This window comes from Toxotes jaculatrix, chromosome 18, assembly GCF_017976425.1.
Source record: "Toxotes jaculatrix isolate fToxJac2 chromosome 18, fToxJac2.pri, whole genome shotgun sequence".
Taxonomy (NCBI): domain Eukaryota; kingdom Metazoa; phylum Chordata; class Actinopteri; family Toxotidae; genus Toxotes; species Toxotes jaculatrix.
This window is the reverse complement of record NC_054411.1, coordinates 2,651,685-2,767,468: the sequence shown is the minus strand read 5'-3', so window position 1 is coordinate 2,767,468 and position 115,784 is coordinate 2,651,685. Positions and strand designations below refer to the sequence as shown.

At 44.5% G+C, this 115,784-nt stretch overlaps 10 protein-coding genes and 2 non-coding genes across 14 annotated transcripts; 7 read left to right on the top strand and 5 right to left on the bottom strand.

Moving 5' to 3' along the window:
• The first annotated feature begins 351 nt into the window (after positions 1-351).
• Positions 352-4,309, top strand: hsd17b14 (hydroxysteroid (17-beta) dehydrogenase 14). Its single transcript, XM_041061879.1, has 9 exons — positions 352-594; positions 689-727; positions 912-1,009; positions 1,419-1,485; positions 1,602-1,693; positions 1,902-2,006; positions 2,094-2,161; positions 2,710-2,806; positions 3,885-4,309. Exons 1-9 carry the CDS (start codon positions 513-515, stop codon positions 4,029-4,031), a joined length of 795 nt encoding a protein of 264 aa, XP_040917813.1. The 5' UTR covers positions 352-512; the 3' UTR covers positions 4,032-4,309.
• A 271-nt stretch (positions 4,310-4,580) lies between these two features.
• Positions 4,581-14,477, top strand: bcat2 (branched chain amino-acid transaminase 2, mitochondrial). The gene is made up of 11 exons (XM_041061874.1): positions 4,581-4,818; positions 6,865-6,936; positions 7,351-7,551; positions 8,325-8,435; positions 9,288-9,407; positions 9,660-9,823; positions 11,167-11,309; positions 11,399-11,484; positions 11,712-11,852; positions 12,472-12,546; positions 12,975-14,477. Exons 1-11 carry the CDS (start codon positions 4,801-4,803, stop codon positions 13,014-13,016), a joined length of 1,173 nt encoding a protein of 390 aa, XP_040917808.1. The 5' UTR covers positions 4,581-4,800; the 3' UTR covers positions 13,017-14,477.
• A 226-nt stretch (positions 14,478-14,703) lies between these two features.
• ifi35 (interferon-induced protein 35) lies at positions 14,704-18,870 on the bottom strand. Its single transcript, XM_041061875.1, has 10 exons — positions 18,806-18,870; positions 18,446-18,472; positions 18,005-18,085; positions 16,854-17,012; positions 16,546-16,662; positions 16,320-16,464; positions 15,913-16,022; positions 15,642-15,825; positions 15,423-15,529; positions 14,704-15,298 (listed from the first exon to the last, which is right to left on the bottom strand). Exons 2-10 carry the CDS (start codon positions 18,458-18,460, stop codon positions 15,095-15,097), a joined length of 1,122 nt encoding a protein of 373 aa, XP_040917809.1. The 5' UTR covers positions 18,461-18,472; positions 18,806-18,870; the 3' UTR covers positions 14,704-15,094.
• A 1,131-nt stretch (positions 18,871-20,001) lies between these two features.
• Positions 20,002-21,924, bottom strand: rpl27 (ribosomal protein L27). The gene is made up of 5 exons (XM_041061880.1): positions 21,860-21,924; positions 21,269-21,351; positions 20,764-20,933; positions 20,374-20,484; positions 20,002-20,086 (listed from the first exon to the last, which is right to left on the bottom strand). The coding sequence occupies exons 2-5, from the start codon at positions 21,347-21,349 to the stop codon at positions 20,038-20,040; spliced, it is 411 nt and encodes a 136-aa protein (XP_040917814.1). The 5' UTR covers positions 21,350-21,351; positions 21,860-21,924; the 3' UTR covers positions 20,002-20,037.
• Positions 21,925-23,082: 1,158 nt separating this feature from the next.
• Positions 23,083-28,985, bottom strand: rundc1 (RUN domain containing 1). The gene is made up of 5 exons (XM_041061873.1): positions 28,453-28,985; positions 26,822-26,980; positions 25,857-26,055; positions 25,658-25,753; positions 23,083-25,555 (listed from the first exon to the last, which is right to left on the bottom strand). The coding sequence occupies exons 1-5, from the start codon at positions 28,837-28,839 to the stop codon at positions 24,693-24,695; spliced, it is 1,704 nt and encodes a 567-aa protein (XP_040917807.1). The 5' UTR covers positions 28,840-28,985; the 3' UTR covers positions 23,083-24,692.
• A 1,186-nt stretch (positions 28,986-30,171) lies between these two features.
• grna (granulin a) lies at positions 30,172-40,633 on the bottom strand. 2 transcript variants are annotated; one of them, XM_041061871.1, is made up of 18 exons: positions 40,490-40,633; positions 39,669-39,809; positions 38,740-38,877; positions 38,487-38,615; positions 38,127-38,208; positions 37,691-37,797; positions 37,315-37,468; positions 37,104-37,193; positions 36,424-36,521; positions 36,080-36,316; positions 35,717-35,953; positions 35,373-35,609; positions 35,010-35,246; positions 33,706-33,942; positions 33,242-33,610; positions 32,041-32,277; positions 31,619-31,876; positions 30,172-31,151 (listed from the first exon to the last, which is right to left on the bottom strand). In XM_041061871.1, the coding sequence occupies exons 2-18, from the start codon at positions 39,807-39,809 to the stop codon at positions 30,999-31,001; spliced, it is 3,141 nt and encodes a 1,046-aa protein (XP_040917805.1). In that variant the 5' UTR covers positions 40,490-40,633; the 3' UTR covers positions 30,172-30,998. The 2 variants fall into 2 exon arrangements, with proteins under 2 accessions (XP_040917805.1, XP_040917806.1); XM_041061872.1 differs by lacking the exon at positions 36,080-36,316.
• Positions 40,634-41,115: 482 nt separating this feature from the next.
• On the top strand, positions 41,116-47,809 carry slc25a39 (solute carrier family 25 member 39). 2 transcript variants are annotated; one of them, XM_041061877.1, is made up of 12 exons: positions 41,117-41,479; positions 43,328-43,433; positions 43,616-43,675; positions 43,902-43,952; positions 44,845-44,954; positions 45,069-45,136; positions 45,268-45,392; positions 45,527-45,700; positions 46,120-46,229; positions 46,440-46,521; positions 46,645-46,725; positions 46,805-47,809. In XM_041061877.1, the coding sequence occupies exons 2-12, from the start codon at positions 43,337-43,339 to the stop codon at positions 46,921-46,923; spliced, it is 1,077 nt and encodes a 358-aa protein (XP_040917811.1). In that variant the 5' UTR covers positions 41,117-41,479; positions 43,328-43,336; the 3' UTR covers positions 46,924-47,809. The 2 variants fall into 2 exon arrangements, with proteins under 2 accessions (XP_040917812.1, XP_040917811.1); XM_041061878.1 differs by lacking the exon at positions 43,902-43,952 and having other exon boundaries at positions 41,116-41,479.
• Positions 47,810-48,179: 370 nt separating this feature from the next.
• rpl3 (ribosomal protein L3) lies at positions 48,180-54,233 on the top strand. Its single transcript, XM_041062268.1, has 9 exons — positions 48,180-48,226; positions 48,759-48,951; positions 49,292-49,460; positions 49,845-49,980; positions 50,204-50,390; positions 53,012-53,274; positions 53,359-53,454; positions 53,664-53,783; positions 54,046-54,233. Exons 1-9 carry the CDS (start codon positions 48,224-48,226, stop codon positions 54,088-54,090), a joined length of 1,212 nt encoding a protein of 403 aa, XP_040918202.1. The 5' UTR covers positions 48,180-48,223; the 3' UTR covers positions 54,091-54,233.
• Positions 50,032-50,124, top strand: LOC121199158. The gene has a single exon (XR_005896414.1). It is a non-coding gene; the product is annotated as a small nucleolar RNA U83B (small nucleolar RNA).
• On the top strand, positions 50,399-53,053 carry LOC121198268 (piggyBac transposable element-derived protein 4-like). Its single transcript, XM_041062267.1, has 2 exons — positions 50,399-52,126; positions 52,324-53,053. The coding sequence occupies exons 1-2, from the start codon at positions 50,744-50,746 to the stop codon at positions 52,738-52,740; spliced, it is 1,800 nt and encodes a 599-aa protein (XP_040918201.1). The 5' UTR covers positions 50,399-50,743; the 3' UTR covers positions 52,741-53,053.
• On the top strand, positions 53,837-53,968 carry LOC121199156. Its single transcript, XR_005896412.1, has one exon. It is a non-coding gene; the product is annotated as a small nucleolar RNA SNORA54 (small nucleolar RNA).
• Positions 54,234-64,079: 9,846 nt separating the features above from the next.
• On the bottom strand, positions 64,080-113,472 carry cacng2a (calcium channel, voltage-dependent, gamma subunit 2a). The gene is made up of 4 exons (XM_041062851.1): positions 113,247-113,472; positions 81,726-81,809; positions 65,426-65,566; positions 64,080-64,615 (listed from the first exon to the last, which is right to left on the bottom strand). Exons 1-4 carry the CDS (start codon positions 113,470-113,472, stop codon positions 64,080-64,082), a joined length of 987 nt encoding a protein of 328 aa, XP_040918785.1.
• Positions 113,473-115,784: the final 2,312 nt, after the last annotated feature.

Sequence of the window (115,784 nt, the reverse complement as noted above, 5' to 3'; positions counted from 1 at the left end):
TTTACTGACAGAACAGGAATTCAACACCATATGAATAATATTTGGAAGCAGTGTTTGATTTCACAAATCAAGTGAAACAAAGAGGTGGTTGTGAAAAGTTTCCCCTTGTCCAGTGTAATGTGAAAGCCTTTTAGTTTAATTATATTTCCCCTCTGAACTTCTCAGATAGCTTCGTTTAAATAACTGTTTGAGAGTTTGATGTTCTTCACTGGTAAAGAAAAGCAAAGTTCAAACTTCACTGCGAAGTACTTTGATTTCCAGTGTTCCTGGCAGCACCTGAAGGCAGCAGAGCAAACCCCATGATTTTAGTGGAACTTTGAACTTCACACAAACTTCGGTGATAAACGGCCATGATTTTGACTAAAGTTTGACAAAGAGGAAAAGACGCGGACCTTGCTGTGAGACATCAAAACAGATCTGGTCAACAAAAATAAAATAATCACCGCAGGTCTCGCTGTTTGACAGCGGCGCAGCGTTTTACGATCACACTTCTGCACATCACCGCAGGCGACATGTCCCTGCGCTACGGCAACAAGGTGGTGGTTGTCACTGGAGGATCGAAAGGGATCGGCAGAGGGATCGTCAGGGTGTTTGGTATGGCTGTTGTGGTCCTCTGTGCTGTGGATGCGTTTGTGTTTGTGATCAGCGGGAAGTGGCGCAGTCAATATTCTGCATCTTTTCTTTTCAGTGGAAAACGGTGCCAGAGTTGTGTTTTGTGCAAGAGGAGGTGAGTAACGTTTTTATTCTGCTTTTATTTTACATTAAATTCTGTGTAAATGTTCCAGCGTGTCGCAACGTGTCTTTATCATCTGTACTGAAATCGATCACAGGTGCGTTTGATTGATTTGACTTTTAATTAATCAGTGCATCACGTGAAACTTGACAATAAACTTCGACGATAATCTGTTTAGGTGCAGCAGGTGAGGCTCTAGAGGCGGAGCTAAACAAAGCAGGACCAGGCTCCTGCACATTTGTCACATGTGACATCTCCAAAGAGGATGACATCAAGGTAAAGGTCACCTTAAGTTTTACTGGTGCAGTTACACTGTTCACAGATTTACAGTTCTCTTATGAAATGAACAGGATCTGGTCCTGATCACTGCCCTTGTAACTCAGACTATATCCTGTTCATCACCTGACTTTACCTGAACGTCAAAAATGAGTCACGGTTTCAAGAACAGCATTCACTCTCTGAGATAAGGCCGAAAATTCAAATTCAAAGTTTCATTATATAATTGGCAAGTGAGTTAATTTCTATGTAAAGATTTAATTGATTCACCTAAATGTCATTTTCTTTCCTTCTGTCTCACCTGTTTTATTCAGACTGAGGATAGCATCACTGATCATCAGCCAGCATTAGACTTTGTATTTCACTAATAATAATAATAATAATAATAATTGTGTGCCTGTCTCTGCAGAGGCTGATTGCAGTCACAGTGGAGCGTTACGGACACATCGACTGCCTGGTCAACAACGCAGGATGGCGTGAGTCTTACACTTGTGTTTGTTTTGTTTTTTTAACCTCAAACAGAGAAGATGAGGACAACACGAAGCCTTTCTGTTGTTTTCTTTTTTGATTTTAAATCTCTGTCTTCATTCAGATCCTCCTCATAAACCCACCGACGACACCACAGCAGAGGAGTTTAGAGATCTGCTGAATCTGAACCTCATCAGCTATTTCCTGGCTTCTAAAGTAATGTTTCCTGCTTGTGTGCGCACATGTAAAAGTTATGTAAAATACAAATGATTATGATTTTACCCCATGAGGGCTGATTTCTGTGGAGGCACAGGGAGGCTGTAAGAAATTGACTTTTATAAGCAACCCTGATTTTTTGCATTCAAAAGGTTTCAAAGATTCAAAAGGATCTTTGAATTCATTGGAGGTCTCACTCTCTCTGCAGTATGCGCTGCCGTACCTGCGGCAGCGTCAGGGTAACATCATCAATGTCTCCAGTCTGGTGGGAACCATTGGGCAGAAAGACGCTGCGCCATATGTCGCCACCAAGGTGAGTTAATCACCCAGACAACAGCTGTTCACAGGACATCACTCCCCTCACACTGAGAGTCCTGTGATGTGATCTCTTCTCCACAAGGGGGCGATCATTTCCATGACAAAGGCCATGGCTGTGGACGAGAGTCGCTACAACGTGAGAGTCAACTGGTGAGACGAACTGGTTTCTGGGTCCAGTACAGGTTCTTCAGCCTCCTCTCTGCTTAGAATCTCATCACATGTATATTTAAATTCACCCCGGGACAGTCCAGGATCTTATGTCTAATTCAAGAGACTGTCATAGTCCTGTTGTCTTTTTTTTTTTTTTTTTTACTAATTATAAGTGTTTGAAGACGTATTTAGAGCCTTTTGTGAAGTCAGAGTACCAAGAAATGTATGAAACAACAATATATAACTACTTATGCATCAATGCAGCAACTTACTGTTGCAGTTGCTCAAGGTGAAGCTGGTTTTTACTATTTTATATACGGTTTAGTCGAGTGGCCCCTCCAAAGGGGAAATGTCTCTTTGTGGAACAGAGATAAATGTAGTGGAGCAAAAAGTAAAATATTCCCAACACCTTTGAGATTCCCTGTCCTTTTCTGGACAAACTCTTCTCTTATAAAATGATAAAACTGATGTAAAGTTTATATCACATGTGTGTATGTAACTACAGATCTAACCGTACCCTTTGTAACACTGTCTGCCACGTGTCGCAGCATCTCTCCGGGTAATGTGCTGACGCCTCTGTGGGAAGAATTAGCGGGACAGACTTCAGATGCTGCGGCAGCCATTAAAATGGGAGAAGATGCTCAGGTAAGTTCTCACAGAGGGACGCAGGTCTCATACTCAGGGACAGACAGATGAGGATAATATGGGACATGGACATAGTGAGATGTCCTTGTGATGTTAGCTATTTTTTTTAATTCTTAAAGTTATAGAAATTTAGATGATTTAGTACAAGATCACAGATTTTACCCTCAGGTCAAAAATGGAAAGGCTTTTGTTTTGTCTCCGGCATCAGCTGTGAGTCAGGACTGAACATGACTTTGGTGCAGCGCAGGACACGTGTAACACTGATGCTTTGTGCTGCTGCTCGGTGCTTTTCAGCCACACCCACAGAAACTATTTGATCCTGCTAAACTGGAGCCAGTAAAAACCCTGTGCATTTCTGTTCCTGTAACATTGTTGTGTTAATGATCCAAGCTGCCAGGCACTGCGGTGTGTCTATTGGGTTGTAAATGTTAACTCCCTGGTTTCTGCAGTCAGGAGCCTTCTTTTCATCCCAGTCAGAAAAAGGCCTTTGAGGCAAAAGGACTGAGACTGAAGAGTCTCATTTAAGCTGTTATCCAACGTCACCCCATTTAAAACCATTGCTATACATTTACATATGTCCTGGCTCTTGATGTGTTGCTGTTCTTTTCCAGTTTTTAGTTGATTTATTACAGTGTAACTGCAGAAGGAGGAGGAGGACAGCGATTTATTATTTACACACTTCCTTTCATCTGGTCTTTCCTGTTAGTCAAGCAATGATAATACAAAATGAGAAAACAAATATTATGTCTACGTGACACTGCAGTGTTTGGGGATTTTTTCTGGTTGTGTGTTTAGAAAGTTTTTTTTTTTTTTGCATGGAGTCTTGTGTAAAAAGCCAGTTCCCGCAGGCCTCTGCAACCAGGGCTGAAATGCTTCTTTTACTTGGTAAATGTTTTAATAGCCAAGCTGCCTTTAGACAGTGTAACACACAGCACAGCAGCATCTGTGGGACCAGCTGCTGGAGTGTAAACACACACATAAATACGAGGCAGTTACTCCGTGAAACCACAAACTTGAACCATCTGAAACTGGAAAAAAAAAAAAGAAGAGTAACGCCACGCCTCCTTTCTCCTAACAGCTGATGGGTCGTATGGGGACGGAGGCTGAGTGTGGTCTGGCTGCCTTGTATCTCGCTGCTGATGCTACTTTCTGCACCGGGATAGACCTGCTGCTCAGCGGAGGAGCTGAACTCAACTACGGCTTCAAGAGTCAGATCCCGGGCTGACCCCCTGCCCCGCCCGCCCCCACCTCTCTCTCGGTCTCTGGAGTCTCTTTATTTTTATGGCTGTGGAGCAGCTGATTTTGCAGATTAATTTGTTTAATGCAGATTACACGTGTTAAACTGTGCTGGTAACATTATTAAGATGAATTCTAAATCGTTTTAACGAGGAGGGGGGGTAATTCAGTAAAAATAAGTCATTTCATTCATTTAGTTCTACAAATTGCCTGGTTGAGGTTAGTCAGCATAAAATTTGGCGTCCTGACCAACTGTGTAACACGACCTGGTCCACTCCCCACTGATCGGCCAATCAGCATCATCCCCTTTGACCTCTAATAACCTCCCCCTCTGGGCATGCTGCTGTCCACCAATGGCATGTCACGCTTTGTGTGACGCCTCCACTGACTTTCTGAATGAGGCTTCACCGGTTAATAAAACCGGTCACTGTAACGGGATTTTAGCAAAGTCATTTAAATCATTTTCACACTCATGCTGTTGTGTGTTTACACAGAACGGTTCAGGTGATGTTTATTTATTAATCCAGGAAATAAAGAAAGAAAGAAATACAGAGCAGTGGCTGTTTAAAGCATAAAGTAGCTGCTGTAGGTCAAGTGTGTCTGTTAAAGGACTAATAACGCGAAGGGCGTTTATGTTTCTGGCCTCACCTCAGCTGAGCAGCGACTCGTATATCAAAGCGGAACTCAAGCTGACTTTGACCTGAGCGTTTGTTTCCGCACGAACAGATAATCTGGTTTATCATTGTTACGTAGCGGAGATGGCAGCCCTCCGGACGGTGAGTTCATTGACCGATGTTTGTATTGCTGTTTGCTGTCTGTTTACACAGGTTGTCTGAGTAAATGATTCACTTCAGTGCGAGATAAGAAACCCGAAAACGCGAGCTTAAAAACCGGCTGCTTTACGCGGACTCATGCGTCTGTCCCGCCCGCACCGAGGGTGGTAGAACAGTAACATGGAAAGGACGTTGAACCAAACCTCGTTCAGATATTGTGGGAACGAGGATTGTTTTGCTTACCAGCAAAAACAGACATCTTGTAAAACACGACTCGGGGTCTAGTGTAAATCTTCAAGATCTTAATACCAAATTCGTCAAACTTCCAGTCCAACAACTTATGTCTGATTTTATGTAATGATAGTTTGATTCATTTTCGCACAGCTTGCCACATTTCACGGTTTTGGTGGATGCAGTAGAAAAACCATTCAAATCGTCAGTTATTAATTCGTGCTTTTGGTAGATTTGTAGTATGCCGAATTAAAAAATATATCCTACTAATGCTGAAATGGTCATGAGTTTATTTTTGGGTCGTTGTTAAAACTAAGCAATGAGCGTTTTTTCTGTTAAATAGCCATATTTGTAAACGGAGTCTGGCGTAAGGCTATAAGGCAGCATCCATCACTTAATGGGGTCTTAAGATGCATATCGGCAGAATGTCTGTGCAAGCTCTCAAAGTCCAGTTGGCCTCAGTCAAACATTATGATATCGGCAGAATGTGCTAGGTGTCCGATAGTACCGTGTTGTTGTGCCTGTGTATTTCGTATTTGTAATGAATCAAGTAAACTAACTGCCTTACGTTGCTGCTAGCTCAGACATTAGGCACGGATGCTAGCTGGTGTTAATGTTAGCATTTGCTAATTTAATTTAAATTTAATCCCAGATTTTTGGGCCCAAATGAGTAAAAACTGTGCAAAGTTTCATGCATCAGATTGACTCATGCATGTCCCAAACGTTACAGCAAAAACAAATTTCTGTGCACACACTCATGGTCGCAACAAAGGCAAAACTTAAATCATCCACTCAACAAAACGCACACAGGGACTCCTGCTGCAGAGCCTCCGTGCAGCGTTTTGTAGGAATTACCGAGGCATCAGTTATACTGTTCTCTTTAGCACTTCCTGAAATGCAGCTGCGTTTATTGTAATGAAAATATGACTGGAACGAGAAAAAAAAAAATCTTGGCTCACACTCAGTAACAGCACCATATTTGGGAATGTAAAGGAACAAACTGTAAGAGACACCAGTGCAGATGAAAAGATGAATTATGGGAATGCCAAAAGCCACAGCCTGTTTTGTAAGTATTAAAATGAGTCAGTAATACAAGTTTAACAGTCATGGAGATAATATCACACCTTGTTTAACCCCACATTACCTCTCATTCATGACAGGACCTGCTAACACCATAAAGTCAGGCTGAGCGCTGCAAACCAGTAAAAGTAGTGTGATCATGCTTCACAGTATATTTGTAAATCTTATTGAGCACTTTTTCAACAGAAAGCCGTTACTGTTGGTGGTTTATCAGGTGTTTTCCACTCTGCCTTTTCCTGGCTCGCACTCATTCTGTGGCCTTTTGTCATGCCCACACAGGATCCTCGCACACATTCCCGCCTTACGTTCCTCATTTTGCAGAGTAGCCCGCATATGTGCCCGATTCTATTTACAGTAGAGCACTTAACGGCGGCTGTTTCCTACTGGCATGTGTTACCAGCTACACACTGCGACCTGTAGACAATATGATTGGTGCTGGGTCGCACACACCCACAAACGCAATGTCAGACATGTTGTACTTTGTACAGTGTTGTTTTAATGTGTTATAATGTTCAGTTTGTGTTGGACCAGTTTCAGAGAGGTGCTGGTCCAACTGTGTTTGTTTTGCAAAAACTAAATCCACCAGAACGATCCCACAGAGAGTTTACTGCAGGACTCTTGTATGAGTTTGCATTAGTTTTAGCAGAGGTCGGCCTAATACACTGTCAGCTGAGCGTCTCTGGACTTTGACAGTGACTGTGCTGTTTTGTAAAGAACTTTGTTGTGTTTCATTTGCAGGCACTCCATGCACGACTTGTTCAGGCCTTCCCCTTCTCTGTTGGCTCACTGCGGTTTGCCAGCTCCTTTAAGGTAATGAGGGAAAATATTAACGTTTTCCTTTTCACCAGCTAAGGCCTGAGTCATCTCCAGCAAGCGTGATTTGCAGCCTGGGCCTGACTGCACACGCCTGGGCAGGGGTGTGTCTCTTAAACCTTTACTTGGACAAGTTGCCTCGAATGTAAACTTCTCTTTCTCCTCTGTCTTTCCCTCACTGTCTGTGTGATGTAATTATTTAATTCAGTTTAATTGAATTTGATTAATTGTGCCTAATTGGCCGGATACGTCAGCACTTCGACTGGCTCTGTATAATGCTCCACTAATACGTTTGAAGCATGCTCTGTCAATAATGACGATTTTAAAATCAGTCGCTGTATCCGTCGCCCGCTCTGCTCTTGTCCCGTCCACTTCTTTCTTCTCCGCCTCGCTCGTCCGTCTCCATCTCAGGCAGCAGATCTCAACATCGAGCGCAACACAACATGCAAGCCGAAGCCCGACCCCTCCTCCCTGGTGTTCGGCAAACAGTTCTCGGACCACATGTTGACCATCAACTGGTCGGAGAAGAGCGGCTGGGAGGCCCCTCAGATCAAACCTTTCCAGAACCTGTCGCTGCACCCTGCCAGCTCCGCCCTGCACTACTCCATAGAGGTGAGAGGGGAGAGCTCTGCCAGCGTGCAGCACACAAATCACATCTGTACCTGGTTTTTTATTTATTCAGTTTTAAAGCGTTTAGTGCCTTAAACTGAAAAATAAACACCTTTTCTATTTGGTGTCACTTTTAAAAGCTTTTAGATTTAGTGTTTCATTGATTGCATTATTGATTTATTTAGTTCTTTCTTTCTTTCTTTCTTTGAAAAGGTCTATATAAATAAAGAATCATTTTCATTGATGGTAGACTATTAAGAAATGACAGGAAACAAGGAAATGGAACATAACATGGAACAAAAGAGAAAGAACCGGGAACGTTGTGTGGTCCATGGCTGGAAGTATTGGCCCCCGGGGTGCCCCAGACCTGATGTATTCACTGTCTGCTGTGAATGTTGTTAACCAGTGACAGTCACAATACACACCTACAGTTTTGTAGAGATGTTGACAGCTGATATTTCATGCAGATATTTGAACTGTTATCAGTGTGTTGCCCCAAACAGTTTCATGTTTTGAGTGTTTTTCTTCATAATTTAAGGAGGCAATAAAAATCCCACTAAGTTTACAAGTGAACAAATTAATTCACAAAACATGATCACATGAATAAATAAAATATGTAAAGACTCCTCCTTTACACATTTCCCACTCTTGTTGCTGTTGTTAAGGATAAACCTCTGTAACATTGTGTTGGATGACAATAGTTTCACTCAGTGAAGCGTCATCACTGGCTGTGTGTGTCCTGTCCAGAGATAAAGTGCTGTGTGTTTTCTCTCCAGCTGTTTGAAGGCATGAAGGCTTTTCGTGGAGTCGACAACCACGTCCGTCTGTTCAGGCCCATGCTGAACATGGAGAGGATGCACCGGAGCGCCGACAGGTGCTGCCTTCCTGTGAGTTTGTTCCTCAGCTCTCCCTTAGAGACCACAACACACTACATCAGTGAGGGTACCTGCAAAGGGTGAAATCACTGACATTAAAATTAATATAAGTTTTATACTAAAATGTCTGTACTGACACCAACAAAACCCACTGTGGCACAGACCTGCCTGGTCAAGCACATGCCTGTGGAATTTACCACAGTGTTAATTACGCGCTGCTGTCTGAAACTTCTCCGAGTTGTACTGAACCTCCTGGTTCACGTTTCATCCTCTGTACCTGTGCCAACACGTGGTTCTGCCACAGCGCCCCTGCTGGTCTGACCGCGTCTCAGATTCTCCTGATTCTTTGAGCAGGTTCCACGTTGTGAAGCTGTTGGATGTTGCGTAACTGCTCGGCAGCCTTCCTGTTCTTTTCTTTTTCCCTCGCTGCACAAAACACCAGCCTGACACAAGAAATGTTGAAGGCAGGACACAGTGGAAACTACAGTTAAATCACATGATGACCCAAAGCCACGTGGTCTGATTCTCTGCTGTGTGGACAATACTCAGTGTTTCACACCTGTTGGTGAATAAAGATTTGATGCAAATGCAGTGCAGCTTTTCAGAGACAACAACCTACCACCATGAAGGTTTATGTAAACTAAAACCACAACAACCAGCCGTTGAATCAGCTGACGGAGAATGAACCAGCAGCTCTTTGAACAATCAATTTCTGAACTGTGAATTTGAAAATGTGAGAGTTTGTTGATTTTTACTTGTTTTTCATTGTAGGAAATTTAATATTTGGAGGTTTTGGGAACGTTTATTTGGACAAAAACAAAAAAAATGAAAAGAGCCGCTGGTTAACGTCCTTGTTCTCCGTAGTTGTTCGATAAAGCTGAACTGCTGGAGTGCATCAGGAAGCTGGTGGAGGTCGACCAGGATTGGGTCCCCTTCTCCCAGGACGCCAGCCTCTACATCAGACCCACCTTCATAGGAACTGAGGTGAGCTTCAGCATCAGTGAACAAAAACACAGTGAAGAGCAGAGAAACTTTTTGTCTTTACTGGTCTTCTGTCGTTCTTTAACGTTGAAAACTTAAATTCATTCTACGTGTTATTAAAGGTCTTAAATTGAATTTGTTGTTCTTATAAATTAAACTGTTAAATGTGGTGAAATCACATGTTCTGATTACTGTCGTAGTGACTCACTTCCAGCTTCTAATTATCTGTCTTCTCACCACCCCCCAATCCTCCAGCCGTCACTTGGCGTGTCTCGGGCAGGAAAAGCTATGATCTTCGTCATCATCGGCCCTGTGGGGCCCTACTTCACCACAGGGTCCTTTAGCCCTGTTTCTCTGCTGGCGGACCCTGCGTATGTCAGAGCTTGGCAGGGAGGCGTCGGGGCCTATAAGATGGGAGGGTGAGTATTTTAACTTCCATCTGTTTGTGGAACATTTTGAGGGGTCATTTGTTTGTAGCACCAAAATGTAAGAAAAGCTTGTGGCCTGTGAATTTCCTGGGAACGAGGGAACTTTTTGAAGACAGACTTTTGATCTGGTCACAGCAGGAAAAACTGGTTTATTAACGTTGTCAGGCGTCTGTAAGAGATGATACATGATAAAATCAGCCTGTTTTAAACCACAGAGGCTGAAATGCTCAAGATCACTGTCAACTGAGGTTGGACGAGTGCAGGAAATAAACCCAACACTAACTAAAGTGACAGTACAGCTGATTCACAGCAGCAGGTTATTAAAGTGTGGATCCCTCCAGTTTTTTGCTCTGCAGATTCTGTCGCTCCTCCTGTAATCTCCACTCGTTCCTCACAGCCTGTCGTCACAGGCCTGCTCCCACATGATCCCAGTGTGATTACATAACCCACTCGACTCACTAAGCCAACGAAATCTGCTCCCCTGCCGTCAGACGGCGAGGATGCACTTCAACTATCAAGCCTGATTCAGCAGCAGCAGTCACGGGTGTGCAGGGCCTGTTGACCTGCTGTTTATTTAATCAGATTTTGTGTCTGAAAGGTTCAGAGGTTCAAAGTTTTTACCATGAATGACTGAGTGTGACAGATTTGTTGTCAGTATTTATCCAGTTCTCAACATTGAACCTTGACCAAAACCTCATTGGATCTCTGATCTCTGATCTGGACCGTGAGTTTCTCTGTGAATCCACGTGAGTGCAGCTCGAACGTTGCGACACAAGGAAAAAAAACGGACAAATTTCCTCAGCCACGTAGTGACTCAGTCCCTGAGTCTCAGCCCCTGAGTCTCAGCTGTGAGTTGCATTGTTCATTGTTCTTGCAGTCACAGGGAAATTTTTTTTCAGACTTCGTGGTAGAGCTGCATATTTCTCAGTCCTTTCACTTCCTGGCAGGAGTTGAACACGTCTCTGCAAAGACAACACTGTGTATTTTATTTGTTCGAGGAAGCAAAGTGTTTTTATTTCTACCTGATGAGAAAACAATCAGTCCTCTGTTGCTCACACTGATAACCTTTATCAGCAGGATCCTTCCTTCTCGGCACAATCACCTGTCTCAGGTGTGGCTTTGAAACACACCTACGCCTCCGTTCACTTACAACCCAGTGTGTTTCTAAATTCTCCTGAGAGAAAAAAAACAAACATGGCTGATAAAAATTAAAGCAAAGACCAAACTTACCCCTGGAACCTGACGTCTGTATTGTGCATTTGACCCGTTTGCCTCCTCTTCATACAGTGTTTGTGTCTGTCTGTGTTTTAACTGTCTCTCGTCCGTCTCTCCAGTAACTACGGTCCTACGATAATGGTGCAGAACGAGGCGGTGAAGCGAGGCTGTCAGCAGGTCCTGTGGTTGTATGGAGAGCAGGAGGAGATCACCGAGGTCGGCACCATGAACCTCTTCATCTACTGGACCAATGAGAAAGGAGGTCAGGCTGTTTTCTTACTGTCCATATTTTTATGATGGCTGATTCTCACCTCCTCCTCATCGAATGAACACGCGTGTTTGTGTCTGCAGAGAGAGAGTTGGTGACCCCCCCTCTGGACGGCATCATTCTCCCAGGAGTCACCAGACAGTCTCTGCTGGACCTCGCCAGAAGCTGGGTAAGACAGTGAGCTGCCCCATCACGCCATCTTTGTTTTTTTCTTGTGCATTTATAATTTTATATCTTCATTCTTCAAAAATGATTGAAATAAATCTCAGGTGGAACTGCTCACCGCTCATTGTCTCAAATATTTCTGTATTTTATCTGGTCACAAACCAAAAATGTTCATAAATGCTGCCTGAATCTTTGATCCCTCCTCGATGTCGGTTGGTCTCTGCTTTCCAGGGCGACTTTAAGGTGACAGAGCGCACGATGGGCATGAAGGAGCTGCTCCGGGCTCTGGATGATGGAAGGATCCTGGAGGTGTTTGGAGCGGGGACGGCCTGCGTGGTCTGTCCTGTCGGCAGCCTCCTCTACAAAGGAAAGGTAGGAGGTCGCCTGCTGTGCGTGTTTCTCACTAACTGCTTTGGGTAACTGTGCTTCTTTGATTTCGTGTCCTCGCTGTAAAGTTGGTGCAGTTGTCTCTCAGAAATCTTGTTGTTCGTTTGAAATGTTGAAATGTTTGTTTTTTTATGATCAGCTCATTCTACTGTTTTACTCGTTGAGCGTTTATATGTCAGAAACCATGTTACGTGGGTAATCACAGTGTTTACTGTGCATACACTGTACTAACCTGGTTACTGTCAGTAATCAGAAACGTTCAGCCTCATTTAGGAAGCATGTCTTTCTCTTTTGTACTGTTTGAACTTTGTCCAGCTTGTCTTCAGTCTTTGTCATTCACCTGCGTCTTTGTAAAAAATGGATTTAACACCTGGTCGCTCGTATACGTGCACGGTAGAGAAATCCACCTGGGAATATCAGGCTTCCCGAACCTCCTTCACTGATCATGGAGACCACATTCCTCTTTTACATGAGGTTTAGGAAACCAGTTTACTGCAGAAAGCCGACTGTAATCCAGTAAACACACATGTAAACGCGCTGATTGCAAATCATTCTGGCTAAAGGAGTGAAATGTAAATGTGTGTATTTGTCTTTTTTCCGTCAGGTGCACCAGATCCCGACGATGCAGAATGGTCCAGATCTGGCAAAGAGGTTCTACAAAGAGCTTACTGATATTCAGGTAAGTTCACTAATGCGCTCCGTGCTCAGCTGTCAGTGTGTCTCAGTCTTTTCAGTAAACGTGAAGCATGTGACAGGATAAAGAGCAGATGTTTTGGTTGTGATTGAAATAATTATTTTCATTTGTGGATTGATCTGCCCTTGTTTTTGTTACAATTGTTTTAGTGATTGTTTATGAAATGTCAGAAACACAAACATGTTCAACCTACAGCCCAAAACCCGGAGATATTCAGTTTTCAGCAGTGAAAATAGTTCCTGATTATCAGTCATTTTACTGACAGACAAAATTAGAATTTTTCATTTAAACCTTCTCATAGTGCAGCTTTAAACTTTCACATGCACAAAGCCACAAATAACATTTTCTACTTTTTCATTTCTCCCTGTTTTCCTCTCTTTCCTTGTCGCTGTTGTTTCCTTTGCTTCGTTCAGTACGGACGCCAACCAAGCGACTGGACAACACTCGTCGTTTAAAGGGCCACTTTGCACATGCCAGTTGTATCAACAGCTAGTCCCATAATTCCAGTTTGGACGACCAGCGCCCCCCCTTCCTCCCACCCCCACCCCCACCCCCACCTTTCCCTCCCTCTAAGCTCACTAACGCACTCCTCACTCACCTGCCTGAGCAGACGGACGCTTCCCTCCGTCCGTCTGCTCAGGCAGCTTTTTACAGATGTTCCTTTCTCCGCGGACTCTCAGAGGGAATAGCGTTTGGTGGTTTGAATGTAGCGGCTCGCTTTGGAAAGCAATATCAACGACAATATGCAAAACAATACGTTTTGACGCAACACGGCCCTCGACCTCGAGGTGCGTAACCAGAAAGCAGACTGGTCATTTTGCTTGTCATCACCATCAACATTGAATTCTTGTCTTTGGCACAAACTGACATGTTTCAGCCGTAGGGGGTGAGATATCTGCAGCTCTGTATTCGGTGTGTAGGACTTAACGTTAGGCAGCATTTCATACGTACTGTTTCAACAAATGTATTAAAATGTGCTCCACAGCAGAAGATGCTGACGATAACCTGTACTACTTGCAACGACCTGTGGTGTTTTCTCTGAAACTTTTAACTGTTACATGTGAGCAGCTGACATTGGAAACGTGAACGCCTGTATACTCGTGGTAGGACGTGTGTTGTTACTGTCGTGTACATGATGATGTGAGGGAGTATTGCTGTAGTTTTCTTGGGGCCACGTCACTTTCGACACCAGAGTTTGCACTGACCTCGGTCGACGTCGGGTATTGTATCTGAGTGTGACTCAGCTTTTTTAGGGAAGATGAACAAGCGGTTTGTTTTTTTTGTTTTTTTTTAAACGTTTGTTGGTTTTGTTTGTTTTTGAGTACGACTGCACAAAAGCTAAAGATTGAGATTAAATAAGAAGGCGAGGTCGGAGCGAACTATAGCACACGCAGACGGTAGGACGACAGGCCTACACGCTGTAGAAGAGAACTGTTAGATGCTGGCAGTTACTCCTGCACTAGTTACTGTGTAATCATTATGAAAACAGTGTATAGTAACAAATAGATTGTGTTGTTATTTTAGAGGATTTTTAATTATTTTTTTTTCCCCCATGTCTTGTTGTGAAATTCGGGCGACTGTCTTCCAAAGGACGTGGCTGTGTCACCGGTGTTTTTGCTGTTCGTTTTGCAGCTTCGTGTCCTTCCCTTCTCGCTGGTTTTCCTCTCTTTGAATGTAGTTTTATTTTTACACACAAACTGTACACCTGTCCCTCTCTTCTGTCTAAGTGCCTGACCTCGGTCTGTTAGCTCGTTGCCGTCAGCTGCTGTTTTTGGTTTTTCCAGTGTGTGTGCACTAGGGGACTTAGCTGGATTCTTTAAGTAATGTCAGTTTTCTGTTTGTGTCTTTTTTTTCTTTTAAATGTGCTGTTACTTTTACTCGGCTGTTGTTTTTACAATAAACCGTATCTGAGTTGAGTGAGTCTTTAGTCTCAAACTTACACCACAGGGACACTGTGGGGCAGAATATCTGATCAGATTTTGGTGTAAATTTTCATATTGTTGGGATAAAACAAACTTTTTTAAAGGGCACGTAGGCGTCTGTGTGAAATAACGGTTAATATTTCTTGTTTAAAAGTCACAGATCTCAGTTAAAATACAGTAACTGCAGGGAGGTGCAAAACAAGCACACAAAAGTACACACTTGAGAATTACACTTTAATTCACTGAGCCAAAGGGAACATATCATGTTACAGCAGGCTGTTTACATTCTTATGCCATAAAACTGGATGCAGATTTATCAGTCACAAAGCTACAGGTAAAGATTACTCATTGATTTATGCGTAATTGTAAATATCTAAGAATGCTATTAATACATATTTTTAAATAACTATGAATACATATATCTATGAATACAAGAAGAAGATCATAACTTTGCTGTGTAATACGTCGACTTCCATCCCAAGAGGTACAAAAACTTAACGAAAGACTGAGACACATTGTTTGGGCAGCTGTGTGTCCTGTCTGCACATCTGGATAATGGCATCACCCTGAACCTGACATGTTTTCTGGAGCAGCAGAGATAAACCAGCAGCTTACTTCTCTTTGTTTGGGGAGACGCTCTCGAACACCGCTGATGTGTGCTGGCCCAGCGGGTTGTAGAGGAACGCTTCGATTTCTCCTCCACCGTTGCAGCTTTTCTGGAAGTGGATTTCCAGCAGGTCCTGCAGGGTCTCCTGGTTCATGACGGGAGGGATTCCTGCCAGAAGCACCGTCCGAGGACACACTGACATCTTGGTCTGGAAGGGAAATCACCACAGACAAGACAGGAGGCTGAAACTTTATTTTGTAGAGTGAAAAAGTGAAATGTTACAGTCTGAGGGTGGAAAGCTCCTTTTCTCGAGCCTCTGAGTAAATGCTCACCTTTAAGTTTGTAATTGTTCCATTCAGAAAAGGAGTCACTCTCACTCTGTGCATCTTCTGCTGTAGTTTCACGTCATGAAACTCTGCATCTGTCAAACCTTTGGCAACTGACAGTGGAAAAGAGTTTTGTTAGCTGGGATTCAGAAATGCACTCTCAGCTCATTTCCACTGAATAACACTAAACTGTAACTAAATTCCATCATAATCTCAGTTTCTCACTGTTTTTCTCCACAAACTTGAGGACCACCGTCCCAGAGTCAGGCAGCATCTCGCAGATTTCCACCTCCCCGCCTCCGTGTTTGCCCTTTGAGAAATGGATCTCCAGCTTGTTCAGCATGGTATCCGTGTCCATTTTGGGGAGGTTGGAGATTAATATGCACTGAGGACAAACCTCAGAGTCGATCTGCGGGACAGAGGCAGGCACAGGTCAGTTATAGGAAGACGATACTGCAGCTGCAACTGGAACTGCACACCAGGCCCTTTGCTGTACCTCCACCAGCCTGGGCTGCATCAGTTGGACTGGCCTGGCCTCCACGGTGATGCTGACCTCCTCTCCCAGATCCACCCGATGATTCTTCATGCCCAGGATCTTCTTGGCCACTAACGACGGGGGAGACACAGAGTTATTCAGGGTTTTTGGATGGTTCGCTTAACGAATCAAATATAATGAAAACGTAACATACAGGAGAATGTTTCAGCTGAAGCTCTTTTTTTTTTTAATTTTTACTTCAGCACCCTCTAGTGTCTTAATTTGACCATGCAGGCAAAGCTACTTTCATACAACCTGTATCTGACTGAGTCACTCAGTGTTTTTCATCGAATCCAAAAACTCAAACTTGCCTTTAAATTACAATTCTGCCCCAAACCCTTCAAATCTGTGACTGAACACAAACTCACCGACTTCCTCCTCAAACGTGACCAGTGCCATCCCCCCCTCCATCGGATAAACTATACGTGAGTGCATTTCAAATGCTTGTGAGTTGGCTGCCTTTACCGTCTCCCCAGTGAAGACGACCTTCTTCTCTGGCACAGCAGTGAACACCTGAAATCGACAGGTACAGGTTAACGGGACGTGTCGTGGATCAGGCTGCAGAGGGCCGTGTGTGCCGTGAGATTAACGTACATCAGTCTGCTGTTTCAGGTGGTTGTTTTGGGCCTCTTCCTGCACCAGGGTGGCCATCACCTTCTCGATCTCCTGCATGAGTTCGATCTCTTCCTGTTTTAGCAAATTCAGATGTGCCTAGAAGACAGAAATTCAGACAGCGATAAAACAAAGCAGCTGAGAAAAAGCAACCTGTTTAAAACAAGATTATATTTTTTATGTCTTAGTATTTTATAGTTTGTCTTTATCTTTTCCTCCCCTTTACAATATTCTATTTTTTCTTTCTGTCTGTCTTACTTAAACCATTTGATGGTTTGAAAGAGCCATACCATTTCATTGTTTATCTGCTCTGTGTAGGAGTGCTGGTCATTTTTCAGATCCTCTCTCACTTTGTTGGAGCGCTCCCTGAACTTCTTGGTCAGGTCCTGCACGTCGTTTCTGGTGTTGGTCAAATCGTTCTGCTCCTCAACCAGCTGGTCATATTTTTTCTATGGATACAGAGGAAATTTTTATTTTCATTATCGATTCATCTACCGTTTTTCTCAATTAACTGATGATAGTTTTGCCTGTAAAATGTCAGAAAAGAGTGAAAAAAGGTGGAGGTGAAATCAAATGTCTTGTTTTGTTGTTTGATGTTAATATAAAAAAACGATGTGGACTTTATTAGACACACCTGTACAGTCCAATGTGATCCAGCTCAACTTTTCTGCCATAAAGTCTGATGCCAGTGCTGCCCTACAGTGGCAAAATGCAGTAACTACATTCAAAGTGCAGCATCTGCTCTCTGGCTTTGTTTTCCTGCAGTTATTGATTTTCTTCTACTTGTAAGTGAAAAATATGCAGTTTGATATAAACTGACATTTTCAGAGTCGTGTCCAGTCTTTTGACTGGCGAAGGTCATGTGATTTTGTGTAGTAAAGCTTCCTCTAAATCACATTCTTAAATGTAACTGACTGTAATTTCAATGTATTATATTGATTTCACTATAAATATGAATAGTACTCTGACAGACAGAAACTTAGCCAAACACAGAAACACTTGATTCCTAAGCTACTGACCGTCAATTAAAAAAAAAATCAAACTAAAGTTAATTTTCAAACTGTGAGATGTAAATTCAATTATATGTTTTAGCACTGAGGCCATAGTTAAAGGTGCTGTTGTGCTGTACTGCATTATATCAGAGGTGCTGCTTATAATCTGCCGCCCGTCACATGTATAAATAGGGGGGACGAAAAAAAAAAAACACCTCTCAATATATTGTCATCCAGTACAACGCCACCTTTAACTGTGACCTTAGTAATAAAATTATTATTGAATTAACACATTTCCAACAATGTCGCCAGAAACTGAGCAAGTCCGTCTTTGTAAATGTTGAATTTGTGGCAGAAAAGTTCTACTGAATTGCAGTAGATTGTATGGGTGTACCTAATAAAGTGGTGTTTCAAGCCACATTATGCCCCTGTCAGATAAATCAGTGCACCTTGTAGTTGGCGATTAAAGCCTGGATTTCCTGCACGGTGTCCTCAGACGGCTGCGGGATTTCCGTCACCAGAGAGAAATCCTAAAACACAAGGACACAACATCGTCTCTCAAACAGAGAAACCGTGAAGAAAAACACCTTCACACCACCTTAAGTCCATCCAGCTGCCCTGGGCCTGGATGGACTGAAGCTGTGATTTAAATATACTTTTTTTTTTAATGAGGATAATTTGGCAGTTGAAATGCAAGTGAAAGTAGAAATGCACTTATGCAACAAAAAACAAAAATCCAGGAGGATTGTTGGATTGCAGTTCAACCCACTGAGAAAATCTCTGTAACAGGAAAATTACAGATAGAGTTCATAGGTTTTTATGTAAAATGTTTATGTTCACAAAAGAAAAACAACAACGTTACAACATGGGGAAGTAAAATGACGTCTCACCTCATCTGAAGACATAGTGAAAGTAACCTGAAAAAGTCAACAAAACATTATGACTTTCTCACCCTGTCAATCAAAATCACTGTTTCAAATTGAATTATTACCATAGGACCGTATGTCAAAAAAGAAAAAAATCACTGTTAAACTAAACGTATAAGGATGTAGTGTAGGCCCTGCTTTCACATAAACAAAAACCGACGTATCTGAATATCTTTAAACGCGTCAGAAGAACTTTAAATAAATCAAATTAGCCCAAACTAATGGCAGCTATAAACGCCCGTGTCAGAGCGACAGTTACGTCTGTGGTAAAATTTGCAAATGTAATTTTATTTTTAATTTTAAAGCAGCAGGATGTGAACTTACATTCAGTCGACGATCAGTGCCCTGAGCTGATGTATTCTTTCAGTTTCTTTTTCTCAGGAAGTCTCTGAACGTCTCACAGTTCATCAGATGGGCGCATGCGCCGCATTCAGGCACTGTCGGAAATATAGCCTCTTTACATCACAAGTCCTACAGCGTTGTCTCGTGTTCTTGAACAGATCCGAACGCTATTGCTTTACCTTTGTCGTGATTATGACAGAATTAGCCTCGGTCATACTATCTCAGCGTAAAGGGGTTAACGTTAAGTTGGCATGTTTGCTGAGGAGCTCAACTTATGTCGCTAGCGAACGTTACCGTGGAAACAACGTAAATAAATAACGTTACGTCCACCGTTCGCTAAACCGGAACAACTCAACCGTACCAGGCTCATTAACAGTCCCAAGCTTAACGTATTATCATATGAGCCATGTAACGTTATCTTTAAAAGTACTGCAAGCTTTTTTTTGTGTGTTATTTTTGACTGACAAATATTTTGGATTAAGGTGACATGTTTGCATCCCTCAGTTATTTTATTTTTATTCACCTGCGACTATTTTATTCACCAATAGTTGCACTTAAATATTTCTTCATTGTGGAATTCAGAAAAACTAATTTGAGTAGCTCCTGTAATTTGTTTTCAATAGTATATTTATTCTATATATTTCAACTTTATGTCCTTAACTGTGTCAGGTGGAGCACTTAAGTTTAAACCTGTTCTCCACAGTTATGCATTTATAAATAATATACATATATTAATACACATTTACTAATAGGTTTAAGGTCCATTAACTGACCTGTGTAATTGTGTGTCCAATGTAGTGAGAAATGATGGATGTTGGTGTGCAAATGTTTACGTGGAATCTGCTTGTTCCACTGCAATGTAGTACAAATTTCTTGTCATTACATTTAGTGAAAGTCTGAAATCACAGTGTTTCTGATTAACAGTGTGATTTCAGACTTTTCAGTGATTCAATAACTAATTTTATGATCTCCTACCTCACCATTGTTTAAGTTCAGAAATTACATTGTGAGTTTTGTTACCTTTTGAAAGAATTTTGTAAAACCCACTTCAAGTGGAGGTATGGACTTATCAAAATGTAGAAACCAGACCCACAGCCCTGCTCTGTTCACAGCACACCACATCCTCAACTTAATAAAAATCCTCCAGAACACGTAAAAAAAGGAATCAACACTCAAAATCCATTTTAAACATTTATTTGTGAAACCAAGTGAATTTAGAATCTGAGCTTCTGGAAGAACCACTTGTTCTTGCCCGTCTTGTACCTGGAACAAAAAAAGACAAACAACAATTTAGCAAACTTCTCAGAAAAGATTTAAGTCCACAGTCCACACGTCATGTTTGAGTTACAGAAATTTTCTTCAAGAGAAAGTGATATGAACTATGTCATATCACCACATGTCTGGTGAAGAAAATGTTTCTGGTTGATGGTTTGAAGTGATGAATGTGATAATGTTCTGCATTTAGACGTCTGAACAGCCTCTGAAGTGCACGTGCAACACAGATACTAAATAATGTTAAATGAAGATGATTATTATGACGGGAGACTCGCCTCTCCTCAAACTTGATCTTGGCCTCCCGCCTGGCTTTGCGCTTGAGAGCAGGATCCCTGAAGACGTCCTTGTTGACAACGGTTTTGTCCAGAGAAATATCCACAGAGTATCTAGAGGAAAACGAGCGCAGTGATGAAAAAACGTTTAAATACGCCAGCTATCCACCTATCTACATTTACTGTAGAAACTCAAAGTGCCTTGCACAAGAGCACAGCTTAGTTGACAATGTCTTTACCAGTCTGCAGCAGGCAGTTTGATGTTGAACATAATAAAAATACACGACCGTAGGTAAGTTTGAGCGTTCTGACGTTTATTTCTACGTCATTATAGATGTTATCGCCATGTTATATTTTATCACAAGGGAATACATACTGACTTCAGACACTCACCTGGTGGGCATGAGGTGGTTGTAGTTGAACACCTTGACGAAGGCCTTGATCTTGGACCTCTTAGCAATCTTCTTCTTGCCCATGGTTGTGGTCACCTTACGGGGATAGCGGTCGATGCCTGCCACCAGAGCGTGACTGTAAGGACGGTCTGTGGTGCCGTCATCAATGTTCTGCAAAGAGGCGTTAACACAGGGCTGTGAGAAACTGCAAACATCCACCAAACACAGAGGAAAAACAGCTGTGCTGCTTTGATTCGTTTCCCGTGATTTTAAATCTCTGTGCTGGCCCGAAATTGGGGTCACTTTTTATTCAAGACCTAGACATGACTGTATTTGATGTCTACTTCCTGAATAAGAGGCAACAAACAACCCATAACTGAACGCTCTCTATAGCCTTAACGTTGCTGCAACGTGTAGCAGCTTAAGGTGCACGAATACTGGGGGAAATGTTGCATGTTGAGAGGCTGATACCCTCCCTCCATCCTCCACCCTGAGCTCCGTCTTACCTTGACTATGACAGCTTTGCGCCCGGCGTAGCGTCCAGCTAGGACCATCACCACCTTCCCAGGCTTCATGAACTTGCCCATTACTGCCACAAAGAAAGCACGGTTAAACACTGTGGAGTTCAACACTTCACTTGCATCATTACTGATGTGAAACGTTAAACACGTAAAATGTGGGATTTTTCTTATGGAGTCTGGCTTGATGTTACTGCCGGCTAAGTTAGCATTAGCCTCAAGTCTTGAGTTATTTTCCAGCTGAAGGAGTTTCGTCCAAACTCACCCACAAACAAACTGTTTACTGTTTACTCAGAAAGATACCAGAAGGGGCACAATGTGCCGTCCGGATATATCACACAACCCCCTTTAACAGGCGGTTCTAGTGGAACCTGAAGCTGCCATGTTGAAATGAAGCTCCAGAGCCGAAGCGCTGTAATAATTGTTCCTTTTCTATCACAGCCGATTTTAAATACACTAAAATATCAACCGCATCCCAGTTAGAGGGGTGATTGGCACAAGTGTGTAGCGATAAAAACTATAATTGTGCCCAGATTTGGGGCGATGGTTGAAGATTATTTGAAGGGAAATTTCACTCACTGATGCTGTTCTACGGCCGCCGCTAACAGGAAAGGAAGTCCTCACGGCTTTTCTGAACCTTGACCCCACAGACTGTGTACGTCACTTCCTGAAACATTTTTGTTGTTGTTTTTGTTTTTTATGAATATTTCCTTTCTTATTATTGCTGTCGTCTGCGTCATAATAATAATGGTAATTGTTCTGCACGCTGATTTGCCCTTTAATTTCGTTAATTAAAAAGAAGAAAGTTTATAATTTATGTAATAATATAACCCCTTAAAAATATTATCTACAACTGAAAACAAACAATATTTCGTTATTTTGTATTAATTCATGATTGACCTTTATTTTGAAGGCTCGTAAGAGATACGCTGTGCATTATGGGGTAGAGAAGGCCTGAACAGGTGAGTCTCAGGTGAGCGTGGGAGAAGTTTCCCTGTTGTCTTACACTTTTCGTAGATGTCTTCGAAAGCAAAGCCCGTACGTTTCGGTTGTTTAATAATTAAAGCACACGTTTAAGGGTCTTAGATTTATTTTCTATATACAGTAAAAGTTCGTATATTCATATCCATAGTAGCTAACTTGCTGTGTCTGCATTCATGCTAATCTAAGAGACGTTTAATGCTAATGTGCGGGCATATTAGAATACCAATAATGTTACATCCCATTGTATTTAAATGTCAGATTAGCACCTGTTGTTATCTTAATGGCTAATGTTAGCACTAATTGCTACCTGTGTTGTGAAATGCAGGGAGTGCTTAAGTGAAAGACAGTGCTCTGCAGTGCACCCGGACACCTCTCAGCCGCCTCCTCCATCGCCCACGCCTGATCCAGATACCGAGTCTCAAGACAGCGGTCCACCTGAGATGACGTCACGCTGCACCGAGGTCTGTGGTGAAGGTCGCGTCCTCCGTCGATCCTGTTCTAAGGTAAGCTCAGTTAAGCTCTTCCCTCATGGTGAACGAGAATGCTCTCTGTGTGTGCTCCCTGAGCAAGAACCCTGTTTGCACCACCTGTCAGTGGGAAACACGAATGTTGGTACCTGCCTATTTTCGGGGTATATCACCAGGACAGATAGGGTTAGGGCTGGGGTGTGTGTTACTGTTACTTTTAGCAGTTTGATCAATACCTTTTGTTTTGTTGATCTGTTTCTTTATATTATTGACTGTATCATTCATTACTTGACTGCTCAAGAGTTTATTTCATATTTTGAAAAACTGACATGACAAAGACTCATAAACAGCACAGCGGTTTATTTATTATTTAATGTGTTTACAGCTGTAGTTATTCATCGAACATGATAAAAACCAAATCAGACCACAGTTCATATTTCCCAATATCTTTTGTCATTAAAGTGATTAAATAAAATAATATTAATAGCATTTAACATAATTTAAATGATCCAGCATATCTACTGTTCCCAGACCGAGCAGCTACCTCTAGTGTTCTGATATGTTCGACCTCCGTCAGTGTTAAGCTAAAACATGCTATCAAATAAATAAATAAATGTCTCTTAAATCACAACATTTGAACAGAACACAACCAAAATGGGATAAGAGTAAGCAAAATACAATATTATATGTACTAAATATAACCTAGAACAGAACGCAAATTTTTCATGAACATCAAATAAACAAGATAAAATGCCTCTAAAATAAAAATACGACTGCTCTCAGAGGTTTGACACATACATGTACACGAGGGCCCAGGAACACTGAAGTTTCATTCCCATAAACAGAAGGAAAACATACAGCACATATACTAAACTAACCTCAGTTTAATAGCATCTATGGTTTGTACATTCAGTATTTAAGGATAGGATTCGTGCAACTCAGCTGTCTCAGGAAGATAAAAGCTAATTTCCCCCGAAACACAAACTGGAAATAAAACTACATTTTTAATATCCTACAATCACGTTAAACACGGGATGTAAATCATTACATCAAGAAATAAATTCTTGTTGTACGATATCACTGTCAGTTAATTTTAATTTTAACTCCACCTGGAACAGGAGAAAAGCAGCAGTTCATACAGGGTCTAAATGCTGTTCACACACCTGAAAGGCAACATGCAACAACTGATAAGAGCTTCAGAGGTTTAAAATGGGGTTTAGGGAATTGTAGCTAAGTTGATAACTGCATATTTGTAGGTATTGTTACATAATGTTTTCAGTTCACATCCTGATGGAAACTGCTGATGTTTAGCTTTACGATCAACCAGTCTGCTACATGTGATTCACCACCTAAATAATTTGGTCCATGACAGAAGAATGGAGCAGTCCAAGCACCAAGACAAGGACCAATACTTCACAAGCTCTCGGTTACTGTGTGGAAGTCCCAGTATCGATTAGTGTTTCTGCTCACTGATTTTCTTCCTGGATTGTCTAACTTGCGACCACATTACAGTACTGATTACTGTACATGTCCACGCTCTCTCTTTGATGCATAGGCTGGGACACTATCATGTACACAGGGGAATGATGCTGTATGATGAGCACAGGTCGCAAAGGTCAGGAAGGCTTTACTAAAGATGAGGTAATCTCAATGTCCACTCTAAGGCAGGTTTACAGTACAAGTAGCATTGTCTTCTTGACATTTTGGCATCTTAAACATAGTGGGTTATGCGGATTATGGTTGCTTATGGCTGAAGACCATACAACATAATCATCCATACATGTGGTGTAGATTCTACTTCAGATGGGTGGCTGCTTAAACAACCTTTAAAAGGTCACCTACTTGAAGCACACAGTCATGCTTTTGGTCCTGAATGTGGGTAAGAGCAGTGTTGTTTAGCTGATAAAACACTTGATGTCTGACTCTGACGCTTCTCTTCTTCTCACGGATTTGTCGCCTCCTCAGAAAGCGTCCTTAATGTTCTTCAGCTGCCGAACAGCCAGGTCCACTGGGAGGTTGAACTTGAGGTGGCTGATGCGGCCAAGGATGCGCAGGGCTCCTTCGAAGCCGGTCTGGGCCATGTAGCTCCAGGACTGGTAGTGTGGGTGTATCAGAGTCCCTGACTTACACAGCAGGTTGAGCCACGACACCAGCCGCTGCTCGTTCAGAGCCATGCACACCAGCGCTTTGAACTCTGTGTCTGGTCCTCGCTTGTAGCGTCCGTGCTCCTTCAGCACAGTGTGGATGGCCCACAGCAGAGACTGTTTAGGGGTGATGGTTATGGGGCCGCCCCCTACTGGCAGGCTGAAGGACTGTGAAAGCTGGCGGGCCGGTGACTCCACAAAGGCCTTCCCGTTTTTGGAGTGGTAGTATTTGACAAAGAGTTCCCACGGGTGCATGGTCTGTGGGGCTGCTCTGTAAGGCAGCAGGCAGGAGATGGGTGCCAGCACTATGCTCATGGTCTGAGAGGGCGAGAAGAGGCCATGAGCCAACAAGTCTTTCAGAGCGATAGCCAGCTCTTTTCTCACAGACGTCGTCAGCTCGTCTCGGGGCCCCAGGGCCGCATTGCTGGTGTAGTTGACGACATGTTCGAGGGAGGGCTGTCTGCGTGAGCCCTGCACTCGCACCTTCTCCACTGCTGCCTCCAGGCGCTGCAGCAGAGGTCCGTAGTCCTGTACTGTAGACTCCTGAGGCCACATGCTCTGGGGGACGTGTCCGGCCGCACAGCCAAACTGGCTCGCAGCGAAGATCTGCAGCACGGCGAGGGCCTTCTGGATCAGCTGCAGGCCGGTCTCCCGCATCTTCTGGGCCTGTTCGGGGTCCACTGCAGTGAGACATCAGAATATATTTATTTTGGTCAGAATCACTGCCTGCTAGTCCTTGAAACTCGCCTTTTATAAAGGGCTTTTGATATGAACTCACTGACCTTTCTTCTTCATCCCTGGAGTTCTGGCATTGGTGCCTGCTGCTTGTGGCTGCTGGTTCTGTCCTACGTCTGACAAGAGAGGATTCCCCACCTCATCTTCAGGGAAAAAAGGCAAAGTTTATGCATTAATTGAAAAAAATGGCAGCTTAGATATGCAAACAAATGAGTTCATACTCATAGCATATACAGGCTTGTGTACCCTGGATGAAGTTGATGAACATCTCCAGGTCCCTGATCTGGGTTTTGAGCTGCTCCACCAGCTGCTCTTTGACCCTGGCTGGGTTCACTATCTGAGCAATGGCAGCGTCGACTCTCTGCCTAAGCTCCTCTGGCGACAAGTTCCCGATGTCCTCGTTCAGGTTCACATCCAGCTTTTTGATAAGCTCGTCAATGATGACCTGACAAAAGGTCAGACCGATTAAAGGTAAAAGGTTAAACCTCTGGTAGGACATTTCACTGTCTACCACACCTTTGAAGCCAATATGTCAAAACTTGTTAGCAAACATTTGCTTATTTACACATCCATCAGTTACAGAGCATCATGAATATTCATCTGAAGTCGTCTTTCTGTCACCTGATGAATCTAAGTGCAGTATTTACTCTCTTTCAGCTCTGTTTTTGGTTTCTACTGACTCATGAGGGAAACATCTGGCTCTTAAGCTGCTAAATTCTCCACTATGTTCAGCAGCTGGTCTCAAACTGTGTCTGTCCGACATTCTTTATTATAAAAATACTGATTATAGATGCTTTGATGTGCCTCTGCGAAGCTGCATCTTCTGATGCTTGAGAGTCAGCTGCATTCTGAAACCAAATTACTCCACTTCTTTAAAGAAGGGAGTAATGATACCAAAAGAGAGAGAAACACAACAATACACTAACTCTGTAAAGCCTGAAGCATTTGGAGGACAGATGTTAGACTTGTTACACCTGATCTGAACCAGGTAAACACTTCATTATGTGCTCAGCATAACAGACTTTACAAAAGCTTGTAGGTTACATTTGTTTGTGTGTCTCAGTCGGGATGTTGTGATCCTTATTTTCTCTCATAAAGTAAGCAGTTACTAATTATTGATTAAAAGTTGATCAGAAAACATATAACAGATATGACCCATCAGCATGTCTTCCGATGGCGATGATCGTATTTTTGCATTTCCACGTTCCCACCTTCTGTCTCTCCATGACGACAGACTGTGGCAGCGAGTCGTAGCTGCCCTCCTGATAGGCGAAGCGCTCCAGATCATCCAGCTGCGTCTTCAGCTGGAAAATTAGATCCTTCTGTTTTTCCCTCTGAGCCTCCAGGCGCTCCCTCTTCTCCCGCTCACTCTGACAGGAGAAACACAATGATTTTAATTTTTACTGACAGGTAAAGAGCTAAGGGACCACAGAGACACAGTGAACAGCACACACTAGATGTCGACCTATGTGGTATTTTTGCGATGGATACCAGAATATTTACATTTGTGAGAGAGGCGACTCTTGCAAGAACATTTAATTAGACATTTTTCAATTTAACAGATTCTGCAAGATGTATTTTAGTGTGACACACAATGAAGCACATTGAGCTGCACCTTCTATCGCTTACACAACATTTACACAAAGATACACAAACCAAACTCTCAAAGACACGTCGGGTGACATACTCACCAGATCCCCCTGAAAGTAAAGCATGCGACAAGGGAGAAATAAATAAAAAGACCTTTAGCTGGAATATATGAGGAGAAATTAAGTCACATCACATGCTAACAGCGACCGAGCCTTTACTTCAGTTATGACTAAATGTAAAGAGGCCGGGAGTAAACAGTGGAAGGAACAAAGCAGGTTGCTTCAACATTGCTGTGTAAACAGAAGCCTTTATTAAACAGATAGTAATCTGCCAGAGGCATTTTCATTGAGCCCGTGGCCCTGTGAGTCACACACTTGTGGCAGAAAGAGACATTTTCCACCAGAGATAAGAGATCCCTGGGAACAAAACCGAGGTGGGCGCAGCAGCCTCAAGTGTGACGCAACGTGTACGCTTTAATCAGCTTTATTCAGCAACCCCACAGCCGCTGAGGTGAATCGTTCCAGTTAATGTGACCACGTTTAACATAATATCTCTGATTATACTGATTGATCTGAGAAGTATTTCCTCAAATCTTTGTTTATTTGTAGTATGTATACAAGTTATAATATTGTTAAATATATCCATCCCAATTTTCCAAATCCTTGTGTGACATTTGTGAATTGTCCATCTTACAGTCTGAAACCCAAAAATATCACTAAAGACAAAGAACAGCAGCAAATCCTCACAATTAATCGGCTGGAACAGAAGTGTATCAGAAGTGTTTGTTGTTCTGTCAGTTGACTAATCAATTAGTCAACACATAAACACAGACTCGCTTTCCAGCTGCTTAGCAGAGTCAGTCAGGCAGCTATAAATGACCAGCGATGGAAACACTACACTGCAGTCCTAAATATATGCTAAGACGTGTAATAAGCGCAGATAAATAATCAAATGGGCTTATTGAGCACAAGCCCAGGGGCCCCAGAGGGGTCAGGGGGACCTGGACCACAGTCTCATTATGAAGTGGCAGTTAATATTTCTCATTTAAAAGTAACAGAGCTCAGTTTAAACACAAAATAGAAGGAGAGATGGCCGTGGAAATATTTTAATAATCTATAGTAATAAAGGTCGTTAAAATAGATGTAACTAAATCCATAATGTAAAGTAAATATCGACAGCTGTCATCTCTTCCTGGGGTGTGCTCAGACTGTGCGGGATCACCGTGGTATGTTATGTTTTGTGGTAACCTCACCGAGTTCTCCAGCTGTTTGGCATCCTGAGCTCTGCAGCCCACGACATGCGGGCAGCCCCTGAAGGCGAACTCCTCCAGCTCGGCCAGCATCCTCTCCTTCTCCTCGCTCTGGGCGTGAACTATCTGCTTCAGTCGGAACTGAACCTGAGCGAAGTGGGAGGTGAGGGCGAGCAGAGAGGAGTTCAGCAAGTCCTGCTCCTCTTCCAGCCTCTTCAGCTTCGTGGTCATTTCCTCGTCGGTGGCCGAGGAAGAGCCTCTCTGCCTCGGCTGGCCAGCGCTCCCGCTCTCATCCTCGGGACTGGCCACTGCGCCTACCGGTGCCCATCGCTCCCCTGCGCCGGCGAAGGCAGCCTCGCTGTCCGAGGCTGACAGCTCCTCTGTGGACATTTTGGACGTCGGAGTTCAGTCCAGCCGTTTAACTACGCCGCCAGTTTAAATGAGAGAAGTTTTACTTTCGTTTGTTGCGCAGACAACAAGAAGGATCACCACCGGAGAAACAGGTGCAACGCCATCTTGGGAAGGATGATTCATACGTCAGAGCGGAGACAGGAAAACACCGGAAGTGTGGCACATTCGTATTCAAAATAAAAGCATTCCCAATGCATAAAATTGAAAATTACAATTGAAAATCTAGCGAGACTGGCTTACCAATGATGGAAAGGGGCCCAAAAGCCATGTTTAAGCCACATCATTTGGGAATATATATAAATTTGATAAACTTCAAATTTGTTGAAAATTTGCACCGCTTCAGTGTATATTTTAAAACAACAGCTAATAATTAGCCTGATGAAATCATGACACATATCTCACTTACAGGACAGTACATCAGCTGCTTTTAACAGTAGTAAGTATTAATACTGGAATTGATATTGGTGAACCTGGCTCTGATATTACTTGATAACATCATGAAACCAAGTAATTGGCCCTCGCTTGGGCTTTTATTTTGAATGGTATTATCGGAAGTTTTGATTTTTTACTTCTGAGAAGCTTTACACTGTTCACAGAGGGGAGGCCCGAAAAACCCAAATAATGAAGTCTAGAAAAAAAACCCCAAAACGATACAATGTCATCCTAAAATAAGAGAGATTAAACCTCGGTAGTTAGGTTAATGGAAAAACCGGTAACTAACAACATTGTGTCACCGTTTACATAAAGTTTTAGTGTACCTCTCTTGGCAACAATTTTGATTGTTGCCAAGAGAGAACTGATTGTTTTAATTGTTTATGTTTTATAATGCCAAGCACTCACTGGTGTCAGCTTTTCAAATGTGAGTTTTTCCTGGTTTTCCCAGTTTCCATGACACGGGTTGTATTGCATCTCTTTGTGGTCATTATATGTCTCTTTTTGGTTGTTTTGCGTCTCTTTGCAGGTTGTTTTGTCTTTCCTGTCTTTGACTTTCTAGGAAGAAATACTGACAGTCACTTTGTACAGAGGCTCTGGCCCAGCAGTCCCCTGACTTCTCAGGCCTCTGGGTCCATTCAGTTTTCCATCCATGTTTACTCATTTTTTTGTTACTAAACAGCTAAAATGATGCTGCAAATGATGATTTGATGTGACAAAAGACTAGAAACATTTATAATCATATAAAAGAACAAGGAACTATAATAATAATGTGATTTATAAAGGTTTGTGGGGAGAAATAGATGGATTGTAAACTGGTGGTTAATGACAGGCACCTTCCTTTAATACTTCTGCAAATGATTTGACAAGTTGCAATGCTTTAACATCATATCTTGTTTATTGGTTTCATGGAACATGTAGAGACCTCTCTGACTTCCCAAGAGGCTTTAAGCTGCACCAAGCATGTTTGCCTCATGGCATGTGCTAAATCCAAAATTAACACAAGATGCAAACAATTAAAACACTTATGATCATTCCTGGAAGATGAAACATGAATTAGTCATTACAGATGCCACAAAATGAGACGAACACTCAAATAAACCAAGTGCTGCACATTTATAAATGTGTGAAAATCTTAGACTGAACAGAAAACAACACTTCAGCAGCTTTAACTGTCCTGTCGTCACGAGGTGGAATCACACAGCAGTTCATATTTATCACATACAAGATTAGAAAAGGAAATACATTAAACTATGCCTCAGACTGTGAATTAATGATAGAGGAGTGTACTTTGCAACAAAAGGCAGCTTAAGCAGAACATACAGTTAAAGAATAGGTGACTGACAGTGAAGAAAATCATGTGTCTGTGGAGAGTTTGATTTTTTTTTTATGTATGGAGTAGAGTTTCAAGTAGCAAACTGTGAGCTTGGAATAACGAGGATCTATCTTGTTTTCAAAATCAATCACCCGCATGCTCATAACCTGTGAACATTACATGTCAGACATGAAACAGACACTTGTAGATAGAAAGTTGCGACTCCAAGATCACAGAAGTTAAAAACCTGAAGTGCAATTCAATATTCCCTTCACCATTTACCACTGTCCCCTATGAACAAAGCATTTCAAAATGATTATTAATTCCCTTTACATTATCTTCTGTTAGTGCATTGCATGCAAAGTTAAATGACAGTACAGGGGTGTTGTTTTCACACAATTAGAGCTCTCTTCTTGTTGGCGAGGAACACGTGCCAGTTGTGCCAGTTGTGCCATTGAAGCCCGGTGTTCTGGGTGCAGGAGCCACCTTCAGTGCAGGTGTAGCCGCTGGGACAGCAGTGCTTCATGTCGCTGCAGCACACCGCCTGTGGAGAGGACAGAGGGAGGAAGGTACGTAACAAAGGTTAGTAAAAGTTAGTTTAAAGTCGCAACATTATATTATAACATGTAAAGAACTGCCTTTTAACAAAATTTATTTCAAGCATCAAAAGTATTATTATTATTATTATGGATCATTATTATGATGTATTTAAATGTAAGCAGCATTTTACTGTTTAGTTGGTTAAGTTGGAGCTGATTTTAAATATGTAGTGTGTCTAAGAGCACAAGATGACATATATGTCATGTTTTGTCTGACCAAAAGTCCAAAACCCCCCAAATATTTAATTTGACATAATGTAAGACCAAAAAAAGCAGCAACTTCTCACACTGAGAAGCTGGAAACGTCAAGTGTTTGACATTTCTGCTTTAAAAATGACTTAAATAGCTTCCTTTGTTATTTTCTGGACTGTGCTCCGGTGGTATGAGCTGAAGTTGTTACTGTGATTCATACATTAGGAGATGGACAGCAGCCCCATGTAGTGGCGGACATCCTGCAGCAGGTCTCTTCATCCGTGCAGCTGACGTGTTCATCACACTGGATGGCTCTGTGCTTCAGAGGACCAGGCTGGGGCTGATACTCAGGCAGGTACACCGGAGTCAGTGGGACAGTCTCCAGCTGCAGCATGATGAGCTTCTGACAGGACTTCGAGGCGATGTTACAGGTGTAGCCCTGCGGGCAGCAATGCTCCTTATCTGGGCAGCACACAGCCTGCAGACACAGCACACAGACGGTGAGTAAATGACATCCCTTATTTTACATGAACAAACTATGGCAATGCTAATGGATCCTGATAATGCATTTTATATTTTCATGTCAAAGTAGCTGCCCTTCTTCCGCTAATCTCTCCACACACACACACAGACAGTGCTCACATTCTTCATCGGGCAGCAGCCCCACTCGCCCGTGAAGAGCCGGCAGCAGGTGGTGTGCTCGGGGCATTGATTCAAACGGTCACATGGCACGGATGTGGGGTCAGCCTGAACACTGGTGGTGGCTGGAAGCTTGGTGTACCACGGTATCACCACTTCTCCTTTGACGCAGGAGGTCTTGCGCTCATCGCACTTGTAGTGGGTGGGGCAGCAGTGGTTCCCATCAGCGCAGCACACTGCCTAGAGAGAAGTGAGAGAAGAAGTGCAACTTTCACATCACTGATCCTGTTTTCCAGTTCTTCTTTTATCTGCGGTGAAAAGAATGAACTTAGACATGAAAAACACGAGTGCTGCACTTTAGAGCGGCAACCAGAGTGAGGGTTGCTGGTGCAACAATGGCTTTAAAAGTTCTGGGCAAATGCCAGAACTAGAAATCTAACCAGGAAATACTTGCTGAACGGAAACAGTCTTAAGCTTTTAGCAGCTGTCTGGTCCAGTGTTGATTCTGCTGTCAGCTCTTGGTGTTGGGCCCCTTACAAATAAAGCTGAGACAGAAACTCCAAGTAGCACAAAACAAACTGGTCTAAGATGTCCTCAGGTTTGAGTCTCGTTGGCAGGTGTCAGTTCTTGCAACTTAACTGGCACAGATTCACCTGTGCATGGTTTACAGGATAATGCATAGAAATGCTCCCAGATACATTTTTAATTATTTTGGTCACAATAAAAGGGCCAGCATAGCAAAGTACAAACATTATAGATTCCAGACTAGGATGGGTCAGAAATCTTTGCTGAATTCACGGGCCCTGGAGGAAGTTTCCCTGATGGACTGTGAAAACCCCAGGGACAAATCAGATGTGTAGTATTTTAAAATACAGAGTATATATAATACCGAGTGCTGTTAATAAACCGAAACCAAAGCCTGAAAACCAGATGATGCCACCACAGAAGAGGAAGCACATCATCATGTAAAACGAGGACAGTAGTGAAACCATTTCCATTAATTTATTTCTAGTACTATGTCCCACTGCTGAAAGTGTGAGTAGGTTTGTGATGTGGGTGGGGAGTTTTTTCAGCTTCTCTCTACCTCATATCATTCAGACATTAATCACATTGAGATTTTTAGCTGTAAAATATGCAGCTGGAAGGTGACAGCTTTGTCCCCGAACTCTGAAGATCAGTGATGTTATGAAAGTGCAAGGCTCACCTCTGGCAGTGGGCAACAGCCCCACTTATGAGCCGAGGCCATGAAGCAGCAGGTGGTGTACTGAGGGCAGCTGGTGTGGGCGTCACACTGAATCTTGCCCTCCACTTCTTTATTCTCCTCCCTCTTGTCTTCCTCCTCATCGGTCTCCTGTGCTTTCGTCCCCTCGTCCTCCTCAGGCTCCTTCCTCTCGTCCTCTGTTTGCGTCGAGCTTGTTACCTGACTCTGGGTTGTAGCGGAAGCCACCGTGGAAAATGCGGGTATCTTCTGTTTCATGGGTGTTGAGCCTGTAGTGTTGTGACAGCTTTTGGTGGCCACGTCACAGGTGGTGTCCTTAGGGCAGCAGGTTTCATGGTCCTCACAGCAGACCGCCTTTTAGACAAAATGGCGACAGATCGACAAGTGATTTGGGGAAGTGCAATGTGAAAATTGACGTTTTAAAAAAGAGGCTTTTCATGTGTATTTACCTCTGGTAGAGGACAGCAAGCCCAGAGGCCCTTTTTGTTTTTACAGCATGTGGTACCATCTGGACAACTTGCGGTGGAGTCACATGGAACATTCCCCACTTGTACGTCCTGCCTGGGGATCGCAGGCACCTTGTCGAGCCACGGCATGGAGCCTGAGTCATCCTCACAGGTCTGAGCAGCCAGGTTGCACGTCTTACCTTTTGGACAGCAGTGTATAAAATCTTCACAACAAACAGCCTGTGAATGGGGAATGACACAGTTGGACAAATGGAAAACCGTTAATGCGACGGTAACACCCTTCACGTCAAAGTACTCAGACCCCTTCACTGTGGTCACACTTTATGTTGCAGTTTTGCTCGCTATAATCGTTTAAATGAGTTTTTTCCCTCATCGATCTAAACTCCCCATAATGACAAAGGGAAAACCGAATTTTACAAATATTTGCAAATTTATAAAAATGAAAAACTGAAATATCACATTGACATAAATATCCATAATCCATAAATATCCACTGCCTTTACTAACTTTACTATTTCAGGTGCCTCCTATTTCTCTCGATCATCTCTGAGAAGCTTCTACACCTCAAGTGGACTCCACCTGTGGTACATCCAATTGACTGGACAAGGGGACCAAGGAGCTAAGTTTCCCAAGAGCACAGTGGCCTCTATAATTCTTACATGGAAGAAGTCTGGAACAACCAGGATTCTTCCTAGGGCTGGCTGCCCGGCCAAACTGGGAGAAGGGCCTCGGTAAGCAAGGTGACGAAGAACTTGATGGGCTCTCTGACTGAGCCCCAGAGATCCTGTGTGGATATGGGAGGAGCTGCCAGAAGGACAACCGTCACTGCAGCTCTCCAGAGAAAGACACATGAAAGCTGCTTGGAGTTTGTTCAGTAGCACATAAAGGACCCTCAGACTGTGAGAAACTAAATTCTCTGGTCTGATGAAACCAAGATTAAATTGTTTGGTTTCAACTCTAAGCGTCATGCCTGCAGGAAACCAGGAACCACTCATCACCCGCCCAACACCATTCCAGCGGTGAAGCATGGTGGTGACAGCATCACTCTGTGGGAGTGTTCTTTAGTGGCAGGGACAGGGAGATGGGTCAGGGTTGAGGGGAAGTTGAACGGGGCAAAGTATAGAGATATCCTTAATGGAAACCTGGTCCAGAGTACTGAGGACCTCACACTGGGCCAAAGGTTCAGCTTACAACAGGACAATGACTCTAAGGACTCTCAGAATCAAGACATCACAGGAGTGTCTTGGGGAAAAAATGAAAATGAAAAATGAAAGACAAAACCGTACCTCTGGTAGAGGACAGCAAGCCCAGCCTCCCTCTTTGGTTTTACAGCATGTGGTACCATCTGGACAACTGGAGGTGGAGTCACATGGAACATCCCCCACTTGTACACCTTGTCTGGGGATCACCGGCACCTTCTCGAGCCACGGCATGGAGCCTGACTCACCCTCGCAGGTCTGAGCAGCCAGGTTGCATGTCTTACCTTTTGGACAGCAGTGTATAAAATCTTCACAGCAAACAGCCTGGAAATAAGGAATGAAACAATTGGACAAACGCAAAACCATTAACACAACGGTAACACCTTTCACATCAAAGTTTTGAACATGTAAATAGGGACTTTCTTGGAAAAACAGCTGACAAAATTGTACCTCTGGTAGAGGACAGCAAGCCCAGCCTCCCTCTTTGGTTTTACAGCATGTGGTACCATCTGGACAACTGGAGGTAGAGTCACATGGAACATCCCCCACTTGTACACCTTGTCTGGGGATCACCGGCACCTTCTCGAGCCACGGCATGGAGCCTGACTCACCCTCGCAGGTCTGAGCAGCCAGGTTGCACGTCTTACCTTTTGGACAGCAGTGTATAAAATCTTCACAACAAACAGCCTGTGAATGATACGATCAAACAGACAAAAAATCATTCATGCATCTGTAACACCTCTCACATCAAGGTTTTATTAACGTTTTTATTTAAATAGGGACTATTCTTGTACCTCTGGTAGAGGACAGCAAGCCCAGCCTCCCTCTTTGGTTTTACAGCATGTGGTGCCATCTGGACAACTGGAGGTGGAGTCACATGGAACATCCCCCACTTGTACACCTTGTCTGGGGATCACAGGTACCTTCTCGAGCCACGGCATGGAGCCTGAGTCACCCTCACAGGTCTGAGCAGCCAGGTTGCATGTCTTACCTTTTGGACAGCAGTGTATAAAATCTTCACAACAAACAGCCTGGAAATAAGGAATGAAACAATTGGACAAATGCAAAACCATTAACACAACGGTAACACCTTTCCCATCAAAGTTTTAAACATGTAAATAGGAACTTTCTTGGAAAAACAGCTGACAAAATTGTACCTCTGGTAGAGGACAGCAAGCCCAGCCTCCCTCTTTGGTTTTACAGCATGTGGTACCATCTGGACAACTGGAGGTGGAGTCACATGGAACATCCCCCACTTGTACGTCCTGCCTGGGGATCACCGGCACCTTCTCGAGCCACGGCATGGAGCCTGACTCACCCTCGCAGGTCTGAGCAGCCAGGTTGCACGTCTTACCTTTTGGACAGCAGTGTATAAAATCTTCACAACAAACAGCCTGTGAATGATACGATCAAACAGACAAAAAATCATTCATGCATCTGTAACACCTCTCACATCAAGGTTTTATTTATATTTTTAATTAAATAGGGACTATTCTTGTACCTCTGGTAGTGGACAGCAAGCCCAGCCTCCCTCTTTGGTTTTACAGCATGTGGTACCATCTTGACAGGCTACTGTTTCATTGCAGGGGACATCATTACCTGGAAAAAATACCATTAGTTATGTTGGGAAAAAAAAAGTCTAAACCGGTTTCACTTATCTGAACACAAACATTAAAAACTTTACTCAGTGATGTGAAGGTGAGAGGAAGTGCAATAATGTACCAGTAAAGGCACTGTTAACAAGAAAGCTTCACAGGGCACCTTTAATTTTACATTAAACTTCTTATTGAATGCAGGAAGAACACTGCTGTACTTAATATCAGATGTGATAGATTTTCCCCACTGCTAAATTTTGTCATGTCATAGAAGGAAATGCGGTAACTTATTAACATTTAGCTGTGCCAGGAAATCACACAGTCACTGACACACCTACTTTTAATGGAATGCAGCCTTTCTTAATGTTATTAAAGCAAAATATCTGCACTGATAAAGGTCTGTGGGTGAATGTGTACACTGATGAAAACTTTTGCATCTGGTCTCATTATGTGCATTTTTTTTATTTACCTCTGATGCTGCTCTACCTTGTGTTTTAGCTGCAGTGACTGTGCTGGATAATTCGACACATGATAGAAATCTCACCTCTGTTTCCCTTAGAAACAGATGACACGGACACTTCCTCACCTGACGGGGGTTCTGTAGTCGCTGTGGTGACCTCTGGGGCTTTGTGAGATGCTCCATTATTTGCTTCCTCTGCAGTCACTTGTTCATCCTCTGAAAGTGGAAACGTGCATAGATCAACCGCTGCGTGAACACACGCGCACACACAGACCAAGACTAAGAAGAATCAGAATGAGGAAGTAGGTCAGTGTTTTTCAGTAACAATAAATCTGACCTTTCTTGTTCTCCCACTCTGCTCTTATCCTGGCAGGGAGTTTGGCCCACATTGGCACCTGTTTTTTGGTGGACAAGGAAATACATTTGGAGTGTTCGACATCACAGGAGCTCCCCTCAGGGCAGCAGTGCACCTTGTCCTCACAGCACACAGCCTGTTGAGACAATAAAGACACACACATGGAGTATCACATAAGAACCACATGGGATAAGACACCATAATGTCCTGATAGCTGGACGTCACGGCAGGACATGCAAATCCATCATTTGACTTTTTACTCATTCATAATCTCACTTATGCTTTGGAGGAACATCAGCATTGTAAACCTGCGTTTACAGTGTGCATGCACATTACAGCAAGATCAGCCATTTTGTACCTTTGGCATGGGGCAGCATCCCCACTTGCCCTCCAGGGTCTCACAGCAGGTGGTTTGATCTGGACACTCTGACACTCCATCGCTGCACAGAACTGTAGTCATAACCTCTGAAACAACATAACAGGAGCATCAAAATATTAACTTCAGGGATCTGGAGATGAAGGTGACCCCCTTAAAAAAATATTTTTAAAAAGCATGTGGTGCCTAAAAGCTGCTTCAACATGTTTAGTTTGTTTAGTTTTAGGGAACAGTTAGAATACCTGTCCCACATGACCTGCGAGGACTGGAGGGCTCGTAACGGTCTTTTAAAATCAGTTCTTTGACAAACAGGAAGCCGATTTGAACTGATGTGGTCCACTCTTTGTTCTTTCTGGTGCGAGTGAGGACTATCGCACACTGAGCAACAAAAAACTGACTCAAAGTAGAAGAGTCTCACCTTTTCTGATGCAGGACCGGCTGTCTACACTGCACTGGTGGCCCTCAGGACAGCAGTGTTTGCCATCAGAGCAGGGGACTCCCTGTCAGAGGTCAGTGAAGTAATTTGAAATGTAAAGTCTGCCTGTATCTGTCTGCACTGCAGGGTAAACTGTAAACTGTAAATCAATCCAGCAGATGCCTTCACAAAAGAAAACAGGAAGTTGTCGCCAAGTTACCTCCTGTGACAGGAAGTAACTGGGGATTTGCAAAACAATTCTCAGATTTGCATAACATACTAAATATGACATACTAAAAATGACATACTGATAGCTGAAAACGCTACAGCCTGCATGTTTTCTGTTGGACAAGGTTTGATTACCTGAGCTATGGGACAGCAGCCAAACCTCGTCAAAGCCCTCAGACAGGAAAACTCAGGTGGACATCGTGATTGATCAGGACAGATGTTGTCATCTTCCTCCCCCATGTACGTCTTGATCATCCTGAAGGACTGCAGGGACAGGGTGGGGAAGAGGGACAATCTGACTGCAGGTACTCGCTTTAAATATGTCTAATTGTGACTTACTGTTTCATCTGTGTTCATTATGAAATAATCGGGTGTCTGTTATTCTTACTTTGGAGAGTCTAGGCTGATCAGCTGAGGTTCTTTCCACCCAGGGGATGGACACAGTAGCGTTCACACAGCTGGATTTGGCTGCATCGCAGACTGTACCCGCAGGACAGCAGTGAGTATGATCCCCACAGCACTCAGCCTATGGCGACAGCAGTAGTAAGAACACTTTGACTACCAAAGTTTTAAAACTGCTATCACTAAGGCGAAACGAGGCCTGAGCTTTTATCTGGCTTGTAAAGTAGTAAAACACCACTGAGGATGAATAGCACCACTGTACAGCCTTAATTCTTCTAATTTTAGAGTACAACAGAATGGTTATCTTCTGTGTATATTTAACTAAGTGATGGACAATGAGACAACGTATTTTACTGAAGTTACAGTACTATGTTGACATAGTAAAAAGGGGTTTAATGCTGACAGATGGATAACGTCATTTCTTCATTTTATGTCTTTTTAGAATTTTTTTTTTTTTTTTTTTAACGATAAAACATAACTGACATACACGTGTGGGCAAACTTCAGGAAATGTGAGGGGAAACACAAATGTGTTCTCTCAGCTTGAAATTACCCTGAATGTACTAAAGTAAGTTACACGTTTATACACTAAAATGCATCAGTCACCAAACTGAATTTCACAAGAATCAAAAACCAAAATGATTGCTTATTCTATACTACGCTCATTTTTCATTACTACAGACTGCTCTGGGAGAAATTTATGGGGGAAATTAAGAATTGGCCAATATGATCACAAAAGGGGAACTTTACATCATGCACACTCCACAAAGCTTCAGTCACAACTTGCTTATGTAGAATTACTGAATCCAAAATTAGCATTGCTTAAAAAGAGGAATTGCTGTGTTTCCTGCCTTCAGACTAAGTGTTTCTGCTCATGTTACGATGCAGAACATGCAGGTGAAACGATCGTGTCTACCTGATCAAACGGGCAGCATTCATAGCCGTTAGCCGGGTCATTGCAGCAGGTTTGACCTTCTTCACATCTCCCTCCATCTGGACAGTCTTCAGCAGCAACCAGGGCCAGGAGAACCCAACAGAACACAACCCACCTCTGCATCTGTACACAGGGGAAACACACACACACACACACACACACACACACACACACACACACACACACAGAGGGTATCCACAAAAGGAAAGTGAAAAATGTGCAGGTGGTATCCCCCTCCCCACTCAACATCAGATATGATGTTTTTTGCATTAAATACAGCACAAACAGGTGTCACAGAGACAATAATAAGCATGCTCAGGAACTAATCTGGTGATTTAAAGCCATTAAAAAAATTCACTGAAACTGAGACGTAAAACATTTCATCTGAGATTCTTATAAAGTGTTACTGTCACTTATTTCCTGAACTCTCATACTTCCTTAAGAGCTTTGTTCCTGATTTTCGTCTTTTTTTTTTTAATTTCGCAAGGAATAACAGAGTCAGAAACAATAATTATATATATAGGTATATAAATTAACTCACTTTCAGTTTCGTTACCTTCTCTCAAGGAAGCGCATTTTGTCAAAATCTCGGTTGGTTAGAATAAACTGGACATTTTTACAAAAGAGGATTATTAATTTACAACGCATGAAGATTAAATTTGTTTTAATCTAAGCAATCTGAAGCGTAAAGCAGTTGTTTTAAAATGTGTGAATCACTGTCAAACGTCTTTGCAGTTCATTAAAATGAATTCTTTACCAATCACACTCTCAAGGCCAAACCAAGAAGTTTATATTGTTCTTACCGTGGTGAAAGACTGAAGCGCTGTTGTGAGCAGTCAGGTGTTCACAAGTGTCTCACCACAAAATAACATAAACGACAGAGATACATTAAGTTGAACACGCCCACAAAAGGAGAGAGAGAGAAAGGAGGTGGCTCCCAGTTTCCCTAGAGACTTTGCAGCGCCTCTACTGGTTTCTACTGGTTAGATCGGATTATTTTATTATTAGATATGACTGATAAATCTTAATGAAACCTCTCCCGTTTCGCTGTGTTCTTCATTGCACAGGCTACAGTTGACTGACAGACAAACTTGTTTACATGCAACAGCTGCAGCTCTGCACCGCAGTGTTATTGACGCTGAAGTTAGATTCAGATTCGAAAGTTAAGGGAAACTTTGTTTACAATGCTGAGCCACCGATTCGGCTTTTTAAATTTTTTTTATTTTAATTTCCCTTAGTGCTGTAAAATGATGTTCGATCATGTCTGGATTGAAAGTGCAATAAAATCGCAATTTTTTTCTTTTATAAAGAAAGGTTTCATAAATCTGAAAGAGGGTTTTAAACAGCGTTAAGGGATGTCTAGCACACTCTCACCGTTCTTCCAACAATAAGTGGATAAAAAGCGAATAAGCGGCTCGTCGCTGTAATTTAAGTTTCCCTTAACTTTCCCCTCAACTGTCGAATCGGAAACCAACTTCAGGACGCTGACGTTGACCCGCTGATCTCTAAAACATGCGCACTGGCCTCTCCCGGTCACTCAGACGCGGCCATCGACGAGTTTGGTGTTGTACAGATCTACGAAGACTGTGCGCAGCGTGTGCGCACTTTTGTGACTTATACCTAAAACACTCCTGGCACGAGCTCGGTCCGCAAACATGTTTAGGGGTTTCCTCTGCGGGGTGCAGCCGTGCAGGGAGGCTAACGTTAGCTCTTAAATTCAGCAACATCATGTTGGATTCAACTGAAATGGGCACAGACGCCTGTATTTTACGACACTGGCAGCTAAAGTAGAGGTGAGTAACGTTAGCTAGCCTGTTACCTTAAAAAAAATATTACCGTTGCCTGAAAAGCTAAAGCTAGCTGCTCGGCTAAACTGCTCTCGGGTGCTGTTACATGAAAACATGTCTCGGACAGGTTCGACTCTGTGCATCTGATAAAACTGAATCCGACCTTTCCTCCTCTCCTCGACTGTGGCTTAAGGTTTATTCATTTTGTCTGTCAGGCTAAGTTAGCCATCTATCGTGTGCGGAGAATAAAAAGTACATAATGTGACAACGCAGAATTTCCCACAGTGCTCCTCAGGTTATATGTTTAGATTATCTGCGTGTGTGGAAAAACCTTAAAATGCACCCACCCTAAAAATTAGAAGGTATTAAAAAGTCTTACATTTGATTTACAAAGGCCTCAAATATGTGTTTGTTAGCCTATCATTGGTAACAACGGTCCTTATAAATGTTTTTGTATGTGTTTTTTAAAATTATTATTTTTTTGTAGTGCTGTTCGTTATGAAAAACAGGTTAATTTTTAATAGAAGAATCCAGCCATGTCTGTGCTTGTTATTCGCGTCTAGGTCGTGTGTGATTAATGATTATTAGGAATTATTGTTATATAATGTCATATACTGCTGGGAAGTCTTTTTCTTACGTTCATACTTTGACTGACATGACCATGTTGCATGATACTCTCTTTGAAGAGTCTTAAGTTTATCTTGGTGAACCCTGTGTTTTTGAGTTGCAGAATTCGGAGTGAAGTTACTTAATGTGCCTCAGTTTTTTTCGTTAACATTCTGCATGAGATTATACAATGAACTTGTTTTGGTGAAGATGACAGAAAGACGTCAGACGTCTTCTCTTTTAGCTCCATGTTTCCTGCTGGAGGACATTTGTTTGGCAAAGCGGTTCATTGGCCAGACAAACCTTGAGAGCCAAGTGGCTATAACTGTCACACTGAAGTGCAGTTGCCTCCAGAAATAGGATGAGCCTGGGAAACTTAATGGCAGCCACACAGGTAGGAAATCAGGAGAGTTGGTGATGGCTGAAATGCCAGAAATCCTCCACAAAGCACATTTTCTTTAAGAATATTCAGATAAAACATCTTGGTCACTGGTGATGGATTTGTTGTCGTCGTAAATAATTTCTTAAAAACATCAACTACTTTCATAAAAACTCTCCTGAGGAAATTTCTTTATTTACCTTAATTTCACTGTTGGCTGGTTGCATGTGTATTTTTTCAGCTCCTATCTACTCTTTCATTTAGGAGTGCGTCAGGAGGCGAGACTCACTGGCTGTCTGGTGAGATTGGAGACATGCCCCTCGTAGATAAGCTATCATAATATTTCAACGACCCCATTATAACAACTCCACCTAGACTCACCCAGTTCATGTAAATGAACAACATCTGTTCCAACTTTCAGGGCTGCAACCAATGATTTATTTTTATTATTATCAATTATTTTGCAGATTATTTTCTCAATTAATCAACATCTATAAGATGCAAAAAAATGAACGAAAAATTCGTGGACCTCATGGTTACGTTTTAAAACATAGTATTTTTAGTAGTAATGATTGTTTTTTTGACCTTATTTGTGTTGTCATGACTCTAAGGCGGCAGCAGGTATCACAACCTCAGGATTCTGACATAACAGGACACTGAATCAAGGTGGTGTAAGGTTTCTGATCCTGTGAGACACCAACCCTTCTCCTTTAGTTGTTTTACATAACAAGGAGACATAGACACCTGGCTACAGCCAACAGGGCTGAACCTCAGTGTCTGACAGGGTCAGGATTTGCCTCTGTGAAGTTTAGTTACAGTACATACTGTACTCAGTCTGACATGGTGTGGTCTTTCTCTTGGTCTGACAGGTGGACAGGATGGGGGAGCGAGCCGTCAGCCGCCCCGTGACTGCGATCTCTCCAGTGCAGCAGATGCTGGCCTCTGGCACTGGAGCCCTCCTCACATCTATATTTGGTGAGATCACGGAAACAAAGACTAGAAAAAGAAACTTATGTCAATAATAATAATTCTAGTCAATTGTCTGATCGTTTAATGGACTTACTGTTACAGCTCTACATTTTCACCCACTTGCTTTATTGTTACCAAAGTCCTATGTCAATAAAAAAGATCGAATCAGTGAGTTTCTTTGTTTGCAGTCACACCGCTGGACGTTGTGAAGATCAGGCTGCAGGCTCAGCAAACACCGTTCCACCAAGGTAGGACACGCAGCTTGTCTTCTTCTGTGGTTTGAATCTCACAGTAGCTTTGGTAACAAAACACTGACTTTGCTTTTTACAGCTGCTTGTTGATCCCATTTTTATCCTGATGCCTTTCTAACACCACAGCACCTGTCCTTTGTGCTTTTTGCGGCGCACTCATCTCTGGTTTGTACTGCTCTGTCTCTGTCTTTCATCTGTCCTGCACTTTTGGTTTGTTTCACAGCTTTAGCCTGTGAATCTGCTCCGTGGGGCGGCGTCATCCGCCCTTCCAAGTGTGAGTATCTGACCTTCCGTTGCCGCATGCTAAAACACACAGTGGTCCTGCACAGTTTTGTGTACATGGCCATGTGCTCGACTAACAAACATGTCTTGCCAATAAAAACAGAAAAAAATATCCCCATTGCAAATACGTCCACGTGACTGAGGAAAGCTTAAAGTGCATGTGTTTGTTTCTCTGCTTGGACCAGTGTCTCATTCATTAGTTGGTGTGTGAGAAAAGCAGCATGTCATGTTGTTTGTAAGGAATCTATAAACAAAAAGCAACACTGAAAATGTTCCCTAGAGACGGTTCACAACAAAACACAGGGAAAAACTGATCAGTATCACTGAAATGTTAGTTAGAAATCCTGCCCAGTTACTACAACTGGATTTGTTTTTAGCCGAAGAGGAATGAAATTTGAATCCTGTAACATTTTAATGAAATTGCACGTGTGTGTGCTCGGTTTTGTTGTAATCTGTGTTGACCTGCTCACTCGTGATGCTGTTCCACGTAATTGTTATGTTTTTATTTCCACGTGGTGAAGTCTGTTGTTGGAGCTGGTTGTGAAATTATGTTTTGTTTTTGTTGTTTTTTTAGAGTTTCTTAGAAAGTTTTGTCAATAATCTATCTTTAAACCGGCCCTAAATAAACAGGCAGAGTAAGCAGTGACAAGGGCAGCCCTGATGTTATCTTCTGACTGGCTCTGTGGTCATTGCCTTTGCAGCTATTATTAGTCACCTGTTCTCTCCTCAGTACATGATTGTTTACCTTAATTTATAAAACATTAAAACTTAATGGTGGTTCACACTAATATTGTGAGATGTCCGTTTAATGGTTTTGTTTGGATTCTGTATCCTTAGCTGATATTTTTAACTGTGCTGACTGCTGGTTGTTCTGTTCCTCACAGGGAAGTGTTTCCTGTATTGTAATGGACTGATGGATCACATCTACGTCTGTCAGAATGGAACCAGTTCCACCAGCTGGTACAAAACACCAACACATTTCAATGGGACTCTTGTGAGTACTGTTGTAGTGGCTGGAAACACTTTAAGCTACAGTATCTGTCCCTTTTACAAATGAATTGAAATATGTCCTGTTTGTTTGTTTGTTTTTTGTTTGTTTGTGCCTCAGGATGCTTTCGTGAAAATCAGTCGACATGAAGGACTCAGGTCTTTGTGGAGTGGGCTCCCGCCAACACTGTGAGCTCCTAAACTCTCATCAAGAAAATGCTTTTATTAAATCATAATTTACAAAATGTCTCGAAGAAGTGATTTCAGATAATGTGCAGAGAATTTAATTTGACTGTGTGTGTGTGTGTCTGTGTGTTTAGTGTTATGGCAGTACCTGCCACTGTCATCTACTTCACCTGCTATGACCAGCTGCGAGACTTCCTGAGATACGGTCTGGGTTTTCAGGGCAGCCATGTCCCTCTTGTTGCTGGTGGTCTAGCCAGATGTAAGAGCATGAAAACACAAACACACACAGATGTCCAAACTCTTTTTTTGAAGAAACTGAATTCAGTGTTTTTTAAGACTTTTCAAGACAAACTGTTTTCTTTGTCTGTGTGCGCGTGTGTTTGTGTGTTGCAGTGGGGGCTGTGACCGTGATCAGCCCTCTGGAGCTGGTCAGGACTAAGATGCAGTCCCGGCGGCTGACCTACAGTGAGCTGCGAGTGTGTATCCGGTCTGCTGTGGCCCAGGACGGCCTGCTGTCCCTGTGGAGGGGCTGGGCGCCCACTGTTCTCAGAGACGTTCCCTTCTCCGGTAAGAGCAGTGCCATAGAAACAGTACAGTGTCATAAAATGTGGGTTTTTCTTAACATTCAAACTGGTCAAACCTCTCCCGCTGCATATTTCACTCCTCTGCTGCTCCATACAGTCATCCTTTCATCAGAACACGGATAAATACACCATTTCCGTGTTGTACCATTTGCATTCTTGAAAATCTGCCAGATTTTTTTATGGCCACATGACCACACACACCTTAGGCCCTCGATTTGAATAAAGACAGACCACTTTAGCAGGAAAAAAATGGATGTAAAAAACAACAGGAAGCGCAACACAAATAAGAGAGTAATAAGTTACAATGCTGTGACAAGTGCTGTGAAAATCTTAAGATGATTGTAATGTGAAACAAAGCAACACAGTAGCAAACAAACCATCTCTGTTCATGTGTACTTTCAGCTTTGTACTGGTTTAACTATGAACTGGTGAAGGCCCAGTTGTGTGAAGAGCTCCGAATGCCTCAGGCCAACGTCTCCATCAGCTTTACTGCAGGAGCGGTCTCTGGAGCCGTGAGTACTCAGCTTCGATGTTAACACACACCTGCCACACGCCTAACACCTCGTCTTCTAATTACTGACAGGATCGTACCAATGACTGGATGTAGTCAAAATTATTTTCTGCTTGAACTGAAAAAGTGGGAATGAGTAAAACTAAAGTCGGCTCGCTGTCAGTTAATTATATACGAAACACTTTACGACAGTCAAATATCTGGTGTTTAGATTGCTGCTGTCCTGACGCTGCCTTTTGACGTGGTGAAAACTCGGAGGCAGATCCAGCTGGGAGAGATGGATACTCTGGGAGGTCTGTGCTTATGCGTGGTGGTGTTGGCAGGACGTTGCCTTTTTAAAAAGCGTGAAATGTATTCACATATTTTATATACAATAAGGAATACTCTAAATACTTTCTTATTCCCATTCCTCCTAGTTTCCTTAAAGAGAACCACATCTACATGGCACATAATGAAGGAAATATGGGCTGAGCTGGGCTACAGGGGCCTGTTTGCAGGTACACTCCTATGCAGTCTAATGTGAAATAAAAATACTATTTAAACTATTTAAAGTGAAAACATTTGTATGTTCCCCAGGTTTCATGCCCAGGGTGATCAAAGTGGCTCCAGCCTGCGCTGTTATGATAAGCACCTATGAGTTTGGAAAGACCTTCTTCCAGAAGATGAACCTTGATCGAGAGCGACTGGCCTCCTGAAGGCTGGGTGTGCGGCGCTGGGCGTTTCTCAGCGGCCAAAGCACATGCAGATGTTTTTAATCAGGACATATGGGACAAAGTCTGAGGGGGACTTTTTCCCAAATGCCTATTCTAGCATGAGGAACAGGAACTGAGGGATACTCTGGGACCACGCACGTAATGTGTGTTGATGACTGAAGTAAATTTTTTGCATTGTGCAGGAAAGTTGTATAAGGTTTAATGCTTAATGGGAAAATTCAGAATTTCAACTGCATCAGCACTGTAGCATGAGTGTGAGGAAAATGTTCTCATACCTATATTTTGCATTGCCTGACAAACTGCATGGTGTGTACGGCCCCGTTCGATCCAGAAGCCAGGTAATAAGCTGGCCCACCCTGCATTGTCAGTAAATCATGACATTTTTGACATTTGTCTACTCAGTAGATAAATGTCACATCTGTTCTGTAGGCTGGTTAGATTTGACCATTTGTCGCACTTTACATTTGCAACATAAGAGCTGTGAAATGAAATCGTAATAACTACAGGTAAGTTTTTATGTTTGTTGAGTGTACTCCACTTTTCTGTTCTCATAACTGGAGGAAAGCCATAGTAGAAGAGGCACACAAGGCCTGATGGCAAAGTTAAAGCAAGTCTTCCTACAAGATTTGCTTTCATTGGTGCATGGGCTTAGTATATTTATGCTCTAAATATATTACAAGAAGTAATGATTATTTCCCACATATGTGAAAGCCGCTGCAGCCAACATCCCAAAAATCACATTTTCGCAGTCATAACATCAAAACTTGTTACACTGAGACATAAAACAAATTATTGCTGCCTTAAATTACCAAGTGTAAATGTTTCCTTTGTTTTCTTATGAACGAAATGGTAATAAATGTTAAGACAGCTTTAATATGCTATGTGTATTTTTTTTTTTTTTTTTTTTTTTTAGGAGTTGGTCAGTGAGTGCCATTATTCAAAGAACTGAACATTTGTCTCAAATATAGCTGAATTAAATTAAAGACAGTAGATCATATGTACAGCGCTTGAAATATATATTTTGACAATACAACTTTTTTTCTCAAGGTCAGTTAAAGATAATAATCGTCATATTTGTTCTATTGTTTAATATGCAATCTAATGATACTGTTTTTAATTTGCAAAATTGAACAGCGACATCTAGTGGCTGCCGGATTTACTACACTAGTTGGGTGAAATCAGGGGGTGGGTCCTCTCTTAGGATAGTCTCGCGATATTTCGCGTGGTATATATTGGCGGTTTGCCCTTCCGTAGGCCTCTTTGAAATCGGACTGGCGACAAAATGGTGAGTGTGTGGAATGAATGGCTTACACGCAGGACTTGAATCTGTTCTTTATCTGAGCCATCTGGTACATTTCACTCACTTCAGACAACCCTATGGTTTTGATAAACATTTTTTTATTTAGATCTGATGTTTATTTCTATAATCTGTCAGACTACAGCGTACTTTTTAATGTCTACTGCCTCATACCGGTGACTGATGGTCCAAAATGGCTGCTTGGCGTTAGCAGTGCTTCCACTTTTTTTTTTAAATAACCTCCTTGCTTAAACACTTTTTTGTATGTTAGATTATGTTAATGAACATTCTAGCTACTTAAGCTCGACAGTTAAGCTTAGACTTGGTGTTTTAAGCTGTAGATTTAACGGCCGACAAGTGCACACTCGAGGAGGCTAACCATGCTAACATCGTGGTGAACGCATGGCTAGCTTACAGCGATCATTAACTTCAAGTTGCATTAAAATGAGTTTACTATAGAATCAATGTTAGTCTCTTATCCTCTGCAAGTATGGACCAGCTGACAGTGTTTTCTCCACAGTCCCACCGTAAATTTTCGGCTCCGCGCCACGGATCCCTGGGCTTCCTGCCCCGCAAGAGGAGCCGACGCCACCGCGGTAAGGCCAAGAGCTTCCCCAAGGATGATCCCAGCAAACCCGTACACCTGACTGCCTTCCTGGGCTACAAGGCCGGCATGACACACATCGTCCGTGAGGTCGACAGACCAGGCTCAAGTGAGTGAGATCAGACTTCAGAATTTAGTTTATGGTATTTTTATTTTGTGATAAACTTTATATTGTGGACATGTTTATAATGAGGGATAAGATCTTTTTCAGAGCAGACGTTTTGCTTGTCACACAAATGAATTTTTCTGTGAGTCAAAGCATGTGCTGTGAAAGGTCATTTTACTGTGTATGGTGTTCTGCCTGTGATGAGACACTCGACGGGCGGACAGAATGGGTTTAACCCCCTTGCTGAATGTCGAGTACTGAGTGCAGTCTAAACCATAAAGAGTTAATGAGAACACGGTCCAATAATCTGGACATGAGATGAACTGCTGTTTTTCCTTTTCAGAGGTGAACAAGAAGGAAGTGGTTGAGGCTGTGACCATTGTGGAGACACCTCCCATGATGGTGGTCGGAGTTGTGGGCTACGTCAACACTCCCCGTGGCCTGCGTTCTTTCAAGACCATCTTTGCAGAGCACGTCAGCGATGAGTGCAAGCGTCGGTTCTACAAGAACTGGTGAGACTTAATATATAAAATGATAGATTAAATCAGTGTGCATGTAATAAAAGTGCTTGAAGCAGGTGTTAGTAGCCCAGTGGAAATGAAAGAAGATCTGTGTTTTCACTGAGCGAGTCTAACATTACGGTGGCCCCCCGTGGCAGCTCCGCTCAGGCGCCATGTGCCCTGATGAGCTCCGGGCTCCTCTGGCCAGTGGAAAGTGCTTCTTAGAAACTGTGCCATGAGCCAAAATCCTTATTAGCTGATACAGCCCACCCTCATCCACATGGAGGGAAGGGCGAGCAGCTACGCACTGTGTTCTTCCGCTGGCCCTCTGGGGTTATGAAGGACCTGTGCCAACCTATGTGTCCTCTCTCCTCCTGCCACGTGGCGTTCTCTCAGGTACAAGTCCAAGAAGAAGGCTTTCACCAAATACTGCAAGAAATGGCAGGATGAGGAGGGCAAGAAGCAGCTGGAGAAGGACTTTGCTGCCATGAAGAAGTACTGCCAGGTCATCCGCATCATCGCCCACACACAGGTTAGTACGTTTGATTCCCAGTGAGGTGATTATTTATTATGTTTCCTGCTCTCCTGTCGGTGATGAGACCACGGATCTTGCGTCAGGCATGGCGCCCGATACATATGAGGATATCTTCCATGCTGCCTTCCTTCTGAGACTACACATTCATCAGTAAACTCCATGTTTGAAGTCCGGATTTGTATTCTGACCCTTTTTTTGTTTTTTTTTGTTTTTTGTACAGACACGTCTGCTGCCCCTGAGGCAGAAGAAGGCTCATCTCATGGAGGTGCAGCTGAATGGAGGCACCATCTCTGATAAGGTGGACTGGGCCCGTGAGAAGCTGGAGCAGGCCGTGCCTGTCAGCAACGTCTTCACCCAGGACGAGATGATCGACGTGATTGGTGTCACCAAGGGTCATGGATACAAGGGTAAGAGAACTCATATTTTACTACATCCAAGTTCCTTTTTTTTATATTTTTAGTCACACTGTGTTCATCATTTTCTTTGATTCAGGTATTTGATGTGAAAAGATAAAGAATTTTGCAAAATTTGTCTTATCAACATGACCTTTGACCATGTTTACATCATAATAATAAAAATTTGGGAACCAAGCACCAAATCCCTGCAGAGCAGAGTGTAAACAAGGCCGCCATGTGCCTGAGTTAGTTAATGCACGTGCACCTGCAGGTGGCCCTGGCAAGTTATAAATTTAGCCAGGACCAGAACTGTCTACCCGTCTGCAAACATGGAGTGACGTGTCTGCCTGGAGCAAGCCATAAAAATGGTCACTGCCCCTGTCGCAGCTCCCAGACCAGCTCTCCGTGGCCGGAGAGGCCGTCCCACACAGTGCCCAGCACGGACTTCCCGATCTGTACGCTCCGGCCCCTCTGGGCGCCCCACGACTCCGCAGCGACCAACCCCCGCCGCCACTGTGTCCTCCCCCTCAACGTCCAGGTCTCTCTCCTCTGCGGAAGATGACGCTAACTCGGTTTCCGATGGGGAATGGGAGCCCCCCCCGCAGGCTGATTCCAGCTCTGCCTCTGACAGCAGCTCCTCGGAGTCAGAGGTCACCGGTGATACAGCTGAGGAGAACGAGAAATGGCAGTCAAAGAACGGAATGATTTCCTGGGAACCCACTGAGGCTAACACTCTGCGCTACATACCAGGTGCCTGTCTGCGTGAGGGGCCAACCGCATACGCCATCCGCCGCATCAGTGATATCCAGTCGTGCATGGATTTGTTCATTACGGAGGATATAGCCCAGCAGGTGTTGAAATATACAAATCTCCACGGCCGGCGTACCAATGGTGATGGCTTTGTAGAGATAACCATGATGGAGCTGAGAGCTTTCTTCGGCCTGCTGATTTTGGCTGGGGTGTACCGGTCACGGGACGAATCTACACACAGCCTGTGGTCAGAAGGTACGGGACGTGCCATCTTCCCAGCCACTATGCCTCGCAAAAACTTTGAAAAGATAGTCTCAACGATTCGCTTCAACGACAAGCTGACTAGATCGAGACGGCTGAAGGACAGCAAGATGGCGGCTATTTGGGTGGTATGGGAGAAGTGGGCACCACGGCTCCAGCTGATGTACAACCCTGGAGTCGACATCTGTGTGGATGAGCAGCTGGTGCCGTTCAGGGGTCACTGCCGCTTTCGCCAGTACATCCCCAACAAACCTGCCCGCTATGGCATGAAGATTTGGGTTGCCTGCGATGCCCGGACCTCATATGCCTGGAAGATGTTGGTGTACACGGGGAAGCAAGATGGAGCCTCCCCAGAGGTAAACCAAGGCAAAAGGGTTGTGTTGGAGCTGTTGGAGGGACTGGAGGGTCACACTGTGACATGTGACAATTTCTTCACGTCGTATGCTCTTGGGGAAGAGCTCCTGAAAAGAAAGATTGCCATGGTGGGAACCATAAGGAAAAACAAGCCGGAGCTGCCCCCAAAGCTGCTGGAGGTGAGGAAGCGGGCCATTCTCTCCTCCATGTTCGCTTTCTCCAGTACCCACACCTTAGTGTCCTACGTTCCCAAGCGGGGGAAAAATGTCCTCCTGCTGAGCACGAAACACCGGGAGCCCGCCATCAGTAATGAACCCCACCGAAAGCCCATGATCATCTTGGACTACAACAGAAACAAAGGCGGCGTCGATAATCTTGATAAGGTAGGCATTTATTATTTATTTATAATTATTCACATATTATTTACATCATTATTACTGTATCAGAGCTATATTTGCCGTGTAATGTTTTATTTTGTTATTTATATTTGGAAGCCTGTTTCATGCACTCTTAAAAAGAATTAATTATATATTTGGATATGTTGAATAAGAATATATTTATTTTTTCTCTCTTCTGTCAGGTTACTGGGACCTACAGCTGCCGGCGCAGGACCCAGAGGTGGCCGCTGAAGATGTTCTACAACATGCTGGATGTTTCGGCGTACAATGCTTTTGTTCTATGGAGGTGTGTTAATCCACAGTGGAAGGAGAGCGATACCCACAGGCGGCGCTTGTTTTTGGAGGAGCTGGGGAAAGCCATGGTGACCCCGCTAATGCAGCAGCGGCAACGGCTACCCCGAAATCCAAGCGCCGTTGCTCTTGTGGATGCAGCTCGGGCAGGAGAGCAACCCGAGGAGGGCGACGGCCCACCAGCAATGGCCGGGACAAGGCGACAGTGCCGTTTTTGCAGCAAGAGGATCCGCAACACCTGCTGCAAATGTGGACAGCACATCTGCAGAGCCCACACCTTCATGCTCTGCAGCACCTGCTGCCCCTGAGACTCAGACTGAGCAGTATTGATAGTTACCTCTTAGTGCTTCTAGTTCAGTTTATCTCATTCATTTGTTGCTGCTATGTCTGTTTTTATAAATTAGTTTTTTTTATTTACGTCTGAAATAAATGTCATTTTAGAGTTAAAAATATAACATTTGTGCGTCATGTTTGATTGCTGTACATGATGAGGACTGGAGGTACTGATCTAAAAGGTTCTTAAGAGGGAAAAGTGTGATTCTTATGTGTGTGTGTGTGTGTGTGTGTTTTGTCTCCAAGGCGTCACCAGCCGTTGGCACACCAAGAAGCTTCCTCGCAAAACCCATCGTGGTCTGCGTAAGGTGGCCTGTATTGGCGCCTGGCATCCTGCCCGTGTGGCTTTCTCTGTGGCCCGTGCTGGTCAGAAGGGTTACCACCACCGCACGGAGATCAACAAGAAGATCTACAAGATCGGCCAGGGCTACCACACCAAGGATGGAAAGGTGGTGAAGAACAACGCCTCCACCGAGTACGACCTGTCCAACAAGAGCATCAACCCCCTGGTAAGTGACGTTCAGGGAACAGTTCTGGTGAATGTCGTCCTGTCCTGATGCTCATGTGGCTCACTGATCGCTTTTTCTTCACAGGGTGGATTTGTCCACTATGGAGAGGTGACCAATGACTTTGTCATGGTGAAGGGCTGTGTTGTGGGAACCAAGAAGAGGGTGCTGACTCTGCGCAAGGTGAGGACAAAGATCAGGGCTGTGTGTTTGTGCTACTTGTTTTATTTTTATGGGCAAACTGAATCTCCATTGTGATCTAATACACTGTGCTGCAGCTCTTCACTAAAACTGAGGAAATGGATGTGGATGTTCCGCTGAACTAACAGTGGTGACCTGAATATCAAAGTCTTGTTCTCAGAAATTCAAACATTTCCTCTTTGTTCCTCCAGTCTCTGCTGGTACAGACCAGCCGCCGTGCCCTGGAGAAGATCGACCTCAAGTTCATCGACACCACCTCCAAGTTTGGTCATGGCCGCTTCCAGACTGTGGAGGAAAAGAAGGCGTTCATGGTGAGACGAATGGGTCGTCACTTGCACAGCAGCTTAATGGTTTTCGGTTTGTCCTGCACTGTTCGTAACCTGGTTCAGTTTCCAGTATGAACTCTGGTTCCATTCCAGTGCCACAGTGAGCTCCAGTGAGGCAGGGGAGCAGTGCCTCTTTGTGCTGGCTCCCTGTTCACTCTCTGGAAACATTGGCCGTGCTGAGCTGTGGACCGCAGGCACGACTGTTAACTATTGACACACAGCTGACTCTTGTTTCTCTCTTTCACAGGGACCACTCAAGAAGGACCGCATTGCCAAGGAAGAGACCGCTTGAAGTCCCTCTCTACAAATGGTGTCTCTGCTTCATTGACTGTCACCATCACTTACTATTCTGCAGAGTTATTTAATAAAAGAAAAAAATACAAAGAATGTGTTGTCAAGTCTATAAAGGGAGTAAAAAGTTCTGTGAAACTGAAATGTCCCAAAATACTAAATGTGGGGAAATCTTTGTCTAGGAAAGTTAAAATATTAGATCATATTACTGATGTGTTAATGTGCAGAGTTGTGCTGTAATAGGTTAATTTCTATTTTATATAGGGCTGCAGTTACTGATTTAAATTGGATTATGTTTGAATGAAGACTGAAAGTAATTCCTTTATTTAACAAAGAAAAAGTTAAATTTGGATCAAAATGTTTAAAGAGGGAAGCAAACAAGTCATTATTTAACCAACAGAACAGACGGCTGTCACTATAAGAATCAACCATTATCACAAAGGTGAAATAAGAGCAAATCCAGTTATGGAGCAGGAACAGGCACAACTATGCAAAGAAGCTGGAGTCAACAATTAAAAAGCAAAAATGATTAAGTTGGCAGAATAGTTTTGATTTCAGCTCTAGTTTTATGTGCTGTTTATAGGAACACGCTTTATAAGCTTGTTAAATCTGCATTTGTAAACTAAAGCTGTTGAATGCCAAGAAGAAAAAATGTGGTGGAGCATGTAATGAAAATACTCATCCACTGTACAGTTACCTGAACTGTGTAGTGGAGTAAACACAGTGAGTTTCGTTCCACCGCTGGGCTTGTTAAGCGTGATGGGCCTCTGAGCCCAGTGTCCTGTCTCAGATGAAACGGTCGGCGTCAGCTGTGATGAGAGCAGCCACCTATGCAGAACTGATGGACAGACACTCGGTTTAGCTAACATTGCATGTTTTAACAGGCTGTACAGTATGTGTCCTTGAGCTGTGAGGCCTGTATTCGGCTGACAGCAGAACTCCGGCGGTCACAGTGCAGTAATTAAGCCCCGGCATCGTCCATTCTGACTCATCACTGCCAAAACTAAAAGCTCCACTTCAGCAGGTAATGAGGAAGACCCTGGGAGGGCTCTACAGGCCATTTAGGTGTCCTGCAAAGCACCTCCCTGAGACTTCTCTGCATAATATTCAGCACTCTTAGCAGAAATGTGGATTTCCTGTAAGGATTTTCAAGGTCCCACCTACCTCTTATTAACCCGCTGTCCAGGGAGCTGAAGGACAATTGTTCTCTGTTGAGCTGCATTTCAACAATTTGACATTTTCTTCACCAAAGCACTTCCACAGCGAAAAGGAAGAACCCTCCAAAGGGCTCTTAAAAAGAAGGCGCGCTGTGATCCACGTGTCACTGTGGCCTGTGTGTTATTTTGAGTCAGTTTGTGTCTTTTTGTGGTGGTTTTGTGTCTCTGTGTTCAATTTGTAGTTGTTTTACATCAGTTTGTGGTCATTTTGCATTATTTTGTGTTTTGTTTCTGTTATTTTACTTCAGCTTGTGGTTGTTTTTGTGTATTTGTGGTGGTTTTGCATCAGTTTGTGGGGGTTTTGCATTAGTTTGTGTTTTGTTTCTGTTATTTTACTTCAGCTTGTGGTTGTTTTTGTGTATCTGTGGTGGTTTTAAGTGGTTGTTTTGCATCAGTTTGTGGGGGTTTTGTACCTCTTTGTGGTTGTTTGGTGCCTCCGTTGTCAGTGTAGAATGTGGAGGCGATGGGAGGGGTGGGGGTGGAGGAGGGGGGGGGGTGAAGCCCTGTGTCACTGTGGCCAGAGGACAGTCATGGAGATGGCCCTGCTGTTACGTAATAACCCCCAGAGGCTCTGACCCCTGCCCTGCTGCAGCACAAGCAGAGCTGCAGTTCAAAGCAGCCACAGAGCTCTGCTTTACATAACGCCACCCCACCCCCCGCCCTCCATCGCTAAGCGTGACAGTTAACGGTCCACAGCTACGCCATTAATTGCTCCCTCTGTCCCACTCAGGTGAGGTTAGGTGTCCCAGCAGGCGCTCTCTTCATGACCCCGTGCATCTGCTCAAACAGCATCTTTGCACTTTTCCTACAGGCTCGTCTACATCGCTCCACCCGATCAGTTCAGTCCTCCATCATGCAGAATGAGCCCGGGGACACATGAAGCAGGGGTGGAAATAACTGAGTGGGGTTGGGGGGGTGTAAAATGTGTTACTTTGATTCTTGGCAATAATAAACTGCATATTATCAATAGTTACATGAAGTCATGTCAATCAATAGTAATATTAATATTTGTAATTCCAGATGTCTTGCAGCCATGGACAGATGAGACAGAGCCGCTGGACAGAGACGTGTGTTTGCCGGTATGTACTCGGTGGTTGCTTTGTGTGTCGTTGTAGTTGTACTGCAGGACTGTGGCTGTTTTGTGAGTCTTTTTTTTTTGCATCACTTTGTGCTCATTTTGTATCTGTAGTTGTTTGTGCTTGTTCTGTGTCATTTTGCATCATTTTGCGGCCCTTTTGTGTGTCTCTGTGGTTGTTGTGCGTTACAGTGTGGTCGTCTTTGCCTCCCTTTGTGGTCATTTTGTGGCTGTGGTGTGCATGTGTGTCTTTGTGGATGTTTGATTGACAGTCTCTTCACACAGATGTGTGGTCCCTGGTCCTGAACCCATTCACTAATCCATCCATGATACTATCAAGCCCCCACCTCTGTGCCTCCACCCTGATTACTTCAGCCCTCCATCATCTCAAATGAGCTCTCCCCCGAATGAAGCCAGTACTGTTTGTGACTCTGCTTTATGGCTGCATTGTGTGTGTGTGTGTGTGTGTGTGTGTGTGTGTGTGTGTGTGTGTGTGTGTGTGTGTGTGTGTGTGTGTGTGTGTGTGTGTGTGTGTGTGTGTGTGTGTGTGTGCTATCATGCAGTGGAACCTCCAGTCCTGAGGTAGCAGCTGTTGCTAGTGGGACAGCAGCCAGGTAACCAGGGTGCATGCTGGGACAGTAGAGAGAGGAGGGCCAAGCATTTGATTTATGTGAGAGTGTGTGCAGTCGCTTGTACACGTAAGTAGGTGTGTGCATCCGTGTGTTGGTGTATGTTCCCTGGCAGCGCTGGCGGCCGAGCTGGCACGGAGTCAGCGGCAGGCCGTCCTGCAGAGTGAGGGAAGTGGCTGGGTGGTGCTGTGGTGTGGTGTCTGACAGGAGGACAGACTGTCGGAGGGGACGACCACACACTTAGGACCATTATTACACAGGACGGAGGCCACAGGCTACTACTGGTCCTACAGAGACTCTCTGACTGCTAAGACATGTTATTCTGCCTGGACTGGGTGGAGTTTAGATCTGAAATGATGACATTCTGTTAATCGATTAATCATTAGAACTACTAAAAACCAAAAACCTATCATTTCCTTACTCTTGGCCAAAGGTGGGTAGATATTTAATTTGAGCTCATTTGTGTCAAATGTTTAAGGCAATTGAAGAGACCAGGTTTTTATTTTTAATGACAAAAATTTAAAAAAAAAATCAAAAACATACAGGTTCGATACTGAATCTGTAATGAAGATATTTGGAGTCCTAGTGGAAGACTTTCATTTTTACACACTGATGTTAAATGCACCACAGGTTGCTGCAGGGTGGAGGAGCCTTAGAGGTGGATGCTTGATTTGTATATTTCCTGTGTTACGTGGATGAATGGCTTTTGCATAAGGACCTGTTTAGCTGCTTGTATTATTGATCGCAACTCTTCTGGCTTGATTCCCAACCAGAGGGTTTGAACATTTATTTATATCTCACACTTTTTATAATGAGAACTGAGCAGGAGTCCAGATGTAAACAGGTGGAAATCGCTGACAGAGACTATTTTTATCCTCCTGCCCGGCATCAGATAATGTAGATGCAGTTTTTTGGCTGTTTTTGAGTGTGAACCATCTCCATCCATATCAGGTACACCACTGAGTAAAGCTGTGTAGTCTCACAGTAGTCCTCTTGAGTCCGTGTCTGTGTAGAGGACGGTGAAGCTGAGCGTTTCTCTTGGGCCTGCCAGACTGCAGCTCCTGCACCCCTGCACTGTGGCATCAGTATTCCAGGCCCGTTTGTGGACACCGCGTTCCCTGAGCTGGCGGAGGCAGCAGCCCTGCACTCTGTCTCCCATCACACCACCAGAGGGCAGAGCACGGCGCTCCATTTGCTTCACGCATCCCAGAGCACTTTGTGTGCTGTAGCCTACTTTGGTTCCTCCTCTTTATCTCTCTTTTTTTTAAACTGCCCTCTATTCAGAGCTGGATGTAAAAGCTTCAGATGAGTTGTAAAACAGCTCTGACTCCTCTTTGGTCCACATATTATTTGATGCAGGAACTGATGAAGCCTCATGCTGCTTGTATCAGCAGTGGGGGTGATGTGAACGTGTCATTTCAGGCTATGTTTGCTCCAATGATTTTTAATTTTTTTTTCTTTTTCAGTTGGTTGGACGTGCTTATAGCCCTCTGTTGCCACTCAACTCTGCATGACCCAAAAATAACCTGGGGTGAGCGCAGTCAGCAACTGTTCTCTGGTCAGCACAAACAACAGGCCTCGTCTCTTTCACACACACACACACACATAAAGACTTGCACATGCAGATTCAGTGTTTGCATGCACAGGAAAAAGATGAAACATTCCTCTGCACAGAAATCCACACACACATTTCAGGTTGCATTTTGTTTCCGGAGCAGTAATCCTCAGAGAGAGACTGTCGAACGCTGAGGCCTCTTCTCTCTCAGCGACTTAAAGTTTTGCTTCAGAGACTTCGGGTGACGCGCCCCCACACAGCTCCCACGGGTGCTTCCTTCTCTGTCCCAGAACGTTGTCCAGTAAAGTCAGAGAAAGGTCATTAGTCGGTTTGATGTGAGGTTATGTAACCTCGCAGCCTGCCAGAGACACAAAGCCAGACTCAGAGAGAGAGAGAGAGAGAGAGAGAGAGAGAGAGAGAGAGAGAGAGAGAGAGAGAGAGTCAGTGTGTTTGCTCTTAATATTCCCAGCCAGGAGGGGACAGTGTGTTCCTCAGGCCTCATCTCCTCACTCTACCATCCACCCCGATACTTCACCCCAACAACTACCAGCACCAGGCTGACACCCCCCCCACCCCCCACCACACACACAGCTTCCTCTCTATCACACAGTGCTGCAGAGACACTTTGATCACCACAGCGGGAACGAGAGAGGAAGTGAGTCAGGTGGAGGAGAACAGGGGGTCAAATGCTGGAGAGGAGGGACCAGGTGATAAAGGCTGATTTTTCCATGGGTCTGAACTTGGAGATCAAATTTAAGGATGTCAAAGACGTTCAGTGTCCCGTTTGTGAAGCTTTAAGGGTAAAGTTGGAGGTCTCAGTTTTTGTTTAATTTGTGATTTTGCAGAAAAGTCAGAAAATGATGGTGAAATAATGTGAAAGGGAATAAAGCTGAGTTATAATTTTACTGTTCATCTTCCAGCAATGTTTCCTCGTTCCCAGATCCTTGTAGCAGTTAAGTAATGCTAGGTGAGCACAGCGTTATTATAACTGATTGAAACAAAGGCCAAACGTATAAAAATAAGATCCAAGTTAGTGACTTATGCTTAAAGGCTCCATCTGTCTGTTTTCCAACAAATGACAATTTGTGCCTTCCAACAAACAGAGCATGGAAATCTGGCCTCTGTGCATCACAGGGCCTGGCTCCGGCTGCACGGTGCTGCAGCTGTAGGTGCAGCTATCATTAGCGTTAGGTCTGGAGCTCTTGCCCCGACCCTGCCTGACATCTCTGTGCGGTGTCCAACTCTGTTATCCTGCCAAAAAAACTAGCATTGACTCTTCAAGGGCATGTCTCGCTTCCTCTGGATTCCAGCTCCCATCTGTGAGGAGCCAGAGCAGGAGGGAGGAGGAGGAGGAGGAGAAGGAGGGTAAGCTTCTTCATCCTACACCTGTACAGTGAGTCAAACTGTCAGTAGCTAGATCATAACACACGAATGACATAGAAAGCTTGATAAACCTTTCATGAAGCTGACTGGGAGAGTCTGACTGTTCAATCATTTCAAATCAAAATCAACAATTTAATCTCATAAATGGGACGATATTTTATTTTTAAAAAAAAGGAAGGTTAATCCAAAACCTGATGTGAGTCTATACAGTGGCCTAATCTTAAATATTAGAGTTTGATTTAAAAGGTTGACAACTCAGCCTCTCCCCAAATTAGAAATGAGAGGGCTGAACTTGTCCTCACCCTTCCAGTCTGTGATACCACGGCTGATGTATTGTTTCACAGACGTTTACGGCCCTCTGTCTGGCTGCTGTCGGGCAGGGCCAACTCACAGACAGAAATACGTGACAAGACAGCGTGTTGAAAAAGTTATGAGGCAGGACAGAGAGACAAAAAGGGAAGGATGTGCCTACAAGGAGACGAGGAGAGACAGACAGAAAAAAATGACTTATTCATTCCTAAAACATATTAAAAATGTGACATTCAGACAGCTGCACCGGGACCAGGTGCTGCTTTATGAGAGAGCCAGTGTCACTAAGCCTCCTCCACACACACACACACACACACACTTTCTCTTTAATGTAATCCAGGCTTGTAAAATGACTTCTGCTTATGAATTCTGAATAAAGATGGCTGTACGTTTAAAAAAAAAAGCCTTATTCATTCAGACTGCTACGTTGACATATTTTTCTCTCTAATTCACAGAGAGCGGCTTGTGTCAGTGAACTCAGATAATGCAAATCAGGATCTCAGCACTTTCTCTGACAGAAACTTTTTCCCTCCCCTCCCTTGTTTGATGTATCTGCCCATAACTTTGTCAGGTTCAGGGGCAGGTTCAGGGAAGCACACGTTGTACATACTATCATGCAAAACTCTATTCATGCTGCGAATCCCTTGATTTTATTTATTTAGTCTTTCTCTGGGAAGACACCCCTCTGCAACCCCCTTTTGTCTCACAAATAGATTTGCTTTGTGCGCCTGCTTCAGCAGCATACATGAGCACTTCTTTACACACCCATACACACAGTCGCAGGAGTGTGTTAGGCCCTGGAAGCAATGCTTTTAGGGCGATGGTGTAGAAAGGTGTTGGATGTTTTCTTTGCAGGGAAACCTCCAGTAGACTAAACCTGGTGGCGTTATTGCAAAGCCGTGTCTCTTTCTCAGGAATACTGTGTCCTAGAAAGATGCTTTGACTGTCTGTTTTACATGCTGTCTTCTCCCAGGCTTTTTACCTCAAAGAGAGGGAGACAGAGAGATAATGTGTTTCCTGGCGTACAAAAGAACTGTGTCTGTGCAGCAGGAAGCCAAAAGCATCAGGTTTGGTAAATTGTGGGTTTGAGCTGCTTTCTATTAAAAAGCAAAGCAGATATTCTCATTCTGCACATGCAGAAAACTTGGTCTCATATCTGTACAGTTGGTAAGAGTATGATGCGTGTGTTTTCTGACTTTATTAATCCACTTACAGGCACACACTCATGTAGACACTGGGGTTGTGATACAGGCATTTAAGAGCCAGTGCTGATATTTTTGGATTACGGCTCCCAGTGGTCGATTACAGAGTGTTATCGCCATTTTACAACAGCAGGCAGAGGCTGTGGTTTTAGCAGAGCACACAGGGTTTTATGTCTGACAGCTCAGCTTTTATTTTTATGGGTGTGTGAAGGCCGATGCCAATAATTTGTGTCGATATTCAGAGTCTGAAAATGAGGCCTTTTTTCGAGGCCGAAACTCTGGAAGCTTTTCTTCATCCCATGTGTTTTTGGCTCTCACTAAGATAGAAGTACAAGGACACACACACCAGCTCACGTTTGTACTGCTGTTCCTGTGAGGACACAATGATTTCCCTGCTTGTAACCTTAAACAAGTGGGCAGTGTCTGAAACCAGTTTCCTTCACACCTTTCCTTCGTTGCCACACCTCTGCAGAGACACTTTTTGTGTTGTCACTGTAAAGTCTTAGCCCAAAGTGAAATGTTTAACATGACATAATTCTCTCAACTTAATATCAAGTTACTGGCTTTTTCCAGGGCCATCAACCACATCTCATGGTCTTCATGGGGACATGGAGTTTGCTGAGGTGTCATGGAGCTGGTTGAGCTGTTGTCACATGATCTCACCATGGGTTAACAGTTGACCAAACAGTTGAAGGACAAAACAAAAACAGCTGAAAGCTCTGAAAAAAAAGTGAGTAAGTGGACTCTGAGTTAAGATTATTTTACCAAAGTTGTGTTTATTTGTTTCTGACTCTGAGATTTGCTTTACTCCCTCAGGCTTCTCAAAACCTGTGAAGTGGAACAATCGGAGACTAAAGAAGCGAGAAGCCACAAAGGTTTGGAAACACTTCTCTGTTCCGCTGCTCAGCATGAGGACAAATAGTTTACTCTCAAGTCCAATTTAGGTTGTTTTTTTTTGCATTGCAGATATGATGATGTGACAGACAGATAAGTGTTAGCACTGAAAACTGACAAAAAGGTGTTATAGGAAAAAAAAAGTGTGTTAGAGACACGCAGTGAAACATGGTGATTTGTTCCCCCTAGGGTTCGTATTTTATTCATCAGGACTTGATGCATCCAAGTATAGGATCATTCGGTTTTGGCACCTTTAAAGATTTCATTTTCAAATTGAACAACACATTAAAAATCAAAAGAAACAAAGAAATGACTAAGGCTGTGTGAGTTTTAAAAATAAAATACATACATACATATATTTATATATTTATAAAGAAATCAACCAAACCATTTAAAAAAGCAGTTTTGTTCAATGTAGATTGTTTGGTTTGTCTCACAAAAGCAATAAGATAAAATGAACTAAATAAATAAAAAAGAAAACAAGAAGAAAAATACACATGAAAACATTAATACTTTAAACTTTAGCGTCTTTGCTTTTTTTCCCCTTATAATTATTAACCTTTAGAACTTAAGTTTCTCAAGAGCAGATTTGCTGTAATTTTATAGCATGCATTTAATTTCTGAAATTGTGAGTCACTTAGCTTCTCTTGTACTATTTCATATTTAACTTGTTTTTATTTTTGTGTTTGGCGTCCTCTTCTTTTCCTTCCCCTCTGCTCCTTCCTTTTTTATTTTGCAGAAGTCGTGTTTGGAGTCTTTGCTTTGTGACCTTTGACCCCTTTTGTTGGCTCTTTCTGTTAAGGGGCTCAACTCTCCCGTTACGACCCCCCCAGAAAAAAGAAAGCGAACAGGGACTGAGAAAAAGACGAGAAGGTTCTGTTAAAAGAATAGATATTATTCTACTGTTGACTGTCTGCATCTGCTTCAGGGCGGCATCAGTCGCTGTGCACTGCTGCTGCCTAAAGGACCTTCGCTTGTTCTCAACCTTCAAATGAACAGATACTAAAAGAGTCTTTTCTCATGTTACCAACAGCACTTGGTTTAGTTAACTTGTTTTTTTTTTTTCTTTTTTGCTTCGGTAAAGTCTGTAACTCTTGATTATTAACGTAATAATTTATTTATAAAAGTAATACATATATATATATATAGTACCTTTGTTAGAGATTACAGATTGGGCTAATTCTTACTGAATCCCAAGCTGTAACAATTCACAGTTTTAATGCAAAAAAAATGAACAAATGAGTCAATAAATAAACGAGGTGTATGTCTCAGTGGTGGGCTGGCTGAGGGGGGAGCTTGACCTGTTGCTCCAACCAAACCGTGGGGCAACACTGTCAAACCAAAGGGCTATGAAATCATGAAATCGCTTCTGTATCTCATAAATGCCCGCTCCCTCCCACCCCTCCCGTTCAGTGCCCCGAACCTCATAACAAATCCTGCGCAAAAAACCCCCCCCAAAAAAACAAAACAAAAACAATGACAGACCTCACCCTCTCGGTACAACCCGACCCATTCTCACTCTTCTGCCATTCAACCCAGAAACACAGCAGACCTGTTGAATCTCTCTCAACAATGGTTATGGAAAAGTCATGCAGCTGAACAAAAAGAACAAATGTCTATAAACATGGAAATCCATCATCTCCAGGGGCGTACTGCACCCACAGGGGTTCCCGTGTCTCCTGGTCTCCGCTCTCCACTGGGGCCGGCCTGGCCTGTGTCGACTCCCTCATACCGGCGTGGTGCGGCGGTTGGCTGTGTTGGTGTGGCTCGAGTCTTTCAGGTCTTTCTGGATGCAGTTGTGGACTTGCAGGAAGTTGTGGTCCCTCTCAGAGTTGTAGGTGGCGGTGGGCGTGCCGGAGGACTTGAGGGTGTCCCGGGGCAGCGTGTACATGGAGATCTCCGTGGATGGCAGCGCGCTGAAGCCCTTGAGGCCCACCGGTGAGGCGTCGCGGGAGTGTGATGGGTCTGTGGAGCGGGAGGAGGAGCGCGAGCGGCGTCTGTAGCGGTAGCGGTAGCTGGGGATCCGCGTTATGGCCGAGCCTTGGAGGTAGTCGGCTGCGCGCGCCCCTATTCGAAGCTGTCGATGGCGGTCAATGAACATGTGCACGGCCAAGACGCCAACCATCTCAGCCATGATGAAGGAGAGGGCGCCAAAGTAGAAGGACCAGCCGTAAGAGTAGCTGTTCTTCTTCGAGTCGCTTTTTGAAGGGTCCCCTGCGTTGGCTGATATGTACACAATGATCCCAATGATGTTACTCAGGCCTAGAAAAGTTGGGCGCCATACAACAGGAGAGGGGGGGGGGGGGGGGGGGGGGGGGGGTTATGGGTAATGAGTTCATGAAGAAAAGGGCAAAGAGAAGAAGAAAACAGAACAAAGTCTCATTGAGGTTGAGCTCATGGAGTTATTCTTGGTGCATGGTAAACTTAATATGCAGCATCAAACCAAATGTGTGATTCATGCTCTGTACACAGTGTACTAATCCTGTCCAGGTCGAAATGACTGATATCAGACTCCTAATCTCTGCCCTTGCAGCGAGAAACAGGGCAACTTCAGGTCTCGATGCAGACATTGTGGGACACAGTATAAAATAATCCACACTGGAGCCGTGTTCTGTGTTGGAGCCCATTGTCATATATCCACACATATATGCTACGACTTGTTAGTTTAGCCACACACGGAGAAATGTTTGACATGGTATATCTGGGGAGATGGATCGTAGGGAAAGTGTGTCAGGGACACCATATTTTTAGAGATGAGTCCCAATGGGTGGCTTTTAGCCTAGCAACAGGATTGAGAGAAAAGGAAGGAAGACAAAAGAAGAAGTGAAACGAACAGCCCGACACAAAACGGTGAATGCACGGCCTTTTCAAGTCATGCAGTGGTACAACGGTAATTACAAAAGAAGGTAGTAGTAATGTCAGCTACTTAGAGGAATAGTTTGACATTTTGGGAAAGGCAGAAAAAGATGATAAGATCGATACCACTCTCCTATCTCCTACAGTTGACTGTACAGAACTGCAGAAAGTAGTTTTTCTGCAACCTTTGTGTTGTTTTCATGGCGTTTGTCTCACCTGCAGACACAAAGAAGATCCCTGCGCTGAGGATGATGTTGTGGCGTGACTTGTAGAACTCACTGGCAGCTATACACAGGCCTCCCATGAAGAGCAGGATGACGCTGAGGATGGGGAAGATGCTGGAGGCTCGCACCGCACCTGGAAAGAAGGAGGTGGGAAGGAGGCGAGGGGGCAGATTGGGACGGCGTTCACACAGAGAGGTGAACAGCCGAAGGGGGGGACAACAAAGAAAGAGGGGGGAAATGGCAGGGATGAAAGGAGCGATGAGCATAAAGCAGAGGGAGCAAGAAACAAAGAGAGAAAAGCACATTAGAATCCATTTCAGCATCTGCTCCTTGTGTGTGAGCACATCCTAATCAACACCCCATCAGGCCTGTGAAAGACTCCATCAACACTGTCTAGTGAGTGTGTATCCCCACAGTGAGCCTGTTATCCAACCTTATGTAATCGCACTGCTTGACTCTCCCTCTCCCTTTCCCTCCCCTCTCTCAGCACACTTCTCTGCAGACCACAGAGCAAACCGGCTGCTTTATGTAGCATCATGTGAATGGCAGTCAACAAAAGTGCTACGGGGCTCTGGCATGTATATCAGCCGGGCCGCAGTGCAGAGAGCGACGTCCTTGAAACGGAGCGGCGTCCTTGCAGCTAATTATCAAGAAGCAAAAACTGGAAAACGGGATATGGTGTTACTTTTGAGGTCACGCCAGGGTCAAGAAGAAAAAAAAAAGAGCTGTTCTGCACCCTGAGGTGTCAGGTAAAATTAGAGTCATACAGAAGTTAGAGAGCAGACAGTAGTTCTTTGCCAGGGAAACAATGAGGGAGTCTCCCAAACCTGTCCATTGTTCTTTCACTCACCTCCTGCCACCCGTTAGCCCCCCTGACTTTACCTCCCCCATCTCCTGTTTAACATGCACACTTAAACTTTCATCAGGCTGGTTAAATTTTCACCACTTCACCTCATTTCCCCACACGGCTGCCATCTCAGCACTTTTCCCAGCTTCTCCCCAAAGTGCTGACTCCAGGCCGGGGCGGCTCTGTGCTGTGCTGGGCCACCTGCACCTCTACAGGGACCCGCCGGGCCTCCCGGCGGCCCATCTGCCTGCCTACCTGCTGCCACTCATTGCTCCACTGCTCCCCCCCTCACCCTTCTCCATGTCAGGGATTCGCTTATCCTCAACTCCCCCAGCACCCTGAGGTGTCATGATGGCCGGCCGGCTCGGTGGGAGAGCCACCCTGAGCGTGCAGAGCGCGGTGGTCATGGCTGGATGTTCACTGGGTTCTCAACAGTAACTAAAGCAAAGACCAGCACCTGATGAGGTTGTTACTGCATACACCCATTATTTGCCAAATAATGTGCCAACAGTTTCCAGAGTGCCACACCCAGCTCTAATGAAACAAGCTGTTTAGGCTTTATTAACAAAACACCGGCGTTGGTTGTTTTATTTGGATCATTTTTAGACCCCTGAAGAAACTTTCCTAATAACACCATGGCCTTTCCTCTAGCTGGAAACCTTTAGGACAAACTTTATTTTACTTTTTTTATTGTTGTGATATGGTTAGTACAGACAAAAGGCCTATTCTGTTTTTTTTTTTGTGTGTGTGTAAAACCTTTAAACTTGATTCAGCCAATCAGAACAGAGGACCGAGGCTATCTGTTTTATGATGATAGGAGAGAAAATGGCCGAAGCTGTTGAGCCGGAGTTTAAGAACGTCTGTCGAGCACCTTTATGAATGTGCCTTTGACCCGACACTGTAATGTGTCTGCTCCCTGTCCCACCTGTATTCATCATGTCATCATTCAACATCATGATGTGCTTATCGCTTTCTTTAACCTTGCCTGAAACAGCCCGGCCGCTGAGCTCCAATCTGTGTGATGGAGAAGACTTTAATGCCGTTATTCACCATCTTCCATTTTCCTTTCATCTGTCTGTCTCTGTCTGCTGCACACGGTCATCTCGCCGTCTTTGTCACCCAGCAAACGTCGCCCGTCTCGTCTCGTCTTTCTCTCTTTTCCATCACTCTCTCACTTAATTCGCACTCAGTCAAAGCACAAGACAATTCGAAAGATAAAGTGTCATCTCGCCATCCCCCCTCGTCTTTCTCTGTTTGTACTCCCCCTCTCCCACTTGTCTCCTTGCTCGACCAGAGGGGATTGTGGGGTTTAGGGTTACCGGTGAGGTGGGTTGATTAAATATTAAGTTGTCCTGAGAGTTGACCCTGCTCCTGTGTCCTGCTCTAAATGCTCTTCCTAAATCCCACCTCCTCCCTGCTCTGCCTCCATCCCTCCATCCCTCCATCCTGTTAACCCTGAAGGTATTGACATGGTCGTTCACAGCACATTACCTGGGAGAGGGCACCGGGGCTCTTTTTCATCCGTCAGCCTCATTTGCAGAGACAAAAGGGGGATAGAGCGCCAGCCAAATTTATTGATTGTTGACAGTTAAATAGTGTGAGATCTCAAGGTGACACGAGAGTTGGAGAAACCTCAGAGAGGCTCGGTTTCAGACGAATGTAGAGAGGAAAGGGTAAAAATGGGTCAGCTTCTGAACGTGTGCGCTCATCTGGATTTTAGCAAACAAAAACTTTCATCTGGTTCATCTGTATGGCTGCCGCCATTATCAAGCTGCACAATATTCAAAAACTGTGCATCCAATATGGGGGGGTTCAGAAATGAAGAAATGAAAATTGAAGTACCTGATATCTAAAATGTATTTTTTCAAATTGATGAAATGTAACCCTAACCCTGGAGGTATCGATCAGATCGATGAAAGCAGCGAAAGGGTTTGTGATGTTGGAGCTTTCCAGGATCCAAAAGGATCCAACTCATTTGCATGGCTTCGAAGGATCGGCTGGCCTGCAGTGCTTCTGCAGTCCTATGCGTTCTCTGTATTAATATCCATGTTTAGCAGCACACTGAAAAGTGCAGTGACCTTCACAGTGACCTCCCAGCATGCACTGTGCCTTCCCTGGAATCGGGCTGCAGTTTGCTGCGCCAACGTGCCCCTGGGTTTGGCTGACCATGCTCTACCTCAGAAGAAAAGGCTGAAGTCCCTGCAGATTTTTCATGGCAGGATGCACTCTGTTCTCCTGCATAATACTGAGCGTGTCAGTGGTCACATAGCGTCCGTATGAAGCTGTGTCTCTGAGCAGCTTGTTGCCTGCAGCGAGGGCCGACGATGGGGGACTGCTGGAGGAAGACGGGGCAATAACTATGCCCCGGGGCGATGAAGCAGCTTCCATCTGAGAGACCACCTATTTAAAGTCAGTCCTTCCTCACCACATTCTGGACGTTTCACATCTTCACTTTCCATCTTTTAGGGATCGGCTGAGCCCCTGTCAGAGTTTTGGATCCTGCCTGGAGGGATGTTTAAGCACAGCAGCACCCCGAGGGGGGAGGAAGGCAGAGAGACTGACGGGCTGACAGATAGACAGGGACTAGTCTCTGCTGTGGATGGGCTACTGCAGAAAAAGGGACAGGTCCCTGATACACCATGTTTAGTAGTGCTGCACAGGGCGAGACAAATATATTGATTTGTTGATATATTGAGCTGTTGTTGACCTTCTATTAAACATTAGCTATTGGCTAAGCGTCAGCCATCTCTGACATACTGAAGGTATCTTACTGATCAGAGATGTGCACAAACTCACAAAAAAACTTTAATGAAATGTGATTTTTTTTTAGTATAAAGTATAAAATAACAGACACGGGACCTTTGTGCTCTCATTGATATGTGACTCGATAATAAATATTATTATGTAAGACAGTCAGTAATTGATATATTATCATAATATTATTAGGTGGAGCTGGTTGTGTAACTATATAAATAAATGAAGGCTTATTTAAAGTTAGGCCTAAAAAAAAAAAAACTTTTTTGTGGTCCAACTTCAGTCTTGCTGGATGTGACAATTTGCGCATCAAACTGTCATTGTCATCACATTATCATCTTCTCAAACCAACTGTGATACTCATTAACTGTACATCTGTTACAACTTCACAGTGTATCAGGGAGGCCCGGTGAATGGAGATTATCTCAGCCAGGGTGACATTATTCTGACAGAGGGCTGATGGGACGGCGACGGTCCTGGGAGAGAGGGAGCTGTGGTGACTCTCCTATGAGGTAAAACGCTGTCAATCTCCGGCTGCTGGAAAACAACCACCCTGTCCAAATGAAAGCTTTGACCTCCGCGCTAATAGCCAATGACAGCGGCGACCTCGGCGGCGTCTTGTGTTTCTGAGGCTCTCGCCTCAGCCCACATGAAAGAGTGCTCTCAGGAGCCCTGGAATTAGCACTGAGGTCGCCGTTTTGATTTGGGTCGAGGTCACGATCACAGAGAGCGCCGCATCTTCTGTTTCTTCCCTCTCGACACCCACATTAACGTGACAGCCAGTTAAGGACAGTTTCTGAGGGTGAACACCCATTGTGCTTCTCCTCACATGCTACTGTACTCTCTGTTCTCTCTCTGGCAGTAGAAACACGTTACACTTATGTTTTATCGTGTTTTCCAGTTATGAATTTTGAATGAAAGTATAACTATTGTGAATCATTGTCATTATAATTTATAGTTTGCTATATCCCTCCGTGAATAGCTAATGGCCAATACCTCGTGTTTCTTCCAAAGACAGGTTGGATATTGTTATCTAACTACATTATGTGAGGTTTCAGGTTACTTTATAAAAATACCTGTTCAGGACTGATATACACATAAATACAAACACTTAGACCAGTTAGATTTCACTGAATTTACACAGATTTTTACCCACAGAACCACATTTCTGTACATTCTCCACATTAACCGAAATCCCAGTGAGGTAAACTGCACCAAACTAATGTAAGTCTTATAAAATGAAACAAAAATTATTGCTTTGCTCCAGTTCTGATTTCCTTTCATACTGGCTGGTGGCTGTTTGCCTCTGGATGATTGGCACTTTTCTATTTACCACCACTATCACTGGTTGTTTTCCTGTCAGCAGCCGAAATGAGAATTTTCACATAAGTTTACGTTCCCCAGATGGAGGAAATCTCATCTGCTTTTATTTTTCAGAGCAAGAACTCTGTCACTATTTGCTTTCTCTGATCCTTCGTATATTTTCCCTTTTTCTCCAGGTCTGTAATGGGTGATGGAGGCTGGTTAGCCCCGCCTGGCCCTGCCGTCCTGCCAGCATGCGTGCCAACCTGCTCACAGAGACACAGGCTGAAAGCAGATACTGTGTGTACTGTATTGATTGGCTGCAGCTCAGGCTGGTGACCGAGCGCTGGCACTCTTCAGCACTGGCTGACAAACAACTTAATGAGACTCAACATCCACGCAGGCCCCATGGCTGCTGGGTTTCTGCAGCAGCTAGTCCTCCTCAGCGCCGCGATGGCTTCACTCATGCAACCAAAGGTATATAATCTGAATATTTAGAGACATCTGAGCAGCTCTGCATCAAATCTCAGGGTGAAGCTGCAGTTGCTTTAATTTCGCAGAGCATTAGAAAACAAACACAGTCCACTAAACTCCAAGCTACAACAAAGTCCCTTCATTTCATATTTGTCGTATTAAATCCAAGCAGTCTGTAGCCAAAGTGTGAAGGGTACATGCAAGACAAGACTCACAGTGCGAGGGTGATAAGGTAAATTCTAATTTGAGAGCACAAAATATTTATTCCAGAGGACAAATCACTAAATCATGCCCCTGTAGTAAAACCACACCATAAAAACAGTCCATTACAAGTCGTTCAAAGTTTAGTACGGACATATAAAGTATAGAGGCATGGCAATAATTTTAACTAATTTCTGTACAGTTTAGTTCTTTATAAAGCATCACATTTTATGAACTGATCACGTTTTGTATTTGAAATATTGCTCATTAATGTATAATGTGTATAATCATAACTTGGCACATGTGCACAAACCTTACACCCACTGACACTACACACATGTACTGTACATGTGAACACACATGTGAATTAACATGCGCACCGTCCTCTTTACAAAGGCGTCTCTTCGCACCTTCTATCCTTTCCCTCTCTCTCCCTCTCTCTCTTTCATTGACAGGGTTGAGAGGAAATTAGCATTGGCTCTTAATCAGCCTCCCCCAGCCCTGAATGTGCTGATGTGCAGGACGGGGTCATGCTAATCAGGTGCCTCAGCTCCCAGGCACATTGATTTAATACTACAAACGCTTATTAATCCCCTCTACACCTCCTCCTCCTCTTCTTCCTCGATACTGAGCCCTTGCTCCGTCCTTGTCCTGACCAAGAGGCTTGTTGTCCCCATCAACCCCGGCATCAAACACGCACAAAACATCTTTGAAGGAACGGTGGTGGTGGCCACTGATGGTGTTAAAATACGCAGTGCTGAAACGATGTGTATGAAGAAAGGAAATTAGCTTTGGTGGCTAGATTCGAAATTTGCAAGAATGCTTACGCAGCTCTCGTATCGTCAGTGTAAAAGCTCATGCGTGTTGACAACACACCTCACAGGCAGAATACAATTTGACTTGAACTGATTAGAAAATAAATGCAGGTTTCACTCGCTGGCATTTCTAAACCAGCACAGGAGTAAAAGCTGAGATGTTCAGATGTGACATTTCAGACACCTCTGGGGATCGAGTTATTCTGTGTCCCATTGTTTTGTGTTTAGAGTAGTTGTGTTATTTCTTTTTGACATTGTTTGATCTATTCTTTATCCAGTTTCCCCGCAGGATTTGGATCCTACCTTTAAACAAGAATAATTAATTTCAAATGACTTGTGAAGAATATTTGATGTATTAATATAATTTACATTTCTTTATTGTAAATTATTAAATGTATGTCTGAAGCCCTGTTTATTGTGCTGCCAGGAAACAGAAGTGAGTTTATTTAAGTTTTTGCTAAAACTGACACTTGTCCATCGTGAGTCAATGAGCTTCCTGTCTGCTGTAGCTGCAGTGACAGTGTCTGATGGTGGTGTGACTGAAACTACACAAAAAAATAATTAAACAGCTTCCTGCTGCACAATCCACTGTCGCAACAATCCCACTATTGTGTGTGTGTGACGTCTCCCAGCGGCTAATAATCTGACACAAAATCATTTTATAATTAACATTACTGCCTTCAACAGGCAAGAGGAATTATTTAAGACTTTTGTAAATTAAATTTAAGACTTTTTAAATCCTTCGAAACTAAATGTACGTACATGGATGATCTTTGCACATGCAAACCGCTGCTACTAAAACCCAGGAGTCCTTCCACTGAATACTGCTCTGTCATTTTACACACACACACACACACACACACACACACACACACACACACACACACACACACATACACACACAGTCGGGTCAGTGGAACACTGTAAAAGAACTCCCTCACACTGAAATCCCTTCACATGACAGGCGCACTCAGACAATTAAAGTTCCCTCCACACAACACATTTCAATTACTGTAATTACCCTCCACTCCACTGCTGATGTCCCCACAGATCACGCCTGAACGTCTGCATGACAGCGCTCGCTGCCACAGCTTAGCGTGGCCAACATCACACATCAGGGGAAAGTAAATGTCGCACTGAGCTGCTTTGACACAGATTCTGATCTAAGTTATGAAGATATAAGAGTCACATGATTATGGCTAAATGAAACAATGACCATAAAGATTTATTCATAAATCACTTTCCACATGGAATCAGTGTCTAATAATCTGTCTGATTTTCCTTATAAATCACACTAAAGCACCAGCATCACGTCCATCAAACGCTCGCTGTCGACCACAGTGTCTGACCCTGTTTACTGACGTCTTTCCCATAGATCTAAATGCAGATGTCAGCAGTCTGTAACTGAAGATCCTGCCCCAGCAATGAACCCTCTGTCAAAGTCACTTAGATCCTGTGTTTCTTTCTGTCTTGATACAAAAGCAGAATCAGAATCAACTGGGCACCAATCAGTGTACCTGTGCACCACAGCGTTTAAATGTACAAGATCCGTTTTGTATCTTTATCAGGTTTTCTGATCTGCTTGTAGGTTACTTTATTAAATTAATTTTTTAAACGTTTTCCTCAAATGACCATTTGAAAAGTAAATACAGTTCAGAAACTCCGAGGGAAAACAAGCTGTTTTAGGCATTTCTCTTAAAATCTCTGTCCTCTGTTTACCTGGCAGGAAGAGGAACCTGCCCAGGTGCGATTTGCGCAGGTGGAGAGACGGAACTACCTGCAGCGTCTCAGAGGGAAGACGCGGTCGCGTTTTACGCAGGAGGATCGTGAACCCGGCGTTATAATGGAGTTCAGGATGGGGTGTCCGAGCCGGGACCGTGTGAGACTGAGGCTCTACCGTCACCAGCAGCTTCTGGTACCGACACCGGTCACAGGTCCGTCACGGATTCAGCTCGACGCTGCACCGTAAGTCTCGCTTTCTAACATTTGCTGACTTTAAAATTAGTCAGCATAGCGATGCACCGCGTGTTAAGCCTTTGTTGCTGTAAGGCGGCGTATCTATCCCGTGAAACCCACCAGGTTTTGGGTGATACTGCAGGTCTTACAGGGACAATTGCACCTAGAACTAGACCCAGAGCCAGAGGCCTTCACCGCACCGGCTCCTCAAACGACCATCAACCTCAGGCCTGTCCACTCAGTTTACATGATGGAGGGCAAATTATTAAAAACAAACAATACAACAACAACAAAAACCCACCTCTGAGTTTAATCCAGTGTAACCAACATGTTGACCTCAACAATTAACATGTAACTGAATGAACTCATCTCAGACTGAATATATATAATATGTTATGTCAGGGCTGATGTATTGTGTACAGGTGCAGCACTGAGTGACAAGTCTGACCTCTGTTTATCTCAGGTCCCGAGCAGCACCTGCTGCCAGGTAGAGGGTCTGAAGCTCAGCATGGAGTTTGCCCTCATCACTAACAGGAATCAGCAGGTAAAGACACGCAAGACAACAAAGGCACACACGCACACACAAATCTCTGGACGATTCACATAATTCTTCTATAATTAAAGTGCTGCGTCCCAGCCTTTTCCCTGTGGTTTGTTTAAAGCATGTATCCTGATGTGGGTGGTTTTGTTTAGGTCAGCTGTTGTTAAAATTAAAATTTAGCCTCTGTTCTGAAACAGGTCTAGAAAAAGCTTCGGAGGAGGACCTGAAACTGTGGAGGCCAAATAGTGAACCATCTTCAGGACCTCCGTGAACACTGCGCTCCTGTGTGTACCTGCCGTGAACATCCACCTCTGGACGGAGACGCACTGAACAGGAAGCAGCAGGTACAACACACCGTGCACAGTAAGCGGCTGAATGTATCAGTGGCTGAACCTTCAATGTGCTGGCTGCTGCTCAGTTTATTGTGGTTCCAGAAAGTTGCTCAGTATCATGACTGCGATTACTTTACAAAGATTCAGTAGTCAATACCAGTCCTGTTGTTTTGGTTTGAAGTTTCTGACAAAAAGTGGCAAAAACTGTGTGATTCAGTGTTTTATTAGTATTATTTTAGTAAGTGTGTGTCAGGAGATGATGAGGGGAAAGAGAAATGTGGAATTACATGGAACAAAGGTCTCTGGCCAGGTGTGAATCAGGGACGGTGCTGTTCATGGTCTTTTCTGTTGGAATTTCATTGTGAAAAACTACAGTGACAGAAATGCAGAACTAATTCACTCGGGCTGGTTTAGATGAGTTTTAAATTCGGGCTTAGACAGCTGTTAAAGCTAAAGTCATACTTTGCACTGGCAAAGTTTCTGTTGAATTCCTTCCTTCATTTGCGGAGCAATGGCTACTCTTTGGATATTTAAAATCGTGCATGATTCATATTCATGTTTTCATGCTAGCAGTCGTCTTCTTCTTCTCGGCCTTTGCTGGCACACTGGCACGATCATGAACACAGCAGCAGGCTTTGAATGTGCTTGTCTGTGCACGAGCGTCCTCATGCATTAAAACCCTTCCTAACATGTTTTTGATGGCAGTGATGGAGGATGAAATCCACACTCTTTGTTCAGCGTGTGGCTTATTTGAAGCCAATAAGAAGCCTCGGCAGGTCTCCTAATGGCCAGTGTGACACTGAATCGCCCATGTGTCCACTGATCTGTGAACCACAAAGGGACATAAACAACATCTCAGGATCGAATTGCAAAATAATTATTCTCTCCATCTTCTAAGGTGCAGACAAACCAAAGAATAAATCAAAACACAATATCTCTTCCTATAAAACATGTCAGGCTTTACTCTGCAGTCTGTGACCCAGAAATATGCTCGCAAAGCACATTTCCATGATGTGTGTCTGCAGGATTTATCATTGAGCCATACGTTGTGTACACCAGTTGTTTCTTCTTTATGTTGTAGCAGCTGTGGGTCATTTAGCTTTTGATTGCATGTGGATCCAACACCGAAACTCTTCTCATTCTGGTGTGTATTGCATAAAAAGCCCAGGAACTGTCAAAACCCGACTCTTTACTTCTTTATGTTTGGAGATAAAAAGGACACAAGCCTATAATTTGCTGTTTTCTCTCACAGTGGTGGGAATTTTCAGGCCGTTACGGCTCACTACTAATGAATAAATGTGAGTATGTAAAACTGAACTGAGAGGGTGCAGCCGTCTTTTGATGATGCCCCGGTGACAGCCGAACACCGCTGCTCGTCCTGTGTTGTCTAATCTCTCCTTAATATGAGGACACACTCTCTCAGCTCTGTGTTTTACAAGCTGTGCTGCCTCTATATTCGCCGTTAATAAGATATAAAGTTAGAGTGCTATCACTCACTCGGTCAACCAGGACAAAAATGATTGGCTTTTAATTTATTGGCCCATGTCTGTGTCTGCGTGTGTTACGTATCAGTCGATGGATTCCTTATTTGTTGCCTTGGATACTGCTCGAAGAACAGGACGCTCAATGTCACCGTGACCAAGTGGGACACCTGCTAAACCAAACACAGGGTCACAAGCTGGACTTTAACGTCAACGCCAAGATTTAACACACAATCTACCCTCCTGACAACCTCATCTCAGCTCATGTGATCCTGTTAAAGCCCTCCCCCTCCTCTCCTCACACACACTTTTATCCCCAAACTGGTACTAGAGACTGTGCACTGGTTGACAAGCCGGGTTGCTGCCACTCCCTGCTCTGCCCTACAGGCCCCCGCGTGTCCTGCCCCAGACCCATTGATTTTATCGGGCAACGCCAAAGCCAGTTCAGGCCAGCGTCCAGTCTGCCGCGAGGCCCCAGGGTGACACAGGCTGTGACAGGCCTGCCCTTCTGTCATCAATGTCAGCGAATACTCACAGATCAACGCATGCGAGCACCAGAGGCAGGGATTAACGCTGGCTCGGGGCAAAAAACACCCGAGAAAGTTCATATGAAAGTTAATTGAAGGCCTGATAATTAGGAGCCTTTTATTTTTGCATTGTATTTCATGGATACATTCACATGGTGAAGTGACTTGCCTGCGCGCCACAGTGAGTAATTGCATACTGTGTATTTATTCTGAGTATGCAGTATATTCGCAAAGGGGAAATTATGAATTAAATGTACTTAGGGTTAATCCTAAGCAGTTCTGGAAACAAATTGCACAGCATAAATAGCACAACTGAAAAATATTACTCACGGCGGTCCAGTATTCCCTCTCTTTTAGCTCTGTCTTTGGTCTCTACCAACACCTGAGGGAAATATCTGGCTCTTTAGCTGCTAAATGCTTCACCATGTTCACCAGCTGCTCTCTGACTGTGTCTGTCCGCCGTTTGCTGCTGAGCAGGTCGTGACTGAGGCTTTTCAGAGCTGTTTTTGTGCTGAAAACAAACAGTGACGTGTGAGTAATGAGAGTGAACCAAAACAATAAAGCTGCAGGTCGGCGAGCGAAACAGTGAGCTGAAAGAGGCTAAAATGGGGAGCTGTAGAGTCGGGTGATAATTATCCTCTTTCACATACCGGTGATCATGTGATCCAGTGTTTGGATGAAAATATTGACCATAGATGCTTTAAATTCCTAATGGCATTCTGAAACAGCAGCGCACTGACATGTGCTTCGCATCATTCGTGTTCACAAACAATACTGAGCACCAGTTTCATGAATATTTACCACCAAAACAGTGTGAGAAACGACATTATATTATCGTCCCTGCTTTATAGTGTTGGCCTATACTGTGGAACTGGGACACACTGCGTGATTGGGGGACTCCAGTGGGGCTGCTGGGTGGGAACAAACAAAGCAGCTGTTGATGTAAAAACAAGCAAATAAGCAGCGGAAAATGTTGTGGCCAGGAGTAGGAGGAGAAAATGCCAAATTTATTATATTAACCTAAAGATATTTAACTGGCTTTCACAAAAAAATAAAAATGAAAGTGGCAAAATCTCCCATTAGAGAAGCTGGAACCATGAGTTTGATTAATCGATTCTCACAATTGTTGCTGATAATTTTTGTTGATTTGTCCATTGAATAATTAATCAGTGCACAGAAGATTAACCAGCAACAACTTCAATAATTAAATAAATATGTAATTAAATGTTTAAAGCAAAAAGACTTGTAGTTTTTCTCTCTTTCTGTTGTAAACTGAAAATATTTGGGTTTAGGAAAAATAACAGCAGTTTAATTTAGCAGCTGACATCTTGGACATTTTTCACTGCTTTCTGAACTGATGATCAATCCGGCAAATAAAAAGCAGATTAATCTATGATTAACATAACTGTAGGTCGCAGCCTTTAAGCCGGCCTTTTAGATTATCTGACTAATCGTTTCAGCCCTGTAACATATGATAGTTTAAAAAAAAATTGGAACCAAAGAAAAAGTAAAACACCTCCTGTAACTAACAGTTAATTTCCCACACCAGCCTGGATCCATATGACTCAGACACACTCTTCTCCCCTCCCCTCACATGATTGTCCTCTCTCTGTGTTACACTGAATTGATGTCTTTCAGTTTAGTATTAGTAGCTTGCATAACTGGGCGTTTTCTTCCCCTCTTTCTTCTCTCTCAGCTGCTTAGCGCCCAGTAGAGCAGTGGATGATGGGAGCTCCGACATGGCATGATCTAAAAACCCACTGGCGCTTTAGTGTGCCTCAGCTGGCTTATATAACCCCGTGTGGATGTGCAAACTGCCTTGCTATTGGGAGAGCTGGGGACTCACGGAACAGACACACACACAGAAGCTACTGATAGGTGTTGTGTTTGTATGCATGAGGACAGCACATCAGTGTGTGTGTGTGTTTGTGCGATGAAGCGGGGGTGCATGTTTAGCAGAATATAGTCAGATTTGTCTGTTTTCTGCTCGGCAACCACGGCACCAAATATCTCCCCCCTCCTCTCTACGCCGCCTGGTGATGTCACCGGTGTGTCCCCTCGATTTTGGGCCGGCGAGCTCCCCCGGTGATGTCACTTCCGCCGGGCCTTCACCTGAAGTGACATCATTTTTTCTCTGTTGCATAACTATCCCCCCCCTCTCCCTCGCCCGTGCATGAGAGCAGAGGCAGCTCCGCTCTGTCTCTGGCCACCCAGAGGCGCCGTGAAACTCCTGATTATGGAAATGCCAGGTGTGTGTCCGTGAAATGGGAACGGGCAGGTTCAAAAATACAATCTCCGGGTTTTAATACGGAGACGCTCACCGAGATGCCGTGTCCCCTACGACCTCTCAGTGCACCCATAAAAATCATCCTCACACGTTTTAACAGCCTCATGCTCTGAATCGTCACGGCGCTCTTTGTAGCCAGAGACATGACAATAGGTGCTGTGCAACTCCTGACATGAAATATTACGAGTGTGAGGGTGAAGAGAGAGGGAGAGAGACAGCGATCGAGAGAGGCCTGACCTATATAAGAAGGAGGCTGAAATATTTATGGATGTGAGTGTCCTAATTGGCAAGCCACTGGGAGCACTGCGGCCTTCTCCTCCAATCACAGCCTGAGAAGAGGTTAACACACACTCGCACACATGCGTGGGCCAGCGTCGGTGGTCCGAGGGCCGGAGCGAGGGCCCCTACCCCGCGACCCTGTCATCCCCGGCCTGAGAGACGCCTCGTTATAAGTCTGATCTGCCTTCGCAGAGGCTCCGGCATTGTTAGAATCATTACCAGAGCTGTTATCATAAGCGGTTCTCTGTGGCACATACGGACGGGAACAACCGCTCAGAGCGCTAAGTCAAACACAACCTAATTGGCTGGGCTTAATCTCCAGCGCTGGCACGCACTGCTCGGCTCTCAGAGAGGCCTCAATTACTGTCCCCGCTGACGGAGACGAGGAGGCGGACACTTTATGACTTCTAGTTTCAAACCACTGTCGACTGCAGCGAAGAGGAGGGGGAGGGGGGAGGGGTGCACCACATCAGGGAACATCAACATGGACTCGGGACATTGGTGCGTTTATGTGGTTTGACACTTACTCATTGCTTATTACTTACTGGGCTCAAAACAACACTGTTTTACTAATTACTCAACAACAACAGTAGTTGCATTACTTATTACATCAGTTGTGTTACTCAAGTTGTGTTACTCAAGGACTGTTTTTTAGTCTTAAAACAACAGTGAGATGCCAGAATGGACACTGAAACTGCTTCTTCTTCTGTCCACGTCAAGATTTCTTCCCTTTGCACTTTCCCTGTGAGTGAGGACAAAGTTTGAGGCTTATATGAGGCTTCGGCACTCTGGGGTAGTCAAAGTGTGGATATCCTCCAAAATAAAATATAGTTTATAGTTATAGTTTATAGTGTAAAATCCCCATGGTGTGTTTCCTTGTTTTGCTGCAGTGGAGTCATAGTAAGACTGGAATTTTAGAGGATGCTCACTTGATTTGTCGAACTCAGAGTGCTGAAGACTATTAGCTTCAGATTTTTTTTTTCATGGCCAGAGGAAAGATTACAGGAAGTAAAACTGCTGCATCGATCATATCAGCACCTTTTTTTTTTTTTTTTTTGACAGACCATCAGCTAACATTAGCAAGCCAGCTAAGAACGCACAGCATAGAAATACAACAGCTTCTCCTTTTCTGTGCGGCTCCTGTGCCAAACGAACTCATCCTGGACCAGTGTCTCAGCTGACGCAGGCCAAACTGATATCACCCTCCAGCTGACCCCTGGCTGACCCCCAAACTGTCGCAGCAACACAGCAGCGCTGTGATTAGTAGCTGTAATGTGCTGATTGACTTTCAAATTTTAGTCCCTCACACAAGGCAACTTGTTACTGAGAAAAGGAAAATGCAGTCACTGTTACTTATATATTGTATTATTATAATGAAAGTGATATTACAGTTGTACGTGTCCATGTAAACTGATCCACAAACCAATGCAGTGATTCTCGCCAAAAAGTTTCCTTGTCAAATCTGTTTTAACAGATTGTCTCACAAGAGAAAAGATGTCCAAAGCTAAAGGAAAATCCCACTGATTGGACCAGAACGACAGGACATATAAGCTACAGTTTAACTGTTTAACTGTTGTCCCTCCAAACATGGACAGATTATGAGACAATGGGCCTCATTATAAGTCATTTTAAGTTTCAGTAAAGAGAATATTTGCAGTTAGTCACTCCCCATGCCCGGATATCATTATTTATATCCTGTATATTTCTGTATTACTGTGTATCACACAACAGTGGAGCAGAGCTGTAACCATAGCAACACTTTTAGCTTGGATCTGTTGCTACACTGTGACAGTGACCATAGAAACGGCCGTCTCCAGCATCCGTTGGCCACGCTGTCCCAGCAACATAAACCGACGACTGTTACCGTTCATTCTACTCACAGAGGAAGAGAATCTGTCAAAAACAAAACATCTTTACAAGATGTTGTTGTTGAAGTGGTGACTTGACAACTGGAGTGTTAACAAACAGGAGTCAACTGAAGTAATTCACAGATATCATTAACAGGCCAATAGGAGGAGGGTATTGAGCTAACGACACTAACAGTACATCATGAGCTCCGAGTCATTGTTGTGATTTTTGGGATTAGCAGGCAAATGAGTTCGACAAGCATCTCTGTCCTGCTTGCACAAAGGAAAAGAGAGCAGAAATCAATGGGCTGTGTTTACAGGGTACACAGCCGACTGTAACACTGCACGTTATGTTACACACAGCCAAGCAGTAAAAACAGACGAGCTGCTTGGCAGGGCTGAGGCTGGCCGGCCTCGTGCTAAAAGCAGACAGAGACAGCAGTGACACGCGGGCCAAGAGCAGTTCCTGGCACCGCGCTCCAGTCTGAGACGGAGAGAAAAGTGGGACAAGTTTCAAAAATATTCTCAGTAAATGTCAAAGAGAACGTGTGGAGGAAGGCCTGATGTGATTCTTCCTTGTGGTCACTTCTAAAATGAAACGCTTGAGCAGCAAAAGACCATCACAATCTGATGTGCACGAGATACTCACGTAAGAAGTACTCAGACGGGTCCGCTTCGTAATCTGTTTCCTCAGGGAAGTGGTCTATCTGTTTACACATCCCTTTGAAGTTTCCTGTTGGGAAAAACAGAGAGAGAGTTCAGTGGAGCCCAAAGAAGAAGACACCAACCAGGCAAACTGCTCATCCGCAAACGTACAGTTTTTGGAGCTGAAACGATTAGTTGGTTAATCGGTTAGTCAAAGGAAACCAAAGTAATCTGCAACTTGATTTTTGATTAGGTCACAGGACCTCTGGACCAGAGCCTCTGTATGAATTGATTGACACAAAATGGCTAGAAAGAGATGAGAGAGGGTGAAGAGAGACAAAACATCACAAACAAAACAAAGAGACGCAAAAATACCAGAAAAAAAAGAGAAACACAAAAGGACAGCAAACAGATGCAAAACACCCAAAAGAGACAGAAAATATGTCGTTCATGGTTCCAGCTTCTCACATGTGAGTATTTTCTGGTTTTATTTGTCTTTTATCAAAGTAAATTGAGCATCTTTGACTTTTGTATTGTTGCCTGGACAAAGTAAGTGATTTCATAATGTCGTTTTGACCTCTGTGGTTCATTAGCTGCAGCTCTGTACCTTTTAGTAATTCACAAAACAGTAAAGACAGTTTCTTTCGTCCTCAGCACAGATAGAGTCAGACCGGTTCATGTCAGTGGATCCTTTTTGCTGGCCGTGGCTCTCAGACCAGGAGATGCTCTTCAGACCTGAGCACCAGGCCTCTCCGGCAGCAGGTGGCGGCTTGTAAACAAGAGCAGTGCAGCTGGTGCGACCTGGAGCTGCTCCAACTGCTGTGCACAGGGAGCCTCATCTCTTAATGCTTGTTCATTTGGCTGACACCTCGCCATCCAGCGTCCCTGTCCATCCAGGAAGCAGCATGCTGGCTTCCCTCTCCCCTCCCTCCCACCTCCTCCTGTCTCCCCTCCTCTATCTGCAGCCCCTTAGTGGAGTTTTGGTATTGATGAGGTCGCTCAAGGTGGCGCGGCGGGGGAGGCGCCCATAAGGCGGCCATTACAGTGACCTGCTGTTGCGGTGAGGAGGCAGATGCCTGGGCGTTTGATTGGACCAGATTAGCGTTTCATTAACTTCTTCATCTCCTCTCCCTCCAGTGTCCCTCTAATTAGGTGAACAGGTGTTGGTTACCATGGTGCCAGGTGTTGCTGAGGAGGTCTTGGCAGCGAGGCCTGATGGGCACAGTGGGGTGCAGTTATTACTCCGTGAATGGCCCACATGCAGCGGAGAGAGAGGGACCCCCTGGTGACGACCACTCAGACATTAGAGAGTGTCAGCTGAAAAAAAAAAAGAGCCATCAAAGCGTCCGCGATCTGCTCTCCCACCTGCGTACAGTGTTTGTGTAGGGGCTACCTGCCCGCTGGCACCCGCCGCCGTCTGTTAGGAGATTCAGGATTTAGATCGGGGAATGTTTGTTTTGATCGTCTCGATGTCACTGGTCGGGTTTCCATCCAAAAGTTGTGCAAATTTGAACAGAATTTCCCGAAAAGCAGTGAAAGAAAATAAGGATTCATGGAGTTTGTGATAAAGAGCTGGTGGTGCAAATGATAAAGACATTAAACAGCTGCAGAAGCAGATGATGTAACTAAAGGGGCTCAAGTTAAGTCTCCTCACGAGTGACGTTTCCTGCTTCATGTACAGTACGTCATGGTTTACTCATGAAGTTTGTTTGTTGTACTTTGTCCCATTTTGTTTTTGTCAATATACCAACTTTCCCACCTCAGCTAAACATAAAAATCCTGTTTTTTTAATGTGCTAATTGAAAATGTGCAAAGAAACACTTAATGGGCTTCGATGCAGGAAACATGAATTCTCATTGGTATCAGTGCGACTGTGGGGCCTGAAAAACCCACTAATCTTCAGTGGACACAATCCAATGCAGCACTCCTCGCTCCCACTGTCTCAGCTCTGGCCCACAATCAAAAAACACTTATCGGTTTTCATCAACAGGTTCTGTGGCAAGTAGGACTAAAGAGAGAGGGAGTGAGAGAGAGAGAGAGAGAGAGATAAAGGCAGAGGAAAGCAGGGAGAGAAGAAAGAAAATGTAATGGGAAAGGGAAGGAGAGATGAATATAGGAAGGACAGGGAACAGAGAGGTTTTGAAGGACAGGAAGGAGGGAAGATGGAGAGCGGGAGGTGGAATACATCAAGTTTAAGTGTCACAGTTTAGGCCTCGGTAATTGCTGAGCCATGAAAAAGCCCTCCAGAGTTTAACGGACCTGCAAAGTTTTAAACTTGATGCTCTGATATAAGACATAAAGTTCTTCTTTCGATGGCAGACTGGAGACGAGGACTGGGTTTGTTCCAGTCAGCTGGAAGGTGATCTCTGGTAACTGGTGGAACAGCATGGAGCTGGAGGCTCCTAGTCCTCATCAGCTTTGTTGGAGATGCCTCGGCTACTAGCTGTAGCTCAGCACCTTTCAGAAGTGAGCTGGTGCACATTGTAGGTGTAACCCTGCCGCCTCCTGCAACTACTCCCCCAGGCTGCTGCTGGAAATAACAATATGTTCCTCTTCAGCTTGTCCGCTCAAATAAGCTTTAAATAAGTTGCATTTCTAGGAGAGGAGAGAAAGGAGGGGAGAGGGGAGCACGCTCGTGCCTCCTCTCAGAGCATGTTTCACTGAAAGATGACTTGTGTTTACATACGACTACATTGCACGCTCCCAGTGGAGCTGTCTGAGCAAACTAGCAGCAGCAGCAAGCCACAGAGCACCATGTGTGTGTCTTAACAACATTATGAAGTGGGTGTAAGATTTGGTTTGCAGCTGGTCGTCCCATCCGCAGTTGTGCGATTTGTAATAGCAGCTGTGGAGAGTGGCCTATTGGGGGAACCACTTCAATTAGCCTGCTGAAAGATTTATGTGACACTTAACCGCTCCAAACGGTCCTTTTCTTGTAAGACATGTAAACTCAGCAGGCTGGTAAATGGTTTATAATGGCATTTTCATTTCAGAGACCTCCCCACGTGAGTCTGAGCGCAGGGCCGGGGCGTGGAGACGCCCGTTTGGCCACCAAGAACTTTGGCAGGGACGGAGGGCGCTGTGTGAGAGGTGTTAGCGGAGGCTCAGGTGTGTAGTAGTGGCTCAAAACACTTATCGCTCAGAGAGAAACACCTGTATTCACATAGCTACACCTGCACTTTCAGCACGGTACACTGCTGTTTCACATTTATCTGCCTGAAACAGATGTAAGGGGCAGGAAATGAGGCGCAGCGAGTCTTTTAAAATAGTTTTGAAGTTCCCAAATGTTTTTTTTTTAAATATTAATGACTTCCAGCCACTAAAATCAGGATCCAGGATTTTACGTACGTTGTGTCTCAAAACCACCAAGCTAAGATTCTGATTCTTAAAGAGGTGGCACGACTGGCCGAGGCTGCCTTCCCTAAACGTCGTCGCTAAAATCATGAACCACTGTATGATGTTGAGACTTATATAAGTTTTTTTTTATATTGATAACAAATCGTTTACCCTAACATTGGCTTTACATACTATTTTTCTCAATCTTCAGCTCAGTAGAAATGAAATTCATTGTGATTTTGATATTAAAATACATTTTGAGGGCAGTGCAGAGGGGTTTGTCCAGACTTACTCAATCAGCCCAGTCACTGCTGGCCAGTGTGCCCCACTATAGTGGGAATGAGCTATGGGCTAACCCCCTGCCCCCTGCGTCCCCCCCTGTCCTCTGCAGCCATAAAGCACTTCATTACCACAGAGCCTGGAGAGACAGAGAAGCACTCAAGAGTGGAGTGCAGCGGAGAAGAGGGGGTTGTTGTGGCAAAGAGAAGGGGGGTGGAGGGGGTGGGTGGATGTAGATTTATGGTCACCCACCACAGCGAGGCTCTGGGCCTAGTCCTGAGGGAGCAGGGTTTATCCGGTCAGCATCGAGCCCATTTTCAGGCCCTTTTGGCACAAATACATAACCACGAGGAGAAGCTATTCCTGGGCCGGTGACGTCGCCGCGTTGCTCTTTGTTCGTGTTTTTAAAAAGAAGCTTTCCCCGGGGTGATGTTCACATATAGGTGCAGGGTTTTGGATCAGCTCCAGCTGAGGCAGAGCTCTGCTTGATGTGGAAGCGTTCCAAGGTTTAGGTGTTGACTGGTTAAAAGAGGTCTGCGATGCAGCTGAGAAGGTTTTTCTAATGCTGCTGATACCAGAAGCACGGCCCCTGGCTCCCGGTGATTAGACGGGAACAGGAAAAGAAAACCCTCATTTTCTCTCTTGCCATCTTTCTTCGAGCGGGAGGACAATTTTCTGGCCTGCTGCTGAGGACTTTCTGCAAGTTTTAAGGCAACCACAAGCCATTTCTCCCGCCGCGACTCTCAATTAATCTTCATTGTGCTGCCCCGCCCACACACCCTTGCGATCTCAGCACCTGTATGATCGAAGTGGCCATGTTACAAAGCCAGGAACTACAAGATGGGTTCAGCAGGAAGACTGATGCACATAATGTTTCAGCCTGATTTCATTACCTAAGTTTATGGATTTGCAGATCTGTCTCCTCCTGAGATGACTGATGTCTTAGTTCACCTCAGTGTTAAACCAGACATGTCACACAAGCAAAGTGAAATCCAATAACAGGAATCACTATTTTTCTGTCTGCTAGGTCGCTGACTTGTCAGGTCCATATCATCGCGTGTTGCTGATAAAGTACAGATTACAAACAAAGGCAAAATGTTTGAACATTCGATACCAGTATAGGTTAGGTGTTGGACAGAGATGTGACGAGAACTTGTGACGTGAACTCGTGGATTATAGCTGTTTGCTGTGCCTCTCCGGAAATGCAGCTACACACAGATCTTTCCCTAACCTTGCAAAATGTGTTTGCTTTTGCAGTTTAGTGTTCCTGATGAACTGTCACATGGAGCTCCTCATGCTACCCAGACAATCATAAAATATTCAGGGTGCATGAATAACACTGTTCACGCTGTATTCACATTGGCTATCATTAGATTAAATGTATCTGCAGGTGAGAAAAGAGCAGAACCGGACCAATCCTCCCTGGATGCCCGAGGAGAGAGACATCCGGGTCGGACCGCCCACACACGAAACCCTCCAACAGTGATCAAACACGATCGCAGCTGCCACAGAGCTGCAGACAGAGACAAAGGTTTGATGAGACACAAACATGGAGGAGGTGAATGATGGGATGGAGAGGGTGCAGTGAAGAGAGGTGGCGGGGTTTGCAGGGGGGTCAGGAGGACTCTCGACTGAGTAGGAGGTGCAGTTTAAAAGATAGAGAGTCATAGAGAGAGAGAGAGAGAGAGAGAGAGAGAGAGAGAGAGACTCAAGCCTGCTTCTGATTCGTCAGTGGGCGGCGTTCTCAAAAACTTTCCAGGCAGCCACCAAGTGCGTCAGAGTCAAACCCCCCCCCCCCCCCCCCCCCCCCCGACCCCTTCCCCTCCCAACCCCCACATCCTCCGCCTCCCACGTCCATCCTCTGTCCCTATGGCAGCCGTTGCCATGTGGACATCAGAACCATTCGCTTCGGTTGCCATGGTTACAACTAACTGGGTCCCTGCAAAGGGGAGGATCACATGGACGGACCCGGTGAGATGTCATTAACCCCTGGACACACAGCGTGCGGTGTTAGTCAGCTGCTCGGACGGTACCAGCACGGCGGCCCGCGAGCCGGCATCGACCCCACGCAGCCACCTGCAGACGCGGCCAGGTAAGCCCGTGTCCTTCTGGGTCAAACACATAAGCAGGATTACACCACAACCACTGGAAAGAGATATATTGCACACATGGGTCATTTAACCGCACAAATGAACACAAATGGTCTCCGCTGGTGAGGTGTAACAGCGTCGCAGCGTTCTCGTGTGCATGCATGTATTGGTATGTGCTTATAAATCCCATGTGGATGAAAAGGTAATGGGTTCACGCATGTTACACGCCGACATCTTCTCTCTCCTAACGAACAGCCGCCCTGGCAGCAGTGACAAGAGCCCTAATCGCCTTATTCATCTTCATAATCACACCTTATTCATCCTTATAATCACTATATTCATCTTGGTAATGACCCCGCTAAGGCAGGGAGGCCCATGTGCACCGTCTCTCCCTCTCCCATCACACAGACACACACACACACACACACACACACACACACACACACACACACACACACACACACACAGACAACACGGACGTAGTGGGGCATCTCAGGCTGTGAAAACAGGCTTTTTTCATGTCAACGCTGGAGCAGAGCTGTTGTTCGAAGACTTAAAGACACGGTGAGATGACAGTTCAAGCATCTTCAGCTTAAGTAATGTGACGTATTTCAAAGAGAAATGTAAAACGTGGACAGGTTGTAATTTCGGGAGGCATCCGATCAAATCTGGATTTGAAAATGGACGTGACTTTGTGCTGCAGAGCCACAGCAGCTCAGACCTGAGCTCCGCTGTTTTAAAAGGCCCGTTTGCCTCCACCCACACCTCGCTCACCCGTGCTGCTGAATCAGAAGGTGGAGGATGAGGCAGAACTTAATATATTCCAGTCACTTCAATCGCCATCATTCAGTTTTCACGTCCAGGTTCATCTCCATTAAACTGCTTTCTACAACGCGCAGCAGTTTCTCATTGGTCCCCTTGAAAAAAAAAACAAATGAAGCATGTTCCTGAGGTTTACTTTTCATATCCAAACATTCAGACTCGTGAGTGGAAGCTGCTGTGTTAACAGATAATGAGTGATAATATAGTGAAAAGCAGCTGTATCCAAACGCCCCTCTCTAACACGTAAAAATAAAAATCTCATGTGAAACAACTGAAACAGAAAACGTTGTGTTCATGTAGGATCCTGTCAGTCCTATCCTCTGTTTTCAGGGAAAATTTTTATGAAATTGAAAAATGTAGTCACAGAAAGGGAACGAGGCAGCAGGAAGAACGGTGTATGAGCAGCTTTGCAAATAAAGATGCATCGTTCGGGCCTGGAGATGTTGGCAGGTATGTAACACAGCAGCTGCGGCTGTGGGTGAAGTGGGAGGCAGACTAACGTAGGCAGCGAGGTGCTGTCAGGTTTCGGCTCGTTAGAGGATGACTGACAGATGTTAGACAGTCATTTGACCTCCCACGGCTCGGCGCTGAGCGCTCTCTCCCAACAAAGCCGCTCCTCTCTGCCCTGAACGCCCGGGATGTCCGCCGTCTCTGATGTGAGACGCCACGCCTGCGTCTGTCTGCGGGCTGAAGGGCCGCCGTGGCCGTCTGCGGCAGCGGCGTGCGGCTCTGTTTACTCCTGAGATGATGAGTTGATGGGAAAGAAATGGGGAGGGAGGAGGAGATCGCCTGTGATAGGCTGCCAGAGGAGCAGCGAACCTGTGGGGAGGCCAGACTCTGTCCGTTTCCCTCCCGCTGCTTTCATTACTTTTCATTTCAAATCGCTCTTTATTTATAGTCTCCTGTTCTTAAACCGTATCAGGTCTTTGTTTCTGCAGAAACTCAGCATTGTCCCAGGCTCTGTCTCTCTTTTTGCTCCGTTCTGTCCACCTTTTACTGGGAACAGGGCAGTTCAACCAGAGATGTAAACTGGGATTTCTTTGGGTGGCTCTTTTAGTAGTGTTATTTTGTTCAATATAGTTTTTTGTTGTTTTTACCTTTTATCTTATTTTGCTTGGTTTTTGTTTCTGTGTGTGTTACTGCCACCTGTTGATCAGTGGACTAGGAATCATGGGTAGGATTGTGTATCTCATTACCTGTGTGTCCCCTCATTAAACAGGGACCCACTCATAGAAAAACAGCTCCATAGCTCTACGGGAGGACTAAACCTCTGCAGGGGAACTTTAAGGAATCTGATGTGGACTGTAAAGTTTGTTAGATTCAGAGGAAAATCAGTATAAGCTCCATGTTTTTTGTCACCAGTTTGACCAGTTTGTCCTGGTTCCTGAGGCGGTGTCAACTTTTACAGCAATGTAAAAAACACAGTCAGAACCTGGAGCTGAGACCCTGAGGGGTCTCACAAGTTCATTTTATGGGGAGCTCCAGGTTACAGGTTGTTAAGTTCCCATTGTGGAAAAGGGATAAATGCTAATTTCCTTGCTCTGTTTCTCAGCCACACTTCTCTTTCTCCCTTTTTTTTAACCCCCCTCTCTCTGCTTCTCTGCAGTGTCAGTAAAGCATAAACAGAGATGAACAACATCACCCTCAGCTCAGGAGGTCTGAGGAGTGGGAGGGATTTCTCCTGCCAGTGGCCCATCTGTGTGTCTCAGCTCAGATGCGTGGACACATTGGGACGTGCGAGGTCACCGAGCAGGGTAGGAAACCGCCATGGAGGGTAGGATGAGATTTCACAGATCCAGGAACGGGGAGCCAGTGAGTCACCGGTGTCAGAGCAGAGTGCGTCACAGCCTTCTGGTCAGACGGGGAGAGAGCTGTCCAGTTCTCAGAAGAGTCCCTCAGCAGCAGCACCCACAGGGAGAGGCATTCCCAGAACGCGGGGCAAGTAAACACCTTGCACTAATAGCAGCAATTGCAAAAGCAACACCTCACCTACGCCAGTAACAATCATGTAATCAGCTCCACGGGGGGAAACTGGTTTGCATCTATTTGTGATCCTGCACTCCGAGTCTTTGGAAACTTGCACGGGCTCGTTTAAAAACAGCTGTTTGAGATGTGCTTAGCATCATGGACACAACAGACTTATAGTGTGGATTTCAGGGATTTCAATGGAAATCACCGGTTTAGTGTTTATTTGGTCATTTCAGCCCTGAAGTTTGGCTTTCATTCATCCACGGCGATGCCGTAATCTTTACCCAGATTTTGCCCAAATCGACTGAGAGCCCACAACAATGCACATACAAGCAAGATGGATGCAGTTCAGCTGCAGGCAAAGCAGAATGAGTCAAAGTGGAACTGACTCCAGTTTAAGTCTTTACTGAGAAAACTGTCCCACTGACAGTTGGTGAGTAAGTGCTGGTAAATTCCTCTCCTCACAGTGAATCGGAAAATAGAGGCGAACCTCTACATGTAAAATCGGTTTGTCGACAGCACTGCAGACCGGTAACAGTCAGTGCTTCCGCCAATCGGCCGAGCCTGGTGTAAAATTATGAAAATGAAAATCAGGATGCTGAGGCAGAGCCCGAACTGGTCCACACTGACTCATCCACGGGGTGATGTCAACCAGAATCACCAATTATAATGGGACCACGGAGAGATCCCACTTTAAACAGCTGATCCTGATGGTTCGGTTTGTCACTCGTCTGCCATGTCGTCAGAGCTGGTGCACGTCAGCACATCAGCCGGTCCAGTGTTTTGTACCATGACAACATGTGAACAGACAAATATGGAGGTGTTTTCTTTTCAGAATCAGATAAACATGTCTCCTGCCTCAGCTGCTTCCCCCGTCCCCACTTTTATTAGACTTAAGGTGCCTTTAGACTGAGCAGCCACAGCGACTGTATAAGTTTACTGCGTGTCACAATGTGCGAAATGGGCCCAATAAAATCTGCATGTGGCTGCACAACGCTCAGTTTGAGGCATGTCAGACTGTGCAATGAATGCTGGGAAAGCTGTATTTATACCTCTTAGAAAATATGTTTATATAATGTAACACTGGATGGATGGATGATGTTCATAGGCAGCTTTTCTTTAATGAATGGATGAATGAAGCTACATTCATTGGTGGTTGCTGTTGGAAATTAGTTGTATATAAACACAATTTGTAGGTTACAGGGTTGAATAAGTGCGTAACAGCAGAGGAGCCAGTGACAGAGTGACAAAGTACAGTCAGGTGAAACTTGGGGTCTTTTGAGGAAACGGAGAGAAAGCTGAAGTAATGGTTTCTGTGTCTGTGTCTGTTTGGGCAGGAGGCAGAACTATAGCAACCATCAGGTGTTCTCGCCGCGCCGCCATAGGACCTAAAGCATCCTCTCTGCAGGACCGAGCGGAGTCCTGCCTGCAGCACAGCGCCGCGCTCCCACAAACCGCCGCCTAATCCCTCAGACCTGAATTAATGGACTGACATGAACTGAAAAGCCTCGTCCGCAGCAACATGCTAACAGCTTGAGACGCACCATTTACTGTGCAAACGAAAAACAAATCTCAGCAGGACACGACGCTTAAATATTTAGATTTTCTCCAAATTAAACAAATGATAAAGACACGAGAGAAAATGTGTGCAGGAGGTAGTTTGATGAAAAAAAAAATTATACAGTTATGTTTTTGAGACTGTTTATAACTTTAGACTGCAGATAAAGGCAAGATGACAAGAAACGAGAGAAGTGAGAGGAACGATACATAACTAAAGCTAAAAAGCTCAAGCTCACTGATTAATCCATTAGTCAACGGACTGGAATTAAATTTTGCATAAACCAAATGACTGATTGATTGGTCGATCATGTAAACACCAGATTAATAGATAACAAAAATAACTGTTAGTTACAGCCACAGCTGCAGGTTAGTCAGTTTGTCAGACTCTGGATTTGTAAGTTAATTGTCAGACAATAGTGAACAATGATCCTCATTATTTCCCAGAGCCACAGTTTAAAAATTCAAACTGCTTGTTTTGTTCAGTTAACTGATTAAAATCAAAAGATCTTCAGTTTACTACCATAGAAGAAGAAAACCAGTATTTTTGCAAAAAAAATTAAACGTTTGTGATAATATTTTTTCTGGAGACGTTTATTTTCTCTGGCAGAGGTCTCCATGTTTCGATTGGACATTTTCAAAACCAAGCATGTGACCTGTTTGCATGCTGCCGTCTGAGTTGTGTGTTCTGTTTTAAACAACCCAGCCACAACACATCAGACCAGGAGACGTGAGTTTGTTGGCTGTGAGGTGGAACAGTGAGAGCACATGAGGACTCTGACTACAGGAGATGTTATAAATAAATAAACGTTTACATGCATCCTCGGTTCAGGATGTAGCATGCAAGGGGAAAAAAAAAACTCTCAGAAGGTTATTGTGTGTTTGTGTGTTTGTGTGTTTCAGGCCCACAAACACACAAACACAACCTTCATCCTCCTCACTAACAAAACACCAATCAATATCTTTCCTTGTCCGGTACTAACTCCAGCTCTTTCCCTTTTATCACTTGAAGCTAATCAGATAGCTTTCAACTTGTTGTCAAACTTTGTGTTGCGTAGAAATAAGGGTGATGTAACACTCCTGTGTGTGAGTGTGTGTGTCTGTGTGTGTGTTAAGCTCTCGCTCTGCGATAGCGGTGAAGCTCACAGCTGTGCTTATCATCTGAGCAGGAGAACAAAGCGTCCTTTAAACTTTCTCACCCCGGGTTTAAATCCACAGCCTGGAAAACATCACACTCACTTCAGCTCACTTTAATAAACCGGCAGCTGAGGAATCTGCGCCGTGGACCGTTCACCTCTCTGCGCCGCAGATGATGAAGCTGTGGCCGATGCTCATTGGCTGTGATGAGGCCCTGAATGATTTGACCCCACCGTTCGGCCTTTTCCTATGATTTACATCGCACGTGCTGGAAGTGAGCTCAGGGTATCAGAGCAAAATCTGCGCCGTGAGCACAGCTGGACAGCGGCTGGGGCGTTGTAAATTCCCTCTTAAAACAGTTGCCAATTGATCTTATCAACGTGCCGCACTCTTATTTAAATCAACTGGATTCCCAAACACCATTAATAACAGCAGGAACACTTGAGGACAGATCTAAAGAGGGGGTCGGGGGAGGGGGGGTTACATTTACGGACTATAAAAGATCACAAATCAAAGGCAGTCGATGCAGCTGTTTCACGAGATCATAATGATCACTGTATGAGCCACACACTGAGACAGAGGGAAGGAGGATTGATAGAGAGAGCTGTGAGAATACAGAAGAAAGGAGGAGTTATTAATCTGTAATTGTCGCTATTATTGTTATTTAATTTATTGGCTTTTCTCCCATTTTGCGTGTCCGTGCTTTACAGCTTTTCTACCAATTAAACTCATTAAAATCTGCTGGATAGACACAGATCTATAGCCTGATGGGATAGGATTCATTTTAGAGGATTGTTTTTTAACAGGCTGTTTTGGAAAATGCAAATAAAACCACTAAATTAAGGCTACAGATAATCCACCAGTTATTTTCTATATTAATCCATTAATAATTTGGTCAGTTAATTATGAGAAATTGGTGAGAAATGTCCAAAGTGGCGTCTTCAAAGTGCTTCTTTTCCTGCACCAACAGTTGAAAACTGATAGAAAACTGAAAAAAAGATATTGAATTTACTATCAATGTAAAAATGATTCCATTTTAACTCAAAAGATCCAGATTTGTATCCTGTAAAACACCAGAGACACTGAAACACGCTGGAGACGTCTCTCCTGTCGTGTCAGTGACTTTTATTTAAACTGAACTAAACTGTGATCCCGTGTGATTGAGCACAACACTGAGCCTGTTGTTCGTCCAGTGTAAGTCACTTTGAGAAAAGTGTCGATTAAGATGTAAATGAAAACGAGTCAAAGAGGACAAAACACAAGGAGAGGAGAGCATGCTGGGTAACACGGGCGAACAGTATGTCCCCATCGCTGCTCGGATCTTACACGGGTGTTTACACTGACGTAGGACACATTAAACACTAACAAACACACTGACCTCAGAACAGTAACCCAATAACCCAAAATAATATCTCACTAAATGATGCATATATTTCTATACAGTTGTGTTATAAATGAACGTCTGCAAACTGATGTTATTACATAAAAAACAGCCCTGAGTTGTAACTGTAACTGTAGACATGCTCGTATTAATGTGTGTGTGTGTGTGTGTGTGTCTGTGTGCGTCTGTGTGCGCCTGCCCTGTTAGTCTACAGTATATTATCATGGTGCAGACTTGTCTCATCTCTTGACTGTGCATTCTGTGTTGAAACCATCAGGACTGCAGGCCTGTGGTGCAGGCTGACTCACGCCTGTGTTTGCAGGGCGTTGGGGGTCCTGGTCGCCCTCCCACCCTGTTAAATGCACTTCAGCGCTGCTCTCAGCAACACACACACACACACACACACTCTCTCTCTCTCTCTCTCTCTCTCTCTCTCTCTCTCTCTCTCTCTCTCTCTCTCTCTCTCTCTCTTCCCAAAAAAAAAAACGCTGTGTATCCAGCCACCCGCCTACTCTTCCCTTCACCATCTCACATCACACTGGCATGAAAACCACCATATGCGCACAACTTTTAGAATCCGTCTCTCTCCTTCATTTTTTTGCGTCTAACACAGTCACAGTAAAATCACCGCAGCCCTGCACCTGTGAACTCAGACCACGTAGGTTCACCTGACGTCAGGTTTTCGGACGTAAATGACAACTGCTCTGCACGTTGGGCCAGATTTAGCAGCTGTTCCTCGCAAATAAGACGTCATCATTTCCAACTTCATAAAACACAATACGCCTTTCAACAGAATGGATCAGCTTTATCTTGACCTTGAAAGTGCAGCTGAGTACTCTGAGTGGCTGTAAATTGAAATATATGAAACTTTTTTTTTTTTTTGCCTGAAAAACAAAGTTGGTGGCTTCGACAGCGATTTATTTTGTAAAGCCAGAAAGGTTGGGAACCACTGACTCTACCTGTTGCCTGTGTGTAGCCTTAGAGGCCAAGCTGCGTATGGTAATAACTCAACATTTCTGTTGACTGTTCACCTCTCCTGACCTCTCCTGACCTGACTGTTCACCTCTCCTGTCTGGACTCTGGTGGCTCTGGGTGTGAATTCCAGCTAAATGCTTGAACTGTAAACATGCACAGCTGTGATAACAGTCCAGTCGTATAGTCGGCCAGACTTCTGCTAACAGCGGCACCAACAGTGGATCAGGTTATACCTACACAGCATCCAGAGCCAAGTCAGTCCACCTGATCGGACTCTGCCTCATGATGCTTTGTCGTTGCCGTTGATATTGTCTCTGCAGACGATGTCAGAGTTGGATAACACTCTCCAACTATTTAAAAGAATACAAAAAAAAGAGAGCAAAGCACATACAGCAGAAAGAAAAGCTCAGAAAGATGCTCCCTGCTGCAGGAATGATGTGTGTTTAGAGGAGATGAAGGGCTGGAAATGTTCTGCAGCCCATTTGCGCACCAATCCATCCATCCATCCTGAATATTAGAGCCATAATCATATTTTGAGAGAGGGGGAGTGAGAGATACTTTTTACAGTTGGATACATTTACAGTGATTATGACTCACGCTATGTTCATATGTCAGCCTTTCTTTGCAGTGAAAACAGGATGTTTTGTATTCCATCTCTCGCTAATAACACATGGAACGATAAGTCATCGTCATCCGGAAAAGGCTCAGTGACACCACATCCTCAGAGAGACGTGCCGTCGCTCGCTGCCAGCTCCTCGAGAGACGGTGAGATATATCTTAACAGTGTGACCAACGGTCTTCTGCGATGTGTTTAAAGACTAAGACTGAGCTCTCTGTCCTTTTATGGGCCTGGTTTCGGGCGGGCAACAGGTAAATTCAGTCATATGAGTATAAACTGCAGTGTCAAAGCTTAGTGTGTCTGCAGTTTCTGGTGATCACACGTCACTGTACTGACTGACCTGGATTTGGTTCCTGATACATCTTGCACAGACAGAACTCTCCCTCCTTTACACATTTGCTCCAGCTTCCATGTTCAGTTTGCATCAGGACAGTTTCGTGTCACCTCTGATGTCCACATACGTGTCTGCAGCACGAAACAGGCAGCAGGCTTTAGAGGAGCTGGTATGTGGATTTTGTTGTCCTTGCACAGTCATGCTATCAGTTTCCCCCTGTTTCCAGCCTTTATGCTAAGCTAAGCTAACAGCTGCTGGCTCCAGCGTCATATTTACCGTTCAGACACGAGAGCGGTTTCATTCATCTCACTTCATCTTCTTACTCTCAACAAGAAGCAAATTCCTCAAAGGTTAAAGGAAATTAATAGTCAGCAGTTCAATTAATCGATTAATCGTTTGTTATGTGCTGCTTTCTCAAACAGGACACTTTTCACTTCTGCAGTTCTGGACTCTGGACATTTAATTGACTGTAATCAACTAATTTAACAACTAATCAACAAATTAATTGATAATGAGATAATGATTAATAATGATATTGAGCACACTTGGAGGATTTGGTGTTTGTATTTCCCCAAATCATTACTTCAGGTAATAATTTATTTCTCTTCCCACTAAAGGTGAAAGGTTTTGCTCATCTGACTGCTTCGTCTTTCAGGCTGGAGATGCTGAAGCACAACCAACACTCAGCACAGTAAAGTACTGTAAAGTAAGTTTCCTCTTCTCAATCCGATTTGCTCATAACGAAGAAGCTGTAATGTTTTTGTGTGTTTCTCTCTCCTCCCAGCACACGAGATTAGTCTCAACACCCTCGCTCTCCTCTCTTATGTACAATGCCCTCCTCTCTTTTTCTTTCTTTCTTTCTTTTTTGTTCTCTCTTCTCAGAAGCGTCTGGTAAAGGATCAGTCCCTCCACCGCTGTGCCTGTGCTGCACTGTGAGAGAGAGAGAGAGAGAGCGGCCTTTCCTCGGGCAAACACAGTACTTGTCGTTTTGAGTGGAGTAAGAACTGGCAGATGGAGAACAGACTCCCTTTTTTAATGCGAGCTTAAGGTGTAGTTGTGGGAATTTTCAGCCCCACTTAAATCTTGGTGAGTTGTTACTTTTTTCTGTTTGTTTGTTGTTGTTTTTTTTTTAGCATTTCAAACCACTGCCAAGTGACCTGTCCTCACTGTTGTTGGTAGAATTGCCAGCAGCGAACAGACTATACCAAACCTCCACTCGAATAACCTCGAAAAACCTCTGAAAATATATAAATAAACAAATACACAGTAAACCTTTTTTTGTCAAATTCACCCACACAGCTTCCTAATTATTCTTTTAAAATCATTTTAACTTAAATGTTGTAGTTTGACAGTATGAATTATTTAAAAGTGGATGTTGACAACAAGCAGAGAAGTTCAGACAGTTAAATATGTCGATTTCCTTTTTTTAAATTCAAATCATAACTTTAGTTAATTTAAATCAGTGACCATTGTCATTGCATCATCAAAACATCTAATAAAGTTTGACAAATGATAAGAATTTAAACAAAGCAAACAGTGTGGCCCTAAACGAAGGGGCCAAACCCGTGTGCAGCCTGCGCGACGCATGAATCTGCTCACGCCTGACGCGTTCAGCCGAAGCGCTTCATACGTTTTTGTCAGAAAATGATTTAAACGGAGGTTTTACTCCGTTTAAATAATTCCATCAGTGTCCCCGTGTTCCTGAAAACTGCAGAGCTCAGCAACACTCCAGCAGTTTGGTAGATAAGGTTATTGAAGAGAGATAACAAAGTCTTTGCAGAAAGACAAATGCACCGAGCGGCTAAGAAGCCAAAGTCGGAGCAGCAGTTTCCAATAAAGGTGAAGCGAGGTAAATGCGGTTACGTCCGGGTAGTGATGAATATGACGGCAGGAGTTCGGGGCAAGCTGTGGTGGCGGCGGGGGAGGGGGGGCAGAACCCGGTGAGAGTGACTAATGCTGGTTTACTGTAAACACAATATCTCATACCCACATTACAAATCTTGTGCTGTCTTGGGTACTACTGGATGTCTCTCCAGTGGAAACATTACTCAGTTCACTTTACAAACTCACATAATTCCTATGGCTTCGGACAGGCTGATCAATACTTGTGATCATGAACCCCTCTCTCTCTCTCTCTCTCTCTCTCTCTCTCTCTCTCTCTCTCTCTCTCTCTCTCTCTCTCTCTCTCTGAGCCAGAGTCTGATCATCAGAACCTGCAGCTGCTCCGTCCACAGCACACGGCACACACTGACTTTGTGGACTCATCCGAAGGATATTTGAGCTTTTTTCCACCCGAAGCCGAGCTCCATTTTAAAAGCACCGATAAGAGTTGGGAATCAGAAAATGCACGCTCACACTGTCAAAGTCACCTTTACCATCTCTGCCAATTACAGTAAGTTCTCTGAGGTGCAGCACCGTGGCTCAGCCCGACATCACACATCAGCAGGAGAGACAAATTCCAGCACTGCGAGACAGCTGCTTCATGCCCGGGATTACAAATTGAATTGTCTGAGGCAGAATAATATATCTGAACGCTGAAATGCAGAGTTATTCACTTTTATTTTATGAAGTCTCAACCCTCGTTTTAAAATATACCAAACGCTGTGTCGTTAAAAAGGAAAAATGGGAGCGCTTTGGAAAAACAAAAATGAAAAGTGACTGCTGAGCATCAGGCGCCATAGAAAAGAGCGGCTGACCTCCTCAGTCTCAAAACGATCTCACATGTCTTTCATCTGTGTTTTACAGAGGACGCTGGACATGTCCAGCGCACCAGGCCCGATTTGTTTCATCTCAAGATGTTTGAGCAGCACGACCGTAGAGGTGGCGGCGACAGACTTCGTATGTCGCCTCGCTCTTAAAGATGAAAACAAAAGAAGGTATTGTTTAGATTTAGCAGGACGTTTGGTGTGAAAGTGGGTGCGAAAGACAGATTGCTTAACTGAAATAAACCCAACGCCATCAACTTTATCCAAGTCGCCATATTTGATCTTTAGAAATGTATGGATCTACAGACAAAATAATAATATTTAGTAATACGCATAGGCCACATACATATTTATGCTGGTCATTTGCGTAAAACATTGACACTTCATGGTGGGTGGAACCTGTTGGCAAACAGTTGCTTATTTACACATCCAATAGTCACAGAGCCCCATTATCAATCATTTGGAGTCGTGTTTCCGGCCACTTGACGAATTTAAATCCGATATTCGCCCTCTTTGACTCTGTCTTTGGCGCTTTAGCTGCTCGATGCTATGATATGTCCACCAGCTAGACTCCTAACTGTGTCTGCAGGTAGTGGACAGAGGGTTTCAGAAGGACAATCACTGTGAGTGACCCCTTTCTACTATAGTCACATGGTTTTATTATTGTTGGAGTAACATCAGTTAAAGCGGAGTTTGACTGACAGATTTCACACCTGCCCAAAATAAGCATCCAGCAGCAGCCAGACCTGGACTGTAAATGTCCACATAATGAGCCTAACGTCAAATCATCAACACTACAGTTTATCGCCTTGGCAACCGCAGAGATTAAATCACAGCCGAAATGATGTTTGCAAAAATAAAACTTTCACGCCCGTGGCTCTCCTGACGCTGGGTTTCCCTGTTGTCCCTTTAACACCTGAAACCCCAGCTTTTCACAGCTTTGGATGCTTGAGTTTCAAGCGTGTGTGTGTGTGTGTGTGTGTGTCTGTGTCTGTGTGTGTGTGTGTGTGTGTGTGTGTGGTCCTAAAATCTCAGAACTCTTAACGTCTGGAGAAATCGCTCCTAATACCTTTCTGTAGTTGTATAAAAGCCACGCTCTTTGCCCCCCCACCCCCCCCCTCCCCCGTTCCTCACCTCCTCCCTTGGACTGCCCCAGGCAGAATGATTAATTTGTGACTATTGATTTCTCTTCCTGAGCTGAAAGTATGTGAGGGAGGGAGAGGGTGAGGTAGCGTGAGAGAGGGTCAGAGAAGCAAAAGGGTGAGGGAGGAGGTACTTGGAGAGAAGAGGAAGGAGAAAGGGAGGTGTGTGTGTGTGTGGGGGGGGCGGGGGGGGGGTACATCCAGTATTCAGTGTAGTGCTTCTCTGCAGTTCTTTTTTTCTAATCTTTAATGTAGGAAAAAAAAGCCAATGGTTGCAGTCTGGATGCGTCAAACCGCCTCCCCTCAGCCCCCCCCCCCCCCCATCCCTCCCCCTCTCTCGGTGGCGATTGGCAATTCACTGAGTGTCCACATGTCATCTCTTGCCCTGCTGCAGCGGCGAGCAGCGTGGCATGCTGGGAGGAGGAAGGGAGGGAAAAAAAGACGGGGGGGAGTTTAAGGGAAGGCAGCAAGGGTGGGCAGGCAAGATGGCTAGATGGATGGAGGCATGCATTCATCCATTTCCCTGTTTCATTACATCTATGTAAATGCTGCTGGGTATGTGACTGTGTGTGTGCGTGTGCTCACCCCCCACCCCCCTCCTCACCCCCACCCCACCCCCCTCCTCTCACTGTCTGATATAAGACAAATGTCGTCTTGCACACAGTGTTTTTTCTCCACCAATTCTTCACTGCCTCTTTTGATTCCTCCTCCCTGTGTTCCTCTCTTCGGTTAAATCCCTTTGCAGCGGTTAGGGAAATTTTATATGATGTCCTCTGAAAAAAAAAAAAGGGGGGGGGGGGGGGTTTGAGGAGATGACAGTCCATGTGATCGGCACTTAATTCTTTTGGATAATCATTTTAATTAAGCCTGTGTGTTTAGCGTTTGCGGTGGCGGGCCTGTCTCTCTGCGTACTACAAACACATCTTTAACACATGACGTTTGGAGAAGAGTGTGACCTACATTTGCTGTTTGAGAATCACACACACACACACACACACACACACACACACACACACACACACACACACACACACAGTGCTTCGTCTGACTACATGTAGTTAATGAGAGAAATGAAACATTCACAGCAATCAGTAAATGTCTGTTTTGCCAGGTGACCTTTCAAGGGCACATTTACAGCAGCGCTGACAGTTAATGAAGTTAATACGACGATATGACGAGTGCTGATAAACAAAGCCACAACGCCCAGTTATCACTATCAGTGACACTCTTTACATTACACCCGACAGTCTAAGTACAAGATAGTGACCGATTATTCTTCCACTGTGGACAATTTGTGATGAAAATCTGTAGAAAAGATCCATAAAATAGGATTTTTCTGACACCTGTGGGTTTTTTTTTTCAGACCTGCACCGTATGATGACAACTGGAAAAGCCATGAAACACACCGACGGGTCCAGAGAGGAGCTGTGAGTCATGCTGCGAGTCTTTGTGTGTCAAAGCCGACTCTCGTAAATTTTGTGAAATTGGGCTCGAAATTAAATATAGTGTTCTCTCCGTCTATTATCCAAGCACGTGGACACTGAGTCGTGCTTCAGTCCATGTTTGTTACTGGGCTTAATAAAGCTGCTCGTCCTGTACAGACTAAATAAAGCAAAATACTTATTATTTACCAATATTTCTCTATTGTATAAATGGCTGTAACATACAAAGCTATCATTAAAAGGCCATGGTCCACCCACACAGAGGTTTTCATTGATTTGCCTAATTAGCCCTCCTCTGTGTGGGTGAGCACTTAGCTGACTTCTCTCTGACCCTCCTGATATGGTGGGACAGTTACGCCTCTGTCATTTATTGATAGTTTACATTCCAGTTTACATTATTATGTTTTTCCTACCTTAAATTGTCATTTGTGGAAATACACTTATTCACCTTCTTGCCCAAGAGGAGATTGAAACTACTCTGGAGTCTGTACAGGATCACGAAGGCCTCACTTCCATTGTCTGTATTTACACTGAAAATCAAGATCAAGCTGCAGAATAAGAAACTAAAACGTGTCAATTTAGCACCAATTTTGGAAGATTTCAAATGACGCCCAGCCCGGGGTTGAATTTCTGCTTTTCATCTCGTCTTATTCATCCCTCATGTCCACATGCCCCCAACATGTAAGCTTCATTTCACAGCCTGAGCTCATTTCACAAAATTTAATGAAACTGTGCTGCTGACTCTCACCACTTTATTGCCTGAATTTGACTCAAATTGCCAGAAAGGATTAGATTTTGCTCAGTGATCGATGCAGACGTGTTGGGAAGGGAACCTCTGTAGGCTGCTATATTCAGTTTATTTCCAGACGCGCTCGCTGCCTTCAGTACCACAGCGCTGTGCTCTGACTTTGTGGCCGAGCTGCCCCGGAGCGAGAGGTATGAAGAACACTGTGGGTAAATAAAAGATTCATTTTCACAACTTGTTCATGCAGTCATCCTAAAGACCGGCACAGCGTAGGCCCTCACCGTGGTGATGTAACGGCATGACACATTAAACACACACACACACACACACAATACAAGGCTGATTACGGACACACAACTGTAAGGCTTGGGAAAATGTCACAGCAGCACCAGTGTCACACTCACTCACATCCACACTGTGAGAAAAAAGAAAAAAAATGCAGGTGCAGCTCACATCTGTGTGACATCTGCATTCATTTCCAGGTGAAAATGTGTTTGTTGTGCGTGTGTGTCTGTGTGTGTGTGTGTGTGTGTGTGTGTCTGTGTGTGTGACGTTTTCTCACCCAGAGCTGCCTGTGTGCATGCTGCTATGATCATGAGAGACTCCCTGTCCTGGAAAGCGATCTGAGAGAGCAAAGGGAAGCCACGCTGCTCCTCATTAAAAATTCATCCTGTTCCTTACTGCTCTCAGAAACACAGAGACATGAAGGTGAGCGCTCACATACATGCCTGCAAACGCACACACACACATAGACACACACACACACACGCGCGCGCGCACAGACACAGACACAGACACGCACACACAGGGATGGAGAGAGGGGGAGGAGAGAAGCAGCATGCTCGACTGGAAATTACATCATCCTCCTCAGTGGACTTAGCAACACCTTATCCTCGCCTACATCAGGATGTAGCGACGATAACAGCGTCGACTTCATTTTGACAAATTCCCTGATTCGCTCTGATCTGCCGATTAGCGCGGCATTGTCTCTTTATCCCGGCAAAAATCAGCAGCATCGTCAGCAGTTCGGCCTGTGCTTTGTCTAAGTGTTGGAGTCACAGTACGCGCCGCCACAGACGTGAATAATCGAGTGTCAGCCTTTCCCAGACACCAGGTTTACATCATTTCCTGTTGGAAGCCTATTAAATCATCATCCTTCAGGTTAAGCACCCAGCTCACTCCATCAACCCGCTCCGGTGAGACATGTGAGTGATAGAACAAACAGGCGTCGGAATCAATTAAAGCTGGGTCACATTCAACATTTGCTAAAATCAAAATGATGTTTTAAGGGTTGTTGTTTGAACGCCTTCCCAGCATGCACCAAAGTAAACCTCAGCTCTCAGATTAACCTCGTGCACTTCTCTCGTGCACCTCTCCTTCCTCCTTTTAACTCTCGTGTCTCGGGTTGAAGCGGTTTTCAGCAGCCTCATTTGACAGATACAGTCTCATTACAACTGTTTGTTTTCCCAACAGCACCATTTGCTGTGACAGTGGGGTCTGCCAGCCCTGTCGACTGCAGTAAATACTCACTCTGGAGTGCAGTAAACACGGCCATCTGAGCAGCGTCACACTGACAGGCGGCCCGGACGTCCTCAGAGACACACAGAGGCAGCCGCGGAGGCCAGTGTGGTGCCTCCGGGGCCTCGCCATCAGCAACGTGGTCCAAAAGAGACGCGCCACGCGGGACAGCTGGATAAAACTAATAAAACTACAAATTCACCAGATTCTAAAAATTTGCATTATTTATAGCTCCAACAATTAGTCAGTGAATTAATGTCTGACGGCTCTTACTTGGCCTTGGCCTTCACTGATGCCGTGGCCATTTTTAAACAAAGAAGCTAAAGATGGAGGCCACAGGCGAGGAGGAATAAAACACAACCTGTTACTGCCTCTGTCCTGCAGCACTGACTCCTACACTGAAAAAAAAGCAGAAAAATCAATCCCATTGGATCAGCTGTCCGTCTGAAATTACAGGGCTGTCTGGTTTCTTTGTGTTGTTCCACAGAAAACAAATCAATCACATTGGCTGTCAAATACCAAAGACATCTGATATCTAAATACACCATAAAGCTTTGTAAATGCATTTCAAATACAGAGATGCACCTATGGATTCCTGAGCCATCTGGACCGGATCACCTTCATCCTCTCAGCCTGACTGTGTAACATCGCTGTGGAAACATCATGTTATCCGTTCCCTTCCTCTTTGCCCTCTCTGTTTGCCCTGTGCTCACTCCTCCATCTGTCATACTCAGACTCTGCCCTGCTGGCGTTATACCTCCAGCCATCCTCCTCTGTCCTCCACCCGGCCCTGGGCGCTGACCCACGGTCCAGCTACAGGAAGCCTCCAGCCCTCCGCCCCCACCTCGGCCTAGGCCTCAGACTCTGGGTCTGGAGAGGATTTTGGCTTCCGTGATGGCAGAGCTGTCAGCAGCTCTCCCACTAGGCGCCGAGAGGTGGGAACATCTCTGTCGCCTCCCCTCAGCTCTGTTTGTTTATTAGATCTCCACTAACTACAGCATCACATAAGCTGTTCTTTCTGAGGTGCGCATGAAATTTAATATCCTGGCAGTAAAAATCAACGCTAACTCATAACAAGTCACGATGACATTGTAAGAACTCATAACAGCTATAATGATCTTAGTGGTTAGTTAGTGGGCACTAAAAATGAAAGTTAAAGGGTCAGTTCACCCAAATCACACTGTGTTACTGGGCTGCATCGGTGGCCTCTGTGTGTAGTCCCAAACAAAACAGGTAAGTTAGAAAATACTTGTTTTTTGGGTGAATTGACCCTTTCAATGAGATGAACTCTGAGAGAACAGATCAGGATTAAATCAGGAATCCATTCCACGGTCATGACTATTATTAACCGTTATTAGCATCAGAATCGTTACCAGCAGGTGGGCGTACATTCACCAAAAAGACTCTAACTCGGACTGGGTCCCTTCCCCCCGCTCGGAGATGATGCAGTGTGTTTGGGCTGCGTTCTGACACAAAGCAAATACGGCGTAATAGATTGCAAATGAACTGCGCCACGGACACCACCAATTAATCAAAAGGCAGATTGCCGTACTTTCTCTGTGCTATTGCAGGAAGAAAAAAAAAGGAGCAAATCGCACCTCCTTAAAATGAATGGATTGTATCTGCAGTTAATTATCATTTACTACAGGGTCTCTTCGGGATGTTTCCACAGCTTAAGGATACGGCCGGTGAAGTGGAACAGAGAGGAGCTCTGCTGCGATGGAACCACAGATTGGCCTGCTGGTAATTACACTTTCATTGTTAGAGGATCAATTCTATGTATTCAGAGAGCAATCGCTCTGAAAATCGAGTGGTTGTTCAAACCGCTTTAACATGGAAACTTTACATTTTCAAGTGGACAACATTTGTTTGCTAAACAATAGCTGAGAGCAAATGCAAGATGAGGGCTGCGGAGTTTGGTTGAGCTGGATGCCAACACACGATTTCACTGCGTTTGACCTCTGACCTCCGAGCACTGCACTGGCTCAGTCAACTTTTATCCGGTGTGTAAATGAGAAATTAAAACCAATAGAGCAGCACTGAATCTGTCTGTTGCGTTCTACGTTAATCAGCGAATCATTTTGTCTTTATAATCTTTATAATCTCTGCCTGTCTTCATCATTTCACGTTACAAACAACCATAGTTTCTGCCTGGCAGTAGTTTTTTACTTGTCACTTGCAGCTGTGCGAACCCGCTCTGGCTGCGACTGAGCCAGCTTTGAAGCCAAACAGAAGTTCAGTGTTTGATATTTTAAAAACCTAAGTTCGAGCCTCTACATGTGTTTTAACAGCAGTTCCTGTCCCAAAATCTGCTTTCAGATGGAAATGCGACGAGTTACAGGAGTAAGACGACGTGAAAAAGCTGGTGTCAGGAGGCAGTGCAGTCAGTCTGCGCTAACAGTATCATGCTGTGGTGAGTGTTGGTGCCACACAATATGCTCACACAGTCCAGGGTATGTTTTCTATTGATTTGTTCTCCAGTCATGTAGGATAAAGATAGACCCCACCCAACAGGACCAACAGCAGCTAAAAATAACACGCGAAAATCAAGGCTAGAGCCACACACACACACACACACACACACACACACACACACACACACACACACACACACACACACACACACACACACACACACACTGACACATGCTGTCCCGCTGGCTGTGGTGCTGAGGATGTGTCGGGGGTCAGAGGAGGATAATTATTATGTAGTAACTGAAACACTGCTCCTCTTTGACGCATGTCCCGTCTTCAGTGTTTGTTCTTTTGTTTTTATTTTTTTAATTTATAGCCACAGCTCTCACTCTCTGGACTGTACTGGGGGGGTGGGGGGGTGAGCGGGAGAGTGTGTGACAGCATTTATGGGAGAGTGCCACCGAAGTTTACAGCCCCTCTCCCATCGATCAAAGGCATCTGAGCCATTAATCATACGCTAAACCAATTACCGTGCCATCACACCCCTCTACTGTCCATCTCGTCTCAGAGACTCCGTCAGCACGGCCGAGTGCTGCTACCGAGACACGGCTATTAATGCACAAAGGGGGAATCATAATAGTGTCTCTCCGACTTTAAACCTACATTGTCCTCTCAAGTTTGATATGAGAGGGTCGCGTGTGAAATGATCAATATGTCCAGGGCGAGTACTGATGATTACTGCGCTCAACAATCCAGCTTTTTCTGGCCTTGTAAAGAGCTGGTGCTGCAACATGCAGACACGTTTTATTTTAGATTACTAAGATCAGAGCAGTGGCAGCAAGAGGTCAAAATAATTTGACTTTTAGATCCTAGTATTAGTTTCAAAAACACTGAAACCTACATTCCCCATAATGCAACTTCACAGCGGCTTTAAAGAGTAACTGCACCCTGATTTATTTATTTATTTATTTTTTCTGGCATATGATATGGATGCAGGCGCAGGCCGCTGATCGATTGATCCAAACTGTGTGACTGTAAAAGTCTCAGGTTGTGGCCGTGCACAAAAGGCTGATCACAGCGTGTAGTGTGAGTTAACACGACACACGTTTGCCCAGTTTCATGCGCTTTACTGCAGCATCACTGGTATCAAACGTATGTAACAGACCTGAGGCTGCACTCAAACACAATCAATAAAGTCTACACTGATATCCTGCTACCAGAGTGTGTTATAACAAATGGCAACTTCAACAGTAACGCAACCTAGGGCCACTTTCCTGCGCTGCTCTTAGACTGTCTCTGGCTTCAGCCTAATCCGGTAATGTCTGGCCTGTAATTTGGCCTTTGTGGGCAATAGAGAGGGCAAAGTGGAGACCAATAAAACAGCGGCTGTCTGCGGTCTCAGCGGAGCTCCGGCGAAAGGCAGGCGAGGGCAAAATGAATCCCATCCATCGCCGGCTGCAGGGCAGAGTGACAGTGCACAGTCACTTTACACAGGCTGTTATCAGATGAGGGGCGAGGAAGCCCAGGGTGGTGATACCGTGCTGACGGAGGAGAGAAGGCTGAGTTTCCGCTTCAACAAGTGGCCCCCGAACACACCTTCCATCCACGCTGCTCTCAGCCTGTGTCACACTGTAATCTGGCCCATGCAGCTGGATGTACAGTGGATCGGTGTCATAATACAGTGTAATGCCACTTTAGACATTAGCCTGGGTGGGCATACTCCAGCTGGGTAATCCTTATCTGATTGGACTATGAGACTAATCCTGCTCTTCTCTGCTGCTCTGCTCTGCTCTGCTATCTGCTTTTATCTCATCCTGCCTCTCTGCTGCAGAGAGCACGCACTCACAAACATCACCATTCAGACATGTTTAAGTGCACGCAATCGCATGTGCGCACGCACACACACACACACACAAACATACTCCCACGTGTGTTTTCGGATGCATGAATGTACACTACGCTGATACTCCCACGTGCTTATACATAAAATCATGAGGCGGGATGCGTGAACTGTGATCTGCGGTGATTGACAAGAGCTGTGGGAGGCCGCGCTGAAGTGGTAGCCATTTTAGTTTAAAAAAAGAAAGTACATGTTTCCCAATCATCCGTGTTCTGTGTTCGGAACGACTTAAAAGAAAGAACTTGCCAACACGAAAACAACAAAATCAAAGTGGACGCCACAGTGTGAAAGGAGAAGGACGCCACAGTGTGAAAGGAGAAAGAAGCCAATGCGTGTTTTGTTGACTTGAAACAGGCGAACGTTTCCTCATCTGTTGTTGATGTTTCTTGTATTCGTCCGTGTTGCCTCTGCTTTATGGAGGAGCACTTTGAGGATTTTCTTTGCCCTGATATAGGCAACTCTTAAGCATGTCATTTTGGGGCTCATACAACCTCATCACCCAGTTTGCTTTCTTTAATCCTTTAAATTATATAAATATAAAGATAAATAAAAGCAAGGACCGCACTCTTCACACAGGAAAAGACTATAATTACTGTAAGGTGGATGAATGAGATGCTAGTGACTCTGTCTCTCCGGCCTTAGGAATCTGTGATGGCCGTTTTTCCCAATTTTCAGATATTTTATAGACGTAATAATTGATTGGAAAAGTAAACAGCAGATTAATAATTAAAAGTAATCATAGATCACAGTCCTACATTTTTGCAAAATAAATATCACGTGCATTGTGGACATGCAGGAAAAGGTCTTTGTGGTTTGCAAAGGAAGAGATCAAGCGCAGAGTGAATTATGAACCTTAACGGACACATTGCTTCGTAGAACAGGTAATAAAAGACCAAACATCGGACGCCGTGGTGGCCCTCCTTCATCACAGCGTCCACCATTTCTCTCCTACGCCTCCTCCCTGACTGAGTCTCTCATTCCATAACCACGGTGGAGCCTGAGGGCGGCGCTGTAATGAAGATGAATGCTTCAGATTAGCAGCAAACGCAGTGCGGTGCACCTGGCTGAGAGCGCACGGGTGGCGGGGGGGCGGAGGGGGCGCGCGGCGGCTGACGTCCCAGATAGGACGGCGGCCTCCAGGGGCCAATTCATCAGCAACACACGTTTAGTGTGCGCCGCTGAATCTCCCTCTGTGTTTGTGGCACCACGGTCACTGAACTTTTAATACTGTTTCAAAACTTCAAGACTTAATTGTGCACTTTCAAAGTACTTCACAGTGTCAGCAGCAGAGGAACAAAGGTGCAGTCTGAAACAGTCTGGAATTTCAGACTGTTCACTATGTCTCAGTCAAAATCCCATCTTCACCTAAACCGGCAAGCAAAACTGATACTAGGAGCAAAATTATAAGAACGAGTCAGAACTCGGGATAAGCGATCCCTCCCCAGAGGATCCCAAACTGCCCCATTTGACCTTCAGTACATATTTATAACCACTGCACCTGCTGGAATGTGTCTGTTAACAACACAAGTATGTGCATGTGAACGCACCACATGTTCATACCACATTGGATCTATGATCTCAGACGTGGTGTGAACATGGACCCCCACACCCTGTAAAATTTCTGATCAGATCCACGTACAGCGAGCAAGACATTTTCATTACTAACATAATCAGGAGTTCATTGATGAATGGAAATAATCGATAGCTGCAGCTCTGATCACTGTGCTGTTTCTTTTTCCAGGTGCCAGATTACTGTGTTTCTCTGACGAGCAGCGAGCGGAGCCGAGGTCGAGGCGTTGAAGCTCCCGCTGTGAGTATCCCCGCTTTGCTTTTTCACAGGTTCTCCTCTCCGGTAGCTGGTTATACAAACACACACCGTCGCCCACCTGTGTCCACTCCGCGAGCAGGATGTGTGGGCCTCCGCTGCCGAACACAGCCTGTGTTCTCTGCTGCGGAAGGGACGGAGCGACCACGCCAGCCGTTTACAGCCTCAGTCGCTGCCTGTTCGTCACTTATCAGGCTTCATTTAAACAGAGCTGGGGGAAAGATGAATCCTACTCATCTTGGCACTTTGAATTAATTGAGCCAAGCTGCAAACTGAAGCCTAATTAACATCTGAAATGCTAAACTTGATATCACTCCCCCTGACTCTCTGTGCTGAGACGAGGCTGAGTTTGCAGCAAGCAGCCTGCTTATCGCTGCCTCTCCCCAGCTGCATCCGCTTTGTACTTTTCTGTTTTTCAATTTCCCCCGATTTTTGGTTCAAAATGTGCAAACTACCTATAATTAAATGTACTTGCTTTTTAAGACCCAATTTCCTGAGCAGGAAGTCATTTGAATCAGAATTTAAATGAATCTGACCCCGGTAAGTAAAATCGCAGTGGCCCCCTTTTTTCCCCTCCCATGCCTCCTCTGGGCTGGGGATCATTCATGAATCACAAATGACAAATCTGGGTTTATTTCCTGCCATTTTGATCCTGCATTCAAAGGCAGAGGCTCGCTGTGCCGATACAAAAGCGACATACACACACGCACAGACACACACACTATTCCGAGAGTGTGCTGTTTTGATCTCATCTTGACTTTGTTGCTGTTTTGTTTGCCAATTAAATAATGGCCTGGCAGGGGTAAAGGCCACGCACTGTCACAATTTCACTCCAGCTGTGATTAATCCTATGTGCACTAATGTAATCATTGTAAGGGACAGTTTATACACCAGGGCAGGCTTCGGCGTTCAGTGTTATCTTTGCTACCTATCCAGGGAAGGAGTTTTCTGCTGTTGACACCTGAGCAGCTTCTCAGGAACAGCCAAGGTGTGAACGCCGTGATCAGAGGTAGAAGAGAAACAGTGTCAATGGGAGATTTGAATTTCAGTATTAATACTTAAATTAAACCTTTTTTTATTTCTACACCTCACTCTGCTTGGAAAGAACACTTTTCTCTCATTTAACAGATCGGTAAATGACCTGCGTTTATGTAGGGCTTTGATCCAAAGCACATTAGTTAGCCTCTCATTCTGCCAAGGCACTGCCAGTGGAAAGTACTGTACAGTTTTGAAGTACTTGTTCTTTAACTGGAATTTTTCTGTATTAAGTTACTTTATACTTCTATATTTCAAAGGGAAAAACAATATTTTTTACTCCACTACATTTATTTCACAGATGTAGTTAGAAATTGCAAGACGCGGTGTAGGAAACACTCAGACCATGTCATCGCCTTTTGATGGATTTATTAGCAAACAGTTACCTGTTTACACACTGAGCAGTTACAGAGCAGCATTGACTTTAATTTGGAGTTGTGTTTTGTGTCACCTGATGAATCTAAGTCCAGTATTCCCTCTCTTCTAGCTCTGTTTTTGGTCTCTACCAACTCCTGAGGGACGTATCTGACTCTTTAGCTGCTAAATGCTCCACTGTGTTTGTTCAGCAGCTGGTCTCTAACTGTGTCTGCCTGCTGTTTGGTGCTGATCAGGTTGTGGACAGTTGCTTTTTAGAGCTTTTTTTTTTTTTTTTTTTTTTTCTGAAAATGATTTTATGAGAGCGGTGAGAGTGAACTAAAGCAGTAAAGTCTTTGTCCAGACAGATAAACAATGATCTGAAACTCACTTTAAAGCTATGAAAAACCGACTGCAGCTGCAGATTCCAGAGCTAATTCTCTGTAGGCTGATCACTACAGGCAATCTCTTTCATATTGTTTTCCCACTTTCATTTACTTTATTGTTATTATAAAAAATATTGATTATAGCTGCTTTAAATTGGCCTTGTTACTTCAAAGGCAGTTATTAGGCTTTGAACAGAAGGTGCACAGAGTCTGGCTGCTTATCACAGGAGCCAGAGAAGCATGAAGTCAGACACTCTGGCCTTTCAGGATCTCTCAGCTAAGAAGATGAGCAGATTTGTAACGCTCTGTGCCCTCACAAGGTTACAGTGCCTCACTCCGAGTCAGCACCCGGTGCAATCCGCCGGGGCATGACAGGAAACACGCCGCCTCCGTCTGACGGGGCAGACTCTGGAGGTCGTCTTGAAAACCTGCCTGCGCTCAGGATGTGAGGCTGTTTGACATCTCAGAGCGCACCGAGCCCAGACGGGTCAGAGGTTACATGACAGGCAGCCCCCGCCATCATCAAGGTTGTCAGGCAGGTGAGACACAAATGGCTGCATCTCTGCTGCAGAGACTTCACTTTGGGGTCTTCATTATGAAAACAAACACCCCGTCCAACCTGCTGGCCCAGTGTCACTTCCTCTTTAAAAGGACAGATCCCCTGCAGTTTCCCTTAATTAGGGTTAGACCAGAGTATTGGTTCGCCAGTATATCAGGCTGATATATGATGAAGATCCCTGCCCTAACTACAGCTGTTCCTTTAATAATCTTGTGACCCCTCAGATTTGGGGGCCCAAAACAGAAACCCGCTTCACCCTGCCCTCCCTGCAGGAGCTGAACCCCAAGTGGAAAGTTTAGACTTCATGGCCCATACCTAACATTTGTTGGCTTTGTGAGCCCTTAAAATCAGGCAAGGTGAGTAAGCAGCAACCTTGTCACACTGTATTAGTCTGGATCTACATCCAACTTTTCTTGGCCCTGTGAGCCCTTTTAATGGAGCAGCGTCCTTTTGCTACAGCCTCACCACAAGTTGCATGTTTTATCTCGTGTTTCATCTCATGTTTCATCTCAGCTTTTTTTCTTTGTCAGATTGTTTCATCAGAGATGTGAAGACTTAAAACTAACCAGTAGGAAAACAAGAGCAAAAAGCAGAGAAAGCAGCAAAGTTGTCCCTGTAATAGATATATACAGAGACATTAATTATTAGACACCTCAGATTCATCTTGCAGCCCCTGTGGATCCCCCACAAGAGAACACAACAGAAACCATGTGTTTCTGGAGATGTAGGAGTGTAGATGCAGTCAGATTTGCTCAGTTTCTATCAGTACTGGTGGCTGTTCTGGCCTTTAAGCACCAGTTTCCGCCTCACTCTGCTGTGCCTTTCATGTGGGGCAACAGGGGCATTAAGGAGCATCCTCGAACGTCTAGGTGCATGGAAAAGTAAAGTGCAGGAGGGTTTGAAATTCAGCAATGAAAGGGAAAGTTTGTTGAGCACCAGAGCAGCAGCAGCAGCAGAGAGAGAGAGAGAGAGAGAGAGAGAGAGAACGACTTTCACCTTACCTTCCAAGCAGCACGTCCTCCACAGGCCCGAGTGGGTCATCACCTCCTCGTTCTTCTTGCTGGTCTCGTTCTCGCTCATGGACTTGGTCTTGCAGACGCCGCGGGAGTACAGCCAGTAGTCCGTGCCGACCGCGATGGTCATGAGGCTGAAGGCCGCGAAGGCTCCCACCGTGGTCAGCAGCATCTGGACTCCGCGGTCGAACAGACCCATGTTTCCGCATTCCATGAAAGGGGGACCCCCTTTCCTCTTGATGTACAGGAAGTAAATATTTGAAAATTTGCGGGACCACACCAAACCGAAAAAACGGGATATACTCGAGCGGAAGGAGAGGGAAGAAGGAGGCGGAGGATGCGGTAGGAACCTTATGGTTGCGTTTGGGTGAGGACCAAAACAAGAGAAAAACTGAGGATGGCAGGGAGGGTGTTTTGGTGGGGAAGGAAGAGAGGAAGAGGCAGTGATGTCTCTTCCTCTCTGCTTGTTCTTACTTTTGTATCCCCTCCCAAAAAAAGATGAAAAATCAGGTATGCAGAGGATGGCAGCCCCTCAGCAGGCCCGCAGCTGCAGCCCACACCACAGCCACTTACAGCAAAAAAAGCTACAAACCTGAATAATAACACTGAGCTATTAAGGATTAATTATGTCCTACAGCCTACTGTGGCAGAGCTGAGCCTGAAAATGGAAGAGAGAGAGAAACCAAACTGTGGTTTAATCTCCACAGACCTGCCCGAAAAAAAGAAAATAACAACCTGTTCCTTGACTTGTAAAGGTTACAGCTAGAGCTGAATTATCATGAGCTCAAATGGAGCAAAGAGATGGTTGAAGGGGGGGGCGGTGTTAGAGTAATGGCAGGCTTACAGTACAACAGTTCAATATGTGTGTTACAATGAGTTACAGTTACTTTAGTCAGAGGCTATAACATTACTAGTAAGAATTCAGAATTATAGCTATATCCAAAGCTATCCTAAAGACTATTGTTATTATTAATGTTATTATTCTAATGGGTTTCGTTAGTCAGAAGGGAAAAAAGCAAGGAGATAATAATAATAATAATAAACTGGAGAGGGAAACGAAGGACAGCGGGGAAATCTATCATATTAGTGGGAACAGAAGAGAGTAAACAAATGGACGGATTCAAGTCCTGTCGAGAGGAAATAAAAGCAATTCTCCGAGTGGTTTATAGCGACCTATTGTGAGGGTAAAGGAAAATATTACGCTGGCTTCTCACAAATCAACCCGATGGCATGAGGAAATCAAGGCTCAACGAATAGATTAATTAATTAGCAGGCTTTAAAAACACAGAGAAACAAGAAACAGATAGAAACCGATAAAAACCTAAAAAAAAAAATGAAATTAACCGCTTCGATTTTCCTTTTTCCTAAAATTTTGATCCCCAGTTTCCATATGTAGCCCTATAGCTCTGGGTAGGTTTCCGCCGAAAATGGGGGTCTGCGGTCAGAGGAGGTTCGGTCGTCGACGATCCAGAGAGAGCGGGGAGCATCCAGCAAGGCAAGCCGACCATCACTCGACATAGAGCCGGCAGGAGGAGGACGAGGAGTCGGTGTGGGCGCCGCAGCAGACGAGGATGCTTCTTCTTCCGTGGACGGAGGAGGAGGATGCTGCTGCTGCTGATGCTGCTGCTGCTGCTGCTTGAATATCCAAATTCACCGTGGCAGTATCACACCCAGGACGGTCCCGTTTGTTTAGCCCTTGCGCCATGAAATAGGAAGAAAAATAAATTCTGATGAATGTTGCAATCCTCCTGTTTTTCCCTCCTCCTCCTCTTCTTCTTCTTCTCTCTCCCTCTCTCTCTCTTTCTCTCTCTCTCCCTCTCTCTCTCTCCCTCCCTCTCTCTCTCTGTGCTCTCTCGGCTGCAGGTTTGGCCGCTTTGCAGGAAGGAAAAAAAAGATATTACACAATCAGGACTTGCACAGATCCACAGACACACAGAGCTGGTGTTGTCACGATGTCAGCGGCGGTGAACATGAAAGACACTCGCCTCGCTCCCCGTTTTTTTCCGGATATGGTCTGTGCAGAGAAGCTGCTCTTAATTCTGCGGGCAAGTTTCTTCCTCTTCTTCTTCTTACTGGCTTTAAAAGGCACACAGCGTCTATGTATATGTGTGTGTGTGTGTGTGTGTCTGTGCGTGCGTGTGTGTGCGCGCCCGCGCTCTGCGCTGCAGCAATGGAGGCTCGTTGCTGGAAAGATATTAAAGATTTTTTAATTCCGTTTCTGTGAGTGGAGGGGGCGGAAGGAGGGGGTGTTGCGATGGTGGACTCTCTCTCTCTCTCTCTCTCTCTCTCTCTCTCTCTCTCTCTCTCTCTCTCTCTCTCTCTCTCTCTCTCTCTCTCTCTCTCTGTCACTCGCTCTTCATAGATGGAGGATGACTGAATTACATTTGTGCACACAGCCTGAGATTTGTGCATTTACGGCTCATTATTTCGTCCGATCCAATTGTTGCGGCAGGTCTCGCCGCCACTCTGCCCCGAACTAATCTCACTAAATGTCCGACCCGCGGCTTCACCTCTCCGGTTCTTGTC

Excerpts from the sequence above, each read along its gene's own strand:
- rundc1 (XM_041061873.1), bottom strand. The coding sequence starts at position 28,839 with ATGTCCACAGAGGAGCTGTCAGCCTCGGACAGCGAGGCTGCCTTCGCC. Across the intron at positions 26,056-26,821 it reads TCGTCATGGAGAGACAGAAG|GTCATCATTGACGAGCTTAT; the intron begins GTGGGAACGTGG and ends ACCTTTTGTCAG. Across the intron at positions 25,556-25,657 it reads TCCAGGGATGAAGAAGAAAG|TGGACCCCGAACAGGCCCAG; the intron begins GTCAGTGAGTTC and ends GTCTCACTGCAG.
- hsd17b14 (XM_041061879.1), top strand. The coding sequence starts at position 513 with ATGTCCCTGCGCTACGGCAACAAGGTGGTGGTTGTCACTGGAGGATCG. Across the intron at positions 1,694-1,901 it reads GCTATTTCCTGGCTTCTAAA|TATGCGCTGCCGTACCTGCG; the intron begins GTAATGTTTCCT and ends CTCTCTCTGCAG. Across the intron at positions 2,807-3,884 it reads AAATGGGAGAAGATGCTCAG|CTGATGGGTCGTATGGGGAC; the intron begins GTAAGTTCTCAC and ends TTCTCCTAACAG.
- rpl3 (XM_041062268.1), top strand. Across the intron at positions 49,461-49,844 it reads CGTCGGTTCTACAAGAACTG|GTACAAGTCCAAGAAGAAGG; the intron begins GTGAGACTTAAT and ends GCGTTCTCTCAG. Across the intron at positions 50,391-53,011 it reads CAAGGGTCATGGATACAAGG|GCGTCACCAGCCGTTGGCAC; the intron begins GTAAGAGAACTC and ends TTTGTCTCCAAG.
- cacng2a (XM_041062851.1), bottom strand. The coding sequence starts at position 113,472 with ATGGAATGCGGAAACATGGGTCTGTTCGACCGCGGAGTCCAGATGCTG. Across the intron at positions 81,810-113,246 it reads GAGGACGTGCTGCTTGGAAG|GAAACTTCAAAGGGATGTGT; the intron begins GTAAGGTGAAAG and ends TTTTCCCAACAG. Across the intron at positions 65,567-81,725 it reads CCCGTCTGAGTACTTCTTAC|GTGCGGTGCGAGCCTCCAGC; the intron begins GTGAGTATCTCG and ends CCTTCTTTCCAG.
- grna (XM_041061871.1), bottom strand. The coding sequence starts at position 39,809 with ATGCAGAGGTGGGTTGTGTTCTGTTGGGTTCTCCTGGCCCTGGTTGCT. Across the intron at positions 36,317-36,423 it reads CTTGCTGTCCACTACCAGAG|GCTGTTTGTTGTGAAGATTT; the intron begins GTACAAGAATAG and ends TATCATTCACAG. Across the intron at positions 31,152-31,618 it reads GCTGCTGTCCATCTCCTAAT|GCGGTGTGCTGCAGCGACAT; the intron begins GTATGAATCACA and ends TCCTCTCCACAG.
- ifi35 (XM_041061875.1), bottom strand. Across the intron at positions 16,023-16,319 it reads CACGTTTGAGGAGGAAGTCG|TGGCCAAGAAGATCCTGGGC; the intron begins GTGAGTTTGTGT and ends CCCCGTCGTTAG. Across the intron at positions 15,299-15,422 it reads GAACAATTACAAACTTAAAG|ACCAAGATGTCAGTGTGTCC; the intron begins GTGAGCATTTAC and ends TTTCCCTTCCAG.
- rpl27 (XM_041061880.1), bottom strand. The coding sequence starts at position 21,349 with ATGGGCAAGTTCATGAAGCCTGGGAAGGTGGTGATGGTCCTAGCTGGA. Across the intron at positions 20,934-21,268 it reads GCAAAGCTGTCATAGTCAAG|AACATTGATGACGGCACCAC; the intron begins GTAAGACGGAGC and ends GCCTCTTTGCAG. Across the intron at positions 20,485-20,763 it reads AACCACCTCATGCCCACCAG|ATACTCTGTGGATATTTCTC; the intron begins GTGAGTGTCTGA and ends GTTTTCCTCTAG.
- bcat2 (XM_041061874.1), top strand. Across the intron at positions 9,408-9,659 it reads CCACCTTCATAGGAACTGAG|CCGTCACTTGGCGTGTCTCG; the intron begins GTGAGCTTCAGC and ends CCAATCCTCCAG. Across the intron at positions 12,547-12,974 it reads AAGAGCTTACTGATATTCAG|TACGGACGCCAACCAAGCGA; the intron begins GTAAGTTCACTA and ends TGCTTCGTTCAG.
- LOC121198268 (XM_041062267.1), top strand. The coding sequence starts at position 50,744 with ATGGTCACTGCCCCTGTCGCAGCTCCCAGACCAGCTCTCCGTGGCCGG. Across the intron at positions 52,127-52,323 it reads GCGTCGATAATCTTGATAAG|GTTACTGGGACCTACAGCTG; the intron begins GTAGGCATTTAT and ends CTCTTCTGTCAG.
- slc25a39 (XM_041061877.1), top strand. The coding sequence starts at position 43,337 with ATGGGGGAGCGAGCCGTCAGCCGCCCCGTGACTGCGATCTCTCCAGTG. Across the intron at positions 45,137-45,267 it reads AGTGGGCTCCCGCCAACACT|TGTTATGGCAGTACCTGCCA; the intron begins GTGAGCTCCTAA and ends CTGTGTGTTTAG. Across the intron at positions 46,522-46,644 it reads AGAGATGGATACTCTGGGAG|TTTCCTTAAAGAGAACCACA; the intron begins GTCTGTGCTTAT and ends CATTCCTCCTAG.